Below are 144179 nucleotides of genomic sequence, written 5' to 3'. Positions count from 1 at the left end.
GTATGTGGAAAATCCCAGTAGATCAGTGGCAGATGGCCCCGCCCCTCCCTGAGCCTGGTTCTGCCGGATGTTTCTTTCTGTTAAAAGGGAGTTTTTCCTTCCCACTGTCGCCAAAGTGCTTGCTCATAGGGGGTCATATGATTGTTGAGTTTTTCTCTGTATGTATTATTGTAAGGTCTACCTTTATAAAGCACCTTCAGGTGACTGGTGTTGTGATTTGGTGCTGTATAAATAAAATTGAATTAAACTGAATCAGCAGTTTCTGAAATACTCACATCAGCCCATATGGCACCATGTTCAAAGACACTAAAATTGCCTTTTTTCCGATTGTATGATGGTACTTAAATTGAATCAGATCATCTTGATCTGCCATGTGATTGGCTAGTAAAACATTTGAGAAGTTAAACACACACAAACTGTCTGATGAGTTGATTTGTACTTGTGGACCTTAAATCATATTTGCACAACCTACCTTTGAATTCTCTGATTATATTTATTCATTACTTGCTCTCAGACTGTTAAATACTACCAAGGCTGCAGCTGTAAGAAAAAAACTGAAACTATCTTGCACATTTAAACATTAAATGAATATTTTCACCATTATAGTCCTTCAGCTTCTCCTGAGTCTCAAACAGAGCTGTGATACTGAGACTCTTTCCTTTCACATTGGGCATTTTTGCCTAGTTTCCTTCCTAGCTTCAGACAGGTTAAACTTTATTAATATATTAGGTCTTTTCCCATCTTACTGACTAAATGTTTTAAACCACATATTTATACAACACTTTAGAATGTACACACTACTGTTCAGTCTTTTCCCTAACACACAAACTTGCACTCTGCTGTTTTGTCTACAGCAGCTGTCTCAGTTTCAGTCTATATTATGCATTTAAGCTCTTCTTATTTTTCTTTTTAGAGTTTTTATCTTCCTTTGTAAAACCAGCTGGTCCGCTCTCAGGATACTCACCAGACAAAACAACTAAAGGCAAACATTTATTAGGCCAGTGGCAAAAATCCTAAAAGGCTGAAGCCCCAAAGAAATACAAAAAACACAATTCAAACAAGAGGCACAATAAACAAGAGGTGGGCTACAGGAACACAACGAGAAAGTACAACAGACAAAAAGACAAACACAGGAGGGGAAGCAGGAATTCATGGAATACTAATTAGGGGAACAAGATGGACGTGAGGACAGAAAACAGCAGGAACCATGTAACAGCAGGTGAAAACTACAATATCTGGGAGGAACAGGACATCACAGAGGAGGGAAAGGCAGAAACTAGAGCTAGTAAGGACAAATAACACAAATACACTAAGCTTTCTATATTGTTTACTGTTATTGTATTTTTATTTTTAGTGTTTATATTTATTCTTATTTGATGTTCAGCACTGCTTGGCTGAGTTAACCTTCTGTCACAGCGGGGTGCGCCGCTGGTGTTTTTGTCAGGATCCAGATGCAGATGCTGACAGAGGAGTGCAGTTTGAACAAAAAGCAATCTTTTATTTGGATGATGGCAGAAGTTAAACATATAACACTGTGAAACAAACACTATGAAACTCTATGACTGACTCTGACTATGGTGGAGAGAACAGACGACCTGACAATGACATACAGAAAACACAAGACTTAAATACACACAGGAGGTGATCAGGGGAAGTGGGAACACAAGACTCCATCAAAATAAAACAGGAAACATGGAGAAAAATACAATAATCAATGAAATAAAACTAAAAAACACACAACACTGTGTCGCAGACCCAGTACCATGACACCTCAGGTCTAAGGGTGTTTTCAGACCTATGCAGTTGATCGTTTACTCTGGTCCGAATGAGTTGATAAGTTTGTAAACTTGTAGCTTTCCCTGTGATTAGTTTCTAAATCCAAGTGAACTCCTAGTGAACCAAAATGCAAACCAGTGGCTCAATGGCCAGATGTGCCTGGGCGGGACCAATAACAGCTGCTGTGTTCTGGACTCTGGATAGAAAGAACTTACACTCATCATGACTCTCATTAAAATTAAATCAAAACAGAAATAATCAAAACTTAAAGGCCACAAAAAAAGAAAAAATGGAACAATGACACTTGTTTTATCTGACCTCTGGTAAGAGTGAAGTGCTACACTTGTCTTTTCCTGTGTTTAAAAGAATAAGAGAAATGACTGATAGAATTTTGAATTCATTGTTCCTTCAGAAAGTCCAAGTCGAGACAGGAAAGAAGCCCAAACTTTTGGCCAACAGTGTTCTAAATGTTCCCTCATCTGTCCTTTGATTTCACCTTGATTGGTAAGATTGCGCTCTCTGTGTGATCTTTCAAGGATACTTACTCACAGGAAGAGCAGCAATAGTCCTGAATTCCCTCCATTTGTAGAAATTTTACCCTATTTGAAATTTAATACTAAGGTCTTTGGAGATGCTTCTGTAGCCTCTCTTTCATATTTCAAACAAAGACTGTACTCCTTTTGTGCAGACTTTGTATGCTTGTTATTTATAGGGAGGCCACCTCAGTAACACACACTTCCACTCTCATTTTCTTAACTTGAACATCTGCCCCCAAGTAAATTTCGAAAAAGTCATTAGCTTAACAGGTTGTACATTTTTCATCCTGGACTCTAAATGATTACTCAGTTTGTGAAATAAAGATATAAAAGGTGCCACTGTTAATGAGGCATCAACACCGAAATCCGGACAATATCAAACCTTTTCTTGCATTTGTACGTGACTATAACCCATCCCAGCTCTCAAATGACAAGCACTGCCAGCGTTGTACACCTGCAGTGAGGAGCTCTGTGTTGGTATTATTTCACAGCATTACTATTTGTTGTGATTTATAATGTATCAGTCTACTGTGTAGCGGGGGGTTGCTTTTTCCCCACAGGAAGCCTGGGGATTTCTACACTGAACAAATTATATTAAAGAACTCAGTTATTTTTGGTAATGGTTTTAAATACGGGAATTTGAGCCAGATAATAATTTCCCCAGGAGCCTGGATCAAATCCAACTTTAAAACAATAGAAGACACACTTCTGTAACTGCAAAGGGAGGTTAAATGCATTTACAGAAAAGTGCTATATTTTTGAGGTTTGGATTTGATTGCTGCAAAGCAACAGGTTTCAGCTGACCTGCATCATTTGTGTGCTTTTTCAGGCACTTTGCATTATGAAAGACTTATATTAACTTAAATGTTGAAAACTGATAAGATGGAAATGTTATCAGCCGTTCCACCTTGATGAATGAGTGTTGTTATTATTTTTTATTGAATGCAACACAACATATTAATTTGCTGCTGCAATATGGTTTTAGCAGGGTTTACAATCCAGGACGTATTTGCAGGTTATTTTAATGAGGATAAAAATTCAATCATGACTTCTTATAGTGAAAATACAGGAGCATGCTGGACAAACATATGCTGAGTAAAAAAAACAAAGTGCAACAATCCCATCTTTTATAAATTTGCATTGTAAATATGTTCCTTTTAGTCCCTAAAAACATGAAATCTTCAAAGGAAGATGAAATTAAAGTGCTCTTTTGGGCTCAATTAAGCTTAACAATTATTTAGAGATGGAAGCACAAACTTCGCATGCACTTTCTTGACTTCTCTAATTGAAGGAGAGAAATTGGCTTGTTATGATTCAGTGCAAAGAGTGGACCCAACAAAAGAAAGACTAAACAGAACTTAATGGCAACAGAAAGTACAGCATGAAACTGGCAAGATACTTTCAAACAGAAATAACTCACAAAAACTAAAAGAGGGACCAAAAACAGCAAGCTTACAGAAGCACTGTAGTTTAACAGGATGTTAAACAGAGGGGGCGACACAGGTGGGAATAATTAAGGTGAGCCAGATGATCGGAAAAGGGGGAACACGGAACAAAGGCAGGAAGTAAAAAAACAAAAACAAGAAAAACAACCTTCAAAGTAAAAGTGCCAAACAGAAAGACATGAGAACAGAGGGCAGCAGAAAAGTGGAAAAGTAGAAACAAAAAGACGTAAAATTGAAAGAATACAAAAAACCAGGTACTTGCTCAGGAGAGTGATTGGCTAGCTGAATACAGGTGCCTGTCTGTGTAAACCTGGTATAAATCTGCCCACTTGTAGATGTGCTCAGTCTTCTGTGAAAATGTAATGACAAACCAGAAAATGAGGCGCTGTCCTTCGAGGTTGAAGTTGTCAAAGTAATTGTTCAGCTGGTTTTCTCTGAAGTCAGCATGAGAAGGAGCTCTGAAATTGTTTTATTGCAGGAAAATCTGTACAGTCCTCTTGATTTTCCACATGATAAAAGTCTCCAAATCCCGCTGGAGAGACTTGAACAGTTGTTACCAAATAATCCCACAAAGAGTCCACTAATTTTAAGCAAACGACAATGTCCGGTTCAAGGTGTTGACCAAAACGTTCTTTATGAATAGCCTTTAATTAGCAGTGATGGCATGGCAGCCTACTGTACCATAATATCCTTTTTTTTTTCATTTTTCAGAAACAGATGAAACTGGCCTCATGGTTCGTCTGTTGTGCCAAGAACATTTTTTATTTTTCGTTTAATGTTGCAGTACAAACGTAAGTCTTTAAAACTGCATCAACTTCTGTCGGGAATTCTTGAAGCAGGCAATGCTGATGGGATAAGGAAGTGGATATGTTTCATCACTGAATTTATAACCTCTGCATGTTGGAGAATAAGGGTAGAATACACTGATGGATAATACAGTGACAGGAGTAACAGTCTGGGTTATCCTGTCTTATAAGACGCACCTCTGCATTCTCTTTTCCTGTTATCGGAAGGTCTTTCAGGATTCCCTATTCTCTTGTGGCTCGGTGTTAGCGTTCCACTCCCACTCATGTGTGTTGGAAGAGCTGTATCCTCACTGAAGCATTTCATCTAATATACAACAAAAGCGGAGCATTGTCATTAGTTGATTCATCGGCCTCCAGAGCTATGTAAGGTGCACTCTAAAAAGCATCATCAAGCTATGGCTGTACATCCTGTGCTTATATTTCTGTTCTTTTTGTGGCTGAAATGGGGATTTTGTTAATGTTTTCACAGTTCATATCTTTTCTCTTTTTCATAACAGTCTCCAAGCACTCCTTTACTATTTCCCTATCAGTAAAGGTCTTCTTATATAGTCCTAAAATACACGTTATTTGCAGCAGACACTTGTGTGTTTGTCCTGTGAGGGAAAAATTGAGGCCCTTTGATGAAGAAGACTCACATTGGCCTTGGAAGCAGCTGAAGATTCACTTACAGACTCACTTTTAACCAGTTTGAGGGTGCATGATATATGTATTCTGTTTTATACTTTTGTCTTCTGTGTTTTCTTTCACGCTGGTTTTTACTGTAAAGCACTTTGTGTGGGTTTTTTCACCTGTGAAAAATGCTGCATAAATAAAAGTAAAATAAACTACATAATTAATTTTTTGACTGTTGCCCTTCAGTTTCTTTGAAGTATCTATATCTAGCCTCAGTATGAAAATTATTATTTGCACAATTACAAACAAGCATTTTGTTCTCATAGAGTGCTGAAGGAGTAAATGTTTATCTTTTTCTCTGTTTATCTTACATACAGGTGTTAATAACTGCACATGTTTTCATGTTTAGTTACTTTTTCTCATACTACAGTATAGAGATGGACCGATCTGATATTACGTATTGATATCGGTCCGATACTGACGTAAATTACTGGATCGGATATCGGAGAGAAATAAAAAATGTAATCGATCCATTAAATATCAAAAAAACACCTCACAAAACTTGCGACACGGCGTAACTCGGCTCATAACCAACGTCGGAGCAGTGCGCTCACGTAATTGAGCGGCTGTGTGTATTTGTAGCCTCCTACCAAACCAGCATTTCATCTCCGAGGAAGTGATCCCAGAGAGAAGTAAAGCAAGTGTGTAAGTTCATCTCTGAATGTTTGTAAAGCGTTCCCACGTTAAGCTTAACAACCGATATATGGAGCGACTGCCTCTCTCTCTCTCTCTCCCTCTCCTGCCGCTACTTCAATCGAAACTGTTTAATGATCAGCTGATCGGCTTTTCTGTCGCAAGTCCGTCTCTCTTCTTTGTTTTTGGCCCACTTTGCACCAGAAAGAGAAACCATCGGCTGAACAACAGCAGCACTTTTAAGCTTGATAAGCTGTTGTTAGAATTTATTTAATATTACTTTCTACACCAGGATCCTTTTCTAGTAGCTGACGGCTGGTAACTGTGCAGGGGCGGATCTAGCAAAGTTTAGCCAGGGGGGCCGATAGGGCATGAACAGGGAAAAGGGGGCACAAAGACATACTTTTCTTTCTTATTCTCATTTAAAATGTCGAGCTTTTAATAAATAATTATCTGAATCTTACACCCAAAGTTTTAATCTGATGTAAAATGTATAGAAGTCCATTACTGTATATAGTAACTGTTAAGTCTAATATACCCTAGTAAGCTATAGTACTTTTTCCTTTGGGAAGGTACCATCTGTGAATTCTGCAATTCTGTTGAAGAAAGATGTTGAATCTATTTAATTATTCTTGAAAAATAATTTATTTCTGTGCATTATTTTTTCACACTGCATCAAATTAAAGTTGATTACGTCGATTAAGCATCATGAGGTGGAGGGTGGGGGTGGTTCCCTATTTTTTTTGCTGGGAGTTTGCAACCCTATTAATTAGGTTGCTTAATATTTCTGCTAAGTAAAATACCAGAATAGGGAGGATGGAGTAGGTTTAAGATTATTAGATTGATCAGTGTTGCTGAACTATGAAATATTTTGGGTGCAGTGTATTTTTTGCATACAGGTATAACAGAATAGCTTTAGTGTTGTTGTTTATTTAAACTTGAGTATGAACTTATACAAAATGCAGCAAGATATTAAAAAAACAGTTTTATTGATTAAAAAACACACTATATCGGATTCATATCGGTATCAGCAGATATCCAAATTTATGATATCGGTATCGGTATCGGACATAAAAAAGTGGTATCGTGCCATCTCTACTACAGTATGCACAGGACAGGACACTGCAGAGAGGGAAACATTTAAAGTGGCTATAACAAATTGTTACAATGTTAAAGTACTGTAATATCCTCATCACTGGTACACTTCACATTTAAGCTTCCTTTCACATTACTATGATTTACCTGTTCCCAAACAAAGTCCAGCTGTTCTCAACTGACCTTTATGACAGCTATAATACAGTTAACCTGATCATAAATCGTACCAGTTTAACAGATTCTTAAACAAAGGTGCAGTGACTTCTTTATCTTCAAAGAAACGAAATTCTGCTAAAAGTTCACTAAGAGTTTGTCCACATTGCTTAATGTTGTGGATAATATTTCAACACAACCCAACAGCACAACTAAATTATAAAATATAAAAAAAACAGCATAATAATTACAAACTTAACTCAGTCGCACAAAACAACCAAAACCGATCGTTATTAACCTTCATCACTGTAAGATTTATTGCATGCTCGCCATATTAGACAGCAGTTGTTTCAGTTAGCTGAACATAATAAAGTGGAAACTCTCTTTAAGCCTTGAAGCTGCGCTGATCAATATATAATATTAACAAACTGACTGATAGGTATGAGTAATGTTAAAGAGTTACTCGTAGTGTGAAACCCACAGGGGATTATCAGTGACCTCACAGTGTGGAGCAACACTAAGGCTAATTATTTTGGTTTCCTCACCGACACTGGAGTTGAGCAGGAACTTATTGGAGCTTCACAAAAGAAAAATAAACAAAAAATACAACCAAAGGGAAAATAAGTCCCCCAAATCAAATCTATAAATGTATCTCTGGTCTGTATTAGTCATCCATTTATCGATTCATTCGTCTATGAATTTGGTGTGAGTTGCATAATTTTGGAGATAACCACTCCCAATAATTATGTAATCACCACGCATGGAGGATGTTTATTCATTTTTTAAACCTTTGTTTATTTGGTGATTCTTACTTTTTCCAGCAGTTGAAGCCATAATGTCAGCGTCTTCAGTATCTCAGCATCCATCATGACAAGATCTACACCAAGATATCTTTGAATGTCTGAGCTCCTCTCTCTAAGTCTGATCCCAGGGGAAACTCACTTTAGCCACTTGTATTAGCAACCTTACCCATTACCCTTATTTCATGACCATTGGTCGTGTATCTGGGATGTAGATGGACTGGTAAATCAAAAGCTTCACCTCACCTTCGGCTCAGCTCTGTCTTCACCATGGCAGTCTGGCACAACACCCACATTACTGCTAACACCGTCCCAGTCTGACAGTACAACATGCTCCACTTTCCTATCAGTTATGAAAAACTTCCCAAGATACTTGAACTTTGGGTAGCCTCTCTTCCCCAGCCCACAGGAATGAATCCAAACATTTACATACTATTTATTAGCTTTATGTATAAAAATACAGAAGTGTGGTAAAATGATAATGTATCCTGTGGTGTGTTTATAGCTATTTCTACACCCCCCAAAACATCAATTAATCGACCTTTAATAGTTCCTTATTGAACAGTAGCATTCAGAACTGGCATCACATGTTTGTAAGAAGTGGAATTACCTTCTGAAGTCATTCCCACTAGTGTGCAAAATTCCCCCTAAGTACCAAATAAACTCACCTTGAATATCTCTATAGAAAAGTTGGCAATTGCTACATACAACAGACTATATAAAGAACAGCTTCTGAGGGTCCCTCAGTATTTAGATTACTGTATTTTTGGTCTGCTTTTATTAATTACCACAGTACTTGTTCTCCCCGACCGCTGTATAATAACATCATCCTTTTGAATTTCTCTTCTCCTCACAGTTGCACTCAAAGTCTATCTTCTTATCATGTTTGGAGAGGGAGAAAGATAGCAGGCTGAAAAGTCTAAGCCAGTCACTGTTACTCGGTTCCTTGCAGGATGTTCACTACAAGGTAGCCCGGAAAGCTGACAGAGCCAATCATCGCCAAAAGACCACGCATACCGCCGGAAACTTCCCCCTCCCTCTTTGGAAGCAGGCACCTCGTCATCTCATATTAGCCCCCTGCAAGGAGCAAAGACGTGCACGCACGCACCCCCAACCCAGAGTCATCTGGCATCAAGCTTTATCTGAGAGCTTTCATGAGCCAAATCAACACGCCGCACCTCTTCAGCCCCGGAGGCGAATACTGTACCTCCTCTGAATTACTTTGTCAGATGTTCATACTGCCTCAGAACAGGTAATGTCACTCCTGAGATCATCCAGCAAGTCTTTCATGTCATCACTTCATTTGTTGTTTGGAATGAACTGAATTCAAATGCCTAACTTGATGTTATGTTTGCAACCCACAAATCTGAAAATCAAATTGTTTGTTTGCACTTGCCTCTAATATTTTTTGTTCAGTTTTATAAGAAAACCAGGGAAGCTTTGCAGCTCTTTATGGCTGCTTTAAACTGCTATAGTTGAAAATATTATTCAGGGAGCAGAAAGCCTTTCCACGCAAGATGTTCCAGGAAATTCAACTTTTTCTCATGATTTACTTAGAAAAGAAAACAGTGATTCATTGACAGCTGTTAGTACATCTAATGGTAAATCGCAAAAAAAGAAGTCTTGAGAGTGGATTCTGAATTTTCCGAAATGTCAGCGATTGTATGCTAAAAGAAACCTGACTCATCCTGCAGCCCTCAGTGTAGCTCACAGCATCCACGGCAGCACCCAGTTGCTTCTAAAGGTTTACAAGATTGAAGCCCATTAATGTGACACAAAAAGAAAAGCATTTGATATTCAAGTTCATATTCATTAAATGAAATCATTGCATTAATTATTTAAAGATCTCTTTTTGAGTCTGACTGGAAGAGAACACATAAATTAGCTGCTGTCGGGAATCGACATTTTGCTAACTGCATTAAGGAGATCAATTCAGGGATACTTGCTGTCCGACCTTATCATCCTCCATATTTATCCAACAAGGCCAAGTTACTTACAGTTTTGATGTTCGTTTTGTTTTTTTACACTGTTCCCCCTTAAATAACCCTACAAGCCACAATATAACCATGACTATCATCTGGTTTAAATTCGAATTCGATTTGGCTAATTTTTTGGTGAAAGTGTTGGTCATGACATTAAGAATACACTGGCTCACTGACAGCACAACACATAAGATAAATACTTTATTTATCACAGAACATGAAAAACAGCCAACACCTCAGAAAGGTAAGAAAATACACTAATATGAAGCAAGCCACAAAGTGGTTACACAAAAAATACAAGATAAAAGTTAAAACAGATAAAAGCCTAACACAAAAGTATAAAATGTATAAATGTAATTATTAAAAAGGATTAAGAGCAGTATGAGAATCAAAGTCAGCATGTAAACTGTGCAAAAGCAGAACTGGCACAGAGTGTTTTACAGGGATGCCTGAGTAAACAGATATGTCTTTAGCTGGCTTTTAAAAGATTTCACAGGATCAGCAAACCTCAAGTGAACAATTAGAGTGTTCCTCAGCTCAGGCACCATTGCCTCAAAGGTTCTTTTACCAAAAGTCCTTAGACAAGTGAGCTGAACAAACAGTTTGCAAGTGAACCTGAAGAAGCAAAAAAAGCACCACATCACATAAATGAATTTGCATGTCCTTGAATGAAATAAGTATTTGATCCCCGAGCAAAACGTGACTTTGAACCTGATGGAAAGCCCTTGTTGGTAATCACAGCTGTGAGGTGTTTCTTGCAGTTCGCCACCAGGTTTGCCAACGTCTCCAACGGGATTTTGGCCCAGTCCACTGTAAAGAAAATGCTATTTGGCAACTGGAAGCTTCCGCTCCCACATTGGATTTTCTCTAGGACTGAGATGTGGAGACTTACTAGGTTACTCAATGACCTTAATGTGCATCTTCTTTAGCCACTCCTTCAGTGCCTTAGCTGCTATTTTGAGTCGCTGCCATGATGGAAGACCCATCAATTACCAATTGCCCATCCATTGGCCCCTCAATGCAGTGAAGACATCCTGTCCCTTACCAGAAAAACACCCCCAAACCACAATATTTCCACCTCTGTGCTTGACTGTGGGGATGGTGTTCTTCAGCTCACAATTCCTCTCGTTTCAAACACGACATGTTGAGTTTATGCTGGAAAGCTATACTTTGGTTTCATCTGACCACAGCACTTTCTCCCAAGACTTTTCTGAATCATTTAGATCTTCACTGGCAAGCTTAAGAAAGGTCCAGATATTTGCCTTGTTGCCTTGTTGACTTGTTTTGTTTTGGGGGTCTTTTGCGTGGGGGTTATAGTAAGTGAGAAAATGTATATATTCTGCAGGGGATCAGTTAATTATTTCTCCCACTGTAGGTAAAGATGAGGATTTTAAACTGGATCCTAAATGTTGCAGACAGCCAGTGTGGGATGTGGTTGTGGGCTGATATGAGACTGTTTGATCTAGTGAGCAGCAACATTTTGAGTTACCTGCAGTTGGTGCAGGTCAGATTTACTCAGTGTGAAGAAAACTGTGGATTACAGAAGTATATACGAGAATAGAAGTAAGCAAAGTGATGCGCATTTCCAGCTACTCTTTGGAAGGTTTAGATTTCAGTTTACTCATATGTGTTGGAGCAGTTTCCTGTGTGGAGTTCGTATGTTCTCACCGTGCCTGTGTGGGTTCTCTCTGGGTACTCTGACTTCCTCTCACACTCAAAATCCATTGTGTACCCCAGCCTCTCACCTTATGATAGCTAGGAGAGGCTCCAGACTGAATTGGATAACCAGAAGAAAATGGATGGATGAATATGAAGAGCTATTTGTAAGATGGGTATGAAAGAAATGCTTAAAGATAACCCTAGATTAGATGACGAGAGGAGGACAAAGGCACTATATTGTTCTATATGATCTATATGAGAATCTCAGTCTTGTAAGTTCTAAAGTGGGAAATTTTTCACTGTCCAGTCCCTGACATTAAGGTGAATTAGCCTAGATAACTTCTAAACCTCGACTGGTGTGAAAGAGAATAAACCTGGATACCATCAGCAAATAACTGGCACCACCAAGCTGTCCAAATAGTCCAAATAGATATAAAGCCACCAGTACAGATAGTGCAGCTAATGTAATTAAAATGATTGAGCCTGAGGTTGATAAACAGTTATTAATAGTTTGATTTTTTAAACAAGGTCAAAACACTTTAGTTAAGTTTTATTGCCAAAAGGTGAAAAAATGGTAAAAACCTTCCATCCACACCTGAATGACAACACTTACATGCTGCTGCTTTTTATTTCCTTTTTTAAATCTCTACTCATCTTTTAATCAGTGGAGAAAACTTTTCATTTTCCACTTACAGTATTTCACATAACATGGGCTCCAAAAAGAAGTGTTTTCTTTTTTTATCTGGCTCTTTCAGCAGCTAAAACAAATACATGTTTGTTGTTTTACCTCATTTCACACTTTCTGAGGAGACTTGAAGAATCTGTTAATAAGTAAGACAAGCGGCGGGTAAAATTCCGCCTGTGTTTCTTCTTTTGTTTGTTTTAGGGAAACATTGTTATTGTGATGTCTCTACGGTGAATTGGGAAAGCATGCCGAAGACAGGTCACAGCTCTCCTTGTATTTGCACATTAAAAAGGCTTGCGGTTTCTTCTCATTATTATTCGTTTTTTTTCCTCCTGTATAACAGTGAAAAAGGTCCCTGCAGATGTTCCCTTGGCTTTCATGGCAAAAGCTATCTGACTGATACAAGGAAATGTCAGCCGAATCCAAAAGTTTAAAAAAAGAAAAAAACAACCTGATTATTCCTTCCCGTGAAAGGTCAGCGGCGACATGGGATCTCAGAAATGTAAGATGAATTTGTACAACATTAGGTGTACCCAGCCAAACCTGAGCTGGTTATATGTGTCTGTCCTCACCCCCTGGTCTCACTTTTTTTTCATTTGTTTATGAAATCTATGGGTTTCTGATAAACTCCACGCAGCTCGACAGCATCTGCAGCTCATCTCGGGACTTCTGTTTTGCCTTCACAGTGAGCGGACACACTTTATAGCAGCTGACACAATCTGACGTCTCCATCAGGCTGATAGTTCACATGCAGTCATTTTGTTTTCTTCCACAGGTGACCGCTTTGCTCACTCACACAGGCAGTGGAAGATGTAAGAAGCTTGCTTTTTATGGATTGCATTCTTAACAGTTGGCAGTGGTTTTTTTTCTCTTTCCTTTTTTTTGGATGCTCTTTGCAAAAACACAACAACACAGTGGGTGATGGAAAATGTTTTGAGCTGTGCATCACTTGAGGAGCTTTTAAAAAGGTTCTCCTCTGATAGCCAAAGGCAATTTCAAGTGGCATATGCAACCACCTTATATTATCGTGCATATTTTTTAACAGTGTACTCTACTCTAGGTAATAAAAAGAAAACAATCTAGGGCCAGAGCAGGTAGATGAGAGTGTCTCTTGTCACTCCCTGTTGAGGATCTTGCACAAATTTCCACTGGAACTTGGCACAGCACGCCTTTGCTCTTGCCTAATGATGCAAATTATTAAAATGCTTTCTCTCCACAACCTGTTTCATTGCGTTTCCTTCCAGAAATAATTGAGGAATCTTTTTATGTTTTCAATTAGCTGCTTCACCCTCCTCTCTCCCCGTTCTTCCTCGCCAGTTGACATTCCTTCTAATTGCCAAAGATTCAGGCTTTTCTTGGAAATGTTGCGGGGCATCACAATAGCAGTCGCTTTATTTTCCCTGTCAATCTTCTACAATGGAAAGAAGGAGTGAGAGGGAGTTTACAAATAATTACTTGAAGAATAAAAGCTTTAATTTTTTCCCGTTTCTGCATCAAAAATAGTGCATACATATTCCTCTCAGGGAGTAATTACACTGAATGTTGACACAGTTATATTTTTGTTGTTTTCATGTATCTCTGGGAATCCTGCAGAGAGCCTCCTAAAATAATCCCTCATGTTAGCTTTTCATTACCTAAGTAAAAGTTTGATACCTAGCAATAGACTTATTCTGGGGAGTTGCATAATGCTGTTTAGATCAATGCTGTCTGTGTCTCACCATGAGACAAACAGCCACAAGGCGTTTTTTTTGTTTCTTTTGGCACTGATGCCTTGGTGCTCTGGCTGAGAGATAATGGCACCGTTTTATAGACCAAGAAAGTCCATGTTCCATAGATTGGTGAATGAAGATGGCATCAGATGTTTTCCCCACTCACTGATTAGGTTAAGGCACTAAAAGCTACTTAGTTTGGGTTATCAAAAGATTTTGGTTTGGGGCATTGACAGTCGTGTTTCCCTCATACATCAGGGGCCAGCACAACAGGCTTCCTTGTGTATAACTGGCATGTCTCAGTTATGCACAATTTGCCTGAACTTGTCCTCTGCTAATAAAAACTTGGGTTTAACTTCTTTAAGGGCCTCATTTTTTCCCCAACTTGAATTCTTGGAAGATCCAGCCCTCCCCTGCCGTTTGTCTCTAATGCAATATCATTTCCCTAATCATCTCCCTCATATGCAGCTTAGCCATAACACAGTAGGGAGTAGGGCAGATTTTCCATAACTTAAACGTTGCTTGTTTGGCCTCTGCGGAGTATTTCCCATCTATCATAACAGCTCTGAGTGAGATAGATTCATCTCCTCTACCTGGATACTGAATTTGACTGACAGGTTTCCCCACCATTCACCAAATGAAAGATGGAAGTAGCTACTATGACATCACCCATGAGTTTGTGAAGTCTTGTTATAAAGACTTGAGATGAATGTCTTTGTCGTTAACTTCTTTGTGTTTTGAAACCAAATTTGGAGTGTGCCTATGTACTCATTCTTACACAGCACACCTCAGATAATCCTCATTTACGACACTTAAATATAATGAAATAGAAATAATGAAAGAAACAAAGTCCAAAAATATGTCAGGAAACCGTTGATAGAGGTCAGGGGCAACGGCTTTTTCCCCATAGACTCCTGTAAGGCCCTAAACCACAGGTGTCGCCCCCTGGTGGACGCTGAAGGAGCTTCTATGTTGGCTTAACCTTTCACACCCAGAGGCCATCGTTCATACCTCTATGATCTCCCAATCGAGGCTCTGTTGGCCATTCTAACTTTATCTTAATGAAAACTAAATCTGTCAGAAATTATATTACACATTAGATATGCACATGCACCGAGCCTGTTTTCTGTGAATCCCTCTTCACACAAATCCAATCTCCCTCATGTGAAAGAATGGTTAGTTCTGCCAGTGACAATTAAAACGCAAACCCAAATACCCTGAATGGCATTTGCAGAAGTGTCGACTATAAATTCTATCAAAAAATGTTTTATATGTTAACAAACTTGCAAATTATAACTTGTAAAAAGCTGTTTAGCATTTCTAAGACACCATGCACACTGCCATTCATTCATTCAATTATTTGTTTCCCCCCAATCCTCCCTCAGATGAAGACTTATTGGATAATTTAAATGTTCCCCATGCTGCTGCCCCAGTGCTGATAACGAAATTAACCACTCTGGATGGACAGTGGGCTTGTGTCACTGTAAAATAGCCTTTGTAGACCCTCTGTACGGGCTCCATATTATTTTGTCTTTATAGAAAAGTAAGACAACTCTAATAAAACCTTTTTATGGGGTTTCTCACTGCACTGGGGTTGATCTGTGATTTCTTCCACGGTTGGAGGCTTTTAAATCTGCACTCTGAGACTGCAACAATTTGTTTGAACCCTTGTGGAAAGAAGAAACAAGTTGTAACACTACACAGACGGATTAACACATTAAATTGATTGTGGACTCATTCAGCAGTTGTGGAGCAACATAATCAATGTTTTGTTTCCATTAGTATATCCAGTATATGCATCTATATGATTATTGCCTTTAAAATCTGTGACTACTCTAATGGTGTTTTTCTTCCAGCTTTTCCCTTTAGTGCCTGCTATAGTTGATTATCTGCCTCCGTCTCACCCCATTGCCAGCATGCTGCTCTATCACACCATCTCTTCGCATGTCCTCCTTCACTACATCTATGAACTTCCTCTAAGGGTTTCCTCTTTTCCTTCTGCCTGACAGCTCTATATTCAACATCCTTTGTCCAGTATATTCACTATCCCTCCTCTGCACATGTCCAAACCACCTCAGCCTTGCCTCTCTAAGTTTGTCTCCAAACTTCTCAACCTGAGCCGTCCCTCTGATGAACTCATTTCTAATCCTGTCCATCCTGATCACTCATAATGAAAATCAGCTCTGCCACCTCTGGGTCAGCCTCCTGTCTTTTTGTTATTGCCACCATCTCCAAACCATACATCATAGTAGGTCTCACTACCACCCTGTGAACCTTCCCACTTGCTCTTGTTGGTATCCTGCTGTCACAACTCACCACTGACACTCATCTCCAGCCTCTCCACCCTGCCTGCACTCTCTCTTCGCCTCCTCCTTGCACAGTCCATTGCTTTGGATAAAAATACAGTATTTATTTAAAAAGAAAGGATAATAATCTAACAAAAATATAGATAAAATAAAGGCTACACACGGGGCACAAGAAAGTCAGGTTTACACAAGAAACAATAATAAAACACCAACCACTGCTTGCTGTTTGCTTGTGCTTGTGTTTTTGTTTAATAGATAATTTGCCTGTAAATAATAGTATAGTACAGTATAGAACCAGTATTTCACTGAAGCTGTGCACTAGTTTTTTATCGAATGTTTGCAAAATATGTAGATGATAACAGCATCCAACAACCAATCCAGTTATGTTCACAAGGAAAGCAAAGGAGCGTTACAGTATGCTGGAAGAGATGAAAAACTAGTGTTACCTCATTCTTACAGACACACAACACTCCATAATGACAAAATGAAAAACGTTTGCTTGAAATACTTGCAAATTAATTAAAAATAAAAAACAAATCTATAAGATGTACGTAAGCCTTTGCCTTGACACTCAAAATTGAGCTCAGGTGCATCGTCTGTCACATAGCTCTACAAATTGATTGAATCCATCTGTGGTAAATCCAGTTCAGTAGACATGATTAGGAAAGGCTCACAGCTGTATATATAAGGTCACACATTTGAAGTCTAATTGTCTGTAGACCTCCAAGACAGGATTGTATGGAGGCACAGATCTGGTGAAAGGTATAGAAAAACTTTTGCAGCATTGAAAGTCCTAATGAGCACAGTGGCCTCCATCATCTGTAAATGAAAAAGTTTGGAAACCACTTGGACCCTTCCTACTGCTGGCTGCCCGGCCAATCTGAATGACTGGGATTAGAGAGCCTCAGTCAAAAACAAAGCTAACAAAGCTCTTGGATTGCTCTTCAGAGAGGGGAACCGAACCTTTGCCACATGGAAGCCAGTCCACCTGGAATTTGCCAAAAGACATGAGAAACCAAATATCTAGTTTGATGAAACAGAGACTGAACTCTTGGCATGAATGCCAAGCGTCATGTCTGGAAACCAGGTACCGTATCATCACCTGACCTGTTCCAGTACTTCATCCATCCATGGTGTGGGGATGTTTTTCAGCAGCAGGAACTGGGAGACTAGTGAGGCTCAAGTTAAAGATGAATGCAGCAATGTACAGCAACATTCTTGGGGATAACCTACTCCAGAGAGCTCTGAACCTTCGACTAGAACCAAGGTTCATTGTCCAACAGGACAGAAACTGAAAGCACACAGCCAAGATAACAAAGGAGTGGCTTTGTGACCATCAGTGTCCTTGAGTGGCCCAGCCAGAGCCCAGATCTGAACCCAGTTGAACATCTCTGGATGCACCAGCGCACAAGTGCTCCCCATCCAATCTTATGGAGCTTCTGCAAAGAAGAATCAGAGAAACTGCACACAAACAGGTGTGCTAAGCTTGTAGCATCATGATCAAAAAGACTTCAGGCTATAATTGCTGTCAAAGATGCTTCAGGAAAGTAACGAGCAAATGCTGTGGATACGAATGTACCATGTTATATTTATTTTTCATTTTTAACAAACTTAGAAGAATTTTAAATTATTTCTGCTTTGTCATTATGGGATACTGAGTAAAGGTTTGAAGAAAAAAATTAATGTGATCCATTTTGGAATAAGGCCTTAACATGACAAAATGTGGATCAAATGAAGCACTGCGAATGCTTTCCGGATGCACTGTACTTCCCCTGGCCTTTGTTTAATTGCATCCTGTGCTACTCTTCACTGGGCATCTTTCTTCTCCCGCTCATCTTTTTCTATTCTTAAGTCAAGCAGGCTGAGCAGCAGGGATGACAACTGCTGACTGAAACATTCATAATAAGAAAGAAGCAGTTAGAACATTATAAATCTCTTTGACTTCAAGTTTACCACACCAGTCTGTTCCTGCCGACTCTGTGGCATCAGTGGTGCAATGCAACTAAGAAAGCTATAAAATTAAAGGTATTTTTATATGTCTGCTTTATTACATTTGAGAAGAAAATGTTGGAGATTATTTTTTTAACCAATTAAAATTCATTAGCATATTCATAATATAATATTTTTGGCTCCTTTTTAGCTTGGAGATGGTCCCCAGCTGTGTCTGTCTGCTGCTTGCCTTCTTTTATTATTGAAGACAGTAGTTAAACACTTTAATAAACTGTAACGTTTCCTGACAGAATGCTAACACTAACTGTAAAGCTTAATAAAGATGAAGGAAACTGTAGTAAAAACATCAGTTATAGCGGTCTAATTTTAGGCAAACCAACAGGCCCTGAAGTAAAAACTGTATTTGTGACTGTAATTAATAAAGCAAACACATATAGAACCCCAGTGGGAAAAGCACTGAGCTACACATGCCATAATAAAATCTAACTACGAGCAGTTTACTGTACATCCTCTATAGTCCCAGTTGGTGAGAATAAATTCACCCTTCTGTCTCCTGCAGTGTCCTGATGGAGGTGAAAACTAGGCTAACCTTCCTGGCACTATCCCCTGGGAGGAAGTGGCAGATGTACAGAACCCTACTTGCCCTCCCCAGCACAAATGAAGCACACATACACACTCACACACTTCTAACCCAAAAGCTCTCCAGGGTTCTGTCTCAAGCCGAGCCAAATACCCAAGCTAGGGTAATCCCAAGGGAGCTCAACTCCACCAGCGGCTCTCCCTTCAAATCCGTGTGGGTCAGAAAATCCAAAGAGAGACTGCTGAACCTCTGGAGAAAGAGGGAGAGGGGGGGAGGCTTTTGCTTTGTTCACCCTCCTATATAGCACTGCTACTCCTGAGGAGAAAGTAAGGATAGCAGAGGGAGCCTGGCCAGCTATGCGCACCCTCCGAACCTTTGAAAAAAGAGAAACATTGCATATACAGGCCTCTGTGGCCTCTCTCCTGGGGTTCAGCAGCACATCACAGATGTTTACCATTAGAGATCCATCAGCCATGATTATGCCACACAAGTGAACTGGAAGGAAAATCAACACTCACAGCATCCTGGAAGTACAACAATCAATTACACACTAATCCCATAAATCGCTCCAGTCTTCTGATCAGAAACAAGGCTTCAAGGTTCGCTTTTAAACATGGCAGCATTGTGCTGGATGCCTGGTGCTGAGATAGAAAAGCAAGAAACACATCAATGAGCCATAATGTTAAACAGCTGTCAAAGAAGCTAAAATGGAAAAAGTCAAAGTTACAATTACGATAAGCCAAGCTGGTTCCCACCCCCAAAGATGGTTTTTGCCTTCCTTCAAAGCAAAATCGTCAGGATTATGGTAAAAATATTTTGGCTTTTTAAAAAATTATTTATTCATCCACTGACTATTATCCATCCATCCTTCCATCCATCTTCTGATGTGTATCCAGGATGTGGCAGCAGCAGCCTTGAGCAGATATGCCCAGGTCAGTGCGGCCAACTCATCCAGCTCTTCAACACTCAACTGGCTGCTTTCTACGCGAATGGCTCTACTTTAAAGGGGACATGAAACGCTACTCATATAAAGGTCAGTTTCCACCATTGACCCCTGCTCTCAAAAACTGACATAGATGTAACTCTAACTTTAAGCACTTATTTCTTAAATCCAGCTTCACAGACAAAGTTTTAAAAACATGTTTAGCGCCATCTTCTATGGGTACAGAACATGACGTCATGCGCTTGGCTGGTTGGTTGTGGCTAATAGGCTTACAATAGTTTATGCTAACTAATGACAGAATCGATAACTCAGAGGAAAATAACGACACTAAAACTAAGAATCTGTTTAACGAAATCACTTTTGGGCGTTCCCTGGCAGCAACAATGACTTTTATGGCAAGGATACACCGTCCACTTTCACTCTCTGTCTTTAGCAGTAAGTTTCTGTTTGTTTGGCTAGATAAGGTAACTCTTTATTGATAAGATGCACTCAAACAGGAAAATGTAGCTGTTAGTCATAATGTTTGGGTTTGTAAAGCACTTATAAATGAGGACTGTGTATAGATGGTGTATATTAGCCTTTATATGTGTAGCATTTCATGTCCCCTTCAGTTATTTTGGTCACTACATAGAGCTTGTGACCATAGGTGTGGGTGGGGAAATAGACTGATAAATTGACAGATCATTGTTTATGTTTGTTGCAAATATTCAGAGCACTGCAGATGGTGCAGCAATCTGTCTGTCTCCAGGTTCCTTCTTCCCCCAGATACTTAAACACCTCCACTTGGGGCAGAAACTCATTCTCAACTCAATGTGGGCACCCCACGCCTTTCCAAGTGAGAACCATGGCCTCAGACTCGGAAGTGCTAATTCTTATCTCAGCAGCTTCACACTTGGCTGCAAACCTTGATGAAGCCAACAGAACAGCAACAAGAGTGAGATCCTAAGACCAACAAACCCTAGACTTTAGACATTCTGTCCATGAATATTATGAATAGAATTGATGAAAAAGGGCAACCCTGCATAAAATCAGTTTTTGTTTACCAAAATATCCTGAAGTAACGGGAAAACATTTTCCTTATCAAGAAAACCACTGTAAAGGCGCTGTAAAAGGAATCAGAAAAAAAATAGCCAGGAACTCAACACATGTAGACATGTTAAATTGGTGTTTTGTGGTGCATAACATACACAGAAATAATTTTTGGTTGAATATAAAAAGAGTAAAGCAGTTTTATTCCTTGTACCTCATCCCATATTTTGATCGGTTCCTGGACAGGATCATTCTGACCAACAATGCAGCAATAATGTTTAAAATTTACAGGGATATTAAAAGTAAAAGCCTTCATACGCCAAAGAAAAATTCGCCTCCCAAAATGGAAATATGCATGACTGAATCAGCTTTGGGGAGTAGCTCCTAAAGACCGAGTCAATATGATTTGCAGTCATGAAATATTTACATCCAATATCCACATACAAGCTGTGAACTGATGGAGTGGCCTAATAACACCTCATTCCTCGATCCCCCTGTGCAAAGCAGCCAAAGGTCAACATCTGCTCTCACCAGTTTGGAAAACACTGGGATGCACAGGATGACTGGGAGGAGGGAATGCTGTCATTAACTGGAAACCAGAATCAGAATTGTAATCACTTCATTTGAGCGCTCTGGCAAATGGATCGATGTCAGTGGTGGGGATAGTGTTGCAGGAGTACATGAACAATCTGCAGATGGATACTTAATGTATAGCGTGCTTATCAACAATCCTGCAGGATCATATTATACACATTTTAATAAACTGAGATTAGATCTACAGAAATAAAACATTTACTATAAAATTCATCAGTATTTGTTTAATGAAATGAGTAAATCACATCACATTATCCGAAAAATGGTGAGTGAAACCCACATCCTTTAAATCTAAAACACTAGTCATACATCATTTTTCTCCATTTTTCTCTTTCCAGTAATGAAATGGAAGACTTGCTTTATTCTTAATAAAAAAAATAAAATCTTTTCTTTCTGGTTAAGAATGTCTAATATATATCACCAGTTAAATAGAAAATTACATCTTCCTTTTCAAATCTACTCCATGTCTTTGAAACTGATTTCATTGCAATGAACAAAAATGCTAGATTAAAAGAAGAGCTGTAAAAAAATTAATGAAATGTACAAATATTTGTATACAAGGTCAGCGGTACTATGAAACTCACAGTGTACATATTTTTAACACTATGCATGTCTAAAGAGATATTATGAGTAACAACACTGTTTCAGCCTCAGCTTGTCATCAGATGTCACTCATATGGTCAATTGGTGAGGCTATATAACAAACGTGTGTCTAAAATACACTCATAAGATCGAGGTTTATTTTTACAGGCAAATCTTTGCCTTTGTTTCCCCCATCTGCCTGGGTTGGCAGTTATATTCAGTATGTCTGATCCACCATGTAACATTTATTCCAGTACAATTTTAGATATTGGATTTGATTTGCATCCTCATGTGCGCAGCATGTATGGATCAGTCTGCGTGGCATCTCGCATTTCACACATCTCATCTTTGTGGAGGAGAGAGACGGTTCCCGCGGTGAGACGCAGCAGCTTCTGCCAGGGGTCCACACACCCGTATCATAAATACACAAACACACCGGAGCACAAACACACAGTCGCTCAGTCATGCTGAGATACGTGGAGCAGACTGACGGTGTTTAGCTAAGGAAGAAAAAAGGCCATTCAGTCTATTTGCTTGTTGATTGACAGGTTGTTGCATATCAGTTCTGTGGTGCTGACAGCTAAACATCAGCAGACTAACGGTAGAATCGGGTTATGATCAAACCCTAAAAATCTCAGCTTGTGCCATATCAAGTCTGATCTCTTCTGATTCGTCACCTGCAGGACCAACGCAGAACTCCTCTCTGAGCATCCGAATTATTCATCACACCAACACCAGACGACCCACTGGAAAATGGGAACCAAGAGAATGGTAACTAACTGTCAAGAAAGAAATTTGTGCAACCCTTTTTTCTGTCTCCTAAAGCTGAAAAACAAACCAACACATCAATCTTGCATGAGTTGTTGATGGATTTTGGACACCTTTTCAGGGAGATTTTGTTTGTCATTTGAATTTGTGCCATTGTTGTTTTACAGCCGGACCTTATCAACAATTTACAGCGCCTCTGCGGGTCTCTTTTCTCTTCTCTCTTCAAACTATGACAAACTTCATGTGACAGTTGTGTTTGCAGTGCAACACTGATCCAATATAGAAAAGTGTGAGGCTTCCAAACCTAATTTGCTGTATATGTTACCCCGGTGGCTCACTTGTTTCTCGTGCTAACCGACGATTTTGATTTATTTTCCGGCTACACAGCCATGACTCACATTTCACACCGCAAATTTCAAATCTTCCTTAAACTGTGAAAACACTTGATGTTTTTCATTTGTTATTAATATGTACCTTGAAACTTTTTATTGTGTATTTTTTTTAAAGCTTCATCACTCGGTGAAGAAGAGCTTGATTTGACAGGTTCTGCACAGAGGCTTCTAACAGTAACAAGGAGCTGAATCAAGAATCAGACAGCCAGGACCGGCAGCCACTGCACATGTCCATCACAGAGAAAATGGCAGCTGGCCCAAAAAGCCGCCATCAAAACGCCAGCCGGTCCCCAAGCATGCAACTGTCACGAGGAAAGAACTACAGCTGACAATTAGGAAGCAATCGTCATTCCCAAATCATTCTCATATGAGATTAGCCAGCGGTCCAGAAACAGAGGATGGATTTTAACCAATCATGTTCAATCATTATCGCTCACTGATGCTTCGCAGAAACTTTAACCACCTGTCAATCCCGGAGATTTGGTCATCAACCACGACACGCTAGGGGCATCTGGCACATCCTCAGTGCTTCCTCCATGTGACTTTCAGGGAAACTGCAATGTCCCTGCACAGCGGGCAAACCAGCGGGGAGATGTATGATGTCATTTAATACCAGCCTGATCTCTGCACATCTGCATTAACTCACAGAAGATGTGAGAATTTGAACGAACAGCTTTATGTTGCTCAGCATGTTTTCTGTCTGGATTGATGATGCCCGATGCAGTGTTGTGTCAAAATACTGGATTTTATGACGACAGTCAACATAAATCTCTACAGTGGAGTGCATCTGCAGCTACTGGTGACTGGTGCCACAGCACACAAGTTGTGGTAGGAGCAGCAAACTTCACAATATTCATGCCAATCAAAGAAATTTAGATTTAGAGTTTTTAGTTTTCAGTTGTTGCTCATTTGCAAGCTGCTTTGGAATATACCTCCACCCCAGGTCCTTCTGTTCACACTGTGCCAGACTTAATTAGTATCATATCTGCTCACACCAATATTTTCCCTTTTCAGTATGTGAGTTTTGCCTCTGCTCTCTGAGCCATAATATAAAATGTAATAAATTAAAATAGCTTTATGTATACAGAACTTCAACAGAAGCTCTGACGACAAAAGCCAGATCACTTTTGTTTGCGAGCCGAGACCTTGGAATAACCAGCCGAGCCCCTTTCACCAATCTAAGTAAACACCCAGGCACACAAGGGATTAATGTTATTAATTTATGGGATAAGCTCATTGAAAGCTTTGAAATTCATTTAATAACAGTTTAAAATCCTAGTGTACGTTTGTCACGGCAGGAGTTATGTGGTGATGTTTCTTGGTGCAAGTTGAAATCTAAACATCTGAATCAGCTGAAGTCGGTCAAGTGAGCTTTGACTGATGATGTGGTGAAAATCATTCCAGGTTGAATGAAGGCTGACTGGATGACATTTTAAAAAATTTTAAAATTACTGGAGAGGAAAACAACAATTTTCTTTTGACTGTAGTAGTCCGGCATGAATACAAGACACATAATACAATCAATCTCCAGATTCTAATTGATACTCTCTGACCACTCCAAACTCTCTGCTCTAATAAAGGCTTTCGGTTGCTTCTGACTTTGTTGCATTGTAAGATCTTAAAATAAATAGAGCATGCAATGTTATGAAAATGTATGAGCTGAGCTGAGAACTTCTTGCATTGTTTTATTCAGAGAAAGTTTGTGAAGCCTGAAGAGGGAACCCTCTAACACCCCTAACACAGGACACGAAACAAAACAAACCTTCAAAGGAAAACTGCAAACAATCAAAAAGACACAAATACTAATAATGGAGACAAGGAAACACTCGAGGAACAAGAGATACATTTAGGGCGCTAAATCCACAGGAAATAACAATCTCAAAATAAAAACTGTGGTTTCATACACAAGTTGAAGGGAAATAACTCTGGAAAATGTAAGGTAAAAGGTAAAAACTCTAATTCAGTGAGTAGCTGCTGTACAACTGTAACAACCAAATAAATAACCTTGGGCTCTGTGAATAAGACACTTGAGAGATTTTTTCAAATACAATACATCTTTTTAAACTAGTGAGTAAAAATGAACCTTTTAACAAAGAATCAGTGCCACTGATATTGAACCCGTCACCTGCAGCGCTACTAAAGTGAAGAACAATTTGTAGTAGTTAGTAATAGAAAGCCTCGCAAGTGAGTCCACCATGATCTGCAACTTTCTCCAAATAGTGTAATATTGTGTTTCAAACAGTGATTCAACCTTTTGCAAGGTTAGAGGGTTAAATGAGGTTCTATAAGAAGGATAGTGAGGACAGGCACAGGATGTACCAAGCACGCAGAAACAGTTGCAGGGCCTTTTACTGTAGAACGCCAAAAACACAAGCTTGCAAGCAGGAAAAATGAAATGATAAAGTAAAACTGAGACTGCTGGAACGAACAAAGCAAAGGCAAAAACCAGGTTGGGGAGAGCAAGTAAGCTGTGTGCTGTATAAGGCAGCAGGTGAAGTGGGCGTGGCGACAGATGACTAACAACACAATGAACGTGCAAAAACGTGGTGGAGTGATACATGAGCTGAAAGTCAAGCTCACAGAGAAACTGTAGCACATGGTTGGTCTTATCTTACATATTTTTCTTATTGTCAGTAACTGTCATTATATAGCAAGAGTGTCATGTAGTTTCAGGACTTTCCAAGTCACAAATACAATGTCCTGAAAAGTTTCCATAATATTCAGAACACTGCAGGGAGCAATTCCAAGAGGAGAAGATGATGCATTTGATATATGGCAGCTCAATGAGGTGGTTTTTATTTCTTTTTGGACACTACAGCTCTATCGCATACACATTGGATTAACATAGAGTGGCAGGAGGTGGAACAGTTTGTTACCAGGTATTGGTGTGTGATACAGAAGCTCAGTGAATGTGACTTGTAAAGCGCCGTGAGTGCTTGATTATCACTAAGAGTAAAAGAAGCGCTGGATAAATGCAGTCCATTTATTTGCTAGAAGAATACATGAGTTATTGATTTGGGTCCTTTCATAGGATTTTGTTGACAGCCATATGCTTCAGCTGAGAGGGCCTTTGACGGCAGAAAACCAGAGGTTATTAGGCATCTTCAGATCTCATTTATTAAGGTACTGAAATGGTAAAACTAAAAAAATAACATTTTGTTACAAGAATCATTCAACACTCGTGTGAAAAAGAAAGTATGCCCTGTTTCAAGTCTCAGGTTTTATGTTTCAGGACATAATAAAAACTGTCATCTGGTCCTTCAGGTTCTAAAATTACTTAAATGCAACCTCAGATGAACAACAACACATGACATATTACACCATGCCATTATTTCTTAACAAAAACACAGAAGCCAAAATGCAGAAATGTGAAAAACTAGCTTGTAGAAACACCTTTAGCAGCAATAAATTATAGTGATCACTTTCTGTATGACTTTTTCAGTCTCTCACGTTATGAAGGAATTCTAGTCGACTACTTGTCACAATGTTTCTTCAGTTAAGTGAGGTTTGTTTATTGAGTTAATTAAGGCTCCTGTTTATGCACAGCTCTCCTAAGGTTCTTTCAGTCAGGTTGATGTCTGAACTTTGATGGGGCCACTGCATCAAGTTTTTTTTAAATCAGCTATGCTGTTGTATATTTGCTGATGTGAGTTCATGGTCATCTTAATGATTGCGTACTATGCAGCTCCGCAACAAGCCCAAATCATCACCCACTTACCACTGTGCTTGACAGCTGGTATTAGTGTTTGTGCTTATATGCTGATACGCACTGTGGCCAGAACCTCCAATTTGGTCTCATCTTTACAAAGATGTTGAAGTTTTGCGATTTATTCAAGTACAGCTTTGCAAACCTAAGTTGTGTTGCTATGTTCTTGAGCATGTCTCCTAGGAAACCTTCCAACCACGCCATCTTTGGTCAGTTTTCGTATTATTGTACTGTTATGGACTTTAAGAAGCTAAGTGAGGTTTGTAGAGTTGTGGGTTTTTTGCAGGTTCTTTGAGTATTGCACAGTCTGACCTTGGGATAAATTTGCTAAGAAGGTTGCAGACTGTCTTGATTATTTTCCACTTAAGAATAATCTTGATGAGCAGCAACAATCATTGTTGTCTGTCCTGTTTTTTTTTTTGCATTTTGTTAATACATACCTGAATACTCCAGAACTACAAACTGCAAAAACGTCTGATTTTACAGAGGTGCACATTCTTGCTGATGATCAGGTGCGTTTGATTAGCAGCACCTGGCTGCTACTTTTAATTCCTATGGAAGCAGTAGGGGTGTATTTAGTTTTCAACCCATCGCTTCTACTTTTGGATTATTTTGCATGAAACAACACTGTTAAATATCATGTGCTCCTATTCATCTGAGGTTAAATATTATAAATCCTATTTTATTATATGCTCACAAAAGGTGTACTGTCTTTTTCACATGAGTCTATATAAATCTCAAGTAACACATCCGACACACTTATGTATATATATATAAAATATGCTTATTTTACAGTTTCTTATTTTGCAGAAAGTCTCTGCCTACCATTTCATATCTAGAGTACAGTATTTTGAGACAAGTTAGACAGACTCCACAGGTCAGGGTTAGGAAAAAATGTCAGCAACAGTGTGAGAAAGATATAGAAAATAACCCGCTCTGCCCTATATTTAATGACTCCTCTCTTTGACACTTTCTGTTTCTGAAACTCTGACAGCTTGCACCAGCATCATCTTCATTTTGCCTTTTTTCTATTGCCTTTATTCTTTATCCATCTATATATCTATTATCTATCTATCTAGGTCTTACTTCTGTTCCATCGCTGTCTCTGTGTCTTCCACGCTGCTCTAATTGTTTTCCCACCTCACTCTCCGGGGATGTGTAGGCATGGCCTTGTTATCCCGGCTGATCGATGTGATTTATAGGTTTAGGGAGCGAGACATGCAAACTTTCTCATCTCCCGGGGATAAACCGGGGAAATCAATCACATGCTTTCACTTTGTGTGGGCCAATCCAGACCTGAAAACTACTTTCTCCAAAGACCATCAGGGAAGCTTTTCAAATCAAGCTCTTTTCTTATCCCAAATACTCAATTTAATACTCATACTCCCAGCTCGGTTTGGTTTTCCTTTTTTATGCACATCTGCTAAAAATATACGTTTATTCACTTACGACTGAAGCACATTTCTTTCCAAAGTTACCATTTTCTGATTGTCTCTACAGTTCCGCTGCTTAATATCCTTATGCAACTGTACTTTGTGCTAATTTGCTATGATGCAGTTGTCCTTCCTAACATTATCGCTCTGGCCCTCATGAGGACAGCAGAATGTAAAATACTGTAGCTGTGGAGAAATAAATCCACCAAAGTTTGAAGATAACTGCTGTCATTTTTTTTATTAAACATTTTTTTCTTTAAGGAGCTCGGCTTCATTAGAGAAAAAAAAGGAGCATCACAACTGAGTCAGGCACACATTGACTGTAGATTTGCAGCTTGTTTTTTTTATCGATCTTACACATGACTCAGGCTGGCTGATAAAGGCTTCAGGATGCAACCGTACTATCACATACTGTATTGGATTAAAGATGCTGGGATCTTTTTTAAAGTCTCTCTTGTCCTCGATAATGCATCACACTGAGTACCTGTCAGAAAGGTATGTCAGATAAGCCACTGGATCAATACCAAACAGTTAAGCATTCAGAATCAGCCTTTGGGCTCAGCAGAAGAGTCGTAATGTTTGATGCACGTATTATAAAAAAGAAAACATCTCCATCAAACTCAGCAAACACTTTAAAGAATATTAAGAAATAGGAGGCAGAAGGATGAATATATGTCAGTCTGATTTCAGTCTGCTGTATATTTTATTTTTGCCAATGCATCTGCAGTAAAATACAGTAAATTTCTCAGTATGGTTTTGCTGAGGCAGAAAGAGGAGCAAACACTAGCACATAAGAGAGCAGGCATCAGAGACCAACAGCCATGATTAAGTCGGGCATAGCATAAAAACGAGATGACGATCTGGTGGGCTCCAAATTTGCTTGCAGGCTGTGAGTGCTTAAATACTTGACATTTGCCAGTTGGAAGTGTAGAATAACTTTGGCTTTGTGGCCTGCTTAAATTTTTATCCTGGCTGATTATGCCTCAAATGAGGAGAAAATCTATATTATTCTTTTCACATTTTACTTTTGGGACCATTTGTAAATTTGAAAAATACCAAATATTGACATTCAAGCTTGTCAGAATATAGCCCATGGCTCATGTGTCTATATATAAGCCAGGCTTTAATAATAATAATAATAATTTCGGGAACTAAGCAGAGCCAAGACTTTAGTCCTTCCATAAGCAACAAGTACTTGTTTGAGTAATGCTGCTTTATTTGAGCTTTTCCAGGTTTAAAACAGTGCAATCCACACAGCATCAAACACGAGACATAGTTAAGTGGAATATATAGTCCAGTAAAGCCAGTGGGTTCGCTGTCCACTCCACTCCAGGGCCTGTCCACCTGCCTGCAGTGAGGTCTGTTGTCAGATGGAGCCCGTGTAGAAGTACGACCGGTCTTCGAGTCACTTTGCTCGAGGTGTAGTTGCTCGAGGTGTATAACACAAGTAGATGAAGTGAAACCGAGAGATAACAACAATGAAAAGTGTCACTGCAGTCGCTTTCTGTGCTCGTCATGCTTTGTTTTATCAACTTTGAAGATATTCGAAGGTCGTGGAGACCAAAATAGGGCTAAAACTAAAGTTTCTGTGGGCTTCTGTGAGAACAGGAAATTAGATATTATAAGTTTATAAGATTCTGCTGCCCTGAAGTGAACAAAAATAAATTCTTCTTCAATAAATCAAACACTTTTTGACATGGGGTATATCTGCTTTTTCAAAATGCTTTCACAATTAACTTTGGTTTTCAAGCCATCTCCTGCTTGTCGTTTCTCTCTTTTGAGATATCATTGATTCTCCAACATGCACTTTCACTTTGTTCTCGCTTGTTTGTTACATCTGCACGTTGGTGGTAATGGCTTGTTATAATAGCTTTTGATGCCATGCAATTGATCAGTCGAACTAGGATTTATGTCCTATTCAGATCGAGTGGGATGGATGGTAGAGACGGAAAGGATTTCCATGTTGTTTGTCTAAACATTATATACTATGTGTTGTGCACAGACAATACATCAGTTTGGATATACCAACAACAACAAATTTGATGTGAGGCACTCGCAGTGTTTGGTTTCAGGTATTTGCATTGCATTACATGCCACATTGGACACTTTGAAGGAAAAATTTGCTTTTTAACTTAAGGAAACAACATTTACAAGTCAAAACCTGCTGGAACTACCGTCACTTCAATGTAAGGTATTATCTTCAGATAATGGTTCCAGGAAGTTATCCATAAAACATGTGGAAAACAATGCATATAACACATGAGCTGCAGCAGAACCCTGCAGTGTCTGCATGTAATTAATTTGCTCCTGCTAGAATTGTGTGTCAGAACACCAGTAAGCTTAAACATTGTGAAAATTCACAGACAATGTGAATAATGTTGATTATCTCTAGAGAATACCAAAGTCAACTTCCTTGTATTAATCTTTTTGTTGGAGAAAAAGTCAGGTTTAAAGGCCTGAAAGTGAAATTTTGATGGCCAGACTACTGAGGGAAGCATCTGTGAAACTAGCGAGACTCATGGTGACAGTAGCCCAATGAGAGAAAAACTGATGACAGGGTGTTACAGGACCTAGAGGATTTGCTGCTACCATCTGGTTGACCAACATGACATGGAATACTGCAAATGTTTTGTCAGATGGTGCTGACATCTCATAAGGTGTTCTCTGGCATCTGTCCCTCGACACAACGACCAAAGAAATGTCAAGAAACCGCTCCTCGGCATTAAAAGGCTGGAGAGGTGGCATTGAAGTAATTTGCATGTTTTGTGTTTTGCACTTTGTCTTGCTTTGTTTTCACTTCCTTTTTACTGTCACAGTAAGGATTAGGCATTAGGCACCAAAAAATTGCTGTTGGTTTTGGAAAGGATTTTGTTTTGTTTTGGTTTTTTTTTTGTTTAGTTTGTTCAAACATCCACCCATTGTGATTAAATGTGATGCAAAGGGTTCTTTTTTTTGTAAACGCTGATTTCTGATGAGTTGGACGTGAGAAATCTATCTTTACACTTTAGGAATGAGGGTGGGCTGGATTGCCAGTTACCACAGGCAATCAATAGGTATTGTTCGTTGTCATGTTGAATACTCATACTACATATGGCCAAAGTTTCAAAGAATAAGGTCTCAGATGGTTTTTTTGCTAATACATCTACAGGAATAAACAGTGTAATTGGCAGTGTGGTTCTATTCTGGGGTCTAGCATGAAACGCATGATGCAAGGAGGTTGTTGACACCAATAATCCAATTAAACAATGTTAATTCTGTTAATCTGGATGCAATGGTTTCAGTAGGAGAAACATTTATCACTTGTCCAAGTGACCTCTTCAGTCATCTGACTTATGGTTACAATCGAAACCAGCACCATTGCATCACCTGTGCTTCTTAAATTGCAACCCATTGCAATGCAACCACCATTACATTGCATGAGGCAGGAAGAGTATCAAAGACCAGCGGAGAACAGATAAGGTATCAGAAACCTACAACACTAATGCTGATTAAGTCAGGTGGAGTACGAAAAGAAGAAGGTGAAGCTCAGCTGGGTTGCAAAGTGGCTTGTAGGCTTAGAAAGCTTAACTTGGCCACCGTTCTACAGGTATGAACTACAGAATAAATTTTTTTAGACTAGTTTTAGAGTTTTGTTTTTTACGCTTGTGTCTATATAATGTCAGAGAGAAAATCCTTAATATGGTCATTCCCAGGCTACCAAGGAGAAGTGGAGAGGTCAGCTTAAATAGAAAGGAGCTGAAATGTCTGGCTTCAGGCAATTAATCAGCCGAGGAACTTCACCAAGGCTTAGTAGACAATAAACAAGATGATAAATGATTGTTTTAAGCTGGGACTCATGCAAAGCCACCCTAGAACATAAATATAGATATAAAAATAAGCACGTCTCCTTTTTTGTTATACTTAGCTAGTATGGTAATACTGTTTTTGCTGTTACAGAGAGAAAGAATAATCAAACAGCAAAAATCTAAAGTGTAGGATCACGTGTACACATGATGCGTAACAACACCTTTAACAATACCTCAGTTTGTTAGTGGGAATGAAAGCTTGGAAGTATATTTGCTGGAAAGCTAAGTGCAACACAAAGAGATTCAAAGAATCAGTGTCCCTATAGATGACAGAAAGGGCAACAATTGCTGCAGCTGCTGCTGTTATTGCTGTGGCATTGGTATCTGAATCTTAAAGGAGGTGTGTTTTCAAGCGATGTATAATGTGATGCAGAACGGGCCAATGCCATTCAAAGTACAGCAGCAGAATTGTCAGTGGGGTTAAGGAATTGAAGCTGCACTTATCTCCGGTGACTTGACATAAATTGATGTAAGACTTTAAATCCGGGACTTCTTCAGACTTTGATTCGGAGGCATATGACGAGCTCGGGTTTCATTTAACTCATCGGAAACGCTTCTGAGCCCGCGGGGACATGAGCGGTTTGATTTTTATCTGTTTTCCAATGACTCAATACCTTCAATTAAGCCCAATTAGACTTGTTTAAGGACAGTTAATTATTAATCAGCCAAGGGAGAAGCAAATATTTACTTATTCATCATACATATTTCTTGTTTTGTTCATGATTATTTTATGAGCCAATTTTCTTATAATGTGAAGTCATGTGTGCTGCATTCTAATGTAACAGGCTGAAGTCTGCTGGGGATGTTCGGGCCACAATCCTTTATCCAAGCTTCAGACAGTCTGTTGATAAAACCCAGTAAAGAGAAAAGACCACAAAGTTAATAGACTATCACTCCCCCTAAAAAGAACTGATTGTACTGCTCAGGGGGGTCACATACACAGTGAGAGGGGTTGCAGCCAATGCGAGAACAAAAGAATAAAGTGGGGAAAAGTGAGTGGAGCGAAAGAGTGTATTTTGAGTCCTGCGGGTTAATTCAGTGCCTTTCAGCTACAATTGCCGTGTCTAAACATTCATGAGCCGTACAGGGATGGATGAAGGGAGAGAGGGAGGGAGGGAGAAATGAGGGGAATGGATGGAGCAACAGCACAGCGCTCAGACACAAGAGGGAGAGCTGTGTGTGAGCTCATCCACAGCGCTCTGAGCAGGTAGAGCGAGCACAGGAGACAGAGAGAGAGCGTGCAGGAGGAGGAAAGTGAAAGAAGGAGAGAGAGAGGGAGTCTGTCTCCTCACCTGAAGATTACTTTGTCTCACACTTCATTCACCCCGAGTGCTGGAAGGAGCAGCGAGGTAGGAGCTGAGTTCATCAGGAGTTGCCAGCGCTTGCTCTCTGGTCTTTTTCTTTTCTTTTTTTTGAATCCCCTCTTGCCTGGTCTTTCCTGCGCAGGGGGTCAGCTGGACTTTTCTCTGCAAGAAAAACCCCACAGTGCAAAGATTGAGATAGAAAAACCAACACGTCGGGGAGGAAAGTGAGAAAATTGCAGTAAATCCCAGTGTCTGCGAAGGAAAAGAAGTTCAGAGAAGCTCCAAAAGGTAAGGATTTTAATTTATTCCTCTCTTTTCCAAATCATCTAATAAAAACATAATTATCAGAACAACCTGTAACAAGGTAAGTCAAATCCTTGCATTTTAAGAGCTTGTGCAGAGTGCGTCTTTGTCCAGTGGGTGTGTATTAGAGCCATCATTTACGGACTTCGAGGAGAAGCAGCAATGTGCACTTGCAGTGGCAGGAAGTTGACTCAGGAGGATGGGTTAATAATACAAGAAAAAGCAGAGGGACAGCTCGAAGTACAGTGACAGAAACAGGGAAAAAATACATGAGTGTGAAGGAGAGTTGAACTGAAAGAGAGAGAAAGAGAGAGGGGAATAGGAGGAGGAGGGATAGAGTGGAGTGGCGGGGGCTCGCTGGCAGCCAATTCAGTAACCAAGGCAGCTGACATGAGGGAGAGCCAACAGGGGGACAGTGGGATTTCTATTTTTCACCCTTGCCGAGATACGCCGGGGCTCTGCCAAGTCCCCTGCCTCATCCCCCATGGATAAAGATTTCATTGTGTGCCGCTGTGACTGAATTCATTAAGCATCTACATGTACTCTCCCCTGGCCGCACTACTCTCTTATGCTCCTTCCTCTCTCCAGCTTATACTCACTCTACACGACTGCTCCGCCTCTCTCGCTTTCATTGTAGTCTCAATTGGCCCAGCTCAACTTGTGTTGCATCAACAGTTGTATTTTTTTTCCCCAAAGCTCTGCAGTGGATGATACTGTGAACACAATTTTGGCAAGAATGACCCCAAAGTTTATTAAGCCTGGCTTCAGGATGCCACATGGGGTCGCTCTATGCAGGTGGGGGGGACATGGGAGATTTATTAGATGGCAGCTTGGGAACTTTGCTGGCATTAATAACAGGAAGGGCTGTGAAATCCCACAAAACATGAAAAAATGCAACATTAGAGTGGCTACCTGTTATATCACTGACATTTTTATACTACAGTGGATCACATAAGTGTGTTTTTGTGTTCCTTAGTCTTATTTAGCTCATGTCCACAAAACTGCTTTTGTTTGCTCTCATCAGTTTTTAGCTTGTGTCTTAGGGCAAAAGCACCAAAATGCCACCTGATGAATATAGCAGATTTACAAGAGCTTATAAATAGACATAAATGAAAGAATGAAATGAAAGTTGTTCTGTTTTTTCTGGATGTTTGCATTTGCTAACAAACAAATCAGTGTGTTGCTTGCAGCTCGTTTGTGCTGCCCCCAAGTGGGCAAAAAGCTTGTTGCCGTAGGTTTCGGTTGGTGTTTTACTGTTTTTGCTTGTTTCTGCTAATTCTTGTGGTCAACACACACAGAAAAAAAACAATTATTTGACAACTGACCTAAAGATTGTTCCTGGTTGTCAAGTAATTGTTCCGAAAGAAAAAGATGAGTTTGTCTGCCAGCAAGCACACGCGAAGGCTAACAAGAAAAAATTCATTAAATTTAGTGAAACGGCAAAACAATGCATTAAATTAAAATTTATCTAATAAAAAATAGTCAATAAGTGAGCTCAGAGCTGTTTTATCACCCCAAAATTGTTTATGGCAGCACATACATTGTGGGCTCTTTTTCTGCCAAGCACGCCATTTATTTTCTTCTACGCACTTATGCTAGTCCCCCAGAGTTTATGTTAATTTCTCAAACTTTTATTCGACCCCATCTCTGACTTTAGGGAATCTTTAATTAGTTTCTAGAAGCAGTGACACTAGTGATTCTTGACAACATTAATTAAAAATTGTTTTTCTTTAAAAAAAAATCACAATTTATTCAAAAGGTCACGCTGAAAATGAAGGTACTGCTTCATTAAAAAGGAGAACGTTTGAAGTAAGAGAAAGCTCGATTCAGATGTTGTTTGTGCTCACTTTTTGTGCATTAGCCTTTCCCTGCCTTTCTCTCCACACTGAAGACCATGTTATCACCCTTTAGGTAAAAGGCTAGTATAGCCTTTATGGGCTCCTTATTGTTTCCAAGATGTGAGGCGCTTCGCTTGTGGTGAAATCAATAGCCCAGTAAATTCTTAATTGAATGACTGCAGGGCTTGGAGCCTGATGGTGCTTTATGGGCTACCAGAAGGCGCCTTTGAGAGCAGACAAAATAACAAGGACCCTGCTGGCATTGTTGTGGTCTGGGAAGCAACGTCATGTCAATCAGCCAGGCCTGGCAGGCAACAGCGGCTGTGGGACGGCGTTAGCGCTTGTACACCTGCCATGTTATGCTTGAGTTGAAGCGGGTGTCACTTTACCTCTAATTAGCTTTTCTTCCTTTGAAATACTTTTTATGGCTCATTTGATCATCACGCAGTACATTTTCTCAGTGCTATTTGACACCGGGGAGCCGTGTCACAGGTACCGTTGCTGTGATCGAAGATGGAAAACCGCCTCTGGGGTATAAAATTTGGAACATGACCAGATACGTTTCGTGCACAGGAAACACCCGCGTGGTATTGTGCGGCGGAGCGGATCCTTTTGTCGGAGTTGTAAGTCATCTGTCTGAGCAACTGATGGATTGTCTTGACCTCGGGGCGCTCGCTGCCACTTCAGCAGAAACAAAAGACTACGATGCATACTTTTGGCCAATTTGTTAAATGTCACACTCGTTTAACAGTGCAGTGTTTCACCCATCAGTTTGTTAACTAGTTGGGATGAGACAGTTATATGCAATTTTTAATCAAGTCCAAATTTTCAAATATTTTCTTTATTCAGAATAAAAAAGCTGGTTGCTAATTGTTTGTTATTATCCTCAACATCATCATCATCGTTATCATTATGATTATACTGTAACAAAATAATTCCTCAAATCTGTTATAAATATAGTATTGTCTAGTTGATGCATTAAGTAATATCATGAAAACTGGTATTCTCTGAGCCATTCTTGCCAATGGCAGAAGAGCTTTTTTGGCAGAAGAGCTGCTCTGGTAGTCATAGAGTGCTGAAAAGCTTATTTCATGAGGGTCCTGCACGGCAACTAGTATCCAACATTAGTTCTCAGCTCTCTCACTCTCAGCTGCAATCGGCCAGCTAGAACAGGTATGAAAATGGGCATGGCTCAATTTGCTTCTGGTGTTTATTGCTCATTGCTAGTCGTGCTGAATATCAGGTCATGGACAACAGCTGCAAACTTCAGAGAAACTCTAGGCAGCAGAGTCTCTCACGACACCTCTCCTTCACATATTTAACACACTCCAGCGATGTGCACTAAGTTGCTGGGTGTTATCTTTGAAAGTGAATATTGCACGTTTTTGTGGGGTGTTTACTGATCTGAACCCAAAAAAGGGAAAATACTAAAAGTATTCATTAAAATGTGTTTTATGTTTTGAACTAAATATCCAGAAACCATAAAATGATGAAAACCAATTTGGTAAATGGTGTTAAAACAAGGCTCTTTACTTCATTCTTTACCGGCAGAAACAATAGAGCCCACATTGGTACATTCAGATTTGATGCTTTAGGATATATTTGCTAACTTTGTGTTCATTGCATTTACCAGTACATAGCCTTATCCACACTAGCCAAGTGCAACAATATGCAAAATCTGGAAATATTCATAGAAAATAAGCTGATGAAAACCACTTTCGTTCAACAACCTCACACTGGCTGCGATTAAAAGAGGACATTTTATCACAAACTTTAGCAAAGAGCAGGACTACTTATGCTTTGGAATTTACATTTTCTTTACAAAAACAGTCACAATTTACAGTTTAGACCCTGAACTCTAAAGTAGGCAAAGTTTCTTGATATTTCGTTTCCTCATTAGCTCGATTGGCACCATGTAAGCAAAGAAATTATGTCTTTCTTAAGCCACACTGGTGTGCCTTGACACACCATTGGGAAACCACTGCATGAGGGGGCACAGCTCAATTGGAGGTCAATCCATAGCAGGTGGAGCATCTTTTATGTAAGGGATATCATGACAGGAATGCAATAGGAGCTTGGTAGCACCCGCAGCATCCATACGACAAACAGCTACATGAAATATATATGTGCAAAATGTTAATGCTGCAAATATAAAATATAGACACATAGCATGACTACTCAATGGCACACAGGAAAGTCTGACTTATGTGGCAAACACACATACAAAGACTCTTTATTTAAAGCATACCACTCAACACCACCGTTATCTGGAAAATCAACAATGATCCAATAACAAGCATACCGCAAAGTAAACAAAGACGAGACAACAGCAGCTATGCGCTGGCTGCTATGAAAGCCCGATTTAGTTAATAGCCATCCATGAAATAGTCTCGAGCTCTACAGATTTATGTGCTCATTATCCTTTTCCCCTTATTTAAAGGGTGAGAATGGCCACCTTCAAAGGCTGAGGCCTTGATGGTGGATATATTTACACCAGAGACTCAAGTTTAAGTCTTCAGATTTCACAGACATTCACACTCCACTCGTATTGTTTTTGTTTGTTTGTTTGTCTTTTAAAATATGTTACAAAATAAAAATATGTCACTTGCTTAACTTTAGGCATTAAAAACTACTTGGTTAGGTTTAATATAGAAAAACTACCGTATTTTCCGCACTATAAGGCACACTTAAAATCCTTTCATTTTCACAAAAAACGACAGTGCACCTTATGAATGAATTCTGGTTGTGCTTACTGACCTCGAACCAATTTCAGGTGGTACACGGTGCTCAAAAATCTGTCAGAAATGTTCTAGTACAACTTTGGTAAGCTACGAAGCCGCACTGCTTGATGGATTGTCGGAACATTACGGCTACCATAGTCAGGAGCCTCGCGGAGTAATCTGGGTCCAAAACTCCATCTGCTTCAGGTCCCAAAGTCAAACAAACACTGCAGCATCACTGAGAGTTAAAAACTGTCTAAATTCTTTCATATTTAACTAAATGATCAGCGTTGCTGATTTACCAGGTGTAACAACTAAGTTTAACAATCAGGCATCTATGAAAACAGAATTTATTAAATTTGACGCAGTTAGAAGTTAGCAGGAAGTTAGCTTGCTAGTTTCCACCGAAACATGATATAGCATGTTCTGACTGAGAGATTTCTGAAATAATTAAAACGTACAGCTCTGCTATCACTTCAGACATAAATGAAGACAGAAAACTAAACAGCAGTGACGTTTGTAGGGTTATTGAAGTTGGGCTAGCTGGTATATAATGATGTGCTACGTGATCGCTAGCTAACACAGCTATGTTAGCATAACATAAACAGTGAAGCTGGATGATGCTAATGCTTGTTTCGCTTAATGCGCCTTATAATCAGGTGCGCCTTATTGTCTAAAAAATATGGTAGTTGGTTAGGTTTAGGCATTAAAAACATCTTGATACTATTTTGAGTTTAGGCATTACAAAAACTTTGTTCGGTTTACGCATTGAAAGTCACTAGGGTTGGTTTAGGCACAAAAATTTTGTTGGTTTGGCAATAAAAATGACATGGTTATGTTTAGGCACTGAAACTACTTGGTTAGATTTTGCAATGAAAACTTTTGCTCAAGAAATTTCTCTGTTTAGGCATTACAAGGACATAGTAGATTTTGAAATTGGAAACACTCTGTTAGGTTTTAGAGTAGACCTTCGTAAAGAAATACCAAAGGTACTTTGGCTGTAATAATGTGGACTAAAAATGGTCCTTTTTTCACTTCATTGAGAAATCCCAAATTGGCGTTCAGATAGATATTTACAGTTGCACCTAACCAAACCAAAATCCACAATTTCCACTGATAAACATCCATCTATCCATCCATTCTTTTCCACTTATCATTATCAGGGTTGAACCCAGGCTGGAGCCTATCCCAGCGATCACAGGGTGAGAGGCGGGGTACACCCTGGACAAGGCACCAGTCTGTCACAGGGCTAACACAGAGAGAGAAACAACTATTTACACTCATCTCACACCTATTGGCAATCTAGAATTACCAATAACACCTGACAAACTACATGAAAGTGGTTTTATTCATTGGTTTCTCTGAAATAAGATGTGGATATGTGGTTCTCTTTGATCACTCCACAGTCTATGATCACTTCACATCCCCAAAGACTTTGGACAAGTTAAACTTGGTGCTGTTTTTCAAGTTAACATAACCAAGTTCAGTAACTGTCGGATGACAGGTTGACAGTTGACAAGGTTGTGTTGACGTTGGAAATGTAACTTTGTTGTTGGCTACATGTACTGCTACAGTTTCACAAAGAAGTTTTTGTTAGAGTTTCTGCTACAACCAGTTCTGCCCAGGGAGATGCTGTTCCTGTTTTAGCCATGATTGCTGGAAGCAGGAGAAGCCTCTGTGCATCTACACCTGCTTATGATTTCAAACAAATAGGCAAAAAAACTTTGGGACCTCTGGTCCTGCACCACATTAGCAGTCAGAACCTGCACATTGCCAGAAGCATCTGTTTAGCGGTTAAAGAAGAGGCACATAGTGAACAAATGGACTCAGGCAGCAGGAAAGTATAACTACAATTTAAACTGTCAGTGCCAACACAGCTAATATAGCTCTGCATCCTTAAAGAACACCTACAGCAAGTAATAAGTCCATTCCCATGGTATTCAGAGTTTTTAAATACAGAAAATATTCTCACTTTCCACCTCAGTGTATATACACTGCTATATTATTCATTGCCTTTGTGCCACATGTGTGCACACAGCTGATAGGTTGGTTGTGCGTTGGAACAAATTCTTCAATACCTGATCACGCACCAAAAGATGCAGGTTTTCATTTCATTAAGCTGATCCTGCAGCTCCCTCTAAACTCAGATGGTGAATTATTCCATGCCCTCCCGGGTTGAAGAAAGCAATCATGTTTCTTTTTTTCGTTTTTTTTTTTTTTCTGGGACTGACTCTCAGGCAATGGACCCATTCAAAATGAGAGTTCCTTACAGTAATAGACAAAAACACCTCATCTTGAAAAATTAATTTGAATTGATTCCCCGTTGTCGTTCCCCCCACTGGTCTGACAGGGTTTTGAGAAGGAAATTTTCAACATTCAAGGCCACATGTAAAAATCAATGTCTAAATGAAGCTGATCGGAGAGATGAGTTTTCTCTCTCAGTGGTCCTCACTGGAGCCAGGAGGGAAAAGTGAGCACATAAACTTTCCTTAACTGTTACGTTGTAGAGCCTGTAGTTCAGTTTTAATTACATATCACCAAATCATAACAGCAGTGCCTGAAGGTGCTTTATATTAAGTTAGAGACCCTACAGTAATATATGATGTTCAGTATGTGTGGCTTTAGCTAATATTAGTTAATATTAGTTGATATTAAATATGCATGTTTCTGACATTAGCTAAGTTTTGCTAATGATAGTCAAAATGTTTCTGGCAAAATTAACACAACGAAGAAGGGCAATCACTCAAAGTACACCTGACAGAATTGTAATTTAAATGGTGATTTTCAAAATAAAACAAAACGTGACTAAAAACAATCTCAACTTCTCAGCTTCTATGTCTATATTTTTAACAGTTCATTCTAATGGTTTTTAGGGTACTAAAATATTCCAAGCATATGATGGCTGAAAATCCCTATGTAGTTCCTTTTACCTTTCATTTTAAGGTGAGTGACAGAATTGGGAAGATAATCATAATATTTCTAAGTCTAGTTAGAAAAACACTGGTGGGGGTTTCAGGCTTAGAACATGGAGTTTACAACACAGGCTTGTCTATGCAGAGCTCTCACACAGAATGAGAGTCAACAGGATGATGTCAGGCTGTCTTACTAATGCCAATAGAGGATTTGAGGAGACCATCACCACAATGAAATTTCACAAGTGTAATTCATGCAACAGCAAATGTGTTCACTGTCAACCTGTTCAAACATCCTACCTGCTCAGTTATGGATTAGATCATCGGGAAAAAAATAAAACACCTAAACTATAATCTACAATTTCATCAAAAGCAAACATCCCCTATTTAATTTTTAACAATCCATCATACAGGCAAAGGGAAAAAATAAACAGCCAGTCGACCTTCAGAGAGGGCCAAAATGATCATCGCATTGCTTTAGGAATATAGTTCGACCTTGGTCCTGGCAGACAGTGATTACATTTTATTGGCCCCGAAAAAAAGGAGCCCAATACTCACCAATGTACTCTGGCTGAATAAAATGGAGTGAGATGGCGAATGAATTATGGTCTCTGGAGTTGGTGTGCTCCAGTCAAATTTTTCTCATAGCAGTGGAGGGGATGAGCTACCATAAATCTGGCCCAGACATCCATTAGGTTTCTGTACTCTGCAGTTCTCAGCATGGTGTTACTCTCTGTGAATTTCTGGTGCATTTTTCCCATACATGCAGTATGTAGTGTGCTCATATGGCTGTGCTCATTTTGCTAATGAATTACTTGAATTGTTGACCGACCACTTTTTGGATTCAATCCATAGATTCATTTTTACAGAGAGAGAGACTAAAGTAAAAGGAATCCAAGGACACCCGGACTTTTTTCAAACACGGACCCATAGAAGACTAAATGCTAACCAGAGTTAGAGCGAGATCTCTAACACTACAAACAGCATGATGCACCACCAATTAGCCAGTATTTGAAAAGAGTAATTAAAGTAAAAGCAGGGGCATGTTTCACCAAAAAGCAACACGAGCCAATTTCTGCTCCTGTCATAATGCTTCATGTCTCCAAAATGTCTGAATAATGATTTAAAATGTACTAAAATGTACTGCGATACATTTGATTTCAAACCTTCCAATTTACATTCAATATGATTTGAATTTAGGCCAATCTGTTGGTCGTGAAGACAATTTTATCACAAATACATTTAGATACGAATGCTGTGTCTATAATTTCCAATCGCTTTTTACAAGCAAGAGTTAAACTTTCTAGATGACTTGGAGTAATAACGGTATAATGATGGCTTGGGTTTATACCAGCTACTGAATGCTGGGCAACCTTGTGTTTGAACTGATCACCCACAAGATATAAACACTGGAGAATTTCTTATTTAAGAGTTCTTTTTTTATAGAGAAAACAAAACACAATAAACATTTCAACCACAAACATAAAAAATTATGTAGCTTCCATGTACGGAAAGTGAATTCCTTAACCTAAAGGATTAGATACCAGCGATTCTGCAGAAACGTCCCTGATGAGTTTATGTGCTGAATTACCAGCTCATGTTAAATAGACAATTAAGCCTATCTTGTAAATGCTGGAAGGTATGTCTGTGTAGGAATCAAGTAGCAGGTATGTGGCTATCAGAGACCAGGGATGCACAACAGCTAACACTTTGATACAGACAAACTGGAACTTTAGTAACCAGTGGTTACCAATGGTCACAGTGGTTACGTCCATCTTTTAAATGATCTCTAGACTTGCATATTTGATTCCTTGTAAATGTCCTACATGGCTGTTTCTAGCAACCATCTCTCTTTAGGTGATATGTGATACTAAATCACATATCTAATTTATTAAATACATAAAGGTTTGCTGTGTAATTAGAGATACCAAATTGCATTCACATTGTATTTTTAGCAAAAATTCTGCAAAAGTTCACGAGTTATTAGTGTGCTTTGAGTTGATATAGACACCCAAAACTGCTGAAGTCTTTCTTGGCTCATGGTTGAACTTTTCATTAAACACGAGAGGCAATAAAAAGATTTATTTTCTGAGATATAGTGTGCTGTAACTGAAGCTGTTTTCACCTTCTTTTCATGTCCAAGCTTGATGTGAAACTTGTTACTACAGTCCTAAGCAGGAGAACATTTCTTTTTGCCCGTCATCTGTTCTCAACTTCACACGTATGTGTGTGTGTTGTGTGTGTGTGTGTGTGTGTGTGTATTTGAATCAGCGCAGATTGCTCATGAAATACGACCTCTGGAAAAGTTTCCTGTCCGCATTCTCCTCTTTGAACTCCAATCCATTATCTCCAGGTATCAAATTCATCCCAACAGGTGTAATGTGGTAAATGATACGGGCTTGTGGCAGCTTGCCACAGATGCAAGGATTAAAGAGAGGATTGGGTGTCCGGTGCTGGATGCTCACAAACACACACATATACACAAGCATACCGTACACATTTCACAGGGCCCCTATATTGCATTTATCACCCGCATCATCTGTAGCTGTGAGTCAAGCGTGTTTTCTTTTTTCTGCAGAATATGTAATCAAAGCTTAAAGATATATATTGTGTTGTATGATAGTTTGCTCTCTGATTGGCTGGAAAGCTTTTATCTGAACTTTCTTCGAACATTGTTTTTCTTTCATATCCTGAAGCGTCCGATCGATACAGCGAGGACCATGCAGACAAAGTCAGAAAACTAGTTGTGTTTCTTTCCTGCTGTTTGCACAGAAGAGCTACTTGTTTGAGGTAAAACAATAAATCACTGGAAGTGAAATAGTTGTAGTTCATGCACTCTTCCCAAACTCTGCTATAGCAAATAATATCTGATAACAGTGTTGATCTGTAAGCAGCCCTCAGATATGTGATCTGAAATACTGCTGGCTGTGTCTCGTTAAAGCAATAGCTTTTGGGCTTTTAGGCTTTAATACATTTTTTAAAACACAGTGTATTAAATGCAGGCATCTAGCTGGTGAATGTAGTCAAACATTTAGCAGACAAAGAGCCAGATTATTTTTTTATTTTAAGCCTCTAAATGCACAGCAGAAAGACTTCTTTATGTCGAGGTTCAGCTAAAATGGTAAGAAAAGATTTAAACAACAGTCTGTTTGAGGTGTGGGAGTCACTGTTAGGCATCATTTGAAGGTGAGACCTCCAACCTTTTTTGGAGGTGACATAAACTGTCAATAACAATATTTATGAAGAGAATTATATATTTTTTGTTAAGAAATACATTTTTTGTTGGTTCAGGGCCACAAATATGCTTGCTTTCACTTGCTATTGAAAGTTATCACATTATCACAGATATCTGGACTATAAAGGCTCCAAATACAATTGTCCTTGTTTTGATTTTACTGCTTTTAACATATTTTCATATAAATAATAGACACAAGGTTGTTCTGTGGAAGAAAATGATTGCCATGTCAGTGAGGACTGTGTGATAAAAAACCATGACTCTGAGGAAAAAGTTCCAAGTAGAAGTAATAAAACAATATTTTAACTCTTTCCTTGTATTTTAAGAGAAACAATTTCTCTTATACAAAAGTTGTCAATACAAGAGAAATTTCTCTTATTTCTCCTTTCTAAACTGAGTGGTTTTTGTCATTTTTCAGGGCTGCTTCCAGAACAAAATTACTGGGTGTGCATCACAAGTTGCTGAGGGTAATCTCTGCCTTACTAGAGCTGCCTTTAAAAAACCTGGAACCTGTTCTTATGGTTGTCAGACCACTTCTCTATTTATTGATCATCAATAAGGGTATAGAGGAGGTTGTCTAGTCTTTTTGAAGGAAAGAGTTAAATATTGCTGAACTCATTTGCACACAGCTAAATAAATGTTGATTAATTTTATGTAACAGGTGTTCTGACTGTACATCAGTGGGTCATTCTAATAATGATTTATAGAGTAGACAAAACAGGGGTCAGTCATATCTTCATGTGTTTTTGCTGGCATTGAAAAATTACATTAGATTTAGATTTAGAGTATATAGGCTGAAGTCTCTCGCAAATTTAGGCCCATTCAACAAGGTTGCTTCAGCTCATTGAGGTTTTTCAGTATTAATTTATGCACAGCTCCTTAAGGTCCCACCACAGCATTACAGTTAAGTTTTCAGTTTATGAAGAACCTTGACTGAACCATTGCACCACCTTTATTCTTTAATATTTCTGCCATTATGTTGGAGACTTGCCAGTGGGCATGGGGTCATTGTCTGGTTGCATGGCACAAGTTTAAGCTGTTAGCCAGATGTCCTCACATTTGTTGTGAGTGCAACGCCCAATGGCTGCAAAACAAGCCCAAGAAATCAAGAAATCACCCATCGACCACTGTACCTAACAGTTCGTATGTGGTGTTTGTGCTGATTTACTGTGTTTGGTTTTCTCCAAGCATGTTGCTGTGCATTATAGCCAAACATCTCCACTCTGGGCTTGTCTGTCCAAAGCACATTGCTACAGAAGTCTTGTGGTTTGTTCAGAATCAACTTTGCAAGCCTAAGATGTGCTGCCATGTTCGTTCTCCCAGGAAGAATATGGCAGAGAAGACGCGTTCTCCTGGCAACCCAAACAACTCGTTCAGTCTTTTTCTAATTGTGCTGTCATGAACTTTAGCTTTTCACAAGCTAACTGAGGCCTGTAAAGTCTGTGATGTTGCTTTTGGTTTTTTACAGTTTCTCAGTGCATTGCAACCTCTGACCTTGGGTTGAATTTGCTGGAACATCCACTGCTGGTAACACTGTGGTGTTAGCACACACCTGAATGCTTCAGACCTGCAAAATGTGAAAGCTTCTGATCTCACATAGGCCTTCACGTGTGTTGGTGATCAGTTAATCAGGTAAATTTGATTAGCAGCTCCTGGCTGCTACTTACCCTCTTAAATCCTGTGGAAGCATTAAGTGTGTACTGTTTTTTTCACACTGCATCTACATTTTGCCTTAGTTTATGTTAAATAAACAGTGACATGGTGTGATATGTCAAGTTCTTGCTCATCTCATCTCATTTTAAGATTTGCTGTGGAGATTATTTTTTCATTATATCCTGATATGTAAAACCTTAGAAATGAAAGAGAGTGCACTTTCTTTTTCAAATGTACTTCATAAGCTGGTGCAATGTAAATGTTATGTTTGAGGCTGGCTGCCGAGCTTTAAATTAATTAGTTATAGCTCATTTATGCACCTCAGTCCGGCAGCTACATGGAGATTTTTTGGCATCAATAGGTCCCACCAGGTTCAAGAGGTGATTGCCGTTCTGCCTCCGTCCTGTCCTCCATATCCCATCTTCCATTTAATTTAGCTCCTCATCTTTTTAATGCAGCCTGGGGAACATCCCAGAATGATCTATGGGATAATCTGCCATTGCATTTAGCTGTCGAGTTTCCAGAAACTCTGCTTCACATATGTAAACAAACCAGGGTGATTAGGTCCGCTGGCAAGTTGTCCCTAATGGACATCCCTAATTCAGCCAGCAAAATGGCTGTTCCACGCTGTTAATTTCTGTGTTTACTTTCAGTCTCACTCTACGCACCAACACGGATGAGCCGTTTGATCTCACTCCACTCAAGTTAAAAAAAAAAAAAAAAATCCCTACCCCTGAACCGCAGGCACACCGCTCCCCTGAAATCACTTCAACACCCATCCCCTCCCCCTCCCTGCTTCCCTCCTCCTGGTATCATTATTCTTCCCTTTGAAATCACATTACCTGTGTTCTCTTTGTGAGCTGAGGAGTGTATGCTAGTAGATGAGACAGAATGGAAAATGTAGAGGAGGAGTGAAGTGAGGAAATAACCACAGCTTGAGTTTTATATCACCCGTCTACAGGAATTCCCAGTCAAGTGGGAGGATCAGTTTCTCGTCTTCTTTTATTCAGGGTCTCATATGTCTCCTGAGGAGACTTATGTCTCGTGTGGTTGCCATGAAATCAAAAGTAAAGGAGAACTCTTTAACATTTCCCAGTAAGCATGGTTTTGATGTCTCACAGGTCAAAAATGTCTAGACATCTAGATTACATCTGGCCCGAATTCAGTTCAAAAGTGGATGTTTGGAGGTTGTTTTTAATACAGAAGCTATTGAATATATGAATATTTAAGGCCAATATCACTTTGTTTTCATTACATGAAATCACCTTATGTAGTCGACATTGTTATCATGCCAGTGAACAGCTGCCCATTCAATCAGACACATCATTAACAACATTATCATCAGGCTCACTGATTTCTTGCCATTTTTGTGGTAATTTGGGACATTTACTGGTTTAATTTTTAGTCAATGAAAAAGCTGGTATACACAACACTGTACAGCTGACATAGAAGATTTAGAAACTTTTATGCCAGATACAAAGCTTACAACATACCAGGGCTTTGTTACATACACCTGTTTGACTCTTTGTTTACACAGCTATCTAATCAGCCAATCACAACACAGGAATTTGGTGCATTAAGGCATGTACACATGGTCGAGATCACCTCCTGAATTCCCACCTGAACACTGAAATGGAGATGAAAGGCGATTTAGGTGAGTTTAACGTGACAAGGTCGTTGGTGCCATGGCTGGTCTGTTTCATAAACCGCTGATCTACTGGGTTTTTCCCAAAGAACCATCTCTAGGGTTTACGAGAAAATATCCACTGAGCAACAGTTCTCCAGGGGAAAATGCCTTGTTGATGCAAGCAGTCGAAGCAGAACAGCCAAATTACATTAAGCTGATAGGAAGCAAACTCAAATAACCGCTCGTTACAACCAACGTATGCAGAAGAGCATCTCTGAATGCAAAATACATCGAACTTTGAAGCAGATGGACTACAGCAACAGAAGTCCACAATGGGTACCACTGCTGTCAGCTAAGAACAGGACACAGAGGATACAATTCACACGAAACTGGACAGCAGAAGATTGTAAAACTGTTGCCTGGTCTTATGAGTGTTGATTTCTGCTGCAACATTTACATGGTAGGGTCAGAATTTAGTGTAAACAACATAAAAAGCATGGATCCATCCTGCCTTATGTCAGCCAGTGTTTCAAACTGGTGGTGGTGATGTGCTGATGCAGTGGTGTGGGAGATATTTTCTTGGCATCACTTTGGGCCCCTTAATACCAAGTGAGCCAATGCTGTTTTTTATGATAATATTAATAAAAAATAATAATAATATTGGATGTGATTACTTTGTACACTGTCAAGGACAGAAGCACAGTCGGTTGGCATCCCTTGTTCAGTGAACAACTCTCATGGCTGTATGTTTGAGTAAGCGTCTGTCTTGTACAACAACCTACAACCGCTTCATCAAGTGGAACCAGGATCCATGTTTGCAGTCTCTTCAATTCTTAAGTCCTACCTTTAAATATTTGAAGAGCCAGACGCAAATTAAGAACAAGGAGATGAGAGGCTTTGCGGTGCACATGCAAGAATAGGAGAGCATTCATAATGAATGTGCTTCAGCTCCCGCTCGTGATTTATTTCAAGGCGAACGAGCACGGCGAGTGAATAAACTTGTTTTACACGTTTAACATGCAATGTGAATAGCAATTGTTTTTCCTGATCGGGAAATGCAAGGAGTGACGGTTATTTAAAAAAGAGAAATTAAACATTTCGTTTGTCAGTGAAGAGTTCAGTAGATTCCAGGTGTGCAGTCTACTATAGTATTTCTGAACTCTTAGCCACTTTCCCCCTCTTCCTGCAGAGTATGTCAACTTGAGTTTGTCATTTTTGACATTTCCCAGAATATGTTTTTGAAAAGTGCCAGACAGCATGCTGCATGCAGTCGGGGGTTACATACAGTCAGGAAAAAAATGGGAGTCGTGTAGTGCGTCCATGTCTTGTAGCTGTATGGCACCATGGTCTGCTGAACCCACTGTTGTTTGAGAAATTGGTCTGTGTCTTACAATAGATTTTTCTCCGTATGATGCTTCAAATGGCTGTCAGTAACTCTGAGGGTTGGGGTATTTTACGGATCACAACCCATTTATTTGGAGAACATATGTTAAAAAACAATACAGCATCACAGATTTTAGGATGGACTTTTCCTGTGGATAACAACATGTCATTTCAGAGATTAGACACTGAATTATCTGCCTGGCATGCTGGTTAAATTTTTCAATCTCTGGTGCTCAAACCAACCAAAACTAAAAAAATAATAATAATAATTTCCCCCTTTTTGTGTTTGTTTTGTGATGGGAATTGAACGCATCTATAATCATGAGAGAGCTGCTATTTTGAAAAGCAGCTCGCAGCCTTCAGAGACGTGTTTTATTGGCTCGATGGACGCCCTAATCTGTCATTTCACCGACGACAGCTTTACACATTTGGCGTCGCTGGATGGATTTAATGTTTATTTGAGCCCCTGAAGTAAATTACTTCTCAAGGTTTATTTCCTTCTCCAACAATTACCCAGCTTCGTATGCAACACTTTCTTTGGTTGCACTGCAGCTCTGAAACTATAATCTGCAACTGTACATGATGATCTGTATTCAAAAACACAAGGAATAGAGTGTGTGTGTGAGAGAGAGACTGCAAAATATGCCAAGAAAAAGTGAAGAAGGTTAAGATGGTGTGAGTCACGAAGAGACAGCAAGACAGAGACAGACATATGTAAACAAAGCCAGCAGAGAAAAAGCGAGGTGGAAGCCTGCTGAGTGTTGGACTGTGGAATTGTCTCCTCAGCTGCTGGCTAAGTCTGTCATCTGTTCAATAGTTGACTCAACATCTGGTGAAACTTGCATAAATACAGCTCTCTGAGCCACCGACAGAGAGGCAGCGAAGGATATTTAAAAGCTTATACACTCGACTGGGTGTTGTAAAGCACCTACACAGAACAGCAGAAGCCAATGATGGAGTATTTTCAGTGCATCATAGTCAATTCTGGTGGAAGTAATGCATTATAAAGCTGTAATCTCATTACTCCTTTCTGTAACACAGTAATGCAGGATATTAAAGCTCTAATTTTAGTTATCACATTACATTTACTGATCCTATCGACAGGTCGTGACTCAAATTACACCCACAGCATTGTAAATAATTGTGAAATATCATACCTGTTTAAGTCTTATTCATTTATGGGAGTCTTTGTTCTCGCCCCTGCATTACAACAAGGAGCACAGAGATAGAGGATACATGCAGGAAAAATGAGAGGCTAATAGCCAGAGAAACAGATTTAACTTTGTTTTATTGGCTCAATGTGCATTTTGCAGGACTTAAGGACGGTAAGTGAGTGAGTGGAGCTAAATGACTTTTTCCGGCTCCTGGTTCATCTGAGATCAAAGTCTGTTTTAATCCTAGGTTTATTTGTTGAGTTTGAACCATGGATGCTTAGAAAAGATGGACAAAGACATCGTGGCATGATCCAGCATAGCAGTTTCACCAGTGAGGGCAGATCTGACTGAACGTCTTCTTGTTTGTCATCTTTTTTGACACTGATGGGGACATAATTTTGAAGAAAAGAAAATCATGTTATATCCAATTAGATGTGAGACTAGCAAGTATTACTGTAAACTGTTTTCCAAGGTCACATATCAACAGAATATGAATGAGAATTGAAACAGGACCGTTTTCCCACAGACTAATACAGCACTATGCAGAACTCTTGAGTCACTCCTCATTTCTTTAAATTTTGTTTCTAAGGACTTTATTGTGATTTTTAAAAGTGGTCTTGAGCTACAGTGTTTGAGGTTTTCTGAAGGCCTTTCAAAGTTTTTCTTGGGACATTGGATGTGTTTTCAATCCAGTCCTTCCCATACCTCCAGGTATTGGAACATCTGTGTTAAGGACAAAAAAGTTAGTCAAAGAGAGTGATCCATAAGGCAGAACCCTGCTGCAGGACTACTATCACCTCCCTACAGGACAATTACACCAAGAGATGCTGGTCCAGAGCAGCTCAGATATTAAAGGACCCGTCCCATCCCAGCAACAAACTGTCCCAACTTCTGCAACAGCCAGAAGGTTCCGCACAAAAACAGAGAGGCTCAAGAGGAGCTTCTATTCTCAGGCCATCCGAGCTCTAAACTAAAACATGTTTTAGGGCTCAAAACATTTGTACATAATTCACTTACTGTATATAATGTTCTCTTTTTTGCACAGTCGAGGAGCATTTCAGGACACATTTCACTCGTATAACTATGCATGTGACAAATAAAGAATCTTCGATCTTGAATCTTTTAACCCATGACAGACAACTTAGCAAGGAAACCAATTTGAAATTCTCTAGAGAGCTTGACAAAGAAGGCAGCTGGACTTTTTTAGGTTTGTGAAGTTCTTTCACAAAATATAAGAAATCAAATCCACTTAACCTGCATTCTCTTTAATTAATGGATTCAGGTTTAAGGCCCCAATCATCGTGCTATACCACAGTGGGTGCACCAAGGCCGACCAGCAAGCACTCCAGCGGGTGGTGAAAGAAGCTGGCAGAATTATTGGAACGATTCTGCCAGAGATTAGCAACATCTTCCCCACTCGCTGTCTGAGGAGGGTGCACAGTATCCTGCGGGACCAACATCACCCTGCGCACCACCTTTTTCACCTGCTGCCCTCAGGGAGAAGGTACAGGTCCATACAGGCCAGAACGTCCAGATTGGCCAACAGCCTGTATCCACAGGCTGTGAGGCTCCTGAACTCGCGCCCCCCCCCTCTGCCCCCCCTCTCACGGACAATAACCATATCCAACTTATTAATAGCTGTGAACTGGTATGAAATATAGACATTTATCATATCTCACAGTACAATAATTGAACGGGTTGCACTGTTGCACTTTGTCATATTTCTCAGGTCTTTGTTTGAATGTCCCATGAACATTACCTGTCATATTCTCATGTTTTTGCTAAGGATCGTCTCATTGCACTGAAGTCACACTGGGTTAAATAGTCACACTTGGGTCTAAGGGGAATTTAGTATTTATTATTATTTGTTGTAGAAGCTCCAAACACAATTTCATTGTTCTTGACAATGACAATAAATACTTGAATTGAATTGAATTGAATTGAATTGGGTGGGGTATAGCCACCCATTGGCTTGTCCTTACAAAGCAGGACACCAAGCAAATGTTTTATGCCATCTTGGCATTGTGAAATCCAATGCAATAAGCAAGGAGTGAATCTGATTGAGAAACACTGCAGGGGAACACTGCAGGCCCTTTGGCTAACAACCTAACAGTCAAAAGTCATAAGCCATTGACCGATTACAATCCACACCACAGCTATTGTGACCTGAAAGTAGTGTTCACAGAGATCACAGAAGAAGAGATGGCAGGGCCATTTCCTTACAGACTTCTGTATAACTGTAAGTTTTTGGCAACCAAGCCCTTTCAGCTTGCAAGCAGGAAGCTTCAACAGGCTATAACAGCTTTCAACCATCACATTATAATTTATCTAGGAATTGCACTCTTCAGTTAATAATTACTTTTTTGTTTGATAAAAGGGTGGCCAATAAATATGGAGCCAAAGTGAAATCAAAACAATCCACAAATTCCCACTTTAAGTGAGCGAGCAGGCTGTGTTTCAGTCTGCCATCAGGGCCATCCTCAATGCATTAGGCTGTCGTTCTATTTCTGGGCAGTGGGTAGAGAGAGATGTCCTATATCAGCGCCTGTTCAGGCTGGCTTTATGGGAGACCTCCTCCTCTTGCAGTTCAAGTCAATTGTCAACATGATTTATGGAGATGTGAGCTATCTCTAGACTGGCTCCTCAATCTTCCCCCTGACGAATTGGTACCATTGGCCCATGCAACTGCCGTTTGTTTTCTTCACTGGCCAATTTTCATCCAAGCTGACAAATTAAATCTGCCATGTTTTTGAGGAAGCTATTTTCCCCTCCCTCCTCCTGTTTTCCATATATGACCTGCTCCACAATTACCAGAGATATGAGATTGACACCAGCGTATAAACTTTCCAGAGCAGTTTGGGAGTCTAACATGAGTAATATCCGCACTTTTAATGGAGGTATAGTGTCATAACGTTTAATGGGAAGGAACGTGGCTAGGATGACACGCATCTCTCAAAGACACGCACCACTTATTGTCCCAATCATCTCATATGGCTCACCAACACCAGTACTGCCTGATTAATGCGACTGGCTTTTATGAGCAGGATAAAAGGCTCTGCATATTACCCAGGCAATTATAATACCCGGGAAAGTCTACTAAAAACAATGGAAAGCTCATGCAATCAACTAAGTGACGGTAACTTTTTAAAAAGTTTGGCTATTTAAGTTTATAATTGACTCCTCTCCACGACCACTAAAAAGGAAATGAGAGTCCAATGAGCAATCAGCCGTATCTTCATCCTGAACCTTTGTTGCCCTGCTCTGCCCTGACCTGCCTGCAGATTAAGGGAAATTAACTGCCAGTGGAAAGGTGGCTGAAAGGTTGGAGAGAGCTGAAAAGCCAGCAGGTTTGACCCCTGCATCTACAGCCAATGAGAGTGCCCAAAAGTAAATGTCAATATTGCTAAGAGGTTTTAATCCAGACCCAAGTAAACAATATGCTACTCAGTAGTGTAAAGGGTATGTTCTCAATAGTGTAGCTACATAACCACGTGGTATTTGTGTGGCTTAAGGGATCATAAGTGTATTCATCCAACATTTTTCTGTAAGTTTGTAGTTTCATGGTGGCACTGTACTGTATGTAAATATTCATGTGATCACGGTGACATCACCTGTTGGTCAGTAAAGCCCCTTTGGTTACCTTTGAGGTATCTTGAAACAGATGAATACCTAAACCCTTATTCCTCACGCTCTAAGCCTAGGCCTACCCTAAAACACACCTTGTTTATTGTCCTTTTTGAATCTAAATTTGAACATAGCTTATAAGAAAGACACCTTGTTATATTTAGTAAAACATCAACAAGCAACTGAGATCATAACCTCATCAGTATTTACCAGGGTCATAGATTCAAGTAGCTGAAGTTTCCATAGACTTCCAGTTTACCAATTGTGAAACTAGAGCAGTCGACACCTTCCTCTGTCTTTCTATATATCATTTTCAATCGTGAATGGACAGATCACCCACTGGTTTGTGAAGTCCTTGTTGTTTTGAAACCAGATATGATGGGCTGGGTGCAGCTCTGGCTGTCACTGCTCACTGGCTAACAACTTGTCAGTCACGAGTCTTGACCAATGACAATAACAGGAATAGTCCTATTTTCTGAAACTTAAAATTACCAAAATTTGTAAATTGGACTTATTTCATCCAAGATGAGACACTGGGGCAATAAACTCAACAGGAAATGTTTACAGAGGTCAGGTCTGAAGACATACTTAAGTATTTTTGCAATCGCAATTAAAAAGAATGCAGGGTTCAGGCTATTCTGCATTAGCTTCACTTTTCAGACAGTTTACGCATGAGGTGTTTGGAAAAACAACCAACTGACCCAAGCAAAATCAGGCAGTATGGATCCATGACTCGTAAATAACATTTAACAAATATTTGGAAATCTGTTTTGTGTGTCTGAAAGAAAAATATATCAGCCAGTATATCAGTTTTTTTTTTTAAATCACCGTATATATGTTTAATTATCAAAACTTCTATATCAGTCAGGGTCTAAAATAAGTACACAAGCAAAGAGACAATATTCACAAGACATTCTTGAGAAATGTGTTAAAAAGACCCCCATGTTTACTTTTTTGACTACAGCTGATTAAAAAAGCTATTTTGTGTTTTTTTTCTGAACACCCGTTATTCAGGAGAAGAATGGAGTGCCCCCACCAATGGATCTTAGTGGGTGTAACAACCAATGTAGTGACTGACTCTTTTTAGGGATTTTTTAGGGATTCCATTAATGTCAGAACAGAAACATAATAGAAAAACCCACAATAATAACATGTGACTCTTTCAATGAAAATGTGTTTAAAGTGTGAGATATATAAATTGTTACCTATTCAGTGCATAAATGAAATGATAACATTTATTATCATAGCAAAAACTAATAAAAAAAAATTAAGAACATTTAAATTACAATGCAAGCTCTATGTTTATGTTTTGCTGTTGAAGACATTTAATCAGGGGAAAGCTGGTTTTTACTAAAAAGCATCTTTTATCAAAACAATGTATGATTCCTCCATTGCAAACAGAATTATTAAAAATGTTCACTTTGCTCAAAGCCTGCAGATCCACCAGCAAATGCTGTCAGACTTAACCAAACAAGATGCTAACTGTCAAAATTTAGGATATTTTTTATGTTACTGCTCACTCCTTCCACTTCTGCATGAGGCAAAAACAACACGCACGCATCATGCACAATCCCACTCAGGAGCACCACCATCCACAGCGCCAGCTGAGAGGAAAAGGTGGGGCGGCAGTGCTTTCTGATTTAGTCCGCACAATGTGGAGGAGTGATTTTCTCTGCGGCGCATTTGTTGCTTCTTTTAACCCTGCGAGGGGGATACTCACCCTCCCAAATAAACCCAAGCCCTCCTCCTTCCTTGCTCCAACCTCCTTGCTGCTAAGAAGATTGCTTGAGTTTTTCCCGGTGTGATTGGGGCGATAACCACTAATGGATTTGGAGCCCCGGGCACATTAAAGAGGAGAACTGTTGGTGAATCTTGTTTTAACTCTTTAATAAGAAGGAAGCACTGGTAAACATGTTAATTCAGTGCTGTAAGGTCAATATGATAAAAGCAAGATTTTAAAAAGGTCTTATGGTTTTGCAACTGAGGATCACTTTTATTTGTGATTTATATCTTCTGTACAAATCCCTTGAATCTGCAGGATAAACAATAGTTAAGTGAAGGGAAAACATGAAGATATACAGCTATAAATCTGCATATGCACATGCAGAAGACAACAAATGTGTACAAACACTGGCACGCTTGCACAGTACAATCTGTGTGCAGGCGTATTTCAGCTTGCCCTGGGGTTGGGGAACCCTCATTGTCATGTTTAACAAATGTGCCGTCAAAGCTGCACTTTAAAGATGGGACATGTCACAAGGGGCATGTGAGAAGCCCACTCGCCTGGAGGTAACACAGACGAGCGGTCTGAAACAGAAGGAAAGGGAGGAGGAAGTAAACACAACAGGCGGCAGCAACAATCCTTGACATTTCGCTATCAGCACGTCTTAGCTGCTGCAGAATAAATCATCTAAACAGCGGAGGAACGATAAAAGTCCTGAAAGGTGGGGAGGGAGAACTTTGGGTTTGGGGTCATGGAGGAAGTAGGTCATTTTACATAGGTCTAAACAGGACAAAACCAACAAATGCCTTGTTAAGGTCATTAAATGGTTTTAAACTTGCAATATCTTTGGTTTATGTAAGGCAAAAACAATCATTTATTTATAAAATAGCTGAAATTAAAGATAACTGTCCAGAACAAATTGTAAAGCTCCTCGAAACTAAAACAAATTATTTATTTGTCAGTGTCTTCTAAAACTGGAGAAAGCTGCTTCACTCCAAATTCTAGTTATTTTAAACTACAGTAAATAAACCAGAAATAAAGCAAATTTTTGCCTTCTCTAATTTTTTTGGAAAAGATTGAAGTTTATGGCTGGGATTATGCAGCAATCTGAGATGGTGGAAAAAGCAGGAAACATATTATCATGTTCTTAGTGTTATTTACATGAGTCTGTGCTGTCATTGTTTCTATGAATTCAGTGGTAATTTTTCCCTCCCTATCTATTTATGACCACATCTATCAATCTATCAATTCAATTTTACTGACAACCATTGTCACCTCAAGTGCTTCATACTGTAAGGTCAAGGCCCACAAGGCTAGAAAGAAAGGCCCAGCAATCAGATAATCCCCTATGAGCTACTGGTTGGTGAAAGTGGGAGGGAAGAACTCCCTTTCAATAGGAAAAGACCTGCAACAGAACAAGGCTCAGGTTCCAGTATCTCATTGCTGTGACAGGTTGTGGAATGAGGGGAAAGATGAGAGAAAAAAGGAGGACAGCGAGACAGGGACAAAAGACAAACAACATGAGAGAAGGCCGAAATTAATGACACACAGTAGTGGCAAATAAGTCCTCAGTGCATGACGGGAAGCCCTCCAGCTGCCAGATGCTATAGCAGTATAACTGAGGGACGGGTCAGGGTCACCTGGTCCAGCCCAATCGAATATTTAAAATTTGCTTTACACTTTGATTCAATGTCACAAATCTAGTATCCAAGTAAATAACTTTAATTGATCTTAACTCTAGCTACTGCTAAAATTTATATAGTCTCCCATGCATTCATGGCATGAAAAGCTGCCATTCTCCCAGATAGTGCTGGTGTCACTGACATAAGGAGCTGTTAGGTGTTGTTGCCTTAAAATTCACCGCAATCCTGGATGCTGAAACCTGACAATCCTCTTCCATTACATGAGAAAATTTGGAGGTGGGCATTACTTTGTGTCTGTTACAATATGTCGTCATACTTACTGAACCAGTTACCTGAACCATGCTAGTACTGGGTTACACCCCTTTTTCTTTCAAAATTGCCTAAATTCTTTGTGACATAAATTCAACAAGGTGCTGGAAACATTCCTCAGAGATCTGGTCCATATTGACATGATAGCATCACACAGTTGCTGCAGATTTGTTGGCTGCACATCTGTGATGCAAATCTCCCAGGAGCCTAAAGTGTGCCAAGAAAATATCCTTCACACAATTACACCACCGCCGTCAGCCTGAACTGTTGATACAAGGCAGGATGGATTCATGTTTTCATGTTGCTCTGAACCCATAATCCAAATGATTGATTGATTGATAGATAGATAGATAGATAGATAGATAGATAGATAGATAGATAGATAGATAGATAGATAGATAGATAGATAGATATCCCTTATTCCCACATTAGTTTAGGGGATAGTGTGGGAATAAGGGAAGCCACACTTCATAGTCATAGTCTTGACAGGAGTAGTTGAAGGAAGTAGGCGTGGCATGGTCTTCCTTTGTTGTTGCCCATTTGCTTCAAGGTACAGTACATTCTGTATTCAGATATGCTCTTCTTCATGCTTGTTGCTACAAGTGGTTATTTGGATGTTCTTCTCTGACCTCTGGCATCAGCAAGGCACTTTTACTTGGAGAACTGATGCTCATGGGATATTTTCTCTGTAAACCAATAATATGGTTCTGTGGGAAAATCCAAGTAGATCAGCTGTTTCTGAAACACTCAGACCAACCCACATTCAAAGTCACTTAAACGACCTTTCTTCCTCATTCTGATGCTCAGTTTGAACTTCAGCAGGTCGTCTTGAGCATGTCTACATGCTTCAATGCACTGAGTTGCTGGCATGCTGTTGGCTCAAACCTATAAAAAGCTGGCATAGAAACTGCACTCTGTTAAAAATAGTAATTCGGATAAAAAAATCAATCAATGACAAATACACAATAAAACACTGGATTTTATTCATTCCATTGTCTTTAATCTGAATCCACAATTCCCTCAAATATCTCCTCATATTGCCTCAAGACACAGAGTTTTGGAGTAAATATTTTCCTCCTCGGTCCATCCCTCACACAGTGAGATCTCCAAACTTTCCAGCCTCGACTCCTCTGCTGATGTGAGGCTCAGGCTTTGAGTAAAATTAGCATAATTTAGAGCGATTGCTCCCCAGCCTTCAAGCCTTCTCCACAAACTTCTTCCCAACGTGCTCCAGCGAGCCCCCTCTCGCCCCGGCTTGCTCTGATCCGACGTGTATACAAAGCACAATGTTTCAGAGGCTTGTTTTTCTTGTTCTTGAGCTCCACAGAGGAAAAAAAGATGAAGAGGAGGCAGGGCAGATGTCAGAAACTTATCCAAACATCATTGATTTTCACGGGTTCTTACTGGAGCTGGCACAGGTTGGTTTCCCGATCCGATGCCGGGGTATTTGACAGAACAACCAGGAAACCTGTCAGGATGATTAAAAATGATATGAAGGCACAAAAAGCTGTCCGCCCACACCTTTCCAGCTTGCTAACACATATTTCCGTTCAGTCCAAAAGCCTTTAACGAGAGAGAGGTACTTTGATGCAGGACTCTCTGGAGTGTTTGTACACGTGAAGAAGAAAAGGAAAGAAGCAGGCATAGGCCAGAGGAACGAAATAATTGGCCACACTGGTCGTGTGTCCAGCTCTAGACCCTGTGTTGACTACACTCCTGCTTCTGTAAGTGTTTGACCTATCTGCCCGTTTGAAAAGCTCTATCTAGGTGTATGTGTACCTACTGAAGCATGAAAGCCCTCAGAGGCAGCGTGTTAGACAGCCTGAATGGAGAGAGGTGCAAAGGGGGCATACGAATAGGATAACAGGAGGAGACCTGTCGAAGAAAATACCCATCTGGACAAACAGTTCAATCTAGCAGCAAACTTTTCCAAAAACAAGTGAAATAATCAGACGCTCAGATGAGATGATATCACTGCTTCATGGTTCGAGGAGAATCAAATGATGCAATCTTGACGCCACAGCGATATAATGTCACTTCTTTCCTGAAAACAACCGGTGCTGCATTTAAAAACAGTCTCAACCCCCTGACTGATTGTTTTACTCCTTTTTTAAAAAAGGATGCAGGCTCTGCTGTCTGATTTCACTAAATGACCCTCAAATGAACCAACAAGTGCTTTGCCAGGTGCTGAGATCTGCGACTCCCCACCAGCCTCCTTGTATTTTGAAGTGTTCAACAAAAGAGGCAGGTGCTTTTGTGCTGCAACAGATGTCAACGACATTTTATTTAGAAGCCAAAAAAAACAAATAAGACAAATGCTGTCTTACAGCTGCCTCCATGATCACAGATTATTAATATAATTCTGCTGCATCTCTGCTTTAATTATAGCCTAGCTATATTAATCTGTCAAGGAGTCGACATGCATTTGGTCACTGGAAGATGGAAATTAAAGTTAAAAACATGCTTTTAAAGGAATTTAAATGTTAAAAAGGGGGTCTGTTATGCTTTATTTTATCTCATAGATATTCTGTGAGGACGGTGGACGTTCATATTAAACACAAAGTAAATTTCAAATAATGAGCTCGCTGAATGTGTGAGTGATCCCTGACTTCAGACTGCAGCTTTTTTTTCTACTCATGAATCCGTATGATCAAAGAGAAAGGACTTCCTTATTTGATCTCAAGCACATACTATCCTCCCACCTACTAGAGCCAGTGATACCATATTACCCAGATTCTTAACTCACAGAAGGCACTAAACCAGTGGAAGATATATTGTGAAATATTGCGAAAAATTAAGAATTCTGCAAATTATGTTCCCAAAGGTAAACACTGTCAATATTTGTAATGTTAATTAGACAAAGTGTGTTTGTCTCACTTCGACCATTTTTATTGCTCCAAAATAGGATCGTAAAGCACACAGGCTGGCCAATAATGTCAATAAAACCTGTCATAAATGTTGCATGCACCTGGCAAACTGAACTGTTTGTATTGCAGTCTAGCCCAACTTAACTGAATGAGCATGTGGGAATATTGGACTGTAACAGGCATTCTGAACGTGAGAAAGCAAGTCACCAGTGCTCTGAGATAATGAGCTGTTACACATGAATCCACAGCCCGTGACGTCGTCCAGGTGTTGCAAGTTAATGCAACCCTTTCTTCTGTTCACAAACATTCCTCGACTTTAAGCTTCACTTCTCTGTGAGCCTCGGTACTGTGAAAAAACACTGTAACTGTCTAACATACCTGGGCTTCTGTGTTTTTTAAAAAAAACCAAAAAGCCCACAAGGTCTTTGCACATGAAGGATGTGAGGTGTATGTGATATTGTGCTACCTTCTTTGCTGGTACTGAATTAGGAGATGTGTGCAGTGTTATTTAGATTTTTGGTTGAGCTGATTTAACATTAGCTTTGCTGAGCCTTGTCTCAGGGCAGGGGTGTTCATATTATTCCCAGAGTGGTCTGCTTTCAGATGGCACTCTTCTGTCCCATCCCATCCGCTGCTTACTTTACTAGGAAAAGAAAAACCTCACAGTGCCAAAGTGAGATGGGTCTCACTTCTTACTTGTTGGATATATGTTCTTCTAAAGGATCCATCTGGCACCATATTTTCAAAATATATAAATATAAGTCTAGATGTTTGCTCAATCATCCAGGTAAACATGATTGAGCAATCATCTCTGAATAAGTCACTAAAGAAACTGAGGAAATTACTTGGATGCGTGACTAAATTTTTCTCTCACTGAAAACACGACGTCCAGACGAACAGAATCAACTTTCTGCTATACTCAGTAAGCATTATTTTTTTAACATGCAGGGTTGGTGTTAATATTGTGAATGTATATTTTAATGCAAATCACAATGGTTCCTAAATCTAACCTGTTCTAGAGTTTTTTGGGACTAAAACCTAACAAATGACAGTTTGAGAAAAAATATGAAACTAACCAATGAGAATCTTCAGATCTTCCACAGCTGTCCAGCCAGGATTACATCTTCACGCCCTCATCCAGGAACACTGACTTCATTTTGTATTGCTGAATATATTTCAGTTTCTAAATGAAATACTTTATTTTTCTTTAATTTTTGCTCATTTGAATACAGCATAGCTGCACTGATTTATTTCAGTTGCTTTTTCCATGTGTTCCTGTTACTATTATTTACCAGCAGCGCATTAAGAATCAATCATGTTCACCTTACATCCCAGACAAGTCACGTCTGCTGCTTTTAGAAGTCATTGCGGACAAGGATCAGAGAACATATTGCAGCATTTAAGCACAGAGCATTCTTTTATTCATCGGCTATCCCTTCAGCCTGGCTTCATTTCGGATGTGCTGAGAAGGGGATTGAGACCCAATATTGGCTCACCCCACCCTCCCTCTACAGTACTTACAGAAGGACAAGAGACATGGCAGGAGGTTGAGGACTGGAAGATTCAGCTGCTGTGTAGCATTAGGACTCACATTCCCAAATAGATTAGAAACAGCATCTGAGGTACACAACAGGCCTCTCAGGGATCGGAAATACCTGGCGTGAAGAGCTGCACCTCAACATTCGAGTGTGTCCGAGAGCTACAACTGCATATGAGCCTCGTGACCTGTGGCAGATGTGGAATTGGACATAATGAGGGATGAGAACAACTTGGTGCAGGCTGGCTGATGGGCTCGGGGGGGTCAGAGTGAAGGATCGCAACCAGAGAAGCAAACACGTCTCTCAGAGCTCAGCAAAACACCAAGTTTCGGGATGAGAGATGGAGTATCCTGCTGTTTTTTAACATGGAGACTGTAGTCGTTACATGGATGAGTGGAGCGGGAGGTGGACAGAGGACTAAATGAGGAGTGAAGATGTAATCATGGTTGGACAGCTGTGGAGGATCTGAAGAGGCAGATGACTCTACAGCTGTGCTGTTACAGTACTTCAGCTTCATTTTTTTGAGGTGTGTAGTCAGAGACTGTCAACAACCTTCTCTCAGAGGCAGAGAAAAGTGGTTCTTTGCAAAGTTTAGTTAAAACCACAAAGATAAGATGGGAGCTCCTGTATGAGTGGGTGAAAGGTGCTGTCTCAAATTTTATGAACATGTTTTGATTTTTGCTGATACTAATGGCTTCACTGATCACTCGATTTTACACTATATACCAATTTATCAAGTTCGCGCCAAGATAGCAGTGTTATTCACGAGTAGAGATGTTCAAATTGCAGTATTGTCTTTCAGTCTTCCATGTTGTCTTCCCCGCCAGCTGCCTCCACCAGTACCAGTGAGCTCTAATTACGTTACTAATAAAGCTTAATGTGATGTAGAGATGTTTGAAAAGTGCTCCAACTCATTCCTGAATGTAAACACAGACAAACTAGTCAGAGTATCACATGACAGAGACACATGAGCAGGATTATCTGAGAATGATGGCAGAGAAATGTTGTTGAGTGAGTGGTTTCTTCACTCACTGTGGATAAGTGCAGGAAACATTTGAACTTGTAATCTGTTTAACCATTGTTTTTATCCAAATGTTAAAAAAGGTTTCTTTTGTTTTTTGTTTTTGGTGCAAATGTAAAGTTTGCAACTATAGAAAGAAATAATAGCCACGTACTCACAGTCCTTATGTTATGTTATGTAAGGTCTGTGGTGATATAACCGGTAGTATGAATATAACCAGAAAATACTGGTGCTAGCATGCCTCGCTAATTAAGTCTTAATTAAGTATTTGAGTTACATTAAATATTATTTTCATGACCACAGAGTTCCAGTCCTTCTCACACAGGCTGGACATTTAAGCTTTAATCTGGTTTGAACTTTTAGACACAGTCGTAAAGTTTGCATAAGCTAACTCGGGCAGGTCGGCTTGTGTCTCACTTTGTTTAAAATACAAATAATGAAAATGAGGCAGACAGTAAAGTTGTAGATTTTCACAGCTGTGCTTTGACCCCACCCAGGGTGGGGTTTTGCTAGTAATATCTCATTTCATTTTATTTAAAAAAATATGATTTTTATTCATCATATAGTGAACGACAATATTAACGTTCAGGTATTTGTGTTATATTTATTTTATTTTAGAAGTATAACGCCCGGTCCACTCTTAAACATGTACTGTGGTAAACCTAAATGTATTTTTCCCCTTTAGGTCACATGGAAGTGGTCTTTAAGGTCACTGAAAACTGAGCTTTTAAAAGTTTCTTCCTGGATGAAGAAACTCAGCTTCGACCAGCTCAGTTTCTGCTTTTAGTTATGTACGAGGAAAAACAACATTTTATCCTGCAAAGTCAGATGTGCGAGTCTCTATCTACATTTGAGACAAACTGTGCCATTGTATTGTTCGATGGCTTCTGATTGGCCAACAGCTATATGGTTGGAGTTACATAGCAAAATAATTAAGTTTAGCTCCTCCCATGGTGTGCTAAACAGGCTATATCATTGGGATATAATGTGGACAGAGATGTTTTTGAAAAGGAAAAGTGATAAATTTTAAAACGTATCCATGCACTTGTAGATTTAGCTTTAGGTGCATGTAAATGAGTAAATTCCTCCATTATCACTTCACGGGACTTTTTAGAAAACATTTGCTTTTACTGTCATTGTCTTAGCCATTAATTCTAATGTTTATGGCATTTTGCCCAATGTGTTCCCTGTGTTGATTTCGCTCTCAAGGACTTTATTTTTCTGTCATTTTGACCCCCATAAAAATCAATGTAAAATAAGGCACTCAGCAGTCGAGGCTGTTATATCATCAGTCAGAGCTAGTTAGATTTGATTGATAGACAAATACATAGGGAATAAATAATAACAGCAGGGCGATTGGATACTGAGTATAAGGCAGAGTAGACGACTTGATACATAGAGAACTAGGAGGGTTGCTGCTTGTGCAGAGCAGCCAGGTAACCTTAGATGAACTGAACATAAAGTTCAGAGGGTGGACAACTCATCCAAACAGGTGAAAAGAGAAATATGCAGTCAAATTCAGGCCTGAAGAGCACAGCTGAGGAGGTGAAGGGCTCCAGACTGGGGTAGAGCCCAGTGGAAAGTCCAAAAAGAGAGACTGGCTGCAGGCAGACAGCGTGAAACTTTTAGAATAATTAATTTATTAAAATGAGTTCCTTAATATGTTGGAGCCAACTGTGTGGTGAATTTTAAAGGAAGACTCTTCAATCTGTTCAAGTGAGCACTTTGGGTTTTATGCCTTGTTTATTTTTGTGTCACTGAACTCAACTTTTCCATATTTTTGCTGCGTTGCTTGTTGAAACCTTTGATATGCTTTGCTTTTACACCTCTGAAACGACTCTAAAAATTGATGAAAACTAGCAACTTTAAATGGTAAATGGCCTGGTAGGTATTTGGTGCTTTTCTACTCTAATTGAGCACTAAAAGCAGTTTGTGTAAGAGCTTTAAAGCACACAATCACACTCTGATGGATGCATTTGGGCAACTTGGGGTTCGGCATCTTACCCAAGGACAATTTGACAGGGAGACTAGAGGAGCTGGGGATCAAATAATTGACTTTCTGATTAGCAGATAACCCCCCTCCTCCTGAGTCACAGCAGAGATTTCCTTTCTTGAAACCTCTTTCTGCTACTGGTGCAGAAGGGAGTCAAAATGATAAGAGGGGTAGTAAAACAGGCTGTTGGGCTTAGGGGACATGCACAGTTTCATATCTGAAGGGTGGGACATCATAATAAAGTTTAAAAGTAAGAATTAAGATTTGAAGGGAAGCAGAAACAGGAAGTTATTGGCACCCTATGAGCCTGCTCTGTGCCAGCTCTCACTCGCTTCAGGCTCTATTACAGCCTTGACCAACTCCTTCTGTCAGGCCAGATCCAACCATAATCCCTCTGTGGCACACTGAAGCCAGGAGCTTGGGGCTGGGAGCATGTTTAACATCTCGAGTTCTCTTATTCCACTATGGGGAAAGCCGTCTTGGCATGACTGCGCTCCAAGATCAACACAAGGTTGACGGCCATCTGGTCTACAGCGCTGCAAATCCTCAAATGGCAAATACCACCCACAGCTTGGGCTCTGTCTCCCCAACAAACACAGCAGCAGCAGTAGCAGCTCCAACAATCAGTCAGGCAGGCCGGCGGCCTCAGACCAAACGAGGGAGATTAGATCAAACAAACGCTCCCGTGTGTGGGAAGGTGGCACGTCTCTTTAAACAGAGAGGTGATTGGCTTTGTGTTCTTTTATTTATAGCAGCGTTTATCTGAGGGAGGAATAGACTCAGTGAAGGCCGCGAGGCTCAGTCATCCGAGGGAACAGGGTTTGTGAGGCAGTCAAGGCTCTCCACGCCACATGGAAAGGGGCTGTGGGCACAAGGGTACTATTATCCTCCTTCGCCAACATGCCCTCTCTGGATAATCATTTCTACGAGCACCACTATAAATCACTTTTAGTGCAATGGAAACATCTATTGTGATTGCCTGCCCTTCTATTGGCAAATGTCATCATCATAATAATACCTGGGAGGGTTGGCTTTACTGTGATTATGAGCACCATGCTGATGCGGGTAGGTGCGACACCAAATAAGTGAAGAGCATCCTCAGGGGGCGGATGACTTTTATACAGCAGTGACACGCTCATGTGTTCGGTATGAAAAGTTCTGTCGAGTACAAACAGAAGGTAATCCTCAATCATCTGCTTTTACTCAATCACTGGGATTAAGTTTTGTCACGTTGAGAACATCATTTTAGTTTTATGGCTCTGTCACAGTAAATCAGCCACTTAGTGATAAGAAAAGCTTTGGGTTTTTTTAGTGGTTGTGAAATAAAACACATTCAATTTCATATAAAATGTATTCAGATAAAATTTTATTATGGCTGTGGTATGGTGTGTGAGTAGGGACTGATTGAACCCAAAAGTTAACCTTTAAGCGTGTAAAATGAAGCCACAGGAGATGAAAAAGAAAAGCTGGAGTTCCATTAATGTCCACATGAGGCTGCCTCTAAATTTGAGACGATCTCCACAGACGCCAGAGTTAAACTGCCAAACTTTACAGGTAAAAAAAATCATATTTACAGCCTGCAACAAAAAGCAAATGTGCCTATTGTGACTAGTTTTATCTTTCTTAAAATGCTACAGGTTTGATTTTTATTTATTTATTAATTTTTGGTGCCACTTTTGTCTGATGTCTCGACATACAGAGCTGTAGCTGTCCCCCAGGTCCTGACAGCATTTTCAATCAACAAAAAGCTGAAAACTGCTGGATGGTGGAACTGTCAAAGCATTTCTTTTAGGTTTGAGTATCTTATTAGCCCATTACAAGGCACTAATTAGCAGGTATCTGTTAGTGTGCATTCCATTTGCACAATTTATGAATAATAATAATAATAACAATAATAATTCTGGCTCCAAATAACAAACAATGGCAAACCATAACCCTAACACAACAATGTTGTGTTCACACCAAACATAAAACAAAGGAATTCAAAGTCTTCAATCCCAAAAACCAAGAAATTTGCACCACCACCTGAAACTCTCAAGCAGATTATATGGATTTTTTCAGTCTTTCAAGTTTTCAGTGGTGAAAACAAGCTTACATAATACACATAATTTAAAGACAAAACATAATAGAGGAAATAAACCAAAATTAAAACAAATCCTAAATAGTGCTGTCCGCGTTAATCTCGTTAAAATGACGTTAACGCCATAACCGCATCAACGCGGCAAATCTGCATTAGTGAGTTAACACGTTAGGGGCTGCACGGCGCTAACGTGTTAACGAGCTAACCGCGCTAACGCGTTGATGCTGTGCAGCCCTCGCAAGGGGGGATCCGCATTAACTCGCTAACTGAGATTTGCCGTGTTAATGCGGTTATGGCGTTAACGTCATTTTACAGCTGATGTTAATGCATCTGACAGCACTAATCCTAACACTAACAGAAACCAAGAATTTAAGAAGAACAAAGAACCCCAACCAAAATCGGACAGTTACCATGACACCGACTGGGATGAAGATGATGGGGGTTTCCAAATTCATCCTCCTGAGGACGCATTTGTAGACCGATTACGTTACAGCGACGCGCGGAAGGCTGTCCAAATTCGTAGACTCCTCCGAATGCAGCCGACAAATGCATCCTCCTTTTCACCGAATTTGAAGGATGGGTCGGTTGTGTCCTTCGTGGCCCACCATATCCCAGAATTCATAGCGCGGCCCAGCCAAACTCCAGTTTCTGGCAATGGCGGACGCTACTAAGTTTTAAAATTACTTTTATTAATCTTTCTGGGTCACAAAATAAACTTTTAACATAGAATGTGGGTGTGTAAACTTCAAATATCTGCTCGGTTTATCAAGATATCGCATATTTGCAAAAGTGCTTCAATGTTTTCGGAGACGTCTGCTACCCACCAGCTTGATAGCTAGCCAAGAGCTCGAGGGTCTCTAGAGCTGCCGAGAACGGCAAACTCCCGGAACATCATTTTCAGATCACCGCGGACTTTCGCTACTCAGGTTAAATGTAATATATAAGTCACTTAGACAACCTAAAAATGTTATTGTTTGGCTTTTTTCAGTGTTTTATTTGTTCGTGAGTAAATCGGTTTGGCTGAGATTAAAGTTATTAGATTAGATTAGATAAAATAAAACTTTATGGGGTCCTGTTATATTTTAAGGAGCAGACAGCTGAGTTTATTAAACTCCACCGAGACAGCGGTGACGCAAATCAGAAGGCTAGATCGTCCAATTTCACAGACGTTTACTTCCGGCCTACCTGACCTTCTGAGGACCCGGCCCACGTAGACCACGAAGGCCGGGTCCTCAGGAGGATGCAGCCCATGAATTTGGACATGACTGAGGATTTCACTCAAAAGCTGAAATCAAACTACAGCAACATATTTTCAGAAGTCGTACAACTTTACTGGCTTTTAGTCAAGCCCTCCTCTCTTTCCCTGATCTGTCAAAGTGCAAACCTGAACCAAACAGCAATAGCAAAGCTTGTCCTCTATTTTCAACTGTTGGTCTGACCAGGCGAAGGCTGACAAGTTTTTTCAACACAACAGGAAATGTTTAACTTGCATGAACAGTTTGCTTCACCTCACTGGAAAGACTGTATATAATCACACATTCATGTTTAGTGTGAACTCACCGTAGGGCTTCAAAACAAATCCATCTTTTGTATACATTCTTTGATTGCACCTACTCACCATAGTCCCTTCTGCTGATGTACAGCACCATAACTCGGACAAACCACCCACAGAAGCTCACAGTGAACCAATAGTTTTAATTACGAGTATTTTTCAAGTCTGGTTATAATTATGGATTACATTCTGTGTTGATTGTTATACATTAGCATAGGAAAAAAATATTTATACTTTTATGTAATTAGAGGATAGAATGTGAAGACTGCAATTACAGATTTGAATGTTTTAAATAAACATAGCATCTGTTTCCCAGTATGGAAGTATTGGATAGTTATGTTGCATTTTTTATATTTTGGCAGTAAGTTTACCAAAAATCTAAGAGAAGATCAGTTAAACTGCATGGAAACAAAGCAAAATTGTCCTTCAGGCCTTATTGCTACTTTTTCTAGTGCTTTAACTGCATTGAATGACCTTCTGCAGGAGATAGAGTGTGCTCCTTTCATGGAGATAACCAGCTGTCATTAATGCCTGGATGGGAGACTCTAACCCTTGTATCGGTTCATATGTGATTTTTTTTTGTTTCCTCTCTGGTCAGTGCCTCTGACCTGCACTTGCCTGTTAAATTGCTTAGAATTAGCATGTAAGACAGAACTGGGACACATAAAAGCTGCTATTTGCTTAAGTCCGATGTGCCGCGTCAAACAGGCAAATCTTATGAGCTGTATGCAAAGAAAGAGAGAGAGATATCTAACTTTGAAACCAGCTCCCAGCAGTCTTTTGTAAACAGTATCTTCCAGGACCCTGATGTCAAACATTGCCAAGCACAGCAACTGACAAAAGGAGTTCTGTTGTTTGGGATCTGGGATGCGTCAACTGCGTTATATGTCAGCTACCAGGGTAGTTTCCTGCTCCCCCATCACCCTCCCCCCTAAACCCATTACACCTATCTTATCGCATTTTCCGCTCCCAAAGCTTTACAGTCACATTTTCTTTACTTGCCTTCCTAAAATTAAGGATCTTGCCTGCCTGCCAGGTTAGCTGCTCGTAGATCAATCCCCTGCCTGTTTAGTTAATTGTCGGCAATTGTGAGCGGTGTGTAATTCATCCCTCGACATAATCCATCAGCTGATCGATCGTATTGACGCACAGGAGTCTTCCTGTTTCGACGTGTGTTTATCACAGTGGTGTGGAGAACACGTGTAGAGAAAGACTGATGGATGTTTGTCATGTTGATGAATATGAAACAAAGCACTGAAGCAAGCCATAAGTTAACATGACTGTGACTTATGCTCACTGTAATATTATAAATTAAGTTTAATTGTTTTTTCTAGGATACCTAATCACACTGAGGCTTATATAAAATATATATATATATATATTTTTTACTTGCTGACTCAAAATCTTCAATTAAAATCCATGTTTTAACATGAAACTTGTGTTGCATGTCATTAAACTATTTAGCGACTACTTTGAATTTACCTGACAAAACTCATTGTATTTCGCCATAATGCTTAAAAAGAAAAACAATGGACAAACAAATAATTGAAAAAGTATATGCTTCCATTATTTCATATATGAAAAATATTCATATTCACACATTCTGACTGCCTGATTGTGATTCTTTGCTGTTTTTTTTTTTTTTTAGACACCCTGAAGTCACCCATTGGTTCACATTTCGGACGGCGCCATCTTGAGCTTGACATCTTGAAACCAGGGACACGGCAGACTCACAAGGTAAAGTCGCCACACCTTAAAACAGCCGTCTTCATTGTCTTTGTTACTTGTTACTAAATTGAAAAATAATTTCCAAAATGCACATCGTGATGTGTTAAATAAGTCTTGGAATTCATGATTGAGACCATAAACATATTAGTTTAAGTGTCCACAGAAGAATAAAATCAAGCGGAAATGGGTTGATTGTCTTATAGACTTCTAGATTTAAAAAGTAAGATAGTGCCATTTACACAGGAGGCATCTTTAACCAGCAGTGCATGACCCGCTTACCTGCTGCATTATGACAATCTCCTGACAGGTCTGTTACTTCCAATTCATCACATACTGTATGTATGCTGGCCAAGGATTGACCACATAACATCATATTTACACACAATAAGTAAACATTGTTTTCTAATGCAGATCTAATGATGTATGTGGGGGTATTTTAACCTATAACACAATCAAATACTATTTTTAGTGGTTAAATGTAAAACAAGGATGAAAGTAAAAGTGCAAAATACAAGGATGCAATTAAAGATCTCCAAGAATGAACAGGATTACGTGTTGGTACAGTAATAAAACAGAATAATACATTTAATGACTAGCATTTTCAGTGTCAGCTACTAAGAGCAGCAATGTTTAAACATTAACTTTAATGACTGATCACTAAATTAAAACATGTAGATACCAATTGAGTGGTTTTGTAAATTGAAATATTGTTTGTGATAACGTTGAACAAGAAATTTCAATACATCACTTTAGGTTTTGGGAAAGTGAGGACATTTCTTTCTGCTCTGTGAGGCTATACAAGTTTACAGCTGATACTTTAGCAGCAAGTTGATTTTAAAATTCACAAATGTAACAGCACCTGGTTTCCTTTCATGTGGAATGGGTATTGAGACATATTTGAATTGGGTGATCAAGGACAACCAAAGGCCAGTTTTTACAAGTGGCATCACAAAGCATTTATAATGAATTCTAAGCACCTCAAACACAGGGTCTGTTCAGTGAATGGGTTTCACAATTCTTAACTTTAAAATGCTCACACTCTGACATGTGACAGCATCTGTTGTGCCGGTGATACACAAGCCCACAGCAACAGCTCACAGTGTGAGCAAGGTGATGCCATGCATGCATAGAAAAAGAACTGAATAGATTTCCCTGCATTTACAGTACTGTAATAACGTATTTATTTAGTATTTTTCTTGATTTCTTTTATTTTGTTACCTTTTTTGGCACATTTGTCACACGTTACAGCGAACAAAACAAGCTTTAATATCAGACAGCTTATGCAAATAAATAAATATATATTTATAGTTTTTTTGTTAATTTCTCAATGATGAGAAAAGGGTTCTCCAAACCTGTTAAATCATGAATTCCCCCTAATTAACCATATGTTTTGAAAAACTACCATATCAAAGTTTCACCCTCGAAATTCTTCCAGTTGTGACAACCCTATTATTTTCTGACAACTCATAGAAAGAGCACAAAACGGCAATTAACAGAACTAATAAACTTCGATTACTCGATAAGAAAGATGAATATTAGTTGCAAAACTAATCCAGCAGTCCTATTGTATCTTGCTAATGAAAGAAACCTGAGCTCAGCTCTCTTGACAGACACACTGTGCTACAGAAACCTGAAACTGTTCCCAAAATCATTGTGTGAGTAATGAACAGCATAAGGCCCGGGACTCATTTTTTGATGGAGATGAATTACCGAGAATGAAAGAAAGAAGAAAATGAAGGGGGGGAAAACACTACAAAAGCAGCAGAAACACCGACTGACAACCCAGACTCAGCGCTCAGATCTCAGAGTCCAAGTCTCTGACAACACTGATGGCAGCGTCTGCACTGGGTGACAGGCCCGATCCATTTGGCGCGGCGCGTGAAGACACAAACACAAGCTGTCTAAAGAGAGTAAGGTAGACTTCAATCAGCTAAAAGGTGATAAAACATAATTAATTCAATCACCCACTCAGAGGACAGGGAGGGTAGAGGAGGGAGAGAGGCTGAGAGCAAAGCAAAAACCTGGAGGGATGCATTCGCACGGGCACGTTAATGGGAAACTGCACTTACTTTCTTTCAAAGCCCTTTCTGCCTATTTATCCAGAACTCAATAAGGAGCTTGCATCTGATTCTGTGTGGTTTCACAATACAGCCATTAAACACACAGCAGTGCTTGTGCATGCAGATAAAAAAGGGAGGGGATCTATGTTAATACAACTCATATTTAGACACCTTTATTCAATTACAGCAACCCGGATCATGATAAATGACTAACAGAGGGGACGAGTGCATATGTATGTCTGCCTGCGTCGTCCTAAAGCTGCCCGAGAGACCATTAACACCTCGACCAGTCCACTCTTTCTGTATCAGGGTCAAGTAGGCTGCGATTAGTCCGTCGCAACATGCACCGCACCTCCTCGAAAAGAGCCTGAAAAACAGGTTTCAATAAAGCGTGAGCATCAGATTCCTTCTTGTCAGCCTGGTGTGAAATATACACCAGGAAAATTAGTAGTTTGTGTGTGAAGGTAGATGACAGCGAGAGATCAGAGAAGTGAGAGTGAATCCGTGAGGGGAAGTAGATGTTCATTTCATGAAGTATATTCCTGAGAAATGGCGTACTGGTGAAAGTCGACTCCATTCCCCAAGGCACACCGGTCTCCCACAAGGTGTGAGGAAGGAGAACAATAGCTCCTCAAAGGCAGAGTCATGTTTCAGCACAATTGCTGCCCGCAGTTATACAAGGCCGTTACATCCTGTCTCCCATGACAACCAAGCCCCAAGCTCCGGGGATTGGCCTCGCCGGTCTTACCTGACCACAGCGGGTAGTCGCTACTAGAGATGAGCTGATGACACAAACAAGCTCCTATTAACAAAAACCTTTAGCTTTCATTAGTCTGACATTTAAAGTCCTCATACTTCCATAATTTAGCTGCCAGTGGCAGCAGTTTCTTATCAGTATGTTCTGATCCTTTGTACTTCTCCACAAATCAATATTAATTAAATAAATATTTCATACTCACAGTGAATCACATAACAAATGTTAAGAAAGGGCTAGTGTGCGCTTGATGAACCCAGAGAAAATTAGGCTATCAGACAGTCTCTGAATTTAATGTTCAGAACAAATTAATTTGATTCCAAAATAAAAACATTAAAGATGCAAAGAAAAACTGCTGTTACCTGTTAGTCCAGTCAAACAGCAAATCATGACACAATCTGTTCGCGTTCAGTTTGTAAGTAATAGAATATCATATACTTTATTTTGCCCTAAGATGAATTTGTTGTGCTGTTACAGAAGCTGCTTTAACAAAGAGTCAGTAAACATGGAAAGAAAAGAGAAATTTCAAAGTGCTTTAATTTTGCAGCAGTTCACCTGCAACAATTGAAACATGAACTGTTCGGAAAAGCGGATTTCAAAATCAGAGAACATCAGGAATAAATACCAAGGAGCACAGAGAAGGAAGACACAGCTTACCAAGATGATCTGACAATGACTGAGACAGTGTTTTAAAAAGGTATACAAAGCACAGCTGAAGACAACGTAATGAGACGGGTGGAAGGTAAACTTAACACAAGACACAGAGAACAACAGCTACCAAAATAAAACAGAAAGTGAGACAGAACTGAAACAAGATTAACTTGAGACAGGAGACACCAAAAGACAAAAATCACAGCGACTGGAACAGAATGGAACAAAAAAGGGAGCAAACTAAATACTACCTGAAAGTCACAGTAACAGAAGCCATAAAGAACCCAGGAAATACAGAAGATAAACAAACACGAGTGAGTAAAAACAACAACTCTATTAATAGAAAACTAAATACTGACTAATTAGGACACTCACATAATTCTTTATGTTTGAAAAAACACACAAAAAAGAAAACCTTAATACTAGACCCAAGGACTGTAACAAAAAAGTCTCTGTAAGAGAAACCAGCACAAAACGAATTCAAGGAGACCAAATATTGCACATGTATTGTCACATGGACACAAAAAGCATGTGCTCCAAAACAAAGTTTTACATGGGTAATGTTTGTCTTTTATTAAGGTAATGAAAACTAGTATTATGTGTTACATCCTACAGAGAAATAAGATCTCACAAGAAGAGGGGAAAAAATAGAAGCCGCATAATCCAGACACAAAAATACTCGATTTTCAGAAACCACGTATTTATAATCTGCTGCTCTTTAGAGTTGATGACTCAGTCTGTTGGCTCAGTTGCAAGGACTTTGAAAATATTTGTCTCTGTCCCATGCCCCTAACCGTCTGCTGCAGCTTTATAAAAGCATAATTCAACCTTGCTGTATATAAAGAATTCAGCAACCGTGGTACTGTCCAGCCCTTGTTTTTAACAATGTTAGCCATGTCCAACGAAAGAAACCCTACAAGATTACACGAAATCTGCTATTCTGTCTTGCTAAAGTACTAGCAAATGGCACAGATCACCACCTGAATCCACCTTGCCACCTTCAATTTAAAGATGTGGGACTAAAAAAACAGAGAAGTGCTCACGTTGGCATTGTAAATTGTGCCGTAACAGCTGTGAACACACTAAATCGATAGTGTTCATTTGTATTCGCGTACATGTGTTAGCATAGGGGAACTGAGTTCACTTGTTACAGTGTGGTTATCTGTATTTTGGGGGGGTTTTTGTGAGAGCAAATCTTCCTCTGGGACTGTAGATGTCGTCTTTGATATGAGAGCAATTAGATGAAAAAGAAAAATTTAATAAAAATTGAATTGGGTCTTGTGTGGATTGATTTTATGTCACTAATGATTAAATCTTAATATCTAGCGGACTCGTAGATCATTTTAAACTCACTTGACGCAGATTAATGGTGAGGCTTGTTTGATTTTTTTGGTTTTTTTTGGTGCGACTGAAATAATATGTAAACTGATATCCACTGGATTTACTTTACTGATAGCAGATTACAGCATCGCAGTCCAATGTAACGAAGCTGGCATGCAGGACGGCACGCTATAATCCTGTTACAAGCTGGTTTGTTGTTGTTTGTATAAACCCCTTATAATCTTAATATCTGCCGGTCCTGCCATCATAATGAATAGCTCCTATCAAACTGTATTACTTTCTAAAGCTGCTTTGTCTGTTATGAGAATTTTGAAGCCGTAATAAATGGAGATAAGGCGGGCCACATGACAAAAATCACCATAAATTTGTTTTAGGGACAATTTAAATAATGATATGGATGGTTTCCAAAGACGAAACACAGCTTTTGTTTCCTTTTGTGTGCCAGTGGATGATGTTGCTCATCAAGAAAAAGACCTGTAAGAAAAGCGAGGAAGCATTATAGTTAAAAAGAGACACAAACAATGAGACACAGAGCAGAAGGGAAACACAGAGCGGCTTCTGTCTCAATGTGGATAATTACATTTCTACCTTTCTCTGGCAGTTGCATAGCCTTAATGCTCGTAATTAATTTCATTATTTTTGGCCCTGGCTGTTGAGTGCAGATTAGTTCTCTCTGAGTTGTGGGGATAAACACACGGTAATTGCTTATTACTCTCAGAGCCCACATTAGATTATACTAAAGCCAATGAATTAGAAAATATCCAATCACCTTTAGCTAAAATTCAAAACCCGCTTCTGTTATTGCCGGTGCTTGTTTTCATTTGTCCAATACATCCTTCACTGTGTGTGGATCAACCTGTAACGGCGCTCCAGGCCCGGATACTCTAAATTACTTCTGTATTTGTTCTTTTAATGTCATCTTTTCCAGGCCTTGCCTAAATTTACTGCAGAGCAGCAATGATAGCAAAGATGAAGAGCCTTACTCAAAGTGGACCTCCGTGGTTGTTGTTTATAAGCTCCCAACTGAGATTTTACCAGCTGGACTCGAATTGAGTGCCTACTGCTTTTAATAGTGGCTCCCTGGCATCTGTTTAATATTCAGTAAAATCAGTTACTCTGTGTTTGTCACTAATTCTTCAGAGATAACTTTCACAGGTATTAATAGTGTGGGAGCCAGAGAAGGTTTTTTTTTTTTAAATCCGACTAATTAATTCTCACCAAAGTTCTTGTTAAGTTAAAAATGAATTTATGATTAACCCACACACCCACACATCTGTTTTCACTTATGATGTTTTCACTTATGTTGCTTTTCCCTGATTAGATCTCACAACTTCAGCATGCCTGTGAGTTTTCTTACACTTCAGAGCAAAACCGGTGGGACTGACAGGGCCATCGGAGCTGATAGGGGAGCTGTTATTTGTTGATGAAAAGCAGGAGGTGGTGGAGATCCTCCAGATCCTCCACTGGTTTCCACCGGAGCCAGTTTGAAACTCATGTTGGTGCCATTCCTTTGGACATTCAGAGCCTGGAGATGGACTCTTACACCCTGCGCCAGCAAAAACAATTAAATAATATAAAAAAGTATTAATATTATTATCATTAACTCCTTTATTTAAACAAGTACTCTCATTGAGATCGAGAACTTAAAAGACACCTATACGAATACACATATACAAAAATTGAGACAAACATCTAAATAACAAAAGGACACATATACACACAAATTAAGCAAAATGTTTGAATAGCTGCAGATGAACTAATGCAACCTTTAAAATGTTCCAGTGAAGTCAAAGAATACAGCGTCACAGTTGTTCCATTTATAGGCAGCACATTATTTAAATCCAGTTTTTCCCATTTCAGTATGAACAAGAAGTACAGCTAATGTTAAAATGTCCTGCAAACTGACATAGAAAGTACTGTATTTAAATTCAAGTGAGGAGTGGAGGTAAGCAGGGAATCTTTGCAGCGAAGCCTTGTAAATAAACATCATACAATGCTGCTCTTTTCAATTTACTAGGCGGAACCATCCTTCTTATTCATATAAGATGCAAAGGCGACTAAGAAAAGAATCGCCAGTGATGAATCGTAATGTACTGTGATGCACAGAATCAAGAGGCTTCAAGGTGGATATAGAAGCACGAATATAAACAATATCACCATAATCAAGCGTAGACTAAATCGTGGATTGTACGATGATCTTACGACTAGTGAATGACAAACAGGATTTGGTTCTATATAAAAATCCAATCTTCATCTTTAGTTTTCTTGAGATTACGCCCACACATGAACAAAGATTAGGCAGCAACGTCATTAAAATTATGACACTTTTTCTAAACGATTGTGTAATCCAAAAGCACACACTTCTTCTCATAAAAAATAAAAGACTTAGTTTTGATCATTTTTACCGTCTCTACTGCTCACTCTCCTTTACACTCTCCTAAGAGCCATAGCTGATATTTCTGGGACTTCCCTCCCTCTCGGTGCGTAGTGGGGAATATTTCATTACTTTAATTTGGTTTTTCTGTTTATATATGACTTTTGAAGAAACGGTACTTTCTGCATAATTGTTTAAATTAGGTTTTAGACACTCTAAAGGTTTAAGTACTATATATATATACATATATATATATACATATGTATGTATTAAGTATGTTTTGGGGGCTTTTTGCCTTTTTTTTGATAGCGCAGCAGACACTAGATCAGAAAGCAGGGAGAAAGAGGGAAGACAGCAAAGGCCCTTGGGTTTGAGTTGAACCCAGGCTGGCTGATATTTTCCAGGGAAGCTTTGCTGTGGTTCAACATCTGCCAATAACAAGCTGTTGGTAGTTTCGAAAGAATCAGATCACGATAGAAGCAACTGGAGGGTGCCTGAGCTCACCCTTAGAGACAAGGTGAGGAGTTTGGTTGTTCAGTAAGATAAAGTCACAACTTTTAAACATTAAAAACAGCAAGTTGAAGTGACTTACTTATTGCCTCCTAAGTGAGGTGTTTTGAGGGATTATGCCTTTACAGCTGGAACACCTAAGTGTCCTCCCACAAGAGCTGCTGGAGCTGGCTAGGGAGAAGGAAGTCTGGGTATCTTTGCTTGAATTGCTGGCCTCATAACAAGAAAATGGACAGATGTTGCCAGTCAATAACAAACTTTGCTTAAAGCTACGTGTTCTGCAGAAAGCTTCATAGCTCTAATACATAGTACAAAAAGTGGATGTGGAATAAAATACACAAATGAAGCATGAGTAATTATATCAGTGATGCAAACACAGTTAAACACAGAGATGGAAGGAAAAAAGTGATATGAAGCAACTAAAACCACTGGAGTTAAATACAAGTGTAGGGATCCAAAGTTAAAATGTATCCATAGGAACGAAAGCTAGTAGCAATCCAAAGCAACTCTTTTCTATATTTCAAAAAGTATCCTGAAATATAACTTTGCAGTCACTAGTGTGGCAACACTTCTCTGACTCAGAGCTCAATATGTGGTTACAGAAATGTGCTTATCTGTCACGAACAGGAGAAAATCTACCTGAGAAGCACATCAGAGCACAGGCTGTTATGAATGGGTCATAACTCCTGTAACAAGATCTCTGCAGAGAAACCTTGTGTTCCATCAGGCAGGGTGAGAGCTTGACGGGGACTGAGGACAGGACTTCTGACAATGCTTCTTTGTATGAAGCCAGTTTTCAGTGTGACTCAGTGAAAAGCCAACATAACGCGATCTAGCAGGTAGGAGGGTAGATGAGACAGGCACCCAATGGAAAAGAGAGGAAAAGATGAATCACTGTGGCAACGGAAAAAACTGGTGCTTCAAAGAATATTCACGTGCCTGCTCTCGAGGTCCTCATTTCTGCATCTTCGTGCTTTGTTTGTTCACTTAGGAGCTACTCGCGAGAGATTTTTTTTCCCTGCTCAAGGGTTCTTCAGGGGACTAGAGCAAGATTTTAATGATAGAGAGTGTCCTGTGGTGTGTGCTTGTTAATCTGATGATGCCTTAGTAATCACTGCTGCTGACCAGAGTTCTAGTCACAACCCTAAAATGATATTCTGATAGGATAGGGCTAGGTTTAGGTCCAGTTTACTTCGCCCTGTTTATTTCCCATTATTGAGTTGACTGTGAACACCTGCAGACATATCAGAGCAATTCAAGATGTTTTACCAGCAGCTTATAAACCTTCACAAACAGCCTTTTCTTTCTTAATTCTCTTTTTATTGAGATATTTTCTCCCACGTTCTGTCTTTTAGAAAAAAAAAGGATTTATAATAACTGGGAATAGCAGTGAGACCAGGTGTACCCTGTCTATGATCTATAAGTTTATAGTGGCATAAAATATAGGTGCTATTTATTATTTAAATACTCGAAATCAAGGAGTGGACAGCTGAGCACACACACGGCGGTTCTGTGAGTTGTCTGTCTAATCAACACCTGATAAGGAGCCACAGTTAGCTTCTATCAGCAAGCAGCTGGACTGTCCTTGAGGTCTGTTGTGGAGACAAAACAGAAGGCACCAAAACAGGCAGGTCATCACGCTTCACGCAGGTTCCACAAGGACTGAGATGTCAACTCCACCTCCCAAAAAATCTAATCTAACTTTGTACTCTCCATCACCTTTGTGAAAAAAGTAAGTCGCAAGTTAGTAACTAGAAGGCGAACTGTTTATGGTCTATCCATATGCATACAATTACACAGTGACCAAAAAACAATAAGCACAAGGAGCAATAGATGGAAACATAGAAGGCAAACAGATTATCTGACAGCTGATGAGGGAAGACGTAAGACTATATAGAGACAGAGCTGATTAGACACAGGGCAAACCACAGAGTGTTTGTGTAGGTCATCCAGGTCGTGGTAATGTTTAGCACTTCAGTTGAAGACAACTGGACCTCTTTCTTTAAGTCTTTCTTTCTTCTCCAGAACTGAAGGAACCTTTTGTGGGATTGCTCCCATGGAAACAAACCAGCTACTTTAGCATTGGAACTGGCAACATCATTCAGAAACTACTCTCCAACTGGTCAAGGAATATACATTTCTCTGAAGAAATGTGTACCTTATCTGTAAAACTGCACTTAGTGCTGACAGGTTTCTTTAATTTACTACAAAAACATGACTGAAATTGCAGTAAATATGTAGCTAAAATTCTTGGTTTCCTCTAAATTATTAGGGAGAAGTCCAGTCTCAGATACTTTTGGGTTAATTGTGGTTTTAAAAGTATAGTTTGCAAGGTTTTGCATCAGCCACAATACAATGCAGATAAATATATTTTTTAACAGGCGCTCATTAGTTAGTTATAGCATCTAGCATGGCTGCATTAATCTGCTACTAGGCCCCAGGGGCAAAGACGAGGTGCTGGTTCTCTCATTAACTGCCCATTACTCCCACTCTGTGTCCAATTTTTTTCAGTAATGGAATACCCCTGACCCAAGGTTGATGGTCTCTAAACTTGATTTTTGACACGGAGATCTGCTTAAATATGTCAGCTGATACTGCACTTTAAACCTGAAAGTTGATCTTACAGCACAGGTGAACATGTCGGCTAATAGTGGGTTGATTACATATCAAGCGCAGAATGGGCCCCATTATCGTTCATTCGTAAGGAGTCGTGTTTGAATCCAACATTCACTCTTCTTTTATCACTATCAGATTATAGAACTCCTAAGGGGGATATCTCTCTCTTTAGCTGATAAATGCTCAAATCTTCAATCTGTTTGGATGGCAGCTTAATGCAAGTTTGCTAGCAGTCACTTTAGCAATAGGCACAGTTGTTGAATCTCACTGATGCGACCTTATGAGTAGTTTTTCATTTACAAAATTGAACTGGGAAAGTCTCATGCTCCTGGTTTCCGCTTTAATGTTTGTGTTATTCCATATCTTTGTTACTTTCTTTGTCTTCCTTCTTTGCACTTCCGGCTTTATTTTTGACTTTTTCAACTTTGTGTACATCTCCTGTGACTTGACTTTTTTTCTTTGGGTGTAGTTGAATGCTCAGTTTTGCTAAGGAAAGGTGCACTGTAAAATCTAATTAGTTCCCAGAACTCAAAAAAATTATGGAAACTCGTTGCCTCAAAAAAATTGAGTAAAGCTTAGCTAAAAATGACTAAGTTAGGACAACGTATTTATTTTGAGTACTCTGTACAAGCTCATTTGTTCCCAGAACTCAAAAAAATTGGATCAAGTTTACGTAAGATGACCAAGTTAGGGCAACTTACTCATTTTGAGTACACTGTACTCAAAATGTACACAGCCGTGTTAGTTCCCAGAACTCAAAAAAATTATGGAAACTCGTTGCCTCAAAAAAACTAAGTAAAGCTTACTTAAGATGACTGTTAGGACAACTTATACATTGCAAGTCTGCAGTATTAAGAATAACTTGATATTTCTGACTTTCTGACAATACTAATTGTTTACCTACTGACAAACATTTCAAGTTCAACTAAATGAAAAAACAATTTGTGGTACCATGAATATGATTAAAAATAATTAACAACAATTTTTGTAATGATGTTAAAATGAGCACAACTTTTATTTTCAAACACAACAAAGTACAACAGCCAACATACTGGACACTGTTCTGCTGAACAACAAACAATTATATTGCCATCACTGTTATAATCTTACAATGAAACAAAGTCTCAGATGTAATTATTCTGAAAATAAGTTTAGGCCTACCACAAGTTCGTTTTGTACTTACACTACTTATATAATCAACATAAAATATTTATTGTTCTGTCACAAGTGCAGTCTCTAATTTAAACAACACATTTGTTTTCCATTCCAACACATGAGCTGGAATGTTGTAATATTTTAAGGATGGCTTGTTTCCAGTCCAGGCATTACTGCCTGAATGACTATCATTGATCGAGGTGATCCAAATGTGGGTGCAGAAGAAAGTCTTTAACTTCCCTTAAGTGCAGTGGCAGTGGATGTGGGTTGGAGATGCAATGAGCTTGAACCTGCAGGCGACCATCTTCACTGACCACACCATCTGTGACGGAGGACTCATCTCTCCTGGTGTCCTGCAAGCAAACAATCATATTTTTTGGAACATGAACTTAATTGCTTTCTTAAAACATTTTTTTCTGCATTTGGTATAAAACAGACTCCAATTTAGACAATCTCAGGCTCCCTCCCCACCGGAGAGGTGACATTCAATGTCCCAAATTGTCAGTCTGGATAGCCGTGACCACCACGCAACACACAATATTGTCATGAAAGCATCATTTTAAAAAGGGCTATGCAAACATGGGCAATAACTTTCATTCTAATGATGTGCAAAATGATTTGGGCACAAAACAAATTTTGCTGTTAGAAAACTTGCAGACTTCACTATATACAGTGTAGACCCTCTAAACTAAGTTTGGGGGATGTGATCTTTCAAGAAATGCAGACCAAACTGTTGTTGTTTGTTTACTTACACAGCTGTCTTGTAGAATTAACTGTGGTCACCAGCAACAGCATAGTGCAGTCATATCTCAAGTCTAATAACAGAAGACAGGAAAAGATCAGTAAAGAAACAACTTCCCCAAACCAAAGCACAAACAAAACAATAAGTAAAACAGGCTGATCTAAAGTATGATTAAAGTTCAGCCTGATTAATATAAATGTCACTGACAGTTGCTAACATATTGGAAAACCAAAATACTTACCACTGAGTTGATGTCTTTCTGTCCAACAGGAGTGCTGGTCCCGAGCCTCAAAGACAGTAAGAAGCAAGCAGAGGGAGAAAAAACAGAACATTTTTCAGAAACTGATTTGATCCTTAATGGCTGTGCAATCATTGTAACATAGAGTTCGCTTATGTTGTTAAATAAAGGCTAGATTTGACATTAATAGATGCCACAGATGTTCTAAAGCTGCCACAAAGCATGAAAACGTCGGAGCATTTTTGCAAATATGTGATGTCTTGATAGATCGAGCAGATATTTGAAATTCACACAACTACATTCTCGCCTGAAAATATCTTAAAAGTTTATTTTGTGACCCAGAAAAAGTAATACGTTTTTCAGCAGTGCTCCTCCGCCATTGCCGCGCTTACAAGTAAGCACAGGCTCTGACAACCGTGGCCGACAAATGCGATCCTCCTTTTCCCCAGACTACCCTTTCTGGGTCACAAAATAACCTTTTAAGATATTTTCAGGCGAGAATGTAGCTGAGTAATGCTCAAATATCTACTTAATTTATCAAAATATCACATATTTGCAAAAGTGCTTCCACGTTTTCGGAGAGCTCCGTTATCCACCCCCCACTCCTAACGGCTGCACCTCCCAAAGAATTTTGTCTGGGCTCTTATCTCACTTATTTATTTCAAACAATCAACAAAAAAATTCACCGACATAGTTTTATGTAAGGTTTTTAAGGCTGTGGTGTTAATTTTTAAGTAACATGAGCACAGCGGCAGCAGCAACGCTAGGCTAACACTAACTAGCTAGCAAGATTATAAACCTGGTGCTAAACTAAGAGAAGCCACAAAATCAGTTTGAATAAGAGTAAACATTTACTCACCAAGTCAGTAAAGATCCACAGCAATGACAACAATAATATCTCCAGGTTTGCTCAATATATTCCATAACAAATGCTGGCGCCATGAACATGCGGACTGATCCGGGAGGGAGGGGGACGGTAGTCACGTGGCATTTTCAAAACACATCTTTCATCCTTCCGCCCTGAGAAGCAAAACTTCCAGCTTACTTAGTTTTTCTAAGTTAGGACAACTCAAATTAATCGAGTTTATCAGCATTTTTGCATAAAAAGTACTGGTAACTTATTTAAATTGAGTTCTAATAACAAATTGATAAAAATTGAGTTCAGCCTATTTAATATTTTTAATTAAACACAATATTACATTTTACAGTGTGAGTGAAGTTGTCATGGACTTTCGAGTTCAGTATCCAACCATAATGACAACTAAACCTTATCCCTAACTGTATGATATCTAGAAGGAGGCTTATTTGGCTTTTGGAAAATGTTCTCCAAAGTCTTGGCACACAGGACGAAAAAAAGGTCCTTTTAGTTTTTTTCTCCAGAACTTAGATCTTAGTAGGGTAATATACTCCCAGACTAAATTATATGTGACCATCTTTGCAGTAATGATCAGCCACTGAAGCTACGTCCACACCAGAAGTGACCATATAAAGTCAATCACATTCAGTGACTTTGAGCAGTTATAGGTGAAAATATCAACGGTGATGTAAAGTGGGTGAAACCAGGATCAACTTTCTTTTGAAATCCCAGGCAAGCAACTTTCAATCAGCACATAGGATACCATTGATTGACATATGACCTGGTAGTAATTGTATTAGAGGGTTACCAACCAGAGTCTGGAATGAACGATCAGCTTCAAAGCTTTGAGTGTAGATGCAGTTCGAGACCACATTTTCTTACGTATGTAACCCAAACAAATTAAACAAAAGAGATTTCTTTGAGCAAGTAGAAGTTAAAGTTGGGAATTGGATACTTAAAAATGGAGGGAGTTTTTCTTTCCCCACTGTTGAACCCCCGTGCTCATAGGGGTTCATATGATTGTTGGGGTTTCCTCTGTATTATTGTAGGGTCTTTACCTGACAATATAAAGTCCCTTGAGGCACATGTTGTTGTGATTTGGTGCTATATAAATAAAATTGAATTGAAAATTGAATCACAAATAAGCAAGATAATTTCTACTGTTAGCTCCAGCCAATTTTCTTTGTTGGCAGGCTGACCTGTGCTGTTTCTGCTGCTGCTCTGAGGTTTACTAATCCTTGTGGATTTAGCCAACTGCATTCTACAATATATACTGCATGATGTATGCAGGTGTTACATGAGCAATCACGTCTACTTTCCAGCCCCTACAGTTCCCAGTAAAAACTAGTATAAAGGTGGATCTTGGCAAGCGTTACTAAAGAACATTGCCAACTTAAATTCAAATTAATGTCTCGTAACAGAGCCCTTCCAGAAGCTAGTCGTGCTACTCAGCACCCATACTAAAATGCATTTAAAGCACTAAATTAACTTGCTTTCAGCGGGACATAAAATCTGCATGTGAAGGCCTATCTAGTCAAATCTGATAAAAATCGCTTAAAAGTTTGCTGCGAGCTAAAGTAACCCTGACCCTTATTAACCTTTAGGTCTCCTTGGAAAATACAGCAACTGTGTCTTTGTTGTGTGCTGAGCTAGCTAGATTCTGAGGTTCTGTGACCACAGCTTTCTTTATATTTGTGTCTGCTGACACATGACAGGGATGAGAAGTTAAAAAATGATGTGCAGAGTGTGCAGGTAGGGCCTGGGGTGACATTATTTCCTCCATGGCTCGCTTGACAATGTTTTGTATTAAACTGTCTATCAGATTTAATTACTCATTAACTGAAGGTGATGTTCTGGATCGCTGCAGCACACTTTAAACCCTCAATGCAGATACAAATACTTGTACAGAGTGCATGGAGGCAGAGCATGTTTAAAAGCCAGACTAAATTTCTTCTGAAGGACTGGAGGAGTTCTGGGCGGCAGCAGCCTGGCCCTGCCACTAAAGGTAATAGGGTCAGACAGCTGCATATTAGCCGCGGATCATCTCCTTTGACACAGCCTTGGATCTAACTGGCGGCAGAAACCCAGATCCCATACCTGTCCCAGCAGGCACATCTGAACTCGCTGCATATACAGGGGACTCAGTTGCATGCCTTTTCCTCCCCAGCTTCCCAGGTACACTTCACGCCTCGTGGATTCTCCGTGCAGGCCTCATCTTCGAAGACATCCACACTGTCTTCTTGCGAAGGTTGGCAGATACATGCAAAATGCACCGAAGCAGATGAGTTGCAGAATGTGCTTGCTCTGATATACAGCACCTTCTCTCCAGCCACGTGTTTTGTTAGAGGTCCATAAGTCCCGAGGAGATGGGAGGTCTGGCCATTTATTTCACAGACGCTAGAGCAGATCAGACTGAGAGAGCCCCCTCTCCCCATGGCCCTCATTTGAACAAGACAAACACGAGGCCTGTAATTAAAGATGTAACAAAAACTCTGTCAATTGTTTTTCCTCTCATCTTCGCTGGCGTGTCGCCTTGCATTACGGCACAAAGCTTAGTCTGGCGTGCTCCGGGACTGAAGGCTGCTACGTAAGGTTCAGCTGTCCTCATATCCACTTGACTTTAAAAAAAATACCCCAGTGTCCCTTTGAAACAAGAAACACATTCTTTTGTGTTGTTCTTTTGTTTTAAGCTTCATAATATCAGGGATGGAGATAATAAAATCCTTCAGAGCTCACAGTGATTTATATTGCATGACTGAGCAGTTTGGGATTTGGCGTCTCGCTCAAGGACACTTTGACAGCACACATGGTTGTTGATGGACGTATGCTGGCTGTAGAGGGAATTGAACCTATGAGCAAACTTGAGTTTGTTTTTCTGCTTAAAATATTTCTTAAAGACAGAGCTGCTCTGAAAGCAGAGATAATCTAATTGATTACTGGACAGAGTCGAAGATCTGCAGTGTTTGCTGAGGTAACAAAAGACACAAAGGGGACAACAAAAGACACAATAACTTGCATGTTTTTCTGCTTTGTAGCAAACCACTTGGCTTTGATGGAAGGTCCATCATCTATTACTGTCACTGTCTGTCAAAGGTGTTCATTTGCAATTGGATTTGGGAGGAAAGTGTTACTGAACTCTTATAAATCATCTTCACAAAGCACTTATTAAATTGGGATAAAATTCAATGCACTATCCATTGCCAGCTCACATCACTTATAACATATCAGACAAGTCTGAACACCAAATAAATTAAAAACCTAACTACTTCTATCCTCTTCCTCCTTTAACCACACCTGGATGTAATGTCATTGTCACTGCAGCAAAGTGAAAACACTGGAATTCAGCAAAGACTCAACTTTTATTTGCAGAATGTGCAACAGAAAATTACGTTTAATAAGTCCAGTGCATCAAAGTCTAAAAAGGGAATTCAAACGCCACAAGGGAATTTGACCAGGAGCAGACGTTGTGACAAAGAGAAGACAGCACTACATAAATACTGAGGACTAACTGGGGATTACACACAGAACAAGACAAAACCTTGTGGTGAAGTCAGCTAGGAAGCAGTCCTTTAAAGTAGGATATAACAAGTATGGTAACTACCCTGGAAAACAAAGGAGTAAAAGAAACCCAAGATAAAATCTTAGGACAGGGACTTTGTAATCTTTATACTACAGAAAAAAACAGTCTAGACTAGAGCATTCTAGCAGACCTACAGCTCACTAAAGGGTCAAAGTTCTCACTGTCACTGTCTATCCTCTTTACTATCCTAAATCCCAAAAATAAATCTTAAAAAAACAGCATATATATTACTTTATAAAAGTGGATATAGTGAATAAAGTATCTGCAACAGCTACAAAGGTGAGAGGGGTGAAGAACGTTACAGGGATCTGGTGATAATGCATAAATGCTGATCTCTATGAATGGATATCTGCATATATGGTGGAATCAATGGGAAATGGCCACGAATTTTAGTTCCTTAAGTTTTCTGATTCCACTTGTAGTCTTTGAATTTGCATTCTTAGAGGAAAAAAGTTTATTATGAGTGTGAATGCTTTCACCAGAAGGAAATCTCAAAACCACTGGTATCATCTGATAATAATTTAGGTTTTTATTAGCTCTTTCATATTTATCTCCATTACTAAACAAACAGGACGTCTTGAACTTAGATGCCCTGAAAAACAGCCGCTGCAGACTAGCTGATGGGCTTCCTGACTGCTCGATTATAAACACAGATGAGTTTTGGAGCTCTTTGAGATTAGATTCGATTGATGCTCCACTGCAGAATAAAGTGTAAAACTTTGATGTGCTTTCTGTGATGCATTTTCTTCATCTGTTTTTAGGTAATGAAATTTACCATTACTGAAATAGGAGATGGTTCATGCACTGGGTCACTTTTCCAGTGAACTTTAAAGTCCCCTGACACGATCCTGCTCCTAATAGGCCATGTCACACTGACTCCCTGACTTCAGCATCTCTACTAAATTCGAAGATGTCAATTTGGTGAATGTGGAGGTGTCACATTATCCCATTTTGTGCACGGGGGATGAATTCTGGATTAATTTTCCTACAGATAATGCCCAGATCAGTCCCAGAAGTGTCACCTTTAAAAAAACTCATTCATGGCAGCAGCCAAAGTGATGGCAATTAATTCCGACTTTAGGAGCGTAGGCCTGCTTTCTTCTACGTTCGTCAATACCAAATGTTTCCACATTCTCAGGATAGTTTTTGTCAGCTCCGTAAATGAGGTATTAAAATTCTTCTTTGCTTTCCGTGACTGTCTATCCAGCACAAAAAAGACTGTTCTTTAGAAATAACTGATGGTGACGTCTCAGCTACGCCTCCAGATTCAGCAGCCCAGATTCCTACTTCGGTGTAGAGCTGAGCACAGCAGTAGAGTCATTAGAAGAGTCAGAGAGAGATGATTTCAGATCAGTCTGTCACCAACCTCTGGGCTGTCAACCGGGCATGGAGTTAATGGGAACATTATTAAATCAGCGAGAAAAACAGGTGCCAGATTTTTCCACAAATCAAGCAGCCTTTCTTTGTTTTCCTGTGCTCTTTCACTTTTGCCTGTTCACTCCATTTTCTCTTTGTGAGAATCAGTGTAACTATACAGTAAATTCATTATTCAGTATGCACTAGACGAAAACTTTTTACTACAACTTGAAACAGACTGCCAAAAAACATATTAATTTGTCTTGAAAACACTGAAATAGAAAGAAGCTGGCAGCTTTCTTGTCAGTTCAGTTCATTAGTTATTTATATGGCACCAATTCACAACAATAGTCAAGTCAGGGCTTTTTAAAGGGTAAGCTTAAGCCCTACATTATAGATAGAAACCCAGCAATCCAATAATCCCCTATAAGAAGCACCTAGATCAAAATACATAAAACTACACTGAAAAATGAAATAGTCCTGATTAAATGTGCCCTTGTAAAATTGTATTTTCTTTTTTAGCCAAAGTAGCTTCTCAAGCAATGAAAATGTTATCCTTTCAGACATTTAGCCCACAACCTTCAGACATTCATGTTTCCCAGAGGGTGAATCCTAACGAGTGCTGTAATCTTAAAACATTTTCCCTAAAGCCACCGTGAGGTTGACATTTGCCATAAATAGAAAGATCAACTTTCTAATGGATAACCATGAGATCTGGTGCAGGCATTCATGTTCCCCTGAGGGTGAACCCTAATAATTTTGGTTATTAGTGATTTCCCAATCGCACCATTATCAGTTTCAGGTTTGAAGAGTAATGTCTCAGCAACTGTTAAGTGACTTGCCATGATATCTGCTTAAGACATTCATGTTCCCCAGAGGATGAATTTGAGTGACTGTCTGATTTTTTTTTTAACTTGATAACCATAAAATGTTATATCTATTCATGTCCCTTTCCAGATTAGGGTTGTTTTGTTAATTTGAGAATAAACATCCAAATTTTAGGATGATTTAGTTAAGATTACATGTATACAAACAAGTATTTTTACTACAGACAGTAAGAATAGTGGATGTAGCGTAAAAAACAGGAAGTCATTAGCAAAGGTGAGGGTAGAATCCTTGATTTTTCAGTCAGATTGACCCCTTTTATCATCACATTGTGCATCCATTCAAATATAGTTTCACTATAGCATGTATGCCAATCTAGAATTGCGTCGCCCCTTTATGTATCTCCCACTCCATCATCTGGCAAGCAGTGATATTCTCTGATTCCATTGGTAGTCGCTTCAATCACTCACTTCATAGTTGAGTTCAGCTCGGGCTTGCCCACTTTGTGTTATTCTGGCATAGCTAAATTTTAGTGTCTCTTAGTAGGCTACCTAATTAACAACATTTTTAGCTCATCCAGCCAAATGGCTGATGAGCTCTTATGATGTTGAGGCATCATTCCTCCATCCACAATTCACAAAGCATTACTTCTCCCACAGGATTGGTCAGAATTTCACACTTAAACACAATGATCATCTAATAGGTCTTCAAAGTCACATTTGTTACTTTCTTCGGCACTTTCTCATGTTCCCAGTATTTGCTACTTCTTATACATTATTGGTCAGACTTTAGTGAAACAAGATTAATTTGTACTGGATTTGACTGTTTGGGTGCTTCCTTGACTTCTCAGTGGATTTTAATTCCTATTCGTTTGTGCAATACTGCCAACCCATGACAACAAAATTCATCACTCTCTTCCTGTACATCACAGATTACATTAACCTGTGACTTGAGTTGGACTGCGAGTCAGACATTTCTGGTATTTTTAGCCTGAGCATGTCAGCATGCTCACATTAGTGTTACCTTTAAGCTCCAAGTGTGACTGTTGTAGACTGGTAGCTCATTTACAATTTTGAAAATGTATCTGTATAAGGGTTTTTGACTTTACTATATGCAAGCTGAAATGATTATCCCTTAATTAATAGCTGATTATTATATTCAGCTCCCTGATGCATCACTATTTCCTGTTATCTGTGCTTTACCTCTCTGGTGTGTCTTGTTATTCCCCCCTCTTCATGCAGGAAGTTTGACACTAATGCCGTTTGGCGTACACTGCAAGGCTGCACAGAGGCTGGTTGTTGCTTACGAAGCTACACGAAACCAGACACACACATAAAATATGCGAGTACCTTTTATACAGTAGCAGCTTGAAAAGTCACCAAAATGGGATTCTTCAACATAATTGTTAAGTGCACTGATGAAAAAGTCATGTTCTTTGGTAAAAGGGTTCACTGCTGCAGCCCAAGAATCTCTGACCTCCAGACAGTCTGTTTGCAAGAATACAGCAGCAGGCACAGCTCGGGTTTTTTGGATCGTAGACCTTCTGAGATGAACGGGTCCTTTGAAGCTTTTAGTTGCCAGGTGACAGGGGTAAAAAATGCTATGCTGTGACAGACCTCACGAGTTAGACTTCAGCTGAAGCGAGGACTTCATAATCAACCTAATTGTTTTCATTTTTTCCGACTAACGAGGAGTCAGCCAAGACTGGGCAGCACGAGTTTTAGAAGATGATGCTCTTTTCTTCTTTTTGGATTCATCACATTTATTTAGCCGAAAAACTTTTCATGCACAAAGCTTTGAAAGGAACCACTATGATAAGTCGAGTTTGTTTCAAGGTGGAAGAAAGTGGCGGATGGTGTTGTTTAAACCCCCGCTGAACTATTTCTTTTTCTCTGATCAGTGGATCAGTGTGGAACTACAAACACACAGAAACCAACAAAAGAAGGTATTTGTCATGTGTGTCGCTGCCTCCGGCATACCTAACATGTAATGGAGCGCGCACACTCAACCTAATTGTTATTTTGTTTACTCTAGGAAGTGGAGATCAGGACTCAGACTCAAGAAAATATTTTTTATGCTTATGCAAAAGTTACCAGATGCTGCCAGCGTGTGATTTAAAATACTGTTGAACAGGATGCTATTTTTCATTTGGAGAAGCATGTATTCCTTTCTTCTTTCTATATTCATTTTGTTGGCTTCGTGTAAATAATTAAGCAGGAGTAGCATTGCAGACAGAATACATTCATAATTCAGGCATTTCATGTTCTGCACGCATTCGTGTTTGTTGCTTGCATCAGTCACAACGCATGTGCTCATCCTTAATTCCTACTTCAAAAAGTTGCTCCAGTCTTTCAAATTCAGCCTTGCAGACAGGGTCACAGGGACAGAGCGCAGAGTAGGGGTTATGGGGAATGACAGAACAGGGAGGGGTAAATATCAGAGTAAGACACACTGTTCCTGAGGTTTGTGGTCCTGCTGCTTCGAGGCCCCCACGTCTCCGCAGCTCCTGTCAGCTCATCAAGGCCAAGTCCCTGCCTATTCCCGCTGGAATACGGCATCAAACAGCCCGGGGAGCCTTTTATCCCAAACAGAATGCCGCCTCTTGTCACAGCGGAGGCTCGGCAACAAGGCGTACACGGATGGCGAAGTTTAACACGGTGGAGTGAAAGTCAATACCCTGCTGAGGTGGCGTAGCTCAGACACGAGAGGGGGAAATGGTGAAAAGGTCACCGGGAAAATGGGATCTGGAAAGAGGCAGCTTATCTGAGACAATAGCACGAGAAGCAGGAAGCCAGATGAAGCCAGGCAGGCACTTAATGTCACGGTTCACTCTTTCGACCCCGTGCCAATTCTGATGCCTCACAATTAAGGCCAAACATCTTATTTTTGTCTTTTCTACCAATTACTGTAAAGGTTACCGCAACTTGGCTTGCGTACACAAATCCTCCTTCACATGTGTGTGTGTCTCTCTCTCTCTACAAAGACACAATGACTTCCCCGTCTAATTTCCCTTTGTTTCGACCCGTAGCCAAAATCAGACATGAAAAGGCTTGACTGTGCACCCCAAAGACACAGAAGAGCTCTTTGTACTCAGGCTTGTTCTGCTCCATGCCATTTCTAATCTCGGGCAGAAGGGAAGAGAGCTGCTCCTCTTATCTTAGATGACATGGAGGCTTTGCTCCCTCTCTCTGGAGCTCTCTCATCTTGTTCTTCTGAAACCTAACCCTCTTTCATGCTTTCTCCTTGTGGTGGTTGTGGTGGCAAAGCGATACGCTGAGTGAGACTGGCTGAATTTTGTTTAGGTTATTCCATCTGAAAGCTGTTACATGATAAGTGAGAGTAAAGAAGCCGGGTTTTACCTTCCCGGGCTGGTTTTTTTTCCATCACTTCTTTGGGACCTTAGCTTTGTCATTATTTTTAATCGGCTCTCTGAAGCATGGCAGTATTGAGAGCTATTTTAATGTGGAAGAGCGGGGTTTATTAAGTCTAGGTTTCTTACTTTCCCTTCTAGAAGGGTGGCCTTGTGAATGTCTGTCTCAAAGCCAACCCAAGGCTTTTTCTGAGAAACAATATTTGGGCTATCTGAAAAGTTGTTTTCAGAGCTCTTCAGCTTACACAAAAAATAGTGCAGTCGGAGAGATGGTTGCAGCCAATTTCTCCTGGAGAGCACTTTTACTAAAGCAACAAAAAGAACCCCCTATGGCTCAAACCCTTTCACTATTCACTATTAAAACCAAACAAAGTCATTTTTAACTTAAAGAAATTTTTTTTAATTTATTTATTTTGGTTGTTTTATGTCATCACAATGTGGCGTTTGTGGGCTGTGCAGGCCAGTGCGCCCAACGCAACAAACTGGTAGGTTGTAAATTCAATTGCAGTCAACCTAATCACTATCCCGTGAGTGCTCATAATATCTTCTTGTAATATCTAATATATTTAGTCATTTTCTTGTTTGCACAATAATTACAGAAACATGAAGTGCGACAGCATGGTAAATACACGAGAGATGGTAAAATGGCCTGATGGAGCATGCAGACCAGCTATTAGATACAAAGTGATGCGCAGCAAGCAAACAGCTTCCAGTGTGGACGGGGCTTTATGTTGCATAATACTTGATCAAATTTAAACTGGATGAATAAGAAAATCACCCCAGAAGGTTTTTTTTTTATAGTGGAATATTAGCTAGCATAGATGTATGGGGTTGACTCACTTTTGGAAGCAGCTCCTGGTGGCCACTGGATGAACTGCATTGTCTAATTTTGGGGGTTGTCACTCATTCCAACATCAGTCAGTTGATTGTAAAATGTCAAGAACAAAGCTAGCACTTTGACAGTTTTGCGTGATTGTTGCATGTCATTGTGTGTAAGAAAGGAAATTTTTAACAATCGTAGATACAATGTGGATCGTGTTACATCCAACTAGCACATTAAAATAATTTAAAGTGCAACAAAAAGGGAATCAACAATGCAGCTTTGTTTTGAGTTGCTTCTCTAAAGTTTGGCAAAAGACTGAAAAACAATTAATAAAGCAATTAGTGGTGTCGCACCAAAACCCTGAACTTCTCTGCAAGTCTAACAACCATGACATCTGCTTTCCTCACGAACGCCTCCGTTTGTTGTAAGTTGTGGCGAAAGGTGCACTGAGGTGACACAACAAGTCACGGCCTTTAAAAACGTTAAGAGAAGGCGTATGTTATCCGATGCATGAAAAGCAGCGTATCCTTATAACATCCCGCATATCACAACAGAACCAAAGTCTGGCAACATGCAGAACATAGCTGTATCCAATCTATTTAAACAGCAGGTCTGGGCCATTGTGACGGGTGCCCAAAGGGACTTGTTCTCCAGACGTCCACCAACACAGACAGAGGCCCTTCCATAAGTCCTATAGGTTCAATTTGTTCTGCCAATTATTATCCTCTGCTCTGCCACAGTGATGGAAGGTGTTGTTCAGTGTGCCTGAATGCCACCCTCTCCAACAAAGAGGGAGCCCCTGCCTTTTTTCCGGGGGTCCAGTCAAGCATTCGCTAACAGATTGGCCGGGGCGCTAACCAGTCAGGTCTTCAAAGAGACAAAGACGACGGGGAGGGCAGCAAAGGAGGGGAGAGGGGTCGTTGGTGAAGAAGAATGACCTGCCAAATGAGAAAGAAGACATATTGAAAGGGACAGAGTGGGAGAGAGAAAAAACATATTGAACCGATGGAGAAGTGCAACCTTTTGACCATCTGGCTCGGTGGGTGACAACAGCCTTCATCTGTATTTTTAGAGCTGTACAACACACCAAATTACTCTGTCAGGAAGATTAAGGAGAGTCAAAGGGCTGTCGAGTGGAAAAAAAAAAGAGCATAGTTGTCCCAGAGGGAACAGTGGATAAACTTTGCTCCATCACTTTACTTTGTCTGTAAATACAATATGTAAACAGTTCAAACTGTGTAATGAAAGAGGAAAATAGGAAGCCAAGCTGCTGCCTAGAACACTTTCTGTGCAATATATTCTCATTTCTGTTTAAACATGGTTGAGTACATCTCCAATATGATTTCAGTTTCGCTGTCCTCCTCCTGAGGAGAAATATGCAAGAGACTCGACTCTGAGAACCTCTGCATTAATTCCATGATTGCTTAAATGAAACGCTGCTATTTTCTCTCTGTCGGCGCTAAACAGGGATCAGATCTCCGTGACCATGACTAATCTTCCGCTGCGCTTATTGTGTGTATTGGCGTGCGCCTGATTTTTTTCTGGCTCTTTTTGCCAATTTGGAAAACTAATTGCTTTGACTCTGACCGGGCGAGCAGCGGAATATAATGCAGTGTAAAGCTTCATCTTTCATGCCCATAAATCCCTCTACAGATCCAGCGGTGTACAACACCGGCTCATTAAAATGCATTAAGGCAGGTTTGCCGGCATTTTCCTCTTTGTCCTCCATCCTTTTTCTGCTTTTCTAGTCGGTGATCTTGCACCCCTGGCAGTTGCCACACTCAGCCCATGTTGTTCCACTCCACATTGGCCACTTTATTCACTTGCAAATACCCCGAGATGAAATGGGTTGCACGCCCCTCCACAGCATACTATCTACCACCTACCTCATGCCTCTCTCGTCTCATTCCTCCATCCTTTGCTTGCCTGATTTTGCACCCCCCTCCCGCTGTAATTTCACCCCTATCCTGCTCTCAGAGCCCCCACCGCTCCCGTCCTCTTTCTCCACCTCTTCTCTACCCACTGACCAAGGTTGTAGATTGCTGGATTACGCTGGAGCCGGGGGGAGGTCGTCCCACTGATTGTAAAGAGAGGGACAATTGGTCCTTTAGTCTGATTGGGTTCCCAGATAAGCAACACCCGGGATGAGAGTGTGCAGACAGGCATGAGAGGCAGAAAGCAGTGGAGACGGAGTACACAGGCAGCACCAGAAGATCTATATTTATTTATATATACAGATGGAGAGAAGGGAAACTTTACAAAGAGGCCAGTGAGAGACGGAGTGTGGACTCAGGGTGACTTTAGGGAAGCTGATTCACTGCAGGCAAAAGCTCTCACAACTTTTACAAGGCAAATTTAGCAAGCGCGCAGGGAAAAGAAGAACAAAGAGATAAAAGGAGGAGAAAAACGAGCAGAAGGAGGAATAAAGTTAAAAAGGTAAGGCATAGATTTTAGTGTGCGTCTGTGTGTATGTGTGTGTGACTTTCACCGGTCACGTTTTGAACTGTGCCAATAACACTTTCAAGCTGTAAACAGGGTACAGTTAGGGATGGTGTAAGTGCCACTGGGGATTCCTCAGCAGTAACTGCACCATCCGATCGATAGTTGGAATTTCTTTTGGTATGCATTAATTGATAGGGAGTGCTTAGAGAAACACGCATGTGGCTGTCAAAAGTAGGTCATGGTGAGTATTTTTTTAGCAGAGGGGGGGCAAAACAAACTTTCCGTAGCTCCAATTCTCAGCACGTCTGCGCTGTCGCTGCTTCAAACAAGTCATGCCGAAGGAGAGGAATGCCTATCTGCTTTTAAAGGACCACTGTTTGGCATTCAGACCTCATTCGACAGCCTGAGTCGAGGTTCTAGTTTCTCAAGATGAGGGCTTTTTTTTTTCTCCCCACTATCAAACCCATTAAGCTATCGCCTCTCTTGTAAGGCCCACAAATAAGATACCAGATTGGCAGGTGCGTCCTCGCAGGAGCTGACCGGCTTTTCTTGCCATTATCAGGAGCAGGATTCTGTGAAAGATGAGCATCGAGCGCTGGAATCCATATTCACAACACCGTTCAGGTTTCTCAAATGACATTTCCAGCACAGGAAATGGGCCTAACGAGGAGCGGGGGCTTCTCCAGCTGCTAATTTGAAAGGATCCGTCCCCAAGACGCCGCGGTTTAATTTGCGACACTGATTGCAAACTTTTCCAGATGACGCTTATGAACTGTGACATCATTTCCATGCACCAGTGCCCGGGATGAATGCCAGTTTGTGTGATTTAATTTCTCAATAAATGACAAGGCTCCTTTTATGGCCTCTACTGAGCGATGAATGAACTGAATGTGCATCGGAGGAGGAGATAGAGGCCAAAACTACAGTAGAGATGGAATGAAAGAACCTTATGGAAAGTTAAAAATAAGCTCGAGCGGTACAGTAGCACAGATGTTGAAAAAGAGGGAAGAATGATGAAAGGGTGAATGGATTATTTTAAACTTCTGAAACTCAGCCAGAACACAAAGAGAAGCAGAGTGTGGAGAGAGGGAGGAGTAATTAAAAGCACCTTACAGTAAACGAGCCGCAGGGAGGGAGACGCTCGTTGCGGCGCAGCGGTAGCGGCGTGCACAGCTGCACGGGCCGAGCACCCCACAATTAAAGAAGCGGGTTCAAAGCCGGGCCCACGCCAGCATCTGTGTCCTGAGGGGGTCCAAGGTTGGAGGAAGGAAGGCGAATACAGGGTAGCAGCCTGATGGGCACACACACACAGGCATGCTGTGAACTTATATTCATACCAGCACACAAACAACTGTGTGATCTTGAGAGAGTTCGGCCAGATTGCACACACCCCCCCCCTCTTAGCTCGATGCTGCCTTTGAAGGCTCGCCCTGTGAGCCAGCTCAGGAAACTGGGTCTTTGCTGCAGGCAGTGACGGTATAGAAACCACAAGAAGTGGTCAGCTTTATCCACACACATACAAACCACACCAGAGGCCACGCTGAAGTAAAGGCCTGTTTATTAAAAGTTAGCGCACGCAGCAGCCGAGTCTCCGTTTAATTACGTGTAAATAAGTAAATAAACATTCAGAAATATACAAAAAACGACACTTCTATAGGGAATACAGCCCGTCACGCTCGGCCCTGGAAGTGAAATTAGATTCAGAAAGCCCTTCTGCATTTTGCAACAGCAGCCGCTCGGCTTATTGTGTTCGGCTTACTGAAAGACACTTTCTCATGCCGGGGCTTCTGCATCTCAAAAATGTGCATCGAGGCAGCAACCTCGTCTGGGTCGGAGATATTCAGAGCTTCCACATGACCATCGCTCTCTACCATGCAAAATCAATTGTGGTTAACAAATTGGCCGTGACGTTTTGCCCTGCCGGGGTGGGTGGATCCCTTTTTCATGGGTCCACCCAGTTTTTAAGAACCTTTTTCCACAGTCTGGGAGGCCTCTTTTTAAAGTTGAGGTGAGTGGAGCAAAGACATGGATACTGTGAAATTAACACTTAATAATGCTCCACATAACACTTGAACAGGGTGAACCCATACTAATGTACCACACACTGAGCTGGCCCCTGGTAACCTGACAAAGTAAAGGCAGTTTGGAGAGTTGAAACATTTCTGGAAAGTTTTTAATAGCATTTAAAATCAAATTAACCACCTCTTTTTTATTATTGATGAATAACTGGCCTATAAAATAAACAAATATATGAAAAATGAAAAAGATGGCTTTCGAAATGTTTTTAACATTGCTTGTTTTTTCTATATTGTAAAGTTTAGATGTCAAAAAGGTTTTAGAAACTATAACAAGTTTTTTGGAACTTTCCCTCACAAATAATGAGGCGCTATCGTTCCAAACTTCATGCTGTCCGAGCTTTGCTACAGGCATAACAAACTATGTGCTAACTTAGTAACTAAATAGTAGCATTGTTGTACTTAGTTGTGTAGTATTTTCTATTTTGACTGGGTTGAGTCAAACTGAACACAGTGTGTTGTGTATTTGCCAGAAGAAACTTTTGCAACATTTGACTGTGACCGTCACGCTCGGTACTACATTTTATAAGCTTTTGCAGCTTGTTGTGCTTCTCTGAACACTATATTATTCTACAATAGAGATGAACATTTAACACAAAACAACGCGAAACAACACATGTAATGTGCAGTCTGTAATTCCTGAAACAACTTGTAGGTAATGAAGCATGCAATTTGATATGGTTGCTATGGGCTCAGCATCTGCAAGCCTCTAGCGCAAATTTTGTCATGCACAGTATCTGTGTCAGAAAAACTATGCAGATGCTTGTTTTTTATTCTGTAAACTTTTCACTGCTGTGATTTCCAGAGGGTGGGCCACAGCCCCCTGGAGTACTGTGAAGGTACTGCAGATGAGTGGTCATTTACAATAAATATGTATTTTTTGAAGTCTGTTCACTGAAAAAAAAAAAAAAGCTTTTAGTCTATATGCAGTATGAAGTTTTTTCCACCTAGATTGTTTAACTGATTGTTAACTGGTAAAAATAAAAAAGAAAGAAAGAAAGAAAGAAAAAGGACACTGAGTTACCTCCAACAGCAGTGTACCATTCAGTTTATATGCTTGTAAAAAAGTAGGATGAAGTACAAATCTAACTTTTTTAATCCTATTCATTCATTTTGAGAAATCTCTGTGCACATGAAAAACTAATGTCAAGAGCATGCCAGAGCAACAGGTGGAAAAATATAACCCTAACTGCATAGAACTGTTGAACAATCAGAAATCTGCAAATAATAACCCTATGAACTCTGACATCATAAAAGGAGTTAAAGACACACAGGTTTGAGGCAGCGAGACAACCTTAAGCTTCAGCTTCTGAAAAGCTTTAGTCGCTACAGAGTTCTCAGTGACCTAAAAGGCTCCTTACATGTGGACAAAAGGACAAAACACATGGAAAAGACTATGATTTAGCAAACTACCAAATACATATGAACAGGGCCTGTAAGGTAAAACTCTCTGGAATCAATTAAATTCTTCAATTAAAGATTTCTTGTGGAATCCTAAAAGACTTTTGACTAGAAAGAACTTAACTTGGGAAATGAAGCTATTGATTGAGAATCAAGTTCAACAAGTAAATAATCAGAAGAGCAAAAGGAATGAAAACACAAAGCAAATAAAATACATTTTAGCGCCTTGAGGCAATTGTTGTTGTGATTTGTTACTATATAAATACAACAGAACTGAATTGAATGTGTGATGATTGGAATTGTGACTAAAGGTGTGGGTGGACTGCAAAAGCTTTAACCATTTCAAACTGTGTTGGGGAATTTTTCTGTTGGATTATACATTGTGATCATCACACTGTTGACTCTATTTGAGTGTTTTATACAGAAAAAAAGCACCTCTTCTTATGCTGTCATGATGGGCATAACACTATAAAACCTTATGCTGAGTTTTGTGGCAAAGCTCATTAAAGATCAGAAATACTTAATTTTATTGGGTTCAGTTGTTTTTTATGTTTTGGCTGCCTTCCTCTCATCCTATCCGTAGCATCTTCTTCTGTCCTCCTCCCCGGCTTCTATTAATTTTCTCTGGAGTCTTCCTCTTTTTCTGCTCCATGGCAGCTCCATCTTTAACTTCCTTTGTGTAATAAATCCACTATCCCTTCTCTGGACATAACCAAACCATCTCAGCCTTGCCTCTCTAACTTTGCCTTCAAACAGCACAGCCTAAGCTCTCCCTCTGAAAAGTCTGTTGATTCAAACTGGATTGAAACAGCATTGATGGAAGCTAGCAGTTCAATGGTCAGGCCTCAGAAGCATTCCTTCCCAGTAAGGAGTCTGTGATCAGACTAGTTTTCAATTACAGCTAGTGCAGTTCCTCCATATCTCTTCTTACCTCTCAGATTTATCTGATACAAATTTACATGCACTGTATTTCAGGTGTTGTCTGCCTGTTGACACTGAAACCTTTGCACAAGTCCCCAAGATGGAGCCCAAAATGACCCTAAAGTGTCTCCAAAAGCCTCTCGTAACTAACTTTTGGGACTTCTTAACTTTATGATGGCTCAGTCGGGTTTAACACCCACTCCTATGAGCACAAGTTCCACCAGTTAGTTTATACTTTCTAAATGTGTATTCAAGCAGCAGTGAGTCAGTATGAACAGGTGGAGGTACAGATTCTGTCTGTCAGTCGTACCGCGGCAGTTTGTTTTCCTCCATTGGAAGAAATCACTCACCTCACGCAGGAACAGTTTGATATAGTCTGTTGTTGTCAGATCGCAGCTAATGGAGCAGCAGGTGGACTCGGAGTACGATGATACGACAATATGGTCTATCATTTTCTCACACCAGCTGCTCCCTCTGACAATCACTGTCACTCATTTTCTTCCTCCAACCCTTCCTTCCAATGCTTTCTTTCATTTTAAGACAAACACTGGACAAATTGGATGTTTCTGTGGCTTCTTTTCCATTTTGACTTGTTATTTTTCTTTTGAATACAAAGGCAGATTTTTCTACTTGGAGGAATGCTTCAGCCCGGTGGGAAAATACCTCTTTGCCTTAAGTCTTGCAAAGCTTTTTCATATGATTGCTCCGCCGCCCTCCGCCTAGCTCCTCATCCCCTCAACCCTTCATCTTCCCATCCCCTTCTATCCACTGTTCACACCAGCTGCCGTTTTGCTTAAACAGTCGAAATGCCATAAGATTAACAGAACAGAGATGTGAAGAATGTTTTGCCAGCACAATTACGTAGCATGTCACCTCATTAGGTGCGACAAAATGGAGCAAAATGCCCGGGTGCAAGCTGTGACCTTTGAGGGGAGGAGCCGAAAGGGGAGGCAGGTCTGGGAGCTAATTTGACTTCATAATGGCAACCAGTCGGCTTGAATAGGCAGAAAAGAGGGGAGCAGCGAGGTCAAGTGTCAGTCGTCCTGCCAAGCGGTCCTCGCGGGGATTGTCTTAACACACACACACACACACACACACACACACAGCTCAGCCTCCCGCTGACAATGCAGCCACGCCTCCCACCCTTCCCTGCCTTTTGTGCCTCTTCAACAATGATTAACTGAGTTTGGCGATTCAGGGAGTCCACGGCAGCACAATGCACTCTCTCTTACCAAACATAATGGAGTCAACCAATGAGTCAAACAGTCTCTCTTTCTTCCGCTGCTGCAAACTTTTTGCTAACAGCCTCCTCTCTTCTTGCTTTTCTTTTCCTTTTATCCCCTCCCCTCCTCGCTCCCTTTTTCTACTTTCAGACCTTAAATCTGCCTATTTTCCCCTGAGCTCATTAATGCAGGAAAATGCGGGCAGATGCAGCCGTCCTCCTAATACATAAAAACAAGATGCAGATGGGAAGAGGCAGCGTAGGTGCCATGCGCTGCATGTGAAAAGGTATTGATTAACTCAGATCAATACCTTAAAAAGCATCTCCTGCAAAAATTCACAGACGTGACCTCGCTGATCTTAAGGATTCCTGTGATGCTCGAATCAAAAAGAGCGACATGGAGGGAGATGGTATTTAGAGGCATGAAATCCTGCAACCAGGCAGCACCATAGGGGCATTCAAAACCTGCGATATGGAAGGAAGAAAAAAAACCGTACACAGCACACTTGTAATGAACGGTGTGCAGCACTGAAGGGAGCTTGTAGAACACGGTGTGAGTAGAGCTGAGCAGGGGTGTTAACAGAAACACTACAATCTCAGAACATCACACCCCCGGGCCTTTTACAGGAGGTGTGAAGGAGCTCACCTCTCCTCATGACAGGAAGAGGAGGAAGGAAGAGAAAGAGTGTGCTTACACTTGCTGATGTTTTGTGTCCCGAGCTGGAGGGAAAGAAGCTGGAGCTGGTGCTTCATTATTTCTGTTATCTTCTCCAGGCTCCAAAACATTACATTGCTTTAACATTTTTAGGGGAAGTTTGGGCACTATAATATGAAATGTGCAGGCTTTTATCAGCTTCCTTTGTATGAATAAATAATATGAGATAAAAAGATGAAATGCCTGTATATAAAAGATGGAATTAGCCACCATTAGCAACAAATTAGCTTTTTAGGTGACACCATCTTGGGTTTTTGTAGCCAAAAATAACCTTGTTTATAAGAGAGGGTGGAGTGCTACAGCTACTGTATCACACAAACACAGATACCTGCTAATTGCTGCTAAGAAACAAAAATAAAGAACTATGATTGATGGACGGATAAACTGATTAACCGTGCAGTTTCTGAGTCCTTTTCCTTAGTTGGATGCTGTGAAGCTAAGAGTGCTAATCAGTATTAATTGAAGCACAGATTAAGTTAAACGATAGAAAGCAGCATTCTTTGTTCAATAACTACAATAACAATAAAGTGGAAAATGAAGCCAGCGGCAGAAACTGCAGTTGTAGTGGCCACCTGAGGCAGCCTCTAAAAGTTTGTCCAACCGCAAAGTAAAAACTTCTAAACTTCTAGTATTAAAAAGCATGAGTAGGGTGAAGCTTTTACTTACTCATCCACCTGCAGGAGTGTAGCTCCTGTTATTGACAGCCGTCCTGGCATCTGCTTGGGCTCATCCACTAATATTGTACTGGACCTCTTCACTGTGTGCTTGTGCTGTTGGTGCCTTTTTGACCATTTTATGTGACTAATATTACAGCTTGCTGTGTCGTGCAGACCAAGAGGTCTGTGCTTTAACTGAAATGAATGAAATTCTAGTATTTTTTTAGTCCTTTCTCACAAAGTTTATGGGGGTTGCTTATGGAGGAAGCTAGCCTGGGTGAGCTGATAAATTAGACTGACTAATTTTTGCTGCCAGCCTCAAGTGGCCATAAGAGGAACTACAGTTTTGGTGACTTCATCTTTTTGTCATGACTGTTAAAGCTGGTTGGCTGTTGGCAGAGCTTGGTACTGGTTACCTTACTATTAAAATTTAAAAATGCACCTGCCAATGCTTCTGATGCTCAATAATTTATATAACATATTCAAACAGAAATTACAAACAGTGGTTCAGAAGTTACATTACTCTGTTCAGTTCCTGAATTTTGTACACCTACAGACTAATTGGGTGCACATAAACAACCCATAAAAACCACACAAAGTCATCTTTATTCTAAGGCAATCCTCACTAGAGTTGTTATAGTTACACTTACCTGTGACATCAACATTCTTTTTGTTCTTCATTTTATAACTTTTAAAGAGTAAAAATACAGCACAACTTATTTTGGTTTGCCTCAAGGCAACAAAAAAAATCTGAAGAACATGTACCCATTCTCCTCATTTCTTTCCAACTCCACATCGCCAGTACAAGAGGAACCCTCTCCTTCAGCCATTATAAGGCTCACACAGATACACAGCTCATTATAACTCTACAAAAGCTCAGTAGTGGAGAAATAATCTGGAGTCAGTGGAAATGTCCTTGTTGTATCCCGTGGCACTGTTGGAGACCTGTGGATGACACATATTAACAGAAATGAATGTGTCCAAAATCTGAGACTCATCTGTGCTCTTCCTTTTTTCTCTTCCAGCAGCCACAAAGACGGGACCCGGGAAATAGCTCCACTTGTGAAGAAAAAGGGAAAAGTCTTTTCAAATACCACTCCGTGCTTCACGATGGGAGACCGAGTGCATCTTCCAGCAGTTGCGCGGACCTTGCTCCCCGTGGCTCTTGGCATTTTGACCCTTCTGCCTCATAGCCTTCTGGGTACGCCAGCAGAGGAGGAACACGTAAGGAACTCAGCACTTCTGCAACGGGCAAAGCGAAGCTGGGTGTGGAATCAGTTCTTTGTCCTGGAGGAGTATACTGGACTGGAACCACTTTATATTGGAAAGGTCAGTCTTCACTATAAGTTGCACTTTATGAACATGAACATACGCATACATGTGGAGGTATAAGATGCAAAGAGTGCAGGTTTCTAGCCTTGCAGAGAGCATGGTTTCTAAGTAACCTTTGAACTGATAGGTGCTGCAAAGTGAATTTAACTCCAACTCCTTCAAACAGAGCAAACTAAAAGATCTATAGGGGAGCTCTACTGCTGGAGGTCATCGGCAGCTGGGCTAGAGCTGAGCACATGAATACAAAAAGAGAAGATCATGGGTGGGCAAAGGCAAGCTTCAATAAACGAAGAAGAAAAAAAAGAAAAAGAAATTCCAATTTAATCCCTGGATGCACTGAGTTCTTATGAGAGACAGCCTCTCTTCTGTCCACTTTGAACCAGAGCCAGACAGCAGTGATTGAGTTAATTGACTCGAACCGAAGCTTCAGTCGGTCTCCGTTTCTCAGAAGTGGACGGCACATCTGCAGCACCGCTGACATGCTCTCACAAGAGCAGAGGAGAGGTGCTCACAATGGAGCACTTTGATTGCTCGCTTGCTAAAGTGAATTGAACATTTGATCAATAGTTGTAATTCTAGTCATCATCGGCAGAGAGAAGCATCATTTCTGCAAGCTCAAACTTTTAAAAAAATGCCATTATATCACTAAAAAAGATTTCTCTGGAAAGAGAGGGAGCAAAAAAATAATTTAGTGTCAAGCGCCTGCACAAATCTGAGTCGATTTAGGAGCCAGTTCACTGAGTATTACTCTCACAGTATAGAAATTGTCTGCTGGAGCACATGTTTTCTTTTAGTTTTAACAAATACAGAAGTAATAATGTATCCAAATTTAAACAAAATGCTCATGCCCTCTATTTTTTCATACTGTGAAGCCAATTTTAACCAATTTACAAGCAACAAATAAGTATTATCAATGCAGTTAACACCATAGACACTATGAAAGATGGATGTGAAGCCAGTGCTTATTGAAGTCTTTTTTTTCTGAACTCAACCACCACGTTTGGGTCATTCTGAGTAAAATATATAATGCTGATTGGTTAATGACCTGTGATTGATGAATCACTCACTTATCACAGCTGGTTTCAAAACACCAATAAAATGCTTATCGAGAGGCAAAGGGTGATCTCCATCTGTTATACCATCGATGGTTAAATGACAACCAAAGTAACAAATTAATTCCCTCCTGTTGCACGCTAACTGTAAGATTTTAGTATAACTGAATGGGCAGCCATGCTAAGTCGCTAACATAAAGCTGTTTACATGCTTTAAATGATAAGCCAGTTTGAGTTTGAAAAATAAATACAGTTTTTTGACACCTTGTATTGTTTTCTTTAGAATGATCCTACATTTTTAAATTCCTGCACAACACACGTGTATATGCAGGACTAGCTGTGCTGGGCGAGGGTATAAAATTTGGAGGGAAAAGATCTATGTTTTTTTAATTAAATTAATGATGATTTATTGACCCACGAAGTCCAAATATTTGAATTTCTTTGTAAGATAACCTTCCTAAGGTGCAGTATATTCCTCCCTAATTAAACCTGTTTGTTTTTTCTTGTAAATTCTTGTGAAAGAATGTGAACAAACTTTTTTCCGCTGTAAATTTACAAGGTTTTTCCCAGTTTTTCCCTTCCAGTTTTAATACATGAATTTGAGCTTTTTTCCTGTATATTTGCTCCTTTTTTTCTAAATTTCTTTACTTTAATCTTGAAAATTTGAGTTGATTTTTTCCATCCCTTACCCAACAGTAGTTTAGACTGTTGTAATGCCCAACAGGTACATAACATCACATAATGCCTGACTTTGCCTGATCTTTTTTGAAAAGTTATACACATAAAAGTAATAGTGGCCCCACTTAAAACCCTTCTCAAACTGTTTAAATTTATATACTTCCGTGCATGTAAATGAACCTGTTTGGGTTTCTTTTCATTACCTGTAATAAAAAGAAAAACACGCTTTCATACTTTTAGCTATTCCTGAATAGCTAACACTATAGAGCCCTGATTCCAGAACTACCACTCCCTCAATATCCCTCCTCAGCTTTTAAAGCACTGCAGTATTAACTGCTCATCCTCAGAAATCACCCTTTGGGAATGATGCAAACCTGCTTTAATTAGTCTTCTGGAATAATTTCACTACCACCGCCTGGGAATACTGAGGAAAATGTCAGATTCCTAAAAGTAATGTGCTTATGCAGACAGAGAGATCTGCAGGAAAAATATTACTTCCACTTAAATGTGGTGTGAAAAATTCCCGTACCTCTTCTTTGCTTCCATTTATCTCCTGTTTCTCCTCATCTCTAATTTTTGCACACTGAATAGATAAAGTGAGTCTGAGAGGCCGAGCTACAACCCAAAGGGCCACTCAAGTTCGGGACAATGCAGAAGAGAGATGTGTTGCAGCCTCCCTCCTTAGTTTGCTTCCCCTCAGTTCTCCCTACCTCTACTGAGGAACTTTGTATTCAGAGCCGCTGGGATGTTGGAGGTTTGGGGGTTTGGGCCGAAGCTGAGAAGGAGCAGGTAATTGATAGCCCGAGTGTCAAACTCGCTACTTTCAAAGGCTTTGAAGGAAAAGAGGCATTGGAGCCGGAGAAGGTGGATAAGCAGAGGAAAGCTGAGCCTGTGATATATCACTACCAGACACAGGGCTGAAGCCCACAATGGGGTGTTGATTAGAAAATCTATTCTGGGCTGAGCTGGGCTTTGCAGGAGAGCGTGCAGGTGGGCATGTTGTCGGCAGTGATAGGAAAAGCTGTATTGTCTGCTGCTCGGCAATGAAAGATATTGTAAAAACTACCAGTGCATTATCACTGGCATAACAAGTGGCAAAACTTTTAGCAGTTCAACCACCTCGACTCGTCCCCAGATGAGAAAAACAGCCAAAGAGAGTGTGTCTTGAAAGGAGTGTTTGCAGATTTAGTGCTGTGTTGTGGCCTGGCTGCACACCTGTTGATAATATATGAGACAGACTGGGGGGCATTTAATTTCACTCCGCTAGTGTGATGGCAGCAAGCACTCATCATACGCAGAGGCCCTTTAAGTACAAAGTAAAGTCTGATTGCAGATCAACAGGATGGCATTTGCTCTTAGAGGCCACAAAAGGCTTCTGATTGCACTGCAGGGTCTCGGGCAACAGGCTCTAAGCTGTGATTACATGTCTACTTCCAGCAACAATATTAAGAACAACACATAAGCACACACCACCCCTGGAGGTCAAGAATTTTGAAATTTTGGGGGACTCAAATCAGTTTGACAGTAATGCATTAATTTATCATAAGGACATTTCATATTTTTTCAGATTATTTAGACTACAAAGTAAAAACCATTAACAATGAGCCCCTGGTGAGGTCAAAATTAGATAATTGCTAATCACATTACATCAAATTTCAATTTTGCACTCCAGTCCACAGGAAAAGCTTAGATCCAGGTGCCAAAATCATCGGCCACATACCCACTGATCTGAAGTGGGGCAGACTGGTAACTCTATTGGTACATATCCAACATATTGCAGAAAACATTCAGTGAAAAGAAGTTTAACTACAAATTGTAGTTGCAGTGCAAACCCACCAGCACAGCTCGACATGCTCACACTTAAAGAAAAAAAACATTGTCGACACTTAATTACAAAAAAATCTTTGTTGATTTGCAAAAAAGTGCTGCAGTTATATATTTATTTGTTTTCTGTTTTGTTTTTCTTTTACTGTGACTTTACTGTAAAAAAACAAACAAATAACAAAAACTGGAAATTTTCTGTTATTTAATGTAATACAAACAATAATAAGCAATTTAACTACAACCAAAGTACTTTGATGCAGTATGACGGGCAACGTGAGGTCTTTGCCAGTAAGACGTTCTGGCCCCACTCGGGTCTTAGGTTTGACACCCCTGGCTGAAACCATGGAGTAACCTCTGGGGCCAAAAAAAGATGAAAAAACCTGATAAAGCGACGTCACCTGAATTATGTTCTTCTGATTTTATTTGACCTACTTTTGATTCGGAGCGTATCTTATATTCCATTACTGACGAGAGAAGAGGGACTAAAACGGAGCAGGTGGTCAAATGAAAGCTGTTAATGAAGAATCAGCTTCAACAAGCAAATCATCAGAAGATCAAAATGAATCCCTGACAAAGGCAAAGATACTTTAATTCATCTTGGTCTCTTGAATCAAAGGTTTGAGTGGGCTGCAGCAGATTTTAGATAACAAATTACTTACCCTAATTTGACAATATCCACCTTAACCGTGGACAAAAATGCCAGCATATGCATTGCTCTTTTTTGCTCTGTATGATGTTAAACCTACCCAACCTACTTGCTATTCAAACCATCCTGTTGTTAGGGCCAGTCAATAAGACTAAAGCTGGTTACAGGGGGAGGGGCTTAAATGACAGAGAATCCAAAGCCCATAACAGAGCCCTTCTAATAAAAGGAAAAGAGCACAGTAAGTCCACTTTAAGACAGAACAGAATGATACCCTATAACTCTGTTGTGCACACTGAATCATGGCTACTCTTACACTCCTAATAGTCAGGTTGCAAATATGTGAAATAGCAAATCTTCATCACATACTTTACTGTTCTTTGATAACTTGACTAATTTCCTAAAAAGGGAGCCACGTTCTTCCAGGCATGTACTACAGCCTCTTTTCATGTGTATCCTCATTTCTGGGTTTGTTTGGTTTTTTTTCTGCAGCAACTATAACACATGTTTAGTTGGACTGAGATCATGAGGTTGACTTGGACGTTGCTTCATTTGTCCCAGTAAAGCTGTTTGTTTGTCATTTCTGTATGTTTAGGATCGCTGTGCTGTTGCATTTTTCTAAAATTGGAAGATGCGACCTAATTATCATTCCCAAAACATGTCAATGCCCTAATACTTTTGGACTGCACCATTTGTCTGTTGTGCTGTCAACTTATGACTAGTCTTTCATGCTGGTCATGAGAATTTCGCTTTTAACTAACAACTCTGAACCTCACAGCTCCACTCAGACATGGACAAAGGTGATGGCTCCATTAAATATATCCTGACGGGGGAAGGGGCGGGCACCACTTTCACCATCGATGACAGCACGGGGGACATCCACGCAATCCAGAGGCTGGACCGAGAGGTGAAGGCCCAGTACATACTCCGTGCACAGGCCCGCAACCGCCTGACGGACAGGCCCCTAGAGCCCGAATCCGAGTTCATCGTCAAGATCCAGGACATCAACGACAACGAGCCGAGATTTCTAGATGGCCCATACCAGGCGACTGTGCCTGAGATGTCCAAAATAGGTAAGCAGAAGGAAAAGGAAAGGCGGGCGCATGGTACGAGACAGAAACTAACATGCTCTCTGTGCATGTTTGCAGCCATGGCGAACAATAACAAAGTGCATAAAAGCCCTTCGGAGTTGACACTGTTGCTTGTTCTTACAGCCTCGTTTCCATCTGCTTCATTCACAATTCATAAAGATACTTTTAAAGTAAATAAGCACAGTTAGTTCGTGTCTACAGATGGAGAAATCTCCACCTAAAAGGATGCTTCCTATTTATAACTGCATCATCTCCCCCTAACCTCTGCTTCCAGGAACATCTGTGATCCAGCTGACCGCTACAGATGCTGACGACCCCACATATGGCAACAGCGCACGTGTGGTCTACAGCATCCTGGAGGGCCAGCCTTATTTCTCTGTAGATGCCAAGACTGGTACGAAGCTGCAAAACCACTCATTGCATGCAGAAGCTGAAAATTTCAAGCTTCACCAGCTACTAACTATTTTATGAGCTCCATATGAATTTGTAATTACTCAGAATGATGTCAGATGACCTGATAAAGTCCACAAACTTCCTTAAGATTTATTAACAGGCACCTACCACCTCTTTTTTAACACTATATCACACTGATTTCGTCTGATTTTAGCAGTCCACACTTTATACCCCTGTGTATACCAAACCGACTTTGAATGTAGGAAGCTCAGCATGGTTCCTGTTGTTGCTATGAGACTACCAAACACTTGTCTGAAACGCGACGCAACTTGCCACGTCTCTAACTCCTGGCACCCGACAAAAACGAGCTCAAAGTGTGACTTCTCTGTTGAAAATGAGGACAGAATAAGACAGGCGCAGCCTCATAGCGTGGAGAGCAAACACTTGGAGAAATATAAAATTAAATACTATGTATTTTGCAGTACTTTTAACCAACTTGCTGGTTTCTTCTCACCTGCTTTTCTCTTTGTATCTCTTTCCAAGCAGCAGTTGAGTCCCAGTTACTGGCTTATATTCTGAAAATCAACAAGTAGTTTCTTCTGAGATGATAAATCCATCGATGGTGACAGAAAATATACAAATATTTATTTTTCAGTCATTTTACTAGTAAAGGACTATTTGAAGTTTTTGAGAAACCTGCTTTAACTCACATCCTGTGAGCCTAGCTTAGCGTAAAGACCGGATCAAGAAACAAACAGCATACATGGCTTTGTATTAAGTATTTCTAAGTATTTCTTGCAAATGCTTTTGAGCACACTGCTTAACCTTCTTCATTTCAATCAGTACCAGAAGTAATTAAAATAATAATCAGTATACCATAGATGATAAAAGGGAGTGTTGCACCATGTACTTAAAGCTAAATGATATAGGCTACTACATTTGACAAAAGTCAAGGCCACAAACTGCAGCGAAGATAAAAAAAAAATAGCAGTTTTTGGTTCATGGGCAAAAACTGAGTCACTTCCCCGAGACTCTCACATTAAAATGTCTGGCTTTATGGCAGAAATAAATATGTTTACAGCTTGCTACAACCTGTCTGTATATTTAGGATAATTGTGCTGTTGCCTTGATTTAAAACTGCAACCTAACCACCTGGGTTTTTTCAGGCTTTAAGTTTTCTATTATGGTTGTGGCGACGTTGACTTGCAGCTGGAAGCCACAGCTGCCTGTAGTTGCTAGCTTTCTATTAGTCCTCACTTTGTCTAATTTGAGTCACTGAACTAGATTTTGTGTCTTTTTTAGTGATGTTAGTGCCTTTTACCAACTAATATTCCGTTATTTTGCATCCAGTTAACCAATTAAATGTTGTCAAGTATGCATTAGCTGCATCCTCTCATCACTTTTAGTGTCACACACACACTCATACAGTGTTTTTATCTAGACATAACATTACACACATGAAGCATTGGGGTAACTAGCGGGTTCAGCATCTTACTCAATGGTGCTTCAGACCATTGATGGGAGGAGCCAAGTATCCAACCAGCCAACCAGCCACAGCTGCCCCCAAAAAGACAGGAAGAATAATGCATGAATACGAACTGCTGATAAGAAACAGAGTACAGCAACATGGAGACTAACCAGGGACCTCAGGATGACAACAGACGATCCCAAAAAGGGAGACAGGAATATTTACACACAGAAGGTGTTTAAAAAAGTGGAGACATTTTTGGTAGTGCACTTCTACCTTTGTGTATTTATCATTTTCCTGTTTCAACATGACAGTGATTCAGTGCATGAAGCCAGCATACAGCATGGTGTGGAAAAAAACTGGACTTGTCCAGACAAAGCTCTGACTTTGACCATCTAACAGCTTTGGGATGAACTAAATTATCAACCCAGAAGAGTGAGAGACCTCTCTAATACTCTTGGGTCTGAATTAGATCAAATTACTGCAGCCAGGTATCTTTTGAAAGAAGAAGAAGAAAGATTATTGGTTGGCCAGCACGTTTTACAAAATAACAGCGTATAAAAATTAAGTAAACATAACGTGTAAAAGAGGAAGATTTCTTTAAACCTGTAGCTTTCTAGGATGTGGTTAAAGCATTTATTACCATGTCCAAAAATCCATTAGTACCTCTGGCCAGTGTTTAACACAGCTGTCCCATTTCTTTGTCAGCACAGAATCTGTTGCCAAACCGCTGAGGGTGCACTGCCCATCAACAGCCAGTCAGACTACTGCTACCGCTGCTGCTGTAGGTCGGCTCTGCAGCCATCAATCAGCCTCACTGCCTCCACTATAGGCACAGCTTTTATTGGTGCTGCCACAATCCACAACTTAAACACAGACAGCCTTGGAGCTGCCCGCGACTTGAACTCCTTTTCTGATCCTGTAGCATAAAACTTTTACCTTGCATGAATTGTGCTCCAAATTTAAAATTAAAGCAATCAAAAAAGCATGCAAATGCGATTCAGAGAAATTAACCCAATAGTGAGGTGTATTTGCAGGGTTGAGGTTGGTCACATGCACTTTAACTGTGCAGCTATGCAAAAAAAGAAACCTTATTTAATCCTCTAGAAGCAGCAATTTCTTACTTTACTTTGCTCTCATTTTCAGTTCGAACTAAAGTAAATGTGATTATTTCCACTTCTTGATTAGGACACTGAGTGAAAACTTCATTAGGAACACCTGTGCATCTGTGTAATTATGTGCTCATCTGATCACGCAATCATGTGTTTGCAGAGCAAAACATAAAAGTCTGCAGATATAGGTCCGGATGCTTAGTTAATCTCCACATAAAACGTCAGAATCAGGAGGAATGTGGTCTTAGATCATTTCTCCAACTGCTGATATTCTGAGATTTCCTCCACAGCTGCTTCTGGAGTTCAGTTAGGTGAGAGGTCAGATGGCAGACCGGTTGGAGCTGGCAGACAGTAGCATAGATAACCAATCTTCACATCCTTGCTGAGCAAGAAAGCATTTGAGTCAGAGGTGGACAGGCTACAACAGCAAAGGACCACATCGAGTTTGACTGAGGCAGCAGAGGCCACAGACTCACTAAAAGTGGACAAAAATGTAACTTGGTCTGATTAGTCTCCTTTTTGTGCTAAAGCTGCAGATAGCAGGCTCAAATCTATGGTCAGAGATGATGTTTTCAGTACCATAGTTGACCATTTCACAGTCGTTCTAGAAGCAAGTCTCACCAAGCATCACGTTAAGTCAGGTTTGACTCAAAATAGAATCTAAAAAGGACATTATTAAATCTTCATGAACAGCTAAATACACAGTGTTACCCATTTTGAAATATCAGTATTAGCATTTTGACCACACCGCATTGTTGTTGTTGTTTTTTTCACAGTCATGGTAGTCTTAGTTTCTTGGGTTGAAGGCAACTCTTTTTTTAGGTCCTTGAAAAATGATATCATCGATCAGTCGCCTACAGAGATATTTTGAGATCCCATCTGTTTCAACTCCCACTCACATCTAGATGCATCTGACCCTAATAACTCTCATGATAACAGCGTAAGTCAAACCTCAGGTCTACTTCCAAGGTGACAACTCCACTAGGGTTTAACTGGCTGGGAATCCCATCAACTGTTAAAACCGAAGAAGCCTCTTGGATGAGAAATTGGCAAATTGTATGAGTGCAACACCTATACCTGCTAATTAGTGCTAATTAACTAGATTTTCTGTCACCAAAACTGAAACAAAAGCTTCTTGGGCAGGCTGTATTTAGCAGCAGCCCATATTATTTGTCAGGTAATTCAATTACACGGTTCAGAGGTCCAGTTCAGTGACTCCCATTAGCAGAGGTGAAGTCTACCAACTACCCAAGACAGAATAAACAGGAACATAGGAACATGATGCGTGTAACTGGTTGGTGAAGTCACGCTATAAATAAATCAAAATCCATTAGCAAGTGAACGAGTGAGCATCACCAGGATAACAGTCCTTTCTGTAACTTTGGATAACCAATTTCTAATTTGGCTACATGTTATGTACTGTCTGCTTATGCCAGACCCCCAACTCATCCGGGTGGATGATTTAAATAATGTGCCTTTTGTAGAGAAACTATCCGTAGAGGCCAAAAAAATGTTTTCATATCAGGCTGCAAAGATGTTTTTGAATGACCGCTAGAGGAGCTGCAGCTTTTTGCACATCTGTGCTAACCTGGTCAGTGTCTCTGGCTTGTCCCACAAAAGCTCTGGACAAATGCAATGTAAAGTCATGCTATGGCTACAATAGCTAAGAGAAAAGAATGCTTATCAACATTTCTACCACATTAACAAGTAGACATGTCTGCTGCTGCACAATTAAAACTGTCCCAAACCTCTGCTCTGTGCATGTGTCAGTGCAACAAGATGATTGGCTTTTATATTTCTCAGCTTGGGTGTTGATTGACTCTTTGTGGTCTGGGACATTTGCCCGTAGATTTTGATTCATTATTATCTGAATACCATGTCTCCCCTAAAACGTTCCTGGTCATTCGCACGGTTTACAATCTCCTAATGACTGCTCTCAGCATGATAATGCACCATGTCACAAAGCCAAAAAAGTAATTTGAACCTGGTTTCATTAACATGACAATGAGATTATTGGGCTTAAGTGGCATCCGCTGTAATGATGCACAGATTGCACATATGTCCGCAGGCACAGTGGTTAATCTGCATAAAAATTAACATCCTGAAAAACAGCGGATGGTTTGTGAGAAGCATCATTAATGAGGAAAATATTAATTATTTCTAAAAAAAAGTTTTTCATTTTTCATCAGGCATAAACTAACTAGACTGTCATTGTGCTAGCATGCACAATTTAAAATTTAAAAACAGTGTACAGTAACTATAACATCATATCATACTAACATACTGGATATCCAAATGAGAAATAACAGTTATGTGTGTTCAGGTCAGGGACTCTAAATTAGAGAAACTAATTAGTTGTGGTGGGTGGTGCGAGGATGATTTATGCATGCATGTGGATTAGGATGACACTGGAGTGGATCCACTCATCTCAAGCCCCCCAGGCACCAACAGATCACCTTTTGGATGTAGCAGAATGTACATTTACTGTCGACTTTACTTGGTACACCTTGCTAGCGATGGGTTTGAACTCTTTTTGCCTTCACGACTTGCTCAAGTCTTCATGCACAGATTCAATGAGATGCTGGAAAAATCCCTCATGAACAATGAATTTTTGTGTGCACAGGACACAAATCAGCATAAAATGAGACCAGATAGATGAAAATTAGTATCCAGAAACAGGTGTAATTATTATTTTTTTAATAAAAAGCCACAAGACTGTGCTGCTTGTCAAAAGTAGAACAGGAAAGAGGAAAAAAATTGATCATCAAGGTTTTATGTACCTTCAGGACACCATCCTTTGGCTGTTTCACCTCAGTCTGTGTCAACTAACCTTTAATTTGCCTCTCTGTTTTTAGGCGTGGTCCGTGTGTCCCTGGCAGACATGGATCGCGAGACCAGAGAAAACTACACTGTGGTCATCCAGGCCAAGGACATGGGCGGGCAGCTGGGGGGGCTCGCCGGCACCACTACCATCAACATCACGCTTAGCGACATCAACGACAACCCGCCCATGTTTGACCAAAGTAAGCAACCTTCTGCACATGTTTTTCTTAGTTTTATTGATTTTCTACCTGAACCCATATCAGCCTTTTCTCAAGGAGAAGCAACATGTACTCTGTCTCAGCTGCAATGAAACAGCAGCATGTGATGTACTGCAGGAAAACTTCGAAAAGCAAAATAAAAAGCCTCTGAGTATATACAAACTGTGCAGCTTTGAGCTATGACTCCCTGAGGTAATGAGGGCTGAAACAAAGCATTACTTTAAATGTCAGAAGATATTCTTCCAGTGAGCTGATTTGTCTAACCAGCAGTCCACAAATTAGCTCTTAATTTTTGTCAGACAAATGACTGAACTAAAAGGAAAAACAAACAAGTATTTAACTTCTACTGCAGTAAACACTTTTTTTAATCTTCATAAGAAGTCCTCTTTCAAAGTTAAGTTTTGGAGTCTCTGGAGAAAGCTCAGATTTCGTTCTTTAGGAGGGCCTTGTCGTGCAGTTTTGTATATTTTTATGGTTCAGCACAGTATTACGCAGAAAAAAATACTATTTTATTATTTTTGGTAAGAAGTGGGATTAAGTCTTGGTTTTGAGCCAGTTGGTGTTTTTGCTTTCTGGAAGCTTGGCTTTAAAATGCTGACTTTACACTGAACTCTGTGTTGTGCATCGTAGTACAGCCTGAGCATGCTGCATCAATTTTATATGGAGAGATCTGCAGCTGAGACAGACCAGGAACCCAAACTCAGAGCCCTGAAATGGCCCTGAGATCGCTGTTTAGTTTCAGGGTTGACACCTCATTCGTGGTGTGCTTTGTGTATTTTTAAAACTGCCCCCAATAAGAACTGTACAAAACTACTCATCTCTACATCTATCCACTCCATTTCTCTGGAGAACCCAAGCCATTAGCCCCTCTGTCCACTTCTGGCCACCAGTCCCCAGTCATTTACCCTCTGGCCTCCTTCCTCCCTCCCTCTTCTCCTTCTTCCCAGCCACCAGACACCCCATGCTGTCTCTTTCAATATACCCATTTCTACTTCTCTCATTAGGTCAGGGGTTTGTCTAGCGGTCTGCGGTCATCTCGGCTTGGCCGACCGGTGACTTCGCTCTTACACAAAGAAAACACCCAGCGCCCACTTCCTTCTCCATCACCAGTCCCCAAACCAATTAACGCCATCACTCCGATGGAACTTTGATCGGTTGTGAAGAGCTTCAGGGAATCCCCTCCATCAAACACAATGTGCAAGCGTTTCGCTTTAAGGCTGCGGGGAGCTCTACAAATTGGGCAGCTGTCACCTCTTCTTTGAGGTTAAACGGTAGATGAAATTCAAGCCGACCCATGAGACAGTAGATAACCCAATTGTGAGGCGTTTATGGAGCCATTTATTTCATCCGGCTTGAGATGTGGTTTGGAGACGAGAGGAGCCAAAGAGGTTTGGCTCCCTCTAGAGGACTGAAAAGTGAACCAGTTTGATTACACTCATGTTAATCTGTGTCTTCAGGGCTGTACCAGATGAGCATTCCTGAGTCGGCTCCTGTGGGGTCGGTGGTGGGACGCATCTGGGCGAAGGACAGGGACATTGGGGTCAATGCTGAGATGAAGTACAGCATCATCGATGGGGATGGAAGGGACACCTTTGACATCAGCACCGACCCTACAAACCTCTTTGGCATCATCACAGTGAAAAAGGTACAGACTAAAGATCTGTGATACAGATAAAGATGATATTATGATATAGATATTATATCATAATTTCTTTTTCTTTTGTTAAGAAGAAACAGTCCATTTTTATCATGTACAAAAGCCTGAAAGGCTTCTTTGTCCTACACTCAAAAGTCCCTTCAGGAATCTGTCAATTTAATTTCACCTTGAGTGAGGGAAAGATCACATTCTATTGGCAGCATCTCTTTGGTCAATTCAGCACTGGAATAAAAACTTAATATTTATTTTTCATTTTGAGCTGGACAGACGTTCCTAGCAGATAGCCCCAGCATTTGCTGATTTTACCATGAAATACCAGCAGTTTAACCTCTTAATCTCAATCAACCTCTGAACACAAGGGTGCATTTTTAAGGTTTTGTGTGTTACTCCATCAGCCGCTGAACTTTGAGAACAAGCCAAGCTACACTCTAAAGGTGGAGGGAGCCAACACCCACCTGGATCCGGCCTTTCGCCACCGCGGGCCCTTCAAGGACGTCACCATCGTGCACGTGAGCATAGAGGACGTGGACGAGCCCCCGCAGTTCGACTTGCCGGCGTACTACGTCGAGCTGCCAGAGGACGCAGAGATAGGGACTATGGTGAAGACCGTGTCAGCGAGGGATCCGGATGCTGCCAACAACACTGTGAGGTGAGGATGACAAATAAACCACTCCAGATTTCGTGTCCTTCAGCAGTATTGCAGTTTTACTGCAAACATGCTTACTGTGCAGGATTTTAGTCTACATTTTAAGCGTTTTAAATAGGTCAATAAATATCCTTAATACGACAAAAAATAACCTCAAAGGCAAAATTTTTATTCTTTGTGATAATGCTCCAGCTATCTGCTTTGTATGGTTTGATTTCGCAGAATTTCTGTGCAGACGTCTGGCAGAAACACTCTACTGAAAGTCCACTTTTTTGTTTCTACTTGCTCCAGATTTTATGCACCATGCAAGGTGTGGCCCTATCTGGATGTGATGCAAGCAGTCAGTGTCTGAACATGGACTGCATAAGTGTCTCAATCTGTATCTGAGGATTTTTTCTCCATTCTTGGATAAGCGTAGCCTTCAGTGGGTGCAAAGGTCACTGGTTGAGCCTGATGAAGGCATCAACCCAACTTGTTCAGAGACACAGGGACTAAATGCTGGCTAGAGAAGTCTGTATATGGCACAAGCTTTGGTTGGAATGCCTCGTCTCGGTAGCTCAGATTCCACCAAAAACAATCAGATCAGGTATGGTGCTCTCATGGATATGTATGCCTGCATCCTGCATGCCAACAGCCCAGCCTCGATCAGCTTCTGAGACCACTGGCTTGAGAAGGCAGTAAACTGAACCAATTCTGAGATGCATCAATGAGTTCATTTGTGTTCGTCAAACAAATTACCAATCCCGCCATTGACTAAAACCAGTCAACTGGAACCAAGAAAGACTCACAGAATGTGTTTGGGTTTTCGCAGAGATTAAAATTATGCACTGAGAGGTGAATTTAAAACAGAGGTTGAAAAAAATTCCCACTTTTCACCTTTAAATATGGAGATTTTTTAAGCAACTCTTCTATAAGCTTGAAAACTTATAAACCAAAATGTATTTAAAATATGTAGGTAATTTTCATTGATTTCATCACAATTTTACCAGTGTTGTCAATTCAGTAATTTAATAATGTAATAACTGCAGTCTGTCTGGGGCATTATATTTAGTTAAATCTGCATTTTCATCAGTTTAAACTAAAATAGGAGTAAAGTAACCTGTTTACCAGCAGGGGGCAGCATCACAACACAACTCACAGCTGGCTGCAGCTGCAGGCTGATATGACTGAGCTCCCATTTATCCACATGTATGTTTAGAGCAGGACAGCTGACACGAGATAGAGGACAAATCTGTGTAACAACCAAAGACCATGCAGAAGTAGAGACGCTGACGACGTATGTCATTTATTTCAGTCTGGTTTGTGCTCAGGTAGAACAGATGTTGCGTGGTGCGTTGATCGTCCAGACTGCACCTTTCATAAACTAATTAGACATAAAGCCTTTTAATTAGGCTATTAATCATCTGAAGGAATGAGCGACTGCAGGGGTGAACGAGTGCTGCACACAAGCTGCACCTCGTCCCAGCTGTCCCTTTTTTCAACCTCGATCAGGGTGAAAAGTAAAGGAAGACGATGTAGATGACTCCTGTGTGTGTTTGCTGCTCACTTCATCCGTCTGCACGGACACTCAGCAGTTTAACCCGACTGCTGTGTCAGGGTTTTCGACCTCTTTCACTCATAGATATTGACTTCTATTGTTTCCCCTTCACTGACAGGTAACACGTCATGCAACTCAAATGTATAACCCTACTGCAAAAGTCTTAAGTCATCCCCCATTTCTTCATATTTTGCGAGTGAGATGAGGAAATAGGTGATTTATTTAAACATGTGCAAATGTACATGGACACATATGTGCATATCTGCAACACATACAAAACAAAACACAAAAAATATTTGCAGAAACAGTTTTGAGGATTATAATGAGCTTGAAAGTCGATTTCTGGTAGGAGCACCTTTATTTTTCAACACAGCCTGAACTCTCTTAGGAAAGCTTCCTTATAATTTATTTAAGTAGTCTTTAGGAACAATTCTCCAGACTTCTTGAAGGAAAAGCTCATCTTTGGATGTTAGCTACCTTCAGATGACCCCACATTTCTTCAGTAATGTGGAGGTCCGAGCTCTGGGGAGGACAATCTACGACTGATTGTGTTCCAGTGTGTGTTTTTCTACCTGGGTATGATTTTACTCCTCTGGCAGTGTGTTTGAAATCATTGTCATGCTGAAAGATTTAGCCATTACTAATGAGATGCATTCCAGATGGTGTTACATGGTGGATAAAAATCTGACTGCACTTTTCTGTGTTCATAATTCGATCAATTTTGACAATTTCTCCAACGCCGCTGTCTGAAAAGTAGGCCCAAACCAGCTTTTTTTTACAGATGGCTGTGAATGTGTATGAATGTTAGATAGAAAGCACTTAAGGACAGGAAAAAGTGCCTGTATGAATAGGTGAATGAGGCAATGAGCCATTTCTTCTTTTGTCCTTCGTTTTCACAATTTTTTAAGGACACTGCCATGCTTAGATATATCAGGTTTTCAGCTAAAAGCTCTTCAAGGATCAGCTTGTTGGTACAAAAATACAATTTGACAGTTTGGCATCTTTCATAGATTCAACTAAAGAAATGGGGGAAAATGTTAGTGTGTTTTTGCAACAGGCTGCTAGTAACAAAGTGGCTAAGGACCATTTAAAATTGGTTCTTTGCCAAGTGATCTGTTATGTGTTCATCCCTTCAGTTAGATGCCTTTTTATCCTTGAATGACTCATAGGTCAGGATTACATGGTTTTAAAATATTCTTACAAGGACTGGACTGAAAATAAGTGAAAAAGCAGCCAATGTCCAAAGAACAGCCTGGAGAACTATTGTTCAGAACACGTTAAAAAATACTGGTATCAAAAGTCTCCTCTCTTGGCCTAAAGAACGTGTTTGTTTGTTTGTTTTTTATTTAAAATGAACCTCATAGCAGAAAATTGATTTTTTCTCCCTCCATTTTCCCTAAAAACAGCGCTTTTGTTTGCTGTTTGAAGACTGAGTGCTTCTTAAAATCACAAGATGCAGCCAACACTCCGTGTACACATTCATCAATGAGGTTACCATGTACTGCTGCGACTGAAGTGGCTGCGGTATGCTGGAAGTTCTTAGAACAAGTTCAAATGCATCATTCTTTACTGACTCACTGTTATAAAAGCCTGCTATTTATTGTCAGTAAAAGCCATTTTTCTTATTATGGCCTAGTAATGAGGACAAGGAGACTTCTCTCACATGTCGGTCTGTGATCAGTAAAAGCTGAGCTTGTTCACTTGAAGTTCTGAAGCTGCTGAAGTGGCTTGTCTCCAAAGAAAAGAACAGAACAAACAGTCCGTCTTCTTTTTAATCAGCTTCTTTTTTACACTTTAAAACAGGAAAGCACAGGTGTTACTAAAGACATTAGTGATGGATGCATTTTGTTCAGAGCAAGCATAGTATAAACCGTTCCTTTCACCTTTGTTTGTTTGTTGTGATGACAAGAGGTGGATCAATTTGTGAAACTTCACAATCATTGGTTAATGATTTGTGTTCGACTCTAACGCTGGATAATCCTCCTTTATGACTTTTAGAGTAAGTAAGGATTTGAAAATGAGCTCAGTGTTTTATTTTATATGGGCTGACACAAGTGGCTGAGTTTATAAAGTAATCCTCATGTTTACTGATGTGACGGAGAGACTGGAAAAAGTAACTCTAAGAGTAATTTTTTTGCTATGGGAGATCTACAAGTAGCCATCCAAGGTTTTGATGATTAGAAGTCCCGATCACGACCATCAGCAGAAAACTGATTTCTAATATCTAATATATTTATATCTAATATATTTCTAAGCAACAGGATTCAGAGCAGCTCAAGTTGCAGTCTGAATATGTCGTGTCACTAAAATCTTCAGAGCTGGACGAGCATCAGTGAAAGATTTTCAAAAAGCGAGTTTTGGCAATTGGAGCTGCAGATAACTGAGGAATCAGCTGTTGCAGCAACAACAACATCAGATGGCAGATAACAACAAGCAGCAGGTGACCTTCAGTGTCTCTGTCTGCCCCATTTTCATCTGTCATCTCTCTGTCCTTTCTGCGCTGCAGCGTGACTGGCAGATACATCTGAATGCACTCACCTCACACTTTTTCACCTGCTTTTTCACACACACTGCCCCCTCCCCCCCTCCTCAGGACTGTGGAGCAGTGATATTAATAGAGATCCTTCAGGGAGATCCTCGCCAGAGGCAGACATGCCAATCACCACCGTTTCCTGTCGGCAGTCGGTCAAAAATGCGCACAGCGAGCAAGTCTGCAAACACAGTCTGCTGCTAATGCGTCAGTGTGCCAGCGACAGACTTTTATTAAACATTTGATATCTGCATCTGGTGATGATCACAACAGCATGTGTGTTAATTAGTCATTTAAAGGCAAAATGATTTCTTCCTTCAGTAGGTTGCCTGTGTCAGTGTATTGTGATGCATTTAATGTGCTTCTACAAGACAAATAAAACTGGTCATATTTATTAAAAGTGAAGACTTAACCAGGGCAAGTTCAGACTAAAATATCAGGATTTGCAGCAGTGAAAAACAAAGCATATGACAGGTTACCAGAGGAGGAACTGTGGTACTACATGATGAAGTTAGGAGTGGGAGAGAAAGTGGTGCTAGGCATGAATATGGACAACGAGAGAGTGATAATATGTGCAGTACGAGTGACAGATGGGTTCAAGGTTGGGGTAGGATTACATCAGATATCTGATCTGAGCCCCTTATTGTTTGACAGGTTGACAGATAAGGTCAGATTGAAGTCTACGGTGAAGACTCTGATGTTTGCAGGTGACATTGTGATCTGAAGTGAAAGTAAGGAGTAGGTAGAAGAGAGCTGCAGAGGTGGAGGTATGGTCTGGAGAGAAGAGGAATGAATGTCAGTGGAAGCAACACACAATGCATGTGTGTGAGTGAGAGGGAGACAGATGTAACAGTGAAGATAAAAAGAGTACAGGTAGTGAAGGTACCTGAGTTTAAATACCTCTGGTAAACAATCCAAAACAATGGACAATGCACAATAATGATGAAGGAGAGGGTGCTGGCAGGGTGGAGTGGGTGGAAATGAGTGATTTGTGACTAAAGGATAGCAGCAAGAGTGAAAGAGAAGATTTAGGAAGGATGATCACAAAACTTTTTATGGTGTATGATGTGGGGATATTTCCACTAACAAGTAGATAGGAGGTCGAGCTGGAGGTGGCAGAGCTGAAGATGCCAAAACTTTTATTTGGAGGATGTTGAAGATGGAGCTGCCAGACAGGAGGAAAAGAAGGAGGCCTCGGAGGAGGTTCGTGGATGCAGTGAAGGAGGAGATGTGTTATATCTGCGTGAATGCATTGCTCTCAGATCAAATTATAAAAGTTCAAAATAGCACAAAAGTGGGTTTTTCATAAGCTATTATTGATCATCTCTGCATGCTAGTCTTGCCTCAGCATATGAGAGATTTTCTGCTCAATAAGTGCTGTCTAGTATTCACTGGTCCAATATAACCGCAGAAGAAAATCTGACGTCACTGACGCTCTGTTCTACCATCATTTTAACGTTCCTTTAAGGAATTTAACAGAATACAGTTTACTTTGGACTTTCATTTTTTCCAAACATAAGGAAAAAATGAAAGTGCAACAACATGCAAGTTATCCTCAGATCAGATCACAGATTTACACACATATGCTTGTTTCCTGGTTGAAACACACATTAACGGTTCTTCCAGGTGAGAGAAGAGCATGGCAGTGACAGGTGAGCTCCATCTCTGTGTGAATAAACTGGTTTCTGCTCCACGGCCTGGAAGTTGATGCGCTCTTCATCCCTCTCCTCCTGTGTGTGTGAGTGTGGCCAGTTGTTGTTGTCGCTCTCAAAAGAGCATTTCTGGAAAACGGCCCACGGTGGCAGGAAACGAGCCAGGGCGGCACTCTGCAGGTCTGCATGTCCCCGGCAACGGTTTGGCAGAGGAGGCAGATACTCTGATTAAGTCTTATCTGGAGCCTCTTCTCAGAGTTTCCTCAGGAGTTTCCAGCCTGACATCTTATCACACACATCCACGCGTGGATCACGCGCTGGGTTATGTGTGTGCATGTGTTACCCTATGAACCCCTCAAACTTACACAAAGGTGCATTTTATTTATCGTTGTCATTATGTCATCATCTTGTGTCACCAGGTACTCCATCGACAGATCCAGTGACCCCGACAAGTACTTCTACATCGAAATCACCTCCGGGTCACTGATGACGGTGCGCTCGCTAGACCGAGAGGAAGTCGGCTGGCACAACATCACCATCCTCGCCATGGAGATGAGTACGTCTTTATAAACATGCAAATAAAGACACATCTGGCTTTTTTTGCTGCTTTTATGCCATTACAGTGTAGTCTCTATATAAAGACTGAGGTAACCACAAGTAGTTTTTGAACAGCATGTGCATCCATAGGTGGTATGGAAGCACTACGTGACACAGATTAGTGCTAACATTTAAAAAATATAGATATATGTAGATATAGTAATATAGAAATCAATCATGCATACAGTTTTCATAACCTGTAAAACTGCAGCTCAAATTTAAATAACTGCTAGTTTGAATTTAAGGACTTAACAGCAGAAATCTGTGAGATTCATTCAGTGGCTTTATGCAGAAAACACAAAGAAACGGGTGGATGGAGTAAACTTGAATGAACGCAGACTGAGTGGTTTTTGGAGAACAGCTCTTGCAGAGTTATGTAACGCTGAGCAGGAGATGCCCCGCAGAGCCGCACACAGCTGGTAGCCCCGAAAGTCACCTTCATCCCTCCTCCCTGTGCTTTGTTTATCTGTTTGTGCCTTTGTTTGGTAGACACACCTTAAAGGAGATGGTAATTGAATTAATGACTAATTAAAGAACTTCCCGCATGGTGGCTAATTAAAGATGTGACGGAGAAGGAAAGGGCACAGAAAGGAAGAGGGAAAGAATTAAAATGAACCGGAACAAAACAAAGCTGACGATAAAAAACTTTCTCTCTACTTCACAGTTCTTATTTTCACTTCATACTTTAAACATGAGTAGCTTTTTGATGTTGCTGTAAATTCATGACCAAAACTAACGAGGCATTAAATGAAATTGAAAATGTATTTGGCTCATGCAAAGAAGTCCAAAAAATGATAAAAGTCCTAAATCAAACACAAAAGGCAGTCAGATACTAACAGAAATGTGCACAGGCTGCAAGAAAGTAGACAGAGGTACTGTGGATGTTTGTTCCTGCCACTTGAAAAATAAAAATGTCTTGATATGCATAAGTCAAAAGTTGGCATTGTTATTGCAAAATTAAGACTTAAAAACTCAAAATTTCAAGTTATTTTGTCAGAAGTTTAAGCTACTAAGGCCCTGTTTATAAATTGTCCCAACTTCTTTTGGCTTTGTTAGAGCATAGGTTTGTTTGTCTGCCACTAAAAGGAAAAACATCCCATTGCCAAGAACCTGAAATTTTCACTGATTTAATTTGATTTTTTTTAGTGATGGAAAGAAGTTACAAACAAACATACAAAACAGATTCTCTGACAAAGTGAAACAGGCGGTCTGGACTATTCATAGACAGAGGACTTATTGGGGCTGAGAGACAGATGAGGGACAGGACACCCCGTACTGGCCCCTTAGGCCAGCAGATCAAAGTGTTACTGGTCCCTAAATATTATTATATTTATAAAATACTAACAAGCTTTGAAATTAATCAGGTTAGTTTGTTAGTTTTAGCTTGCAGAAAAAAATCTACATGTGAAAGTATCATTCTAACTGCAGTTATTTTAATTTTCAACAATACTCATAGGTACGTTTTACAGTTTGCAAGTAAGAATAGAGTCACACCTCATGAGTTTTTGTTTTTTTTACTGGTTATGGTTACTTATGAAGAACCCCACTCAGGTAAAAGTAAGTGATGGAGAGAATCACAAAACAGGAAACAAGAAAAGAAAGTAAAACTAAAGCAAGTCACGAGAGACAATTACAGTAAAACAGGAAATAACTAAAAAACAAATAACACTAAAAGCATGAAAAGAACACAACTTCATGAAAACGGATTTTTTTAAGTTGCAAATTTACAAGACAAATGAATGCAACTTTAAGTAAGAATAAAGTGAGACAAGCCAAAGTAAATTCCTTTACATTAAAAGTAAATTTAGGTGAAAATGATACAACGTTATATTTTGTTTAGATAAAACATCTTGTAGTTTCATAGAAACCTTTAATTTTAGATAAAAAAGGTGATTATGTGAGAACTGAAAGCATTAAGTGAAAACATTTTTAAGAATTTTGACAATGTGTTTAGGATAGAGTCAACATTTTGCTACCAAAAGTCATAATTGATTTGGAGATTGTGTCAGAACTTTAATTTGTTACACAGTGTAGTTCAATTTGAATTAAACTAATTCATAGATTATTAATTTACTAATTCTTCAACTTCAGCAAAGTTGGAGCACGCTCACTGCGCTGAATATTAAAGCACAGTAAGACCACACGGAGCTTCGACCTCGAGCGCCAAAGTCACACCTCTGATGGATGGATCATGTGATGAAACCCGAGAAAGTAGTTACTTTGCACTAATTGTGTTTTCACAGCTTATTACACAGCTGGTTAGGGTATGCAAATGACAGGCTGTAATGGGGAATAACAGGACTGTAATCTGTGAGGATCCTGCTGAGCTCCTCCGTTAATCTTTTACAGCAAACATGCTGCACCTTAGGATTTGTCAGAGTCATTTATCTCCGTCCATCAGCCTCTGACCAGTTTGCGTTTTCCTGCAGATAACCCCACGCAGATCGCAAGCGTGTCGGTGGCTGTGAGGGTCCTGGATGTGAATGATAATCCTCCTTCGCTGATGCACTACCTGGAGGCGTATGTGTGTGAAAATGCCAAAGCAGGGCAGGTACAGATACACCAGTTTGCATCACAGTGTTTGAAAAAAGTACCTGTAAGTCATTAGTGATGATAAAATACTTGTATATTTTATATTGTGGTGTTCTTAGAGTAAAATCTGAGACACATTTTATACCACCCTTACCTGTACTCCACCAAAATGCCAGAGAAAAACACATTTTGCTCCACTGCATAACATCTGTTTGACTATTACTTCTACCATTTCTTGCTGAAAGTGAAATAATCCATTAGCAGATTTTAAATATGACTTTCATGTCTGTAATCCAGCTGATCCAGACCGTGACAGCAGTAGATCCAGACGAGCCGCTTGGTGGGCAGCACTTCTACTACAGCTTGGCTCCAGAGGCCGTCAACAACCCTAACTTCACCCTGAAGGATAACCAAGGTACACATCCAGTCACGGTTCTGTGTCATGCATGAGTTTCCATGCAGGCTAATTTGATTTCTAGTGGGTCGGACCAGTAAAATAAGATCGCTGTTTCTCCTTATCTATGGAAGGGCAGCATCCACAGTGTAAAATATGCAGTATGGACGGGTTCTTATGCAGCTCAGCAGTAAATATTCATGGTTTTTACTTTTTAGTGCAGTCGTGGTAAAAAGCAAGTACAGCTTCCTTCAGTTCTAAGGTCTTAAGAATCAGGACATAATTAAAAATCATCTGGTCCTTTGCAAGTCAAACTTTTAAAATTATTATTCAAATACAACCTCAAATGAACTGCAGCCTGTGTTTTTTTTTTTTAACAAAAACTACACTAAGATACCGCTTCTTTTTTCAGCCATTCTGTTGTAGAGTAGCTGCTATGCTTGGGATCATTGTCCTGTTGCATGATTCAGTTTTGATGAAGCTGCCAGACATGTGGCCTCACAACTGGCTCTAGAATACTTGGCAGTGGAGGCAGATACTCTGTTCATGGACAACTCAACTACTGCAAGGTGGCCAGGGCCTGTGCCTGCAAAGCAAGCCCAAATCATCACCCGTTCACCACTGTGCTGACAGTTGGTATGGGGCGTTAGTGCTGACATGCTGTGATTGGTACTTGCTGTGCATTATAGCCAAACATCTCCACTTTGGTCTTTTCGGTTCAGAGGACACTGATGCAGAAGTCTTGTGGTTTGTTCAGATGCAACTTTGCAAACCTAAGCCATGCTGCCATGTTGTTTTTTAGAGAGAACAGGCCTATATCTGGCAACCCTGGCAAACAAACCATCTTCAGTCTTCTCCTAGTTGTACTGTCAAGAATTTTAACATATAGCTGACACCTGTACAGATTTCTCTGTGCAGTTTCACAGTCTGACCTTGGGTTGAGTTTGCTGGGATGTCCACTCCTGGCAACTTCCACTTATGCAGAATTCCTCTCATTGACCCTTTAACTTTTCCAGACTAATGTTCAGCGATAGTTGCTTCTATAAGATCATTGATGATGTCTTTCCTCTTTGGGTATACTTAGTATTCACCACACATTCTGCATTTTGGCTTCATTTATCCTAAATCAGTTATGCAAATATGAAGTGTCATGTGCTGTAGTTCATCTGAGTTTGTATTTATCAAATTTTAGAACTTGCTAAGGACTTTTTATGTCCTGTATTTTTTCCCTATCATGATTATATATGAGTTTAATTCCTTTCATTAAAACACGCAATTCACATTCTTATGAATCTTCATACTCTTGATGTTGTTAAAGATTATTCTTCTCAAATATCTTCATTAACTTAATAAAAATATAATGACGGATTCGGTGTTTCTCCATTATAATTACATTCTAGGAGCGTGGGGAAGGGCCTGAAATGCAAAGCAGATCATCATGTAGCGAGATGACATTTCTAGGAATTATATTTATAGTAATTTAGAATAATCAGATAATTTTGCTAACTTTTTCCCCCTCAGGCTAGACAGAAATATTGCACTAAAGGATATTTTAATACATAATTTTAACTACAGTACCAGCTGTAGAAACCATGGGAGATGATCAAATGTATGTGAGGCTATTAAAACTCGTTTTTCCTGCTATATGTTGACAGTAAAGATCAGTGTCTTGAAATAAGCCTCTGTGAGTAATAGGTGTGATATTTCTGCATTTAGTAGCTTCAGTCGACATTTCATGTTCACAGCTGTGCTCATCTTTAATTCTCACCACCATCCCATGACTCCTCCGCATGTTCACAGTTACCCTGAACGCAGCACATACATGAAACCCTGCTGCTATCAGCTACCTCATGCTAAGCATCCTATTGTTGTATTTCTGAACACTAACTTGATCTTTTTGTGACCTCTCTGTTCGCTTCCAGACAACACAGCGTGGATCCTGACACGCCGTGGTGGTTGGTCACAGCAAGACCAGACTGTCTTCTACTTGCCCATTTTCATCTCGGACGGTGAGCAGCCGGTTCAGAGTAGCACCAGCACGCTGACTATCCGTGTGTGTAGCTGCGACCAGGAGGGCAACGTCATGTCATGCAACGCTGAGGCCTACAGCCTGCCCGCCAGCCTCAGCAGGGGGGCCCTGATCGCCATCCTGGCCTGCATTTTCGTCTTGCTGGGTGAGGTGCTGTTACGATGATGTGCAAATAACCGTGTCAGCTAAAAGCTCACAAAGCCTAAGTTTAGGTGACATACATAAGTGCTGCTGCCCAACTTGGTTTATTATTGCTACATACTAAAAGGAATGAACGTTTGAGTTTTCATATAAAGACAGTGCCAAAAACTGCAGTTCCTGTAATGGCCACTTGAGGCTAGCTCCATAAGACAAGAACCAATCCCCTTAGACTTCCATGTTAAAATGCCAAATTTTAAGCACATTTACAGCCTGCTACAAAACAAGATTTTATTATCTATAGTGAAATTTCTCTTCCATGACATTTATACTGGGGCAGGTTTACGGTTTATGGAAGAAACTATCCATTTCCATTTACAGTCTTACTTGTAGAGTTTCTAAAAGTAGAATAAGAATCTCTTTAGTAAGAATCCTCTGGGTTGACATGGACAGCATTGAGAAAGCATGTTAGTTAAACAACAGAGCTAATGCAGACAACCTGCATAGGCAACTATCGCTTAGTTATGCTATCTTTATGTTTATATGTCACAATGAATGCCTGTAGCTTGTGTTTTGTCACATTTGTCCTTGAGCCTGGATCCGTTGGTGGTTTCTTCCTGTTAATAGGGAGTTCTTCCTCCCCACAGTCATCAGATGTATGTTGTAGGGTGTTTAACTTAAAGCTATATAAAGCAATTCTGTATTCAGCTGTCTTTTTGAACCTGTGTTTATATGAAAATATGACAAGCTGTGTGACAGTAGTGTGATTTTATTCAGAAAAGTCATAGTTAACATCAGCCTCTGTTTTCGAGTTAATGACCTAAGCCTACCTGAAATTAAAGGACCAAAGCGCTGAGAATTTGTAGTAAAAACTTCCACTATACTTACCCTGAAGTGTCCTGTGTAACAAGTGAGATTTAAAGGGATAAGGGTTAGGCATATTTAATATTTGTGAATATTTACAAAATGTTACTTTTGGATCAATTTTGTGGTTTTATGCTTGAGTCCTGCAATCTTTGTTTTAAAAAAGTAAATACAAAAGAAAAACATTGGTGAAACAGTTGTCCCTGATTTGTCCAATCATGCTCTGCACAAACTGGTAATGTCATGTTGGAAACCCAGCACGATGAGAACCTTTTTCTGCACCGAAATCTTCACAGTTTGTCTCATTTTGGACGCCTGCCTCATTGACAGGTCAAACGTGAAGTGCACAAATGCAGAAAGACATCACGCAGCTGCCGTAAACCGCTGGAATATGTGGCTGGAAAACATTTTCCAAGTCAGACCGCATTTTAATCTCCTGTTGCAGGATGTGAAAGAACCAGTTGAGGGCGAGCCTCAGGGGTAGGAGTGGGCCGTGATTAAAATCACTGCCGCACTTTGTTTTACACCCTGACCTTTCAGCGAGTCGGCGTGCTACTTTAAATATTTGTGATACCCCCTCTGAAGGAGGTAATCAACCTTGAAGCTGAACTTAAAAAGCAAAGTGCGCAAAATATGCAGCCTGTCGAGAGATCTTAGATCACCCGAGATGTGACACAACACAACAGCCAAAGGCTAAAAAGTCTGTTTGCAAAAAAGGAGGCATCTCCCAGTGTGACATCAGCATTGTCAGGATTAAATATGGATTTCTTTTCTCACCCTCACAGAAAGTCTAGCATTCATTAGCACCAGCTGCCCTGTAGCATCACACTTTCAGTTCCCCAGGGGATGATACGGACCCGCTTTATCTCTCCCTGCAGACCTGTAGCTGCGGGTAGGAGGGCTCAGCAGGTTGACTCACTCTGCTGCTCTGTCAGGCGGCAGTAAATTTTCTTAAAACATCCTTGCTCGCCTTCTTGTGATTTTTTTTTCCTCATAGATGCAGTAATTCTGGTTTTGATGGCACAAGCTTTTCTTCCCGAACACTGTTGATGCATTTGAGCTGAAGGGTTATGAAATAGTGTTTTCTAAAAATATCTTTATTTGAGCTTTGTATCAGTTGGTACTGTTTTTATACTTGTTACTATTCCCAAAGTTAGTTAATTATTCATAGATGTGAATAAGTAAGTTGAGTCCTTATTATAAAAGTTATATTATAAAAATATCCCAAAGCCATCTAGCGGCCCCATTGGAGCCTTTCTGGACCCCGGGCCTTATGTTTGAAAACCTCTGTATAGACTGTATATAAAAGCTGGGAGTAGCCACTATAACTTCAGTCGTTGCTCTGGTTTGTAGATTTTGAAACCGCTGGCTTCATATTTCAGCTGCAGAGGTTGAGGCTTTTTTTTACATTTTATATAAAGCACACATAAAAAGACCAAGAATTTTAAAAATGAATAACCGTGTCTCTTTGCATAAGCACCAAGGGTTAATTTGTTTAGCAACAGTGAAATATACCATCAATAGAAGGTATAAAGGAAGGTTGTGTCACAGCATTTACTTAAAGCACTGATTCCTCATGGCCTCTATACTCATTATTTTTTTCCCTTTATAACAGTGATGATCCTGCTCATGCTTTCCCTGCGGACCCATCGTAAGAAGCCCTATCTGTGTGACGAGGAGGAGAACGTGCATGAGAACATCGTGCGCTACGACGATGAAGGGGGCGGCGAGGAAGACACCGAGGCCTTCGACATCGCCGCCATGTGGAACCCTCGTGAGGCGCACCACCACCTGGGCAAGATGAGACAGGACATGCTGCCGGAGATCGAAAGCCTGTCCCGATACGTCCCTCAGGCATGCGTCATGGGCGGCGGCAGCGGGGACAGCAATGTTCACGGATACGTGCTGGCGAAGCTCCTGGAAGCTGACATGGACCCGTGCGCCCCGCCTTACGACTCCCTGCAGACGTACGCTTACGAGGGGGAAGGCTCTGTCGCGGAGTCCCTCAGCTCGTTGCAATCTGGAACCTCAAACACCGACCATGAGTACGACTACCTGAATGACTGGGGGCCTCGCTTTAAAAAACTTGCTGAGATGTACGGCGTGCTGGAGACAAACAGTCCTCCACTGTGGTAGGACGACGGGGCCTTTTCCTTTACAAACAGACGTATAAATTTTTTTTTTTTTTTAAAGAGACAGAAACAACCAAGAAGTGACAACAACAAAGCTGAGATGTGCTCATGGCCACATCCATGACTGTTAGAAATCAAATTCCTGCCGAAGCCTCTATTCTCCACAGCCTTGCAGGCCTGCAGCAGGTTTTAAATCTACCCCAGAGACGGGCTTCAGAGGCAGGCCGGATTTGGCAGCCTCTTGGGGGCCACGCTGAGGAACGGCTTCAAAGCACACACCAACTTCAACTGCCTGACCCAGCCACAGGCAGAGCCCCTTCGATTCAAGGCGCCGAGCAATTTATGCCAGAGATGAAAACAAGACAGCGGGACTAACTTTGAAAAAGCTGATCCACCGTTCTGGGCCTGAAGAATCAAAGCGAGGAGTCGTTGCTGCAGTCGTGTTTTTGTTTCATCCGTGGCAGGTTTTAATTTATTTCTTTGTTCCACTTGCTCTATTTATATGTTCTGCTAAGTTATTTGGGTCCTTCAAGCCGACACTGTACTTTAAGCCTCTGCCATGTGAGGAAATCTTCAAAAGATCATGCATACGTTGTAACATACATGATGTAACTGCCTTTGTTTTCAATCCGTGTGAGAAGCTGCATCTCTAAATGTCACATGACGTGCTGCGGAGATGGCGATGTCGTAGTCCCGTGTGGGGTTTCAGAGTTGATATGTTTACTGTATTATTGTTTTTGTACCATTTTTAAGCTCTTTGTATTGTAACTCCAAAACATAAAGCAGGTATCCATTCATTAGGATGAGAGGGAAGCATTTTATAAAAAAATTAAATAAAATCTTGGATTTGTCTTAGTGGATGTTCAAATCTCATCTGAGACATGCGGCACAGCGGAAAGGACTACACGTGGACAAACGCCCGACTGAGTCGCCTTTCATTTTGGATCCACCGCCGTGCCAGCCGGAGTCTGGTGGCAACGAGGCTTGATCTGTCCTGTTAGAGATACCGTGTTGCTTTTCTGTCCCCACACAAATGTGGCTTAATCCTCCGATCCTGTGGACTACAGAGACATTGAGAACCTGCATCAAGTGCCAACTGTAAAAAGGACAAATGAAAGACATTTTAGAAGAAGGAAAAAAAAAAAAATGCAAATCACACACAAACACCAAAAGGATTTTCCAAACTGGGAGAGATGTGGAGGTAGATTTTGATAATTCAATTGGATGGAGTTTACTTGAAATCTATGTTGTGAGTCATGCTACAGTAAGTGGTATGTGAATGTAGATATTTTTTGTATTCTTGGTAATAAAAAGTCAAAAATGGGTGTTGCCTGCCTTCTGGTCTTCATGTTTCTTTGTTTCTGTGCACTGAGGCTCAGTAGGTAATTCTGACTTGCATAATCTCCCATTATGCAGTGCAGAGTCCAATAAATGAAGAGTTGCATGACTAAAGGCAGAACGTTCTGTCTAGTCCCTGCAGCCGTCTCTGCAAGTCCTGGTCTGGACTCTTCCATGTGCACATTTGAAAAGAAAACCTGTGGAACAAACAAATGTCAGCTAATCTTTCATGGGTCTCCAAAAAAAGGTGGAAGTATCCACCATGATGTCATTCACTGGTGTGTCAAGTCCCATTCTGAACATCTGACATCACCATCTTAGCGCTTTTAAAAGGGGACGTATCAAATGAGGGGTGTCTTTTTCTCCTAAATATCCCACTTTTTTCACAAAGATACGTCTTCCTTGGGAAATTGCCACTCTTCTCTTTTTTCTAGTATCCTCATACATTTTCAATGTTTTCCTTGTGTATTTGTATATTTGTCAGTTTTTGCATCAAATGCCTTTGATGCTTTCTTCTTGTTGTCATTTGCTTCCATCACTATAAAATTCCCACATTTTTCTATCATAATTTGAAGGATTTTTTTCTCATAAAGTTGCGATTTTTTTTCCTCACATATTTTTCTCTTCCTTTAAAGTCACTTTTTTTTCCTCTCATAATTTGACATAAAGTTTTTTTCTTGTAAAATCGTAACTCCATTTTCTAGCAATTTATTGGTTTCTGGATTGAAACCATTGTTTGGCTGAGTGGGGTCATTTAGGATTTAAGCGATATTTCTGTGTACTATTGTGAAATGAATTGCAAAAATCTTTGCTACATCAGTCTTTTTTTCCCTACAACTATTTTTGTTCTAATTTGTAATCACTACATTTTTACGGCCAAAAAAGCTAGAATCCACTTCAGAGACACCCTTAAATAAAACTAAAGCAGGCATGCAGGACAGGCTACTTTAAGGGATTTTAAGGGCCCAATGTTTGAGGCCCAGTTACCCAAACCCTCTGATGTTGATCTCTGTGACTGTTTGATTGAACAAACAGTTGGTAACTTTGGAGGAAGGTCCACTTTCAGTCAAGTTTGGTATAAAGATCTAGTGGAATGCTGAAAACTCTCGAGTATAAAAATGAGACTTCCAATGAAAACTTTCTAAACTGTGACATCATGCTGGAGTGCAGTGGCATGCAGTACATTGGAAGCAAGGTTTCTGACCAGCCGCTCTTTTCTTGTGTTTTTCTGTCGGCATCTTTGCAGATATAGGTTAAATATCTGAGATAGTTAGGCCCACCCACCTGCAGACGGCTGCCTCCTTCCTCTATCACATATGTTGGGTCTGTGGGTTTCTCCTCTACAACATCTTTGCATCCTTTCAATTGCACTATACCTTGAGATGACACAGTTTAAATAAAACTGAATTGAACCCAGCCCGGGCGGCACGGTGGCACAGCAGTTAGCATGTTAGTTTGCATGCTCTCCTTATGGTTCCATGGGTTCTGTCCGGTTCTCTCTGCCCAGGGTGTACCCTGTCTCTTGATCAATGGTAGCTGAGAAAGGCTCCAACCCCCACGACCATGATAAGGATAAGCAGAAGAGAGAAGACGGATGAATCCAGTCCACCTCATAAATACGCTTGTGGCAGTGGTCAGAACAAGACTTGCAGGGAGCAATCTTTTTGTAAACATGCCCCGTGAAGCGACGATAACAGTGGAATGAGGAAGACAACAAAAAGTTCCTCTCTGAGCATCTTTGTCAGCGTAATTTGGAATAATAAACTGCTTCTTTGGGCGGTGAGGAACATTATGCAGTCCCCCGAAGTGTGACAGAAGTGTAAGTCCCTGAAAAGATAAAGCAGCTATTTAAAGTTGCAATCATATGCTAAATTGTCCTCTAAAGTGTTGCTGCAGATGATTCACTTTTCATTACAGTTTCTCTCAAAGTGCTTAATTTGCTTGACTTATTTTGTTTTGCAGCGATAATGCTCGGCACTGATTAAAAGCTCATCCCACACACCGCCTGCTGTACCTGAGCCTCCAGCCTCAAAAATCGTTCCATCTGATTGCTCTCACTGTAACGTTTACATGAACGAATGGAATATTTGCCAATGGGAAATCAATCAATTATAAACAAGAGGCTCCACTTAATTGCTAATGTCAATCAAAATGAAGAGAAAGGAGAAGCAAAACTGAAGAGGAGGAGGGAGGAAGATGAAGGGAAATCAAGAAGTGGACGTTGAGGGAAAGGAGAAAGTGATAATCTACACCTCAAGGTATTTTCCACTACTTTAAAATTTCCATTTGTGTTGTCAAAACAAATAACAGAAATAACTGAAATCAGTGTCTCTGGCTTACCTGCCGGGTGGCACTCAACAGTGAAATTGCACGGCAGATGAGCCTGCAATATTTCTCGGATTTAAATTTAAACTTGAATGAATTCATATCCTCTTCACGCTGAGCAGAATGCTTCAATTACACAGCGGGGGTTTTCTCTAATTTGTCACTCTTTGTTTCAGCATTCAGCACTCAACAAAGGGTTTCCAAATCTTTTGTTCTTTCCCCATCTTGCATCATATCTCTGCTTCATAATCAGTGTTTTAAACTACCGCGACAGTGCAGAGCAGACGTTGAGGTAGTGGCTAAATAGCTGCCGCATACAGAAATAATTAGCAAGCATTGAAAGTGGGTGAAAAAATGTAAACAACATCAAATCGAGGTTATAACTCTAGTACACCAAAGCTACTCAAGCCTCAGATTTAATGACAGAAACAGCCATTCGTGGCAAAAATAATAACAGATTATTAAGGGACTCCCTGAGGAGCGGCAAATTGACAGGAAAAAAAATTCAAAATTTTCTCTTTTGTTTTTTTTATTTGAGAAAAAGTGGCAAACATATAGAAATAAAGTAATAAATTTACTGTCTAGTAAAGCTAGCTACTCCGTTACCACACAACTTGTCAAAATCCAATCACCTCTGGCTTCAAGAATTTAAGAAAACAATAACATCTTTCAGAGGGCTTTGTAAATTCTGGCATGTATTTTCAAAGACACGAAGGACGCTCCATAAATCTGCAGTCAAAAACATCTGTCAGCACATAAAACTCATGTCTTCCAGTCTCTTTCCTCCTCAGTGCCCTCCTCTACACTTTGCCCTGTTCTGCAGCATAAATTAAACTAACAATCCCTCCAACCTCTCCCATTCACAGGCTGCCTCCTCCTTCCCATTTGCCCCACTGCCAACATCTCCCAAGGCCATTTCCAGGCTGAAGCCATGCCATCCGAAAGGCACTGAGGGGGTAATTTGTCTTAAGCTCCACTGCTCTTTCTAACAGACGACGGAGCTCAAACGGTGGAAGATAATAAGACGGCTTCCAGCTCTAATCCTGCCGAGGGTAAACTGCAGCAGACCCACTGAATCATCCCCTATTGCAAGTGAAAAAAAAACGCAGCATATACACATACACAGAGACACACACTCCGCTCTGTTGGAAATTAAGGGGCGGAAAGAAAGGCAAACTCCAGGCCCCTGGAGAGAAAAGCAGGTCCAACCCATTTGACATGTGGAGTCAGAGAGCGAAACATATACAGACCCAATCGCTGCCGGGCTGCCTCCCTCTGATCCCCTTATCTCTGCATCTCCACCTCTTTTATTCTCCCACAAGTTCAACTCTTAATCTTTCTTTCACTCAAAAGCCCTACATGTTTTCCATTACCTTTTTTTCTCCCCCTCTTTCTGCATCTTTGTCTCCCTTCCTCAGCCCAGCGATGGGTTATTTCCACTTTATCTCTTTAAGCTGCAGCAGAACATGAGCTTTTGCCGTCAGGGTGTTTTGCTCCTGAGCGGCACATCATCACCGTCTCAGAGGTTTAGAGGAACTTCACACTCAGCTGAGGATGCTTGCACATAGTTTTACTTTCAAGCAACAACCTGCTGATTCCTCGTACCTTTTATTTTTCTAGCTGTTTCTCTCACATTAAGTTTTTGGAGTTTATTGGCCATTACCGCAGGGCCTGCTCCCACCCTTCACATAGACAGCTACATTAACTTTAACATTCAGCATGTTGCTGGTGAACCATGGAGGATTAAATCACGTGTTAAATAAGCATGGTTTAGGGAACCAAATGTTTCTCACCCTATGATGGCATACAGTGAGGTAGATGTGAACTAAACCCTGCTGCTGGCCTGGGGCTTGCACCAAATAGGGTGAACGTACTTCAACATATTCAGGATATCTTTATCCAGCTTCATTTCTCCTATCAGCCGAAATCAGGCTGAGCATAAAGGTCGTTACCCCAACGTTCATCAATCTAGCTACCCGTGTGTTTACATGAAAAAGTAGCCACAGGAGCAGCTAACCAACTGGAAACATCTAGCAAACATTTAATACAACATAATATAAGGAAAAGCAACACAGCTGCTGCAGTGTGAATGTCTTTGAGGAGAATAGTATTAAGTGCTGTTTAAATATATGTGACCTTTAAGCACTTGTCAGTTAAGACTGGAAAAAAAGCTACTATATCAATAAAGTTTAGACTATTTGAAGCCAAACAAGAAATCTATCCAGCCACATTGGCAGCAGACTAAAGCACAGAATTCCAGGCGTTCTTCTCCCAGCAATACTTTCTACTTCCTTGTGGGAGGTCCTGAGGTGTTCACAGGTCAGATGATATATGCATACATATAATTTCTCCAGCGCATTCTGGGTCTACTTCAGGGATTCCTCGGAGCTGAGTATCCCTGCAAAACCTCTGAAGGGAGACAAGTTCCGCTTAGTCTTCCTGTCATTCTCCCAGATCTCATAACCATGGATGAGGGTTGGAATGTAGATGGATTTCACCTTTCAGATCATCGCTCATTGTAGCATGACAGTCTGGTACAATGCCTGCATTAGTGCTGCAGTTTAGTTCACTGGTCTACCACATACTCCACCTAAGATCCCAAGATATCACCCTCAACCCAGAGGAAGCATGCCACTGTTTTCCAGCAGAGATAACTGAAGGTTCAGGGATGCTAATTTGAAGTTCCCAAAGCAGAGACCCTCCTCATCCTGGCTACAGCTTAAGAAACCTGTCCATGAAAATCACAAACAGGATCGGAGACTGGAGACAGGGGAAACCATAGTGGAGTCCAGCACCCACACACATACAAGATACTGCCCTCACTTTAGTTATTTAAGGATCTGACAGCCTTGTAGCAATGTGATCCCACAGTTCCCAGTTACAAATCCTCTCCACTGAACTTGGATTCAAGTGTTGGAACAATGGACCAGAAAAGGTTTTTTCCTAATCAATATCCCCTCATCTTTTAAGACATCCTGCTCTGGAGAAGTAAGCTTTGGTAGGAAGTGAAACACCTTAGTAATACTGAGTTACCTCAATAACCCAAAGCCTGCTTCAGGCCACTGGAGAATGTTTGTAAGTATTTTTGAATTTTAGAAAGTCTAGCCATACAACACCACTTTGAACACTCATTACATTGAAAGACACATTTTTAAAATAAGAATTTGTCTTTTGCTGGATGCTAGACTAAAACCATTACTGATTGAAACATCAGTCTGATAACACGAGCAGCTTTTTTAAGACCAGCTCAAAGTGAAAGGTTTAAGCTTTAGTGTCTTACATCTTAGAACTAAGTCGAAACCCCGAATTGTGTCCTGATTTTAGGAACATTAGGTTAGAGCAGCCAGACACTGTGGGAGCTGTTACAGAGTCGCCGATAGCAATGCCAGAAAATAATGCCAAATCTCAGGAGCTCCTCTTGTTGAAGTAACCCCGAGAGAAGCACTGGGCCACAGCCAGTGAGAGTAGCAGGCTATAAGAAACACAGCTTTTACATGCATTTTCATTAATATTGTAAGACAAATAATCACCGGTGCAACTTCTTTGTAGCTAAAGGAGCCATTAAGGGAATTGGGGACTTGACTATGAAGCCATCCATGGACCATTTTCCTAACCATTTATCCAACATGGCGTCACGAGGGTCTGGAATCAATCTCAACTGTCACCGGGCAAGAGATGAGTATGCCCTTTAACAAGCTACACCATTAAATGTACAAGTGCATCATACAAATATCTACTGAGTAAATTGTTATGTGTCAGGTAAAATCCCTCAGCCTTACAAACATGGTTGAGATGTCTAGTTCAGTGACTGGAATTAGTGGTGATTAGATCTAATAGTTAGCTAATAGCTCCAGCTCCAAGTGTCTGCAAGCTCTCACATTTTGCAAAATGTTTACCTTCATAGCAAACCAGTAACTTTAAGACAAAATAGGGTGTAAATGTGCTTTTTTATGCTGTTAAGATAGACATTTTCACATGGGAGTGTATGGGGATTAGCTCGCTTTTGGAAGCAGCTTTAAGTGGCTATTAGAGAAACTTCACACTCGGCTGCAGACACTCGCACTAGCTTTACTTTCAAGCAACAATCTGCATGATTCCTCTTAGCCTTGTTTTCTGTTCCTCTGGGTGTTTTTCTCCCATTAGATTTTTGGTGTTTATTAGCCATTATTGTAGAGCCACCTCAAACCCTTCACGTAGACAGCCGGCGTCACAACATAAACATCTAACAGGTTGCTGCTGAATCATTTAGGATTAGATTGCATTTTAGCCACTTCACAAACAAGCATGGGTTTAGGAACTGAAATATGTTATCTTTCAAATCAAAATCCTCACTTTTTGATACTTATTAGACGAACTGCAGTTTTTGGCATATTTTTTTCAGCCCCGGAGGCTGGTGCAGTTGTCAGTTTGCAATATCCAGTCAACCTGACAAGCATGTCTTTGAACCATGGGAGGAAACCCACACAGACTCTACACAGAAAGGAACCAACCGAACAGAAGGTTGGAATCCAGAACCTTTGAGCTGTGAGGCAAAGGTACTACCTACCGCACCGCTGTGCCATCTGAAGCCAGATACAAAGAAAACTAAACTTGAGACTTTCTGGGCTTTGTTGTTGCAGAAATAAAAGAATGAGAGGCCTCTCGGTGTGCCTGAAAATTGCAGTCGATATCAAAGTGCATATTGGATTAATCTGCAGTTCACATCAGCGAACTTCAGTTCACATTAGTTTCAGTTTGCTGCTCAAGGCCAATTTCTCCTACATTTATTACTTTTAATGATCAGAAGAAAGTACTGCTCTCACAAAAACTCAGTGTACAGGATCCATTCTCAGCTTAGAATAAAATCTCTCTATGACAGTTTAGGACATAGGTCATGACTGGTTGTGCTGATCTAATAGACCTATTGCTAAATTATTTCTGCACAGAACATGAAGTGAATATTAAGTAGAAGATTTCAGAACTATCAGCTGCTATGTTGGAAATTTACTGACATTTATTGTTGTCTAAATTTAAAACAAAAACAGAGAATTCAATATTTTAATCATTGTAAAAAAAAAAAAAAAATCACATTTCTTTTCTGTTGATGCTTTGTATCTGAATTAAGACCAGTTTGTTACCATTTCCAGTCAATCTGTGTAAGAACAACATCAGCACACTGACATCTGCACTTTGACATCCTGCAAAACGTTTCTGGACTAAAAGTGAAACCACTGGAGAAAATTCATGACCTTTTGCGCTACCAAAAAAGAACAAAAGTGGTACTAAATTACAGTAATCTCAGACACTTATGACCAATTCATATTTTCTATCTTTGTCAGTGTGACGTCAGCTTTCTTAAGTGCCCTTGTCTGCATGCAGTCCAGAGTTAGTCATAATGAAGATTGTCTTCACAGTCAGTGAAGTGAGTGAGCATGGGCCAGTCTCATAAAACTGGACGTTCTATCCATGGTCTGCATGCACATCAAGATGTTTTGGACAGTATGAAGCAAATTTGGAGCTATAAACTGTTTTCTTTATGATAGTTCACGTCATCCAGCCAAACAAAGAATCTCTTCAAGTCACCATTGTGATTTTTATTGAGGGAAATGTTGGCACAGACGTAGGTTTTACTTTTCATTGGACATAATCATGAAGTTTCAAGAATGGTGTTACATAATGCAATTTTATCAGAAAGAACCAACCAGCCATCCATCTATTTATTCACGGAGCTGAAGTTTATCCCAGCGGTCACAGGGAAAGAGGCAAGATACACTCTGGAAAGGTCATCAGTCGATCACAGGGCTAGGACAGAGAGACAGACAACCATCCATGCTCACATTCACACCTCTGGCTACACCTAACATGTGAAGACACAATAAAACCACCAGAAATCAAGAACTGTGACAATAAAGTTTTAGACCTGTGAGGACCTCATTGGAGGGGTGGCGGTCAGACCATTGTGTTATGCACTTTGTTTTAGACTACGTCCACACTAGCCTGGATAGATTTGAAAACGGCGTTTTCGTCTGAAAACGCTCCACGTCCACACTAGCGTTTCCAGTCGTTTTCACAGAGATGTGCGTCCACATTTAGTTAATGATTCAGCTGCTGGTGTCATGCAGGTAGAAAAGTTAATATTTTAGCTTTTTGGAAAATGACATGCATTTTCTGGAGCATCCTTGTGTTGTCTTTGTAATTTCAAAGAGCCTGTGAGAAATCAACCACCAAAATCTAATTTACTGTTCTTTATGACACTAATTTACATGACTGGGAAATGAGAACATGCACAGCTCCATAGTGCATAACACGTTTTGCCTGGCAAGATTGTTGGTTTGTTTTCCGAGGGAGACATAAGCCCAAAGGCGACATGTCAAACATCTGGTTGTGTAAAACTGCCAAATCAAGCCTGTTTAGCTATGCGCATCACAAGGGAGGAGAACAGAACAAAGAAAAAGAAAATGAGAAAGCCACAAATCCAAAACCATTTGAAAATAGGAACCTGAGGAATATTATTGAGTAAATGCTTGAACACTTGATTAAAGAAAAAGACAGTCTTGCAAGGGGAAAAAAGGAAGCTGTACTGAGTGGACAGGTGAGTCGTTAGCAGATAAAGAAGAAAACACAGACAAGACTAATCAGGTAGGATGGTTAATGGTTATCACAGAGAGAAAACTTAACAAAACTGATATAAATGACCTTCCTTCATGACAGTAAAAATGCTGAGTTTGGAGTGACAGACCCAGCTCATGCCCGATGCCTCATCCACTACCAGAGGACACCTTGTGCAGAGCTGCTTTAAAGAAAAAGCATTTTTGATGACTTTGGAATGAGGACAAATGAGTAATGTCAAACACAAGCTCGAAGCATAAACACTCTCCATTAGGTCACTTGACTGTCATTGTATTTAGATAGAAACTCTAAAATATACATACATACAGAGGAGCCAAAAACGCAAAGCAGCATCAAAGCATCCGTCCCGCTTCTTAAAGTCCTCACACACCAGAATGTATAGGAAAGATTTCATGGATGGCGGCTATCCTCCAGGTAGAGATGACAGAAACATGACAGAGGAAGTCATGCGTGTTTTGTTTTTTCCTTTATACTATAAACTCTAAAAAATTCATGACAGGAACAAGAGTTTCACTCTGCACTTCAAACTGTTTTGATCCTGTAAGAATGTTCGCTGCGTTCGCCCCCGCCTGCTTTGCACGTTTTGCTATTAATGGTGCTGACAGACACCTTTCATCTTGGAGAGTCGGTGGGAGGTGAGCCATGACCCAGGAGGTGTAGCTAGATCTATCAAAGGCAATGATTAGAAGAAGCAATACTTCCCCTTTTCATTTTGCCTCGCAGTGTCCGGTTTGTTTGTTTCCATCATCCCTGTGGATCCACAAACAGGATCTGACAAATTGGACTTGGTACACGGTGTGCTGGGTATCTGGGACCTTCACAATGAATGCTTGTTTGTACAAAGAGGGAAACAGCAAGAGGACTGGAAGGAATATGGAGTGTTTGTAAAGCTGGCCCCAAGACAATAAAGATGATGATCTTTTGGGCTGATTTGTTTACCAGCCATCTTCCTTCTGTCTGACAGCGAAGATGAACCATTTGTGAATGTGACTCTCTTCCAAAAATATTGTTGGTTTAACAAACAAACAGCCTCTTTTTTAGCATTTCATTAACTTTCCATCATAATTTGCTTTCTCTGTAGTTTCAGATTAGGACTTCTTCTGCAAGCCACCCAAACTTTAATCACAGCTCTAAGCATTACATGAGCCTGAGATAAGTATTTCATTCTTTGTGTCTTCTGATTCACAGCTGTCTTGATGAGTTCTCCATCTCCATCATTAGGCTCAAAAATAGGCCAGGATATAAAGAACAACCTGTATTTTTACTTCTTTAAATGAAAACATTTAATCAATTGTTCTATTGTGATTTAATTTCTTAATATGTATTTTATGGTCTCTTAACATAAATAAAAAAACAACAAACTTTTTTGTAAATACAGAAATCAGTGGAAACGTGCCACCTACAATCGTGGAGGTTAAGCTGTATAACTTAAAAATTAATCTAAAGGAAATTAATAAGGAAAAAGTGCCAAAAACTGCAGTTCCTCTAGTGGCCACTTGAAAGTGGCTCATGGTGTAAAACATGGACGTAACTTCCAGGTCAAGGAATAAAAAAAGCCAATAAGGAAATGCCTTAAACCTGCATTCTCTCTGTATT

At 40.2% G+C, this 144179-nt stretch overlaps 1 protein-coding gene across 4 annotated transcripts; it reads left to right on the top strand.

Annotated features, from left to right (window-relative positions):
- The first annotated feature begins 33238 nt into the window (after positions 1-33238).
- Positions 33239-133634, top strand: LOC100705732 (cadherin-20). 4 transcript variants are annotated; one of them, XM_005449102.4, is made up of 14 exons: positions 33239-33428; positions 33526-33671; positions 70207-70295; positions 103995-104298; positions 109277-109571; positions 109864-109983; positions 115418-115585; positions 117061-117248; positions 117656-117909; positions 124045-124181; positions 126652-126773; positions 127052-127169; positions 129071-129322; positions 131795-133634. In XM_005449102.4, the coding sequence occupies exons 4-14, from the start codon at positions 104080-104082 to the stop codon at positions 132313-132315; spliced, it is 2394 nt and encodes a 797-aa protein (XP_005449159.1). In that variant the 5' UTR covers positions 33239-33428; positions 33526-33671; positions 70207-70295; positions 103995-104079; the 3' UTR covers positions 132316-133634. The 4 variants fall into 4 exon arrangements, with proteins under 4 accessions (XP_005449159.1, XP_025765881.1, XP_019218541.1 ...); XM_025910096.1 differs by having other exon boundaries at positions 33239-33671; positions 103998-104298; XM_019362996.2 differs by having other exon boundaries at positions 33239-33671.
- The last annotated feature ends 10545 nt before the right edge of the window (positions 133635-144179 follow it).

The sequence above is a fragment of the Oreochromis niloticus genome, linkage group LG9 (genome assembly GCF_001858045.2).
Source record: "Oreochromis niloticus isolate F11D_XX linkage group LG9, O_niloticus_UMD_NMBU, whole genome shotgun sequence".
Lineage (NCBI taxonomy): Eukaryota > Metazoa > Chordata > Actinopteri > Cichliformes > Cichlidae > Oreochromis > Oreochromis niloticus.
Note: the sequence above shows the minus strand (reverse complement) of the source record. Positions and strands in the feature narration are given on the sequence as shown.

What these genes read in the sequence shown, in the direction of transcription:
- LOC100705732 (XM_005449102.4), top strand. Translation starts at nt 104,080, where the DNA reads ATGGGAGACCGAGTGCATCTTCCAGCAGTTGCGCGGACCTTGCTCCCC. An exon ending in GCATCATCACAGTGAAAAAG is followed by an intron (nt 117,249 to 117,655) that starts GTACAGACTAAA and finishes TTACTCCATCAG; the next exon opens with CCGCTGAACTTTGAGAACAA. An exon ending in GCTGCCAACAACACTGTGAG is followed by an intron (nt 117,910 to 124,044) that starts GTGAGGATGACA and finishes TTGTGTCACCAG; the next exon opens with GTACTCCATCGACAGATCCA.